Source organism: Lepidochelys kempii, chromosome 12, assembly GCF_965140285.1.
Source record: "Lepidochelys kempii isolate rLepKem1 chromosome 12, rLepKem1.hap1, whole genome shotgun sequence".
Lineage (NCBI taxonomy): Eukaryota > Metazoa > Chordata > Testudines > Cheloniidae > Lepidochelys > Lepidochelys kempii.
Genome location: NC_136391.1, coordinates 15234459 through 15378637, shown reverse-complemented (window position 1 = coordinate 15378637; position 144179 = coordinate 15234459).

Here is a 144179-nt window from a genome sequence, read left to right as displayed (position 1 = left end):
TGAGTTCTCACAGATGAGAATCTCCAAATTGCCATAGCACTGGTAGTTTGCCAGTCTGCCCCATCATTGCCTGGCTCCCCTCCACCCATGCACTGCTCCATTGCTGCTGCTGAGTGCAGAACTCAAGACACAAAGAGCAGACTATTCTCTCTTTTGGCTAAGTATGTCCTGCAAGCTCTAGCAGAACCCACAACAGCACAGCTATTCTTGCAGAGGATCTTCAAAGGCTTGGGGGAAAACACATGAGCACTGTAACCGTCTCTCTTTCTTCCCGATTCCTTCGGTGATCCCATTGGTTCGTTTCCACATTGCACAACAGTGAAGAATATTTGATCTGTGGTTAGGACACCTCCCAGTGTTCCCTATGTGAAAGATTCAACTCGACGAGGTGATTAGGAATGTTGGACCCTGGTATGAAAGCACTACAGGATAATGAGCTCAGATAATAAATCAGAAATATTCAGAACACTCCAGCTCAGAGGACTGGAGTTGAAATTAAATATCAGACTCAGCGCAATGCAAATAATTCAAAACCAGCCAGAGAGTGTGTGTGTATCTATCTTGCATAGTAGTTTAACCATGTGTGGTCTTAATATTCAGGATAGGGAGTCAGATATGAACTGGATAAATCCACTGTAATTTGAACCAAAATCTTTGTTGTGCACCTACAACTTCATAATCTAGACAGCCAAAGGTTTCAGCTGCAGTCAATTGAATCTCAACAGCAAACATTTCAATTTACTTCACTAGTTATTTACAACTGACTGGTAATTATTTGTGTTATCACTGGAGCTGAAAAGTATTTTATCAGTAGTGCCATTTTGCAGCATTTTGTATGGTGCTTTTAACTGTCATAAACCAGTACAACAGTCTGCCAACATGGAATAATTAATAATTATTATGCGAATGATTGATTTACTTTGAAAAACATGAAAGGCCACTAAACCTGGAGTTTCCTGCCTCACATAATGTGCATAAAGAAAATGAGAATCAGTAATCACTGTCAACAATTCCTTGTAACTAAGAATTGAGTCATTTATCTGTCTGCATGTATAAATTATCATCATTTCCCATTTCACAGTAAGGCCTAATGACAATTTATGTTGGAAAAATGATAAGATATGGGGATTTCATAGAATTTACTACTTTATTTATGTTTTCGAGAATGATACCGGAGAACATATGCAGACCTTGACTGAGCAACGAACTTAAGCACGTGCAATACTTAAGCACATATCCAACTTTAAGTACCTGAGTAGTACCATTTACTTCAAAAGAACTACTCATATGCTTAAAATTAAGGTGAAGTTTAAGTACCTTGACAAACTGTAGCCCTAGATACAATGAACCATATTTGGCTTTTAGTTATACCCATGTGAATCCAGGTTCAAACTGCCATAAGAGAGAGCAGAATTTGACCCAATGCATTTGTTTCTTAATAAGAAGCTATCCTATTCCTTCATTTTCTATCCACTGCCATCTTGTCCAACATCAATAGTCGAGAGTTGTTTAGCCCCCAACCATTTTTGTATGTAGTGTTGGTATACCCGTGTCGGTGCCAGGATATGAGAGAGACAAGCTGGATGAGGTAATATCTTTTATTGGACCAACTTCTCTCACCCACAGAGGTTGGTCCAATAAAAGATGTTACCTCACATACCTTGTCCCTCAACTTTTTTTAGTCACAAAAATGCCAAATTTGCCAAAATCAAACCGCTTGAACAAATTTTTCAGCTCAGTATTTTGGGGAAAATGATTTGGAAATTGTTGAAATGAAATGTTTCAACATTTTCTAAACAAAAATTCACTTTTCCAGTTCAAAACGACTTGTCTTTTAGAAATTTATGTTAATTAGAGTAAAAGAATACTAAAGAAAGAATGAAAAAAGGGTAAAAAATAAAACAAAATCTTTGGAAATTAACAAAAAAAAAAATTAAATTGACCCAGATGGATTTCCTCGCTCCTTCCCTGCACTTTTCAGTTTGCAAAATTGTGACTTTCCCTCGGGATAGGAAAACATTTTTGATCTCAAAAATTTTCATGGAATGGGGAAGCCATTTCCAGCCAGCTCTTGTTAATAGCAATTAGCTGCAAGTATTTGAAAATATTTCACTAAAGAAAGACCTATTTGTCAGATTCAAGGACACTTACGGTTTGTAGACACATAAAATGGTATCTTCAGCACCTGTGATCCTTAATTACATATGATCTACTTTCCACGTAATGTCCTAGTATTGCATTGTGACGGCTGTGCCAGGATCTTGTACCAGTGTGTGTCACGAGGCTGCAACTCCAAAGCAAATCAGGATGTTACAGCATTATTGTTTCATAGCTCTGTTTCACATTAGAGGGGCCCACCAGATGAACAAAGCTGAGTGCCTCTGACCTAAGAACACTATAAATAAGGCTAAAGAGTGAGATCAGCAGACAGGGAGCCAGCTTCCAGGACGCAGTCTTAGGCCAAGAGTGGAGAGGGAAGGGCCTGGAATAGATAGTCTTTATGGAAGAGTCCTTTAGAATTTTGATATTAAAATAAGAGTCCTATAGAAATTACTCTAAAAATCTATTAGCAAGACAAGGTGGGTGAGGTAATATCTTTTATTCAATCAACTTCTGTTCATGAGCGAGACAAGCTTTCAAGTTTATACGGAGCTCTTCATGCTTGAAGAAGCTTGTCTCTCTCACCAATGGAAGTTGGTCCAGTAAAAGATATTACCTCACTCACCTTGTCTCTCTAATATTCTGGGACTGACATGGCTATAAACACCATATCTATGGACACCATACATCTAAAAATCTATAGGATTTAATACAGATTATGATCCTTTCTGTATTTAAGCCATCCTATTTTATTCTACAGTAGGGATTCCTTTCTCTATTAAATTGTGTTGGATAGCGTGTAAAGACATGCAAAATCATTATCTCCTTACTCCCCACTTGCACTGGCCAGCATATAAGGTAGTGGTTTGCCCCACTTCCTGCCTGCTCCCCACTTGCTTGTATAGTGGAAACTATCAGGGTGCAGCCCATATGTTCCCACTGATACCCAATATCTGAGCAAGGCTAACGTAGTCATGTAGGGGAGTGCAGTGGGGGAGAGGGGCTTTATCCCCCTTATTCCCTTATGCAGCTGCATAGGTACAGACACATTCTAGAAACTATTTGAATAGCTCCAAAGCTTTTACTCATTTCCAGCCTCTTGATTTCTCCAATCCCTTCACTTTGCTGAGTTTGGAATATATTTTTGTCAACCATTTTTAAAATACAATTTACAAGTGTTTAATCAAGAACAACTACTTAAAACTATTCCAAAGGATTGGGAGAATGGGGAAGAACACACATAGGCAGGCTTTGTCCCTGTTCACTGGAAATACATCCCATAGAATGTTGTTAATTATGTTAAAAAGCTAATTTAAGAAATCCAATTCTTTGAAAGGTCCCACAACCAGAAAAAGCTCTGATTTCACCATTAGAAGAGGGATGGGGGAAAGCTAATCTTAACCTATTTTTGTTCTCCTGAAAAGATGATTTATAGAAGTTACATTGAAAAAAAATCACAATTTCAAAGCAGACATTAGTGCAAAGCATGTTCTAAGTTATTAAACTGTTCTGATAATTCCGTCTTAAAAACTTGGCAGTATTACTGGGAAGGCTGGTTGTTTTTCCAACATGTCCATGGCAGAAAAACCTCTGTCCTAGGCTGGTATTGATTGTGAAACAATCTTACACATGATAAATGGGAGCACATTTAGGAGAGGATTCAGTCATAAGAGCTCACAAATCAATCAGCTTGTCAACAGGCAGGCTAAATTCAATTTTTATTTTTAGTAAACTCTTATTTGGTGGTAGACCATTGTTTCCTCTGAAATTGCTTTGCAAAGGGGAAAAACACAGCAAAAATAATCTTTCATAAACATGTTAGAAGATTTTGCACTATACTGAGTGCAATCAGATTTTCTTTATCTCAGTCCTATATGAAAAACCTCAGCTTCTATCTCCTAGTAGTTGATCAAAAGCATTAGGTCAGGTAGTGCTCTCTATTTGCAGTAGAACTCCTGTGGATATAAGTCTCTTAGGATGACTCATGACAATGCTAATTTGTAACAGAGCCTGGTCTAATTGGCACATCATATTCCAAAGCAGGCATGTGACATGTACAAGAGATGCTACAGTGTTCTCCTACACATTTCATATTTTTGATGAGCACGTTCCATTCTGTAGTGCTTGTTCACATGTTGAGTTGCAGTAAAAAGATGAAGTCAGAAAAAAGCTCACACATTTTAACCTAATTGGAGCTAGATTCACAAAGAAACTGGGATTCAGAAAGCCTGAGTTCAGCGCCGAGGCTCCCTGTAAAATGAATGGGGATAGGCGCCGCAGAATGGAATCCACAAAGGCTAGCATGCTAGGAAGCTCCTTGCCCAGGGTAGTCTATGGGAGATACCAAACCAACAGATGTGTGCTAAACCTTACCCATCTTTTGGAGATTGGTACCTAAATCTGTTCTGCAAGGAGGCCCCTCCCTGTGCTTGGGAGTCTCAGCTGAAAACCCTCTTTTGGCGTTAGACACCTATACTCTTTAAGTAAGAAGCTGAGGAGCAAGAGGTGGAAACGATGCTGGTGCCCAACTTATAACTTTTAGTACAGTGTTTAGAGCACTCACCTGCAAGACAGAAGATCCCTGTTCAACTCCCTTCTCCCTCACAGGTAGCAGGGGAATTTCCATTGGTGATCTCCCAGATCTCAGGTGGAGGGCTCTAACCACTGGGATAAAAGTTATAAGGTGGGAACCACCACCCCCTCAGGTTTTGTGTAAGCTTCTCTATTGGGGCCCAGTAGGCAAGGTCTGAGCCCTTTACCAGCAGGAGTTAGGGAGAGGAATGCCTGTCTTCCCCCTATTTGTGCATTACATTGAGGCTCAGTTATCTAGATGCCTGGCACGAGGTGGTACTGCACATGCTCAGGGGCAGAAACAGGCACCCAGAAACAGGCACTGCAAAAATGTGGGTGCTGAGCAAATTTAGGAACCTACAGGTTTCAGGGGCTGCTGAGCGCGAGCTTTGTGTATCCCAGTGGGGCCTGATTGTGAGATTTAGGCACCTAAATTGGCAGTTAAGCACCTAAGGCCTTTTGTGGATCTAGCCCTTGGAATTCTGAAGTTTCAAGATAAAACCAAATTAGCGTAGGAGGTTTATAGCATATATATTTTAGTGACTAGTGCTGAGAGACTTCTTAATATTAGAAATGGCAGCATGTTGGTCCTGGGGAAATGGAGAGCTTTCCTTTAAATAACAAGCAGAACTAGTGTCAAGCCACCTGGTCTCTCTTCACTCATCAAGCTGCTACTGAATGATTGATTTTGGTGTGATGTAGACAGAGTTGGATATAGCCAGTGGCTGCATCCTTCATACCAGATTCTTCTTCTTAAGTGCCTGATCCCACTCTCTTTAAAGTCAATGGGAGTCTTTTCTTTGGAGTTGGATTGGCCTTTAGACATGGTGAGTAGCAGCTGTGATGAGGGAAAACATTCTGCCTCTGGTGAAGTAAGCTAATTCAAAGCCTAGATTATAGAAGGGGGCCCTTCCAGGATGAGTTGTAAGTGAGTGGGGATGCATGCCACACATCCTGCCTATGTCCCCTAACTATGCGCTTCAGTCAGGGGGAACTTGTGGAGCAAGAGCTTTCCATGTCCAGTCGCAAGATATCTTAGCTGTGCTTATCTCTGGGAGACAATTCTTCAATTTATAATGTGCGTGAACTGTCATGTGTTTCTCCCAAGCACTGCCTCCTATATGTTTAGATGTATGCGATAGCCTGAACTGTACCACATTTGGATAGTTCTGTCTTTCCTCCCATCATGTATTTTTCCTACCCCTACTAGTAAACTATTGCTAGCTCATGAGAGCCATTACTTTCCACATTCAGTGACAAGTGACACTCGGGGAAAATGGATTTTAGAGCAGATGTCCCTGTAAGCTGCAAGTGGAGTAAATGTCTCACATTAAGCCCTAAATCTCTGGCGTAGGGTGGGTAGGATCGATAGAAGGATTATTATTTGACTATGGTAGCAGAAGAGGGAGCAGGCAAACTAATGCTCCCAGAAGAAGAGGTGGATAATAGAAACAAATAATTAAAATTTATTATGATGGCTAACTTCACCTCACACAGTCTGTTTCTATGTCTACCCTCGTCCCACATTCTTTGTTTTGTCTATATAAACAGAGGCTAGGCCTCATTTTCTATGTCTGTACAGTACATGGCACTTTTTCAGTGATGCTGTAAAATAAATCAATTATAATCTGTGTAGGTTTTTATGATGGCCCCCCATCACCATACTATCTCAGTGCTGACCTAATCACAGAAGCCTGGTTTTCTGCACATATTCTGCACATTATCTGTGCCACCCTAAACAGGATGTGGCTATATTTAGCAGATAAAAATGCAGTGAACAGCCTGTTGTACGTCATTGTGTAAACTAATAACTCTACTTTAATAATTCGTATCAAAGTATAATTCACATATTGACTGAAGGAACAAAAATCTACCAGGTTATTTCCCAAACTCTCACGTTCCTGAATGGGAGATTTGTATCTGAATCTCTGATTTAGTTAACAGTTGTGTGATATCACTTGCATTGTAGATCACTTCTTGCTGACTATACCATTAAGGAAGCATTAAAATAAATAAAAAGGAGTCCCTTTGTGGGCCAGCCGTACTCTATGAGACAGATGTGGTCCAAATCAACATCAGGAGCGTGGGATCACTCGATGAAGGACCTCTTCTGCAGTGAAACTAGAATAAATAATCATTTCTCTTACGTATTGCACATCAGGAACAAGGATGATGTGCAATGATTTCGTTTTATTGTGAGGAGAGCTGGATTCAGAATGACAATATGAATCATCTTTGTCCTTGAATGTCCATCACAACTCTTCAGTTATTGTATTATGCTAGTCATGAGCCTAGACCAAAAACTCAGCTCTGAATATCCTCCTGGATATTCAGAATCTTAAACTGGATTTGGATTCAATGGCTGGATTTAGAGTTGTAATGGAATGTACCAGAACTCCAGCTCCAAAAATCCCTGATCTAAGGGTATTTGAAATTCTGATCTAATTTTACGCCTGGTCTACCTCAGCGTTATAAGGGATAGAGTTTGGGAGAGCACAGATAAGTTGGAACCCTTTCTTTCACTTATCCCTTGTTTAGAAGAAATAGCAAGGAGCAAATGCTGTTTCTTTTATTGCAGGTCAGTTCTTTTCTGTTCTATCCTGCACCCATCACCATGGTGTCTGAGCTTCAGTTGTTCTGGAGACTTAAAAGTCATTCTCTCAGTCAGCCTGGGGAAATTTAACCTCTTGAAGACATCTCCACAGTAAACAAATAATGTCATTAAATGTCTTCCAGCCTGCCCAAACCCCTCCCTATTTCTCTTCTCTCTTAAAGCCAACTTACAGGAACCCCCCAACGAACAAAGCACTTGGGGGAAATATTGTGTTCTTTTACTTGTGCAGTATAGGAAGGAGACAGGAGTATCTCATTTCACTGTTGTGTTTTAATGAGAAAAACTACCCCTTTGGTTTTTATCCTTCAAACTCAGAGCACATGAGCAGCATATTGGAACCCAATAATACTTCACTGAACGGCCAGTAAAAACCTGCTAGTTCCATTTATTTTAAAATAATAAAAATTACCAGACCCATGTGTCAAGCTGAGCAATCTGCTAAGTGTCAACACTGGTAAATGACATTACTCGAACAATCATTAATTCTTATATGACTTGGAAATATATATTAAATTAATATCAATCAGTAAGTTATTTGTTGTATTTTATTGGATTTTAAACACAGGTCATTTGTTTTCATTTCCTTTTTTATCATATATATGATATATATAGAGCGAGCGCTTTCCCCTTTTTACTGTACAAGACTGAAGTATCATATTCTCTGTTGAAAGCACTATTAAATTACTTTTAGGAAACAAAGAATATTGTATGTTTCTACTGATCTTTTTTAACCAGAAAAAGCTACACATCTGGTATATTTTAGTTGTGGGATATGGAATATCTCTGTCCTTCCCAAACATTGTCTACTGTAAAGCAAACTGAACTATAAGAAGTAGTCTTTTCTCACTGAAACATGAGCCCTATGGAGAATGCGTGGCACATGTATTAAAATGGATGTGAAAAAAGTCATTACTGGAACAAAGGGATTTTTTTTAGACAGCAGGAACTAGTGTTAGATTGAAAGTGCGATCCATCCACAACTTCATTGAGTACGATATTCAGTTTAGCATTATGATGGAAATCAGTACTGGACCCCAAATCAGGAGCGATATGCAACAAAGTTTAGATAACACATTAGTAAGTGGTAATGAATCAGTAAGTGGATGCAAGTGCTTCTAATGGATCCTAAATGCAGTATAAGGGAATCCAATTTACAAGTTTAAATGATACATTTCAGATTATAATGAAGGCTTAGGATCTACCTCTATAGACTTTCTACATTGAAAACAACATAGCCTTCTTGGTGACAAATACAAAGTCAGACAAAGGGCAACATTATTTTCATAACCAGTGTTAAAACAAAACCAAACCAGACTTACTGTACAGGCAAGCAGGCATTGCCAAATTGTAGCCTTTGGCTATAGCATTACTTACAGAGCATCTAAGCCATGTCTGCAGGCGGTGCCCTGGATTCCATTATTGAGTCAGACTTAAGGTTTTGGATCTCATCTTCAAAGCCCTCCTTGAATTGGCCCGATTTACCAAAGGGATTGCCCATTCTCAACAATCATGATGTATTTATCTCTCTCTGTGTTTTATACTGCCATCCATCAGGTAGTATCTGTTCACTTGCCACATAAAATCAGTAGCAATAGCAAAGTCCCTCCCTCAACAGCTATGTTCCATTTTAATGGAGCATTCAGTCAAGTTTTGTGTCCTGCACACCTGGATAAGTTGTTTGCCTGGGCAATAGGAAACAGCCTAGCCAACTGTGCAGTTGTGCACTTCACATACAGCCCTCACTGATTCAAGGAGAGTCCAGTTATTTCATCTCAAAGACAAAAACTCAGACTTCTTATTATAGTTAACAAAACACAGCTTGCCCAACTGAAACAGAAAGCTGTGACAAATAAAATACAACCAGGAAATTGTACAATAAATACAACAACAGAAACGATACTAGGTGTTAACAATCAACAATGCCATACAATACAGAAGGAAACTTAAAGAATACCACAAGATAAGCCAAAGCCCTAACCTATTCCCTATGGCCTGGAAGTGGGTGAATGAGTGAGGAGGAAAGGCTAAGGTTTGAATAGGGGGAGGAAAAGAGCTTTGAGTTCTATCATGGGCCCTCTTAAACCATCACCAGAGTGATGGATGACAAGCATAGACCCCTTTTATGTAGGGCAAGACTATGATTGGCCCAGCATATGAACAAAGTGAAAAAATGTATTAGAGAACTGGAGCAAGAAAACAAATCTTCTGTTTCTATTGGACACTTTGTACCCTTCCTCCCCACTCAGTTTATGATGCATGCCTCCAATTGCAAAGTACTATAAAAAGCTTCCTGAAATTCTTGGCACTGCCACAAATTTGATTCCACAGTGGCTTCCAATGATTAACAAAATGCAAGGGAGTGCAAGACAAACAAAGGTGAACAGGGAAAAGAAACTGGAGTATCGTAAAAAAGTGCACATAAACTACATTCCATTTACCAATGGAGCTAAATGCTCATTAAAAAGAAAAAAGAGCATACTGTTTGAAAATGACTCCATCCAGTTGTGTGCAAAAACCAGATGAACCTGTGTGGATTGTTTTGAGATAGTACTTTCTGTTTATGAATAAATTTCAACTGCACTGTTATATCCTAAGTTGCAGAGAGAGAAACACAAAATTTGAAATCCAAGTGGTTCACTTACATTTCACTCCATTTCTGGTTGGCCAACAGGAAACTTGATCTTCTGCAGATAGTATTGTAATAATGTAACTAAAAGGCTGAACATTACGTAACTTGACTACATTATAATTTTTGTTCCTCCAAGCAATTCCTTAAAATGTATATTTAACTAATTTATCCTACACTTTGTGCCCCTGGAAGATGCAGCAACATCACTCATAAGAAAAAGGAACGTTAACTGTTTATCAAGGCATCCATGAAACAGAAAAGCAATAAAAGCGTTACTGCATACACTCAATTATTATTGAAATGTATATCACAAAAATTATTCAGTGTCAAAAAATCTAATTTTGTATGATATTTCTATATATTTTGGCTGTTAATTTTTTTCAGTCTTAGTGAATTAATATTCTTTGAATAGCCCTCTAGCTACCGCGGAAAAATGGAGCAACACACTTATTTAGTGCTGCTACCGAAAGCCACTAGACAAATTTCCTTTACAGCAAACCATTGATGAATGAAATGTCCCATGCTAATGTAAGAATAATCAATTTAGAATGCTTATGACAATTAACAAAGCTGGAGATAAGCCTTGAAAGCACCATGCTTTGTCAGCCTTGATTTGGATTAAACTTGCACTAATGGGATCATTTTTCTTCCAAAAGGTATTCTTTTTAGGCAGATCTATCAATTAATATGAATTATGCATGGATAAAAGGACTAATGTCATTAATTAGACAAATTAATTTTTATGATGCAGTGAATAGACTAAACACTAGATTGTATGAGATACCATCCACACAGTTCACATGTATTTGAAATAAATGAATAGTTTACATTTGCATGGTTATTACAGATTCAATCATTATTAATCAGTGACACCATGTTGGACAGCTTCATATAATCTGTTTAAGTTTCTTATGGTTACCAGGTATATCCAGTTCACACTTTTGGGAGCAAAAGTTTTAGACTGTCATAATACTATAAATGCTGGAAAGTGCAAGGAGAAGGTTCTATATCCTTTGTAGTTCAGTGCTTTAGGAATGAGGATAAAGGGGAAAAATAGTAACACTTATAGCTCTAGTTCTTTGCACATCAATTTCAGTTCAAGAACTGAATGCACACAGTAGCTTAGAGTTGACTTGTCTGAATACACCACCTGTAAACCATCTTCTACTGTCACTTTCTCCTCTGCCCTTAAAACCAAACACATGTTTCAGAAGGTACTGAAAACCTTGACAAGTTACAAATTTAAAGTCCTTTGAGTGTCTCAGAATCTCCCAAAGTACACTCAATTTTGAACATTTTAAGTGTTTATATGGCAAACACAGTACCTCAGCTATTATTTAAAACCACTTAAACATTTAAAATCTTGCTTAATGGTATCTTATACATGGTAGAAATAATAATTAATAATATTACAGCCATAATAATACAGCCATTTCCCCTGAAATGTGTTAAGGATTATTAACCACTTTTTAAAGCTATTTTAAAACTTTTCTTGCTTTACTTTTAATTGAATGAGCCAACAATTTAAAGAAAATATACTTTTTAGGCACATTCAGTTCTTGAAAATTGCTTTTTGCCACATAACTTCTTTAACCCACAATTTAAATGTTAGCTGTAGCCCAAGAGGGGAAAATAAAATGTTCCCTATCACCGTATTTGGCTTTCAGAGAAACAGAATATCAACCCACAAAGATGATTTTCAAACAACCAATCCACTGATAAGGTGCCAATCTTGAAAGAACATGTCCTCTTCATGAGCTACAAGGAAATTCAAAACAAAAGCACACAATCTGGGAGCCTAGCTCAAAAGACTAAACATTAATATTAAAGGCATCTTCTTAGGCCTAACAGCCGGTAAAGGGCATGTTGCATTCTTTCTAAGAAGTTTAAAGCCACAGTGTGCACAGCTGATAGGGATTTTGCTCACTACAACTTCCTGTAGTGGTTCTATAAAGTTCTATGTACACATTATACAAATGCATCAGAATATTTTAAACATCACACCTTTGGATTGATCCAAAGCACTCTGAAGTCAATAGACTTTGGATCAGATCCTTTAACATTCAGTCCAGGACCACAGCTGATGAACACTGACATTGCCAAATTGAATCAATACAGCTCTCTTTCCCTCTCTTTGGGTGCATATTGACAAATGTCATTTATTACAAATCGGAAGAATGTGTACATATGCGTATGGTAATCCTAAATGTATTGAGAAACACAAGCAGTCATTTGAAGTGAATACCTGATGACGCAATAAACCATCCATTCAAAGCAAGGATGTATAAGGTTTTCTAGTGTCTGCCAAAAAAATGCTATTTTCCTCAGTATGCAGGGTTCTGTCCACCAGTACTCTTGTGGTCATATTTTTTATTTATCTGACAAACAGCAAAACCTACCAAATGTCCACATTTTAGAGTCTGCTTTGATTTACTTGCATAGAAGGGGACAAATCTTTCTCACCTGACTCATGTGTGTACTGGCATATTAATTTAGATAGAATATATGGACTAAAAGGTGTTAACATAACCCAGTCACTGTGCAACATTAAACAGTGATATACAAGGTCCAGAGTTTGGTATACAGAAACCTCAGCCTGATTAGTATCCTGGGAAACACATCATTAAATATATGTTTAACCTTTTATGAAAGATAAAGAAGAAGAAAAAATAGTTAAAACATTTGAAATATAAAGTATTAAATAAGGCTTTCATTTTAACAAACATCCCTTGTTCCCTTTTGCTGGACAGTGTTTTTAGAAGAAAACTCCCTTCTTCTGGCCATATCTTAGATTGTATCAAGGATGGTAATAACTGCCCTTTTATGGAGAAGAGAAAAAGTAAGGTTTAGATGAACTGGAGCTGTTGGTGTTGCTGCTGCTGTTACAGCCTGATCCCATTTCATCCCAAGTGTTGTTCACCTGTAGCCAGTAGAGGTGGCTGTTATCTGAGTCCCTCTCTCTGGCCCAGCACATCTCTCAGGATTAGAATGATGAAGGCCTGGAGTCCCATGACATAATGGGGATGGCAGCCATGATGGTGAAGCTCATTTCAGTAGCCTCTGTCCTTATCTTCCGCTCAAAAGACTCTTTCTTTAATGATCCAAAAAGGGAGTGGTGGGTGGAATAGCCCATCCCATCATTATTTTGTCCTCCAGTTAGGCCTAATATTGGCACACTAATTTTGGTTCATTAATCTCCAGACCCATATTTTCTTGTTTACCAACCGTCATCTCAACACCGTTTTTCAGTTATATCAGTAGGCTTTTGTGTTTGAACTAATTCAGTTTTTCCATCTGGTTGTCTTGCACCTGTTAGTGTGACATCTTATGAACTGAACTTCAACTGTAAAAAGTGAGTCACCTCACAATTAGGATACACTTGTAGGCCCAATTATCACAATAGTACTCCCATTGACTTCAGGAGAACTGCATATCTGAGTAAGAGGAGCAGGATTTGCACAGTATGCTGTTTTACCAAAACTCCAAGTCTCAGCAATTCTGTACCCCTACATTCAGTAGTGATTATGTACTAGGAAATGTTAATTTAGATAACTGCTCCACAGGGGATTGCCTGGGAGAAAGTAGGCCTCATGCCAGTCATTCTTAAGCTTTGCTATACTGTGCCCCACATTACAACAGAAAAATTTTGAGTCCCATAGTTTTGGGACATGCCCCCTATCTAATCATAGAAAGAGAAGATGGGGTGGGCACAATCTTCCTAGGCCTGGGCATTTCTCCATCTGGGAGGGCTCACATTTTACTCCAAACAACAGCAATAGTTTTGGTTAAGAATCACTACAGGGGGCTCAGAAAATAATTCTTGGAATGAAATATTCCACATATTTCTTTGTTCAGTCACTTCAGCCCAGATTTTTTAAAGGTATTTAGGCATTGCTGTGCTCAGTATTGCAACGCCAAACTGATTTAGGAGCCAAAATCTCCTACTTTGGAGTTTAAATCCCATCAACTGTCAATGAGATTTTGGCTCCGAAATCAGTTAGGTGTTGCAATACTAAGCACAGCTTTGCCTAAATACCTTTAAAAATCTGGGCTGTGGTGACTGAACAAAGAAATATACTGGTAACGGCCTACATTACTTTAAAAATCTGGGCTGCAGTGAATCTGCCAAAACCCAAATGTGGGACTAAGACCCAGAATGAGGGACACAAAAGAGTTATGCAGCTTGGAAACTTCAGTATTCTGGGATTGAGTCCTTTTGTATGATTAACATCCATTTAATCATGCCTTATTTCTTACATAAACAGTTTTCAACAGCAAGAGTTAAGGAAAAACCAATTTGCACAGAAAGTAACTAAGTTTGGGACTAAACCGAGTGACACCCGTCATTTGAGGGACAGCAAGAGCACACATACTGCCACATACTCATACTCTTCTAAAAATCTGATTCTTGATAATAGCAGAACCTATCAATACCTATTTGGACTTTGCTTTGTACAAGTACTAAGGGTTGGACTTACATTTTGATTTGCTTTTTTGAACTAAGGAACGATACAGATAATTTCTACATGCTTTTTACAGAAATGTGTGCCCTCAGTCACAATATACTGTACCTCATGATTTCTAATTTAAGTTGTTTTATTATGTATTTATATTACAGTTGCACAAAGAGGTCCAAAACTAAATTGGGGTACCCTTAGTGCTTGGCCCTATACACAAAAGAGACAGTCCCTTCCCTGAAGATCTTATCTTCAAAATTATGTTATTGTAAAATATATCTAGCAACATACCATTAAATACGCCCTGGCCAAAAAATAAATATATATATAAAATTGCAAGGCTAGAATACAAGCATGTTAAATCTCCAGCAAGTGAAGACATACTGCAAAGGTTTATATACTGTAACTCAGGGGTTCTCAAACTTTCTTTCTGAGGGCAGCCCCCCCCCACCATGCTAGAAGAGGTCCACGGCCCACCTGTGCCACAATATTTTTTGCATATAAAGCCAGGGCCTCCATTAGGGGGTGACAAGTAGGTCAACTCCCTGGGGCCCCACATACAGGGGGCACCACGAAGCTAAGTTGCTCAGATCTCACCTTCAGCCCCGGGTGGTGGAGCTCGGGACCCCATGTTGCAGTTCCACGGGGCAGGGCTTTAGCTTTCGGCCCTTGGCCCTAGCGAGTCTAATGCCAGCCATGTTTGGTGGACCCCGAGTTCTGCTTCTGGCTCCCGCAGGGGCCCCTGGACCCCTGGTTGAGAACCGCTGCTATAACTACGCACGCACACACACATACACAGACTGAAAATGTTCTGGAATTGTAGTCTACCTTTGAACTCTAATTCTAATATTTATTGTCCCAGTTAATATTTGTTGAAGTTAGTACAATATTTGTTTGTACAAAACTATTGTTTTCACATCAGACCCTAAGAAATCTTATATGTATACACAGACACATAAAAAAGTCTATATTAATTAGCAACTACAGAATGTAATTTTCTCTCTACAAAACAGACAATAAGTACATTATAATAACTTACTTATTAGGTGAACCCTCAAACATACAAAATGCTCCAGTGTATGATTAATTATAATTAATATATGGGACGTATGGACAGGTCTGAACAGATGTTGAAAACAAATGAGGATACACAGAACACCACAGCATGGCATAAAAATCTAAGTTTATATGGTACAGCTGGCTATACATAATACCTTTTTAATTTATAAAGCTATAGCATCTGGTCCTCTACTCTCATGCTTTGAGTTTTCAGAGAGCCATGATTTTAATTTTTTTAGTTATAAAGAAGCTGCCATGTTCACAGATATTTTTGCAGAAAACTCCTAATGGGAAATAATCTGGTAAAAAATGAAGAAAGTGCTCAAAAATGTTAAATTAAAACACTGAAGGGCGTCACTGTTGCTTTTTTCCCCCTCAGCCAGTGCTGGCTGCACAAAGTTATTTGAAAGAATGTTTAGAGTAAAATTCCTCGGATCTTGATCTTTTATGGCAAAGGTCATAAAATAAGTTAAGTTACACTTGGAGTAGCAAGGGGTATAAAGAAACCAACTGTTAGTAGGGATAGAAAGTGATTAGTAATTTGACCTTGTTTCTTAATATCTGTTCCCTTTGTCATTCAGAATCCATAATCACCAAAATACTGCATTTTAAAATTGTTAGCATCATTTGAAAATTACAGGGTGATCACTTAGTGCAACTGATCCGAAATACCCAGGGTTTTCGATACCACGATGTTGAATACCCATAAAAGAATATTTAGATGCATTTCAAGGATGGACTGAGGATGATCATCCTTCTGGAAGTGCTATTCCAACTCTGAAACTTTTAACAGTTATGCACGGGAAGAGATGGGGTCCACCTAACCAAGAATGGGAAAAGCATCTTTAAACACCACATAGAGAGGAGGGCTTTAAGTTAGGTTCAAAGAGGGCAGGTCACAAAAAAGGGGTAGGTATAAAATACGCAGACATTAAAAAAGGACTTCATGTTGGTTAGGAGGGTTGGATAATTATAATAGGATCATAGCAGCTACATAAGGGATAACAGTGGGGGAATCTGCTCAGCATCTTAAATGTCTCTGCACAAATGCAAAGAGTATAGGGAATAAACAGGAAGAACCAGAAGTATTAGTATATAAGTTAAATTATTACTTCATTCACATCACAGAGACTTTGTGGGATAAATTTCATGATTGGAATACTGGTACAGAGGGGTGCAGCTTGTCCAGGAAGGGCAGGGAGGGGAGGAGGCATTGCTCTATACATCAAAAACAAATGTACTTGTTATAAGGTCCAGAAGAAGGTGAGAGGCAGACCAATTGAAGGTGGGGGGCCAGGGGCAATGTCATGGTAGGGGTCTACTACAGACCACCAAATCAGGAGGTGGTGGTGGATATGGCAGTCCTAGGAGAAATAGCAGAAATATCAAAAACACCAGGCTTGATACTAATGGGGGACTTTAACAGCTCAGACATCTGTTGGAAAAGTAATACTATTCTTGGAATGTACTGGGGACAACTTTTTGTTTCAGAAGGTGGCGAAAGTAAGCAGGTTGGCAGCCATTTTAGGCTTTACTGACCAAAAGGGAGAAATTGGTTGTGAATCTGTAGGTGGAAGGCAATGTGGGTGATAGATTTCTTGATTCTAGAGAAAGGAAGGTGTGAGAGCGGCAAAATAAGGACAGTGGACTTCAAAAAAGCAGACTTGAACAAACTCAGAGAACTGGTAACTAAGGTCCCAGAGGAAAAAAATAAGGGATATAGGAGTTCAGGAGAGCTGGCAGCTTGTGAAAGAGACAATATTAAATGCGCAATGGCAAACGATCCAGATGCAAAGAAAAGACTGGGAAAAAATTAATAGATCAATATAGCTGCATCAGATCTTTAATGACCTGAAAATCAAAAAGAAATCCTATAAAAAGTGGAAACATGGGTAAAACATGAAGTATAAAAAAATAGCACAAGCATGTACAGAAAAAATCAGAAAGGCTAAAAGCACAAAGTGAGTTACACTGAGCAAGGGACATACAAGGCACTAAAAGAGATTGTATAAATATATTAGGAGCAAAGGAAAGTGTAGCTCCTCTACTTAGCAGGAAAGGAGAGCTAATTACTCATGATACGAAGCAGCTGAGGTATTTAATGCCTATTTTATGTCAGTCTTCACAAAAAGGTTGATTGTAAGAAGATATTTAACACAATAAATATTAACAAGGCAGACGGAACAGAAGGCAAAATAGGAAAAGAACAAGTTAAAGAATATTTAGATAAAGATAGATTTATTCAAATCAGCAGGGCCTGGTGACATTCATCCTTGGGTACTTAAGGAACTAGCTGAGGCAATCTCGGAACCATTAGCAATTACCTTTGAGAACTTGTGGAGGATGGATGAGATCCCAGAGGACAGGAGAAGCACATATCTTTTAAAAAGGGAACAAAGAGGACCTGGGAAATTATAGTTCAGCCTAACTTTGATACCTGGAAAGATTCTGGAATAAAATTATTAAGCAATCAATCTGTAAGCACCTAAACAATTATAGGGTTGTAAGTAATAGCCAGCATGGATTTGTCAGAAACAAGTAAGGCCAAACGAACCTAATTTTCTTCTTTGAACACAGCTACTGATCTAGTAGATGGGGAAAAGTTGTAGACATGATATGCCTTAAATTTATTTAGGCTTTTGACACAGTGACATTCTCATAAGCAAACTAGGGAAATGTGGTATTTGTTGCAAAACCGGAAGAAAGACCGTACTCAAAGAATAGTTATCAATGGTTCACTGTTAAACAGGGGGACTTATTCAGTAGAATCCTGTCCTGGGTCCACTACCATTCAATATTTTCATTAACGACTTGGATAATGGAGTGCAGAGTATGCTTGTAACATTTTGCAGATGACACCAAGGTGGAAGGGATTGCTAGCATTTGGAGGACAGGATTAGCATTCAGACAACCTTTACATATTGGAGAATTGTCCTAAATTCAACAAGATTAAATTCAGTAAAGGTAAGTGCTACACAGAAGGGAAAAAAAATCAAATACACAAATACAAAATAGGAAATAATTGGCTAGGCAGTAGCACTACTGAAAAGATCTGGAAGTTATAACAGATCATAACGAGTCAACAACGGGATGCAATTGCTGAAGAGGCTAATATCATTCTGGGGTGTATTAACAGGAGTGTCATATGTAAGTTATAGAAGGTTATTGTTCTGCTCTATTGGGCAGTGAGAGACCTCAGCTGGAGTATAGCGTTCAATTCTGGGTGCCACCACACTAAGAAACATATGGACAAACTGGAACAAATCCAGAGGAGAGCAACAAAAATGATGAAAGATTCAGAAAACCTGACCTATGAAGAAAGGTTAAAAAAAACTGGGCATGTTTAGTCTTGAAAAAAAGACAACTGAGTGGGGGACCTGATAATCTTCAGATATGTTAAGGGCTACTATAAAAAGGACTGTGATCAATTGTCCTACCTTCAACATGGTGAACAAGTAGTAATGGGCTTTATCTGCAGCAAAGGAATTTTAGGTTAGATATTATCACAAAATTCTAACTATAAGGATAGTTAGCACTGGAATAAGCTTCCAAGGGTGGTTGTAAAATCTCCATAATTTGGAGTGTTTTAACAACAAGTTAAACCAACACCCAGGGATGATCTAGGTATACTTAGTCCTGCCTCTCAAGGTCCTTTCCAGTCCTACCTTTCTATAATTCTATGATATAGCAATTGTGTTTCATATCCACCTTCCACAACCATTCATGCTGCACAAATCAAATGAATGAATATTTAGAATGCAAACACAAAAGGCATATTTTGTGTTTTGTTTTTTTTAAGTTTCCTTCCCCCCCCCCCGAAGAGTCAGGATAAATACAGGCACTTATAGCAATGAACAGAATCTAAAGAAAGTTGTGCGGTGGCACAGATGTTGCCAGGTCCCAGCTGACAAGCTACCCCTTGCCTAATTTGGGGCTAACTTAGCACATGGGGCGTGCAAACAATCATATTGAGCAAGGCAGATAACCATTTTTCACCATATATCAATCTTTCAAAAATGCACATATACCTGCTGTGCAATCACAGAATGGTATAAAATACATATGTTCAATAACACACACGACCTTCTTGTCCTTTGTAGTACCACACAGGAAGCCACAGTACGAAATAGCCAATATTAACAGCATAAGAAATAAAATGGATGTTACATAGCTACTACCCACCCCCATAAATGTAAAGCTGCTAGACATATTGACGCAAAAGGAAAAGGACAAAGCTTCCCAATGTTTGGGTGGGCAAACGGATAACGGCAGCCGAGACAGTGGGAGTCTGACCATGTCAATAAGCAAAAGGGACATCCTATTCATGTACACACATGGGTCCTATGAATATAGCTGCATGTGGGTTTCTGTGCTGAACACTCTCCACTGGAATTACGGGGCTGTTTTCTTTAAAAGCCCTGGTTATTTGTACATTTTGGCACCATCTTTCTGCTCTGTAACAACTGCACTTCACAAATCTTACTGGCCAATTTTGGTATAATATGTTTGAAATCACATTGAAACCAAAATCCTGGTCCCTTTGGGGTCTTTCCATTAACTTCAATCAGTGATGGATCAAGCCCTTAAATAGAAGAAATCCCATTAACGTCAGAGGACCGTTAAAGATTAACGTTAAAGATTCTGTTTTTCTACAAGGACCAAATAAAGCACTAGCATTTTGTCTCACCACTCCCAATCCAACAGGAACATATTCCATTATACACATAAGACACAGTGAATCTCTACTTCCGCTGATCAGGAAAATAGCGTCATACAAATACTTGACTGATTCAGCATGAACAGTCCAGATAATCTGACAGATGAACAGGTTGTGCTTGTTTAATATCTACTGCTCTACAGCTATGATTTGGACAAAAAAAGACTGAAGTGAAAGACAGCAAATTCATGTGGCATTGTGTGCCACATTTTTTCATGCATTTCAGATAATGCCTTTTTAAAAGTACTTTTTGAAGCTAAGAATGTTTGCTAAATTGTAGTCTTTGTGCAGTGGATTTTAAAAGCATTCCCTGTTCAGAGACGTGGTTCAAAGGCTGAACATTATCTAAGATTTGGTGGGTCAGATAAAAATTGAACCTGGAGTTAACCCTGACCATGTCATTTACCTTCTCATTAATTCATGAATCATGTTATTTAAATTCTCATGATTTCATTTTTTAAATAAAATACCCAATATACAAACAAAATTCCTGAAGTTTTAGGAAAAGTTTGGGATGAAATCCTGGTCCTATTGAAGTCAATGGGAGTTTTGTCACGGACTCCAATGAGGCCAGGGATTCCTGGATGGTGTCAAAATCTGGGCTCGAAGTCATGCATGTTCATTTGAGAACAGAGCTTCTCCCCTAGTTTTAATGTTGGGAACACTAGCATTATTAAATCTATATCTACTATTGTTTTAAAAAAATGTAGCCTGAATATAGTGGGATTAAAAATGGGAAATTCACTCAATTATGATTGGCATGTTAGGATAAAATCTACTGTATCCACAAAGACTTTATCCCTCTCTGCTCCAAGGACAATTCCAATGATACTGAGCAATTATAAAGGTATGTTTTCAATACAATCAAATGCCGTATGCAATCTGACAGTCCAGTCCTGCACCATAGATCAGGCAAACTCAAGCTTAAAAACAGTACTAACTACTCCTAATATTACACCTGCTTCCCCTCATTGGGTTTATGTTCTCTGGACAGGGATTCTGCTTTTAATGAATTATGAAGTATGATTTGAGAATGGAATGTTATTAATTTCTAACCAAACGCCATGGTATATTATTGCATCTCTTTTGTAAAGTTGAGAAGTATAGAATGTTTATATATGTATAATTTTTATATGCTAACTCATAACTTCTAAGAATCTATTTTCCAACCAAATTAAAATATCAGGTGACTTTCAGTGTGCTAAAGAATATTTACAGTTTTTTTCAGTTTATTGTACTGCTCTATTACAGAAAATGTCACACTATTCAACAAAATAAGCCTACATACTCGTTTTAAACTTCCTTGGGTTTTATTCTACTTGTTCAGTCAAATATTTCACTTTTTACTGAGCAACTAACACCACACAATCTGCTGTGACATTTTATCATCCCTTTATTTTTTTGAATAGTTCTATCAGAAGCAAATAAGCAAAATTCAGCAAATGAAGTATACAATATTTTAGTATAATTTGATATGATTGACAGGGAACCTTTAATCAAAAATTGTATTTAACAATGAGTTACAAAGGGTAATATATTCAGAAACAACCTAGAGTGTAATGTATATAGGCCTTATAAATAATGTATAAAGTCTTCACACGACAATACATAAACTACTTAAACTATCATTGAACATGCATTTACTTTATTTTAAGGGTTATCCGTTTCATTAATCATAGTTGCTGTGGCATATAAAATAAAACAGTAATCCTTTTAGAATGAAATAAGTAACCTTAAAAATAAGAAAAACATTTGTGGTAAGTTTTGATCAAGAATGACTGCACATTTATATATTATAGCTATTTAATATGGTATATAACCCATAACAAGGGACAGGGCTGCTTCAGCCTACCCACCAGGACTCAGAGCTGAGTCCTAGCACCCTTCCATTGGTAGTGATCAATGGCTCCATGTCTAGTTGGCAGCCGGTATCAAGTGGAGTGCCCCAAGGGTCGGTCCTGGGGCCGGTTTTATTCAATATCTTCATAAATGATCTGGAGGATGGTGTGGATTGCACTCTCAGAAAATTTGCGGATGATACTAAACTGGGAGGAGTGGTAGATACGCTGGAGGGGAGGGATAGGATACAGAAGGACCTAGACCAATTGGAAGATTGGGCCAAAAGGAATCTGATGAGGTTCAATAAAGATAAGTGCAGGGTCCTGCACTTAGGACGGAAGAACCCAATGCACAGCTACAGACTAGGGACCGAATGGCTAGGCAGCAGTTCTGCAGAAAAGGACCTAGGGGTGACAGTGGACGAGAAGCTGGATATGAGTCAGCAGTGTGCCCTTGTTGCCAAGAAGGCCAATGGCATTTTGGGATGTATAAGTAGGGGCATAGCGAGCAGATCGAGGGACGTGATCGTTCCCCTCTATTCGACATTGGTGAGGCCTCATCTGGAGTACTGTGTCCAGTTTTGGGCCCCACACTTCAAGAAGGATGTGGATAAATTGGAGAGAGTCCAGCGAAGGGCAACAAAAATGATTAGGGGACTGGAACACATGAGTTATGAGGAGAGGCTGAGGGAGCTGGGATTGTTTAGCCTGCAGAAGAGAAGAATGAGGGGGGATTTGATAGCTGCTTTCAACTACCTGAAAGGGGGTTCCAAAGAGGATGGCTCTAGACTGTTCTCAATGGTAGCAGATGACAGAACAAGGAGTAATGGTCTCAAGTTGCAGTGGGGGAGGTTTAGATTGGATATTAGGAAAAACTTTTTCACTAAGAGGGTGGTGAAACACTGGAATGCGTTACCTAGGGAGGTGGTAGAATCTCCTTCCTTAGAGGTTTTTAAGGTCAGGCTTGACAAAGCCCTGGCTGGGATGATTTAACTGGGAATTGGTCCTGCTTTGAGCAGGGGGTTGGACTAGATGACCTTCTGGGGTCCCTTCCAACCCTGATATTCTATGATTCTATGATTCCCACACAAGGGGGACAGAGGATCTCAGCAGGGTGAGGACCTCAGCCCATGAAGGCCACAAGCAGGGTAAGGACCTCAGCCTGTGAGGGCCACAAGGTCTCACCCTATCAGAAAAGCCTAAGGACCAACACTAAAATCCCAGGTCTTTTACCTCTGGGAACCATTCATTTTATTCTCTTAACTGCACTGGAACCTGACTGCAATTTGCAACGAATAAACAACTTCACCCCAGTACCTCAGTAAGGTCCTAAACCTTAGTGTTCCTACTTAGCCCACTGTGGCTAGAAGGTGCATTGAGAAAAACTCCCTGGTCCTCTGCCAGTTGGCCCACGAGAGAAAAAATTCATTCCTGATCCCCTAAATAGGTGATTGACTAGACCTGGAGCATTTGTCAGGCTGGGTTCCCATTCTTAGTTCAGGTGGGTAGCTGGAGCAGAGCCAAAAGAGGTGCTAGCTTGTGCTGGGCTAAATCTTGGGAGTGAGGAATGCTGGCCAATCAGCTCCCCTCTCCTCCAGCTGGCCTATGGGTGCCAGAGACTCCCGGGGAGGAGCTACCTATTGTCCTTTGGAGAGTGTCCCCCTTTCACTGCTGGCTCCATCAAGTTCTCCGAGTGTGTGGCATTTCTATATTATAAGCAGGGTCCTGTGTAATCTGTAGCACCATGGACCCAAATTCTGCAGCAATGTTAGTTAGGGCTTCATCCTATGAAGCGCTTAGCACCCCTCCACTTCCCTACAGTTCAGTGGGAGTTGAAGGAATCAGTTCCTTAGTAAGCAAACATCTACCATAAACAGAAGACAAAACAAGCCATTTAGATACTACTCATAACCTGACTACAGAGTACTTCACCAAGTTACCATTTATAAGAAATCCAAACCAAACCCCAAAGCTACATTACAAACTTGGAGAAATGTCAGATCCAAATCAAACATTTATGGCTTGTTCCTGTCTCTAAGAACCCAAAGGTTCAAGGTTCTCAGCATGCTGAAATTCAGTGAGAGTTCAGCTTCTCACAGGAGATGCTCAGCATTTTGGAGAATTGGGTCTTAAGGACTTGAATCTGCACCACGGAAGTCAATGGAAACTTTGCCATTGAAATGGGTGAAGAATCAGGCAGGAATGAAGAATGCGCCCTGAAGCTCCAAACACACATGCAATGCGCCTGATTACTTCCAGTGATATCAATGGAACTCCTCAGGTATATAACATTAAAATATGTGTGTGTGTCTGTGCGTATAAAGTCTTTGCAGGATCACAACAAAGCAGATGGGGCAGATTTGTGGGAGGGGTTTTACTGTGGGGATTCGGATCCCCTTGAGGGATATTAGGCATAAGGTAATGTTATAAAAAAAAAATTAAGTCAGGGCAGGGTTGGGCTACATTGTAAAAAGACAATGATTTCACAGGAAGGAGTTAATGGCAGGGTAGCCAAGCCATTCAATTGCCTGTGGAGAACTTGTGGGTTTTTTCCCCCCTGAGGCTTGGCCCTCATGAAGGCTCCTGGAGAATATGGATTACTTCAACACCCCTGGGGCTCATAATGACACAGACACCTTGTTGCCACTCATTCTGAAGCGGGGGGGGGGCAGCAGCACAGATAGCGAAGGCTGCAGAGGCAATTCAGGCAATCGGGCACTGGCAGGCATGCAGAGCGTAGGTGAGACCCTAAGAGGCAAGTCAACATTAATCTGTTGTAATCTCATTTCAGATGTGGGAAGACCAGCCATGCAGATGATGGTGTGGATCTGCAGTCAGAGTATTGGTTTTTGGGCATATAGGCAGGCACCCAAGGTGGCTGAAGGCTTGCAGCTGGGGTTCGGCGATGAGGCAATCCTGAGTTGGCATGGAAATGGAGGCATACCAGGAGACCAGCTGATGCCATTGCTGGTTGCCTGTCAGCAGTCACCAGGTATTATTGTGGGACACCTTGAGGAAAACGATTGGGGAAATGTGTAAAGGGGTGGAACTAACGCTCAGAGTGGAAGAGAGACTTCAGGCTGATCCTCAAACTTTTTCTAGGAGTAAAAATTGTGGGGTTGGACATGCTTCAACACAGGGTCTGGTGGGAAGCTGTGAAATCCCCCCAGGCGGACAAGGCAAGGCAATATGTAAACAGGGAGGTAGCCACATTCCTTATAGTCAGAGGAGGGGGGGTAATTTCACAGCCTGGCATAGCATATGGAGCACCAGAATTATTTCAGGAGCATAGGGTTCACCTAACGGACTTGGGTGTCAACATGTTTTTGGATGCTATAAAAAGGGCATTGGGAGATGTTTCAGAACCCGACGGTGTTTGTGCGTGGGAGTGGGGGGGAAAGATAGCTAAGCTAATTGCTGACTTCTCTTTATGGTTGATGTACAGTGCAGGTAATCCATAGGGAAGGCATCCAGCAACCAGATAAATGACTTGGTAAAGGACTTAAAAAGGAGGTGTTCGTTAAAGAACAGAATAGGGTGAGGTTTGGGGCTCCCATGAGTGGTACGGCACCCTAACCCTACAAGAGGGGTGGAGGATGGTAAGGTCCCAGCCATGGGTTGGGTGGGGGACCTGGAGGAAAAATGAAGGGAAGCTAGCAGAAGCTATTGCATGAACATGGAGTTGCCTGCACTATACATTTTCACCTGCCAAGTAGTCCCAGACATCTAATAATAATATTGCAGCCTGATTAAATCCTACCAAGCGTCGACTTCTTTCAGTGGAACTGGACAAGAGTTTTTGGAAAACAAAACAATCATGCTATATTTAGTTAACTGTGAAGTTTAAAGAAACAGATTAAGATTTTAAAAACTTGTGGCATAAATGATCAGTTCGTCAAATACTGTACTAGTATTATGAAATAACTTACGTTCCCCTCTCCCTCATTTTCTTTTTAATGAAAGTGAAAGTACTGAGCACGACGAGTAATATTCTCTCAGTCGATGGGTAGCCTTATCCATATTTTTATATATGAACAATAGATTTTCTTCTCTGTTTATGGGATAATGATTATTCAGATATGTATTACAAGTGTCTACAGTTCTGGAAGCTGCATATATCCTTAGTTCTTCTGTCACAGTTCTGCAGAGATAAACACACATATCTACCTACTACAATGGCAAGTTATCTTCTTAGATTCCACTTGTAACCTGGAGAGATTGGGGTGGTATGGTTTGCACTTTTCAGTGCAATTTCAAAATTTCACTGTGTATGTGCCGGGGGGGGGAAGATGTATGTGCACCTCTGAATGCCTAGCATCCTACAGAACACACCCACACTTTTATAGGAAACAGCCAACTCTGCTAAGCCTTTACCCAGGCCCTCGTAAACATAGTAGATTAAGATTTAGAGAGCATCATAAATATAATCCAATATAACACAGAAATACTGGAAAGTTAATTTACTGGAAAATGTGAATAGTAGATGAAAGTATGCAGTGAAACTTAATACAATCAGTTACATAAAAAAAAACTAATGCACAGCCCTGACAGAAGTTTATAATTTATTGTTGGTCCGCTTCTATCAATGTACAATTGCTTTAAAACACTGATATTTCTCCACTGTCCCCTTCTTCTGCATGTACTGCTGTTAGAATCTATTTACTATTAGAGGATGCTTTTCCCCCCTTCACAATTTAAGTGGGATTTTCACACTTGTATTGTACAGCATGGTTTTCAGCCAAGTTGTTTATTTTAGTAAAAATGCCATTCTCTTGCTTTATTCCCTCAGCACTGAGAAAGACTTCTTACAGTGTTGCTGTGCACTGTTTTAGGAAATTAAGAATTTGTTACACCATGAATCAGACCAGTAAGACAGCACAAAAAGAGCACTGTTTCTCAATAAAAATAAGTTTGTTTCAGGTCAATATTTCTTCAGTTGCAGATTTACAGTATGTTACCTGCTGGTATTTATATAATATACAGTAATTGCTGAGAGGCATGTGGAAAATATACTATTAGTATTATTTACTTCTAGGAATCCAACTTGAGAAACCAAAATATATCATGAATTTTCCATATTCTTCATAAAACAATGACCTTATTACTTCAGTTTCAATATGGGAAAGAGTAGGGCATTGAGCTGAAATGGTTCTAGCATGCAGTAAAAAAAAAAAAAAAAAAAAAACTTAATCCAACGGTCTTTGCACACGTAAGAGTCCCACTGACATATTAAAGTCAGCATGTTTCGTACAGCAGGGCTACAAGTTCAGGTACTAATTAGGCCTCTGGACAAAACCTAGGAAACACTAGTCAATGAATATTGTGCAATCTAAACATTTTAGCTAGAATAGCAGCAAAGCTAAATGACACCAAACCTAAGCACCCAGTCTTGTACTTTTTCCACAGAAGTAGTTCCACTGCCATTTTCTTTATTATATGAGTAAGAAACATGATGATTGAGGGTTAGTAGGGTAGGACATGATTTTGAGTTAACATAGGTTAGACTTCTGAATTTGGTGCCCATATAGGCATTGAATTCTCTCTCTCATCGGACAGATCCCTCATTAATTATTTGTAAGTGTCTAAAATAATTTCTTGGCAATTTCCATTTGAATTAATGTTGGTGCTGATGTATTAATCTGTCATCACACACACAAATTGTTCTGCAGTCTTTGGCGTTTTCCCTATTTCCTTTTCATATTGTGTATTTTAATTCTATGTGCAGCACTTTGGCAAGATGAGAATTTTTTCTTTAAAAAACAAAACGAATAGCGTGCCTGCCAGATGCACCTTCACTTTTTCCTTCCTCCTTATTTAGGGCCCAAAGCTGCAGCTTTTAGTTAAGTCTCAAAACAAAAGAGTACCATCTCCCAGTTTCTCAGTGACTAGCCCAAATCAGTGCCGAGATCATCATCATGTTCCCATTACGCCTCTGGCATTTAGGGCAGCAATGAAGCTCCTCCACTGCTGTCTGCTTCTGGCAAGTCTTTCAGTGGATCTCCAGCTGTGCCCCAGGTTTTTCAGCTCATCCTCCACAGCTCTTCACCTTGTTGTTTCCCGGCAGCCTCGTTTTCGCTTGCCTTCAGGTGTCTATCTTATTACTACTCTGGTAATGGAATCAGTTTCCATCCGAAGCACTTGGCCAATCCATCTCCACCACCTCCTGGCAATGGTGGTGCTCATAATCTATTGACACAGTGCAGCCAAGAGGATATGTGCTCAAACCAATATTAAAGCTGAACCCAGCCAAGACTGCAATAACACTCGAAGGAAGAGCACTTCCAAAGAACTCCATGATGTTCTCTGCTATTAAGGTCTACGTGGTGTGGCAACATGTACTATGGAAGTTAGTTCTTACACTGATGTGTTCATATTTAATTGGTCCATGTAGACCCTGATGATGCACACTAAAGATTCCCAACTGTGTTTTAATGTTAAATCTAGATAGATAATGAAGTTTTTTGTGAGGCACCAAACAAAAACACGGATCCTTTTAATTATACCCTTTCGAAGTTACAGTAATGAAGGTTATTAGCATGCCTAATTTTGAGCCAATGTTTGTTATCCTACTTAACACTGGATGATGAATTTAAGTGTTCAGAGCACACTGAAAAAAAGTTAGTTTAAGTATTCCCGAAAAGAAAATCAATTAAGGATGACATGCTTCATGCTGTGCATTTTGTAATTTTAAGTTACTTAGTGCAATTATTTCTGTTTTCCTTTTTATATAGAAGTGTTTCAGCCCTCATGTTTACAAAAGATATCAGCTTATGGGTATTTAAGTCTGTTTTTCCAGGAGACTTGAGCTTAATTGTTCCAGACACACTCACAAGGAAGAAAACTAAAAAGTTGAAGATGCTATATTTAAACTTACAAGAAAAATGTTACTTTCTGTGATATAAAGGGTGAATTTTTCAAAGGGGACTTCTGAAACATGCCTGCAATATTTACAGGTATACCTGTTTCTGCAAACAAAACTGAAAACTAGGACCAGAAAATGTTTTTGCATGACCAATGCAGGGTTTTAGGGTGGGGAACAGGCTTACATTTTTAGAACGTAGGTGAAGACTCTGCCATTAATTTTTAATTCACCCCTGTTATTTCAGTGCCAGAGACATGGCAGAAGAGAATCCTGTGCAGATGTTTTACAGTAGTAGAAGAGGACATGACTTCAGTATCTGTTAATGCTTGTGGACATGCGATTCTTACAATGGCTTTGGGAAGTGGTTCTCCACCATACCCAGTACCATGGTCAAGAGAATGCAAGGTCCCAATCTAGCTCACATTTTGTTGGCCTTTTAGTCAACATATTCATAACTGAATTATGTGTGGCCTAAATCTCACTGCAGGCCATTGCTGTCTACAAGAAAACCCTTGCTTTCCAATAGCAGCAGGATTGAGAAGTGGCAAATTCTGCCCTATTTAATCAATCCACATGGCAAGCACTAGATGGTGCAGCCAAATTGCATCACCCACTTGAAACTAGAGAGGCTAGCCAGGAAAAAAAAAAAAAAAAAAAAACCCCATACACACATCGCACCCAGATTTAAACACTGCTTTTCAGGTTGAATGTGCATCTGAGTAGATAAGTCTCAGGACTGCCATATTCGAAAATTAGGTTTTAGTCCCAAAAGTTGAATGACTGTGAAACTGCTCGGCTTGTGTGTGGTGTGGAGGGGAGGGGTTTATATGTTATTACCTTCTAAGGCTGGGGTATGGGACCGTGATAAAAATGAAGTCAGCCAGGCAGCACAAGTGGTATTGGGACTCACACCCACATTTAGAAATTCATGGAAGCCTGAAAGGCAGCAGAGAATATGGACCACTCACTGGGTATGGGTCATTGTGCACAGAATAATCCTTTGGGGTCCACTGCCGGGGGAAGATAATCAGTTAAGGGAGAACCAGTGGTTGTTGTGTTCCTCTTGTCTAGAAAGCTTCAGCATGGTGCCAAAGGAGGCACTTAAGTGAAATTGAGGAAAGGGGATGACACATTTTGGGGAGCTCCCTGACCAGGAAAGTGTTCTGTCACTACTTTCACTGTAACCTTGGGTGCCTTTCTGCTGTGCAGCTATGGCTCAGAACCCTGACATCAACACAAGGTCCTAGCAGCCTCGTTACTCCTCGCAGGGGGACACCAACAGCTCTTCCAGCCCCAGGTCTCCCCGCATCAGTTCTTCAGATTTTGTAGCCACCAGGCACTTGGACCATTGCTCTCTGCTTCATCAACCCTGAAGGCATGAATTAGCCCCCTCCACCTCCAGCCTACTTTGGCACACACCCACCACACACAGTTTTTACCCCAAGCAGCTCTCTGTTGTGCTAACAAACAAGAGGTTTATTTATCGGAAAAAAAACCCCAAAAAGATTCAGAGATGAAATTGTAAGGGAGAGTAAACATGTACAAGTTATACAGTAAATGAACAAAGATGCATCCTCAGGCTTTACACTTCTATATTAGATAAAAATCTCTTTTCTAATACAAGTTACCTGTTGCCTTTCAACAGTTTTCAAGCACACACTGTAGGTTAGAGGCATCCAGTGTCAGACAGCTTCCTGCATAGAGGCTGGCCTTCAGTTTCTGGATTAAGGAGCCTCCGACAGAAGCCTACTTTTAAAGTGCTTTTCCCTCCCCACTTATTCAAAGTGCAGAAATCCCCTCTTCGCTTGAGAGCTGGAATCTCCCAGTCTCTTTCCATTAACTCTAGTGGTCCGCCACGCGCTCCTCCTAGCTGGCAGATGGGTTGTTACTTGGAGCTGGTTTTGTGTAGATCCTTGGCTTAGGAGATGCCCCTCCTTCCTGTGAGGTGTAGTTGAAATAGTACAAATTTCTGAGCAAAGTTTTCTATATACAGATTATAGTTCTGAATCTGTGCATCTCATAGTGACCACCCAGTTCACAACATTACAAGTTTTCCTAAAAGACCATACCAGATGCACTTTTATAGTACAATACAGTGTGCAATCAGTTGAAGCAACTGCTCATTGTGGGGCATTAAACCTTCTGTTCTCTACTGGGGTGGTGATGGTGCCTGGACCCGATTGTCACAGAGGGTTTAGAGTCTGCTACACGAGTGCTGGCAGAGTTGGAGCCCCAACAGCATGCCACACGGAGAGGGAAAATTTGTGGGTGTCATAACTGGAGCTCATTGCATGCTGACTGGGAGGGATGTAGATATGTTTACAGTCTTGCCAAGTGGCTCCAGTTTCCTTAGAAGCCAGTACTAGAGCAGTAGCTGCAGCAAGTCTACTCTTTGAAGTGAAAGAATCAGCAGCCATTCACAAGCAGGGATGCTAAGTCCAGGAGCAGCAGAATAAGCAGCAGTGTTGCCACTGTGACTAGACATCTCTGTAGCCATTTTTATTACATGAGGGTGCCGTGCCAAACATTAATGACAGTATTTCTGCAAGTTCTCTCTACCCCCGCAGGCCAGGAGCAACCACAGCATGAGCAAATGGTCCCTTTGTCCTCGTCCTGCCTGGCTGGTCTAATCCTGCCTGGCTACCGAGTGCGTCCAAATTCTCCGAGATATTTGAATTAAACACACGTGTTTTCTTGCACGTGTTAAAGATGATTAGCCACAGCCATGCAGTGTTTATTAATAAGAGCTTAAAACGTGGTTAACACATTTCCCTCTCTTGGTATCCAATGTTAACTGAACATATTGGAGGTTAACGAGGTGTTAAAAAAAAAAAAGCTATGTTCCGTCAGCATTCTGTAGACATACTGTATAATATGAATTTCTACACCTCTGAAGAAGTATTCAGTGCAAGAAAGTTGAAGGGTAGCAACATTTTCATCATATGTTGCAAATATTCAGCCTAGAATGACCCTACTGTGTGAATAGTTAAGTGATTTACAAGACTTTGTTAGATTAAGTTGTGTTCTTATCATACAGTTCACTTCAACGTATATGGCAATTGCACCAGAACGCTATTAAATCTAATGGTGCAGACAAGAGCAAGGGAGAATTACATGAATAGTTTCAAATAATGGGGCTGTGACCCTTTTAGGTGTGTCACACTGACTCATAGTAGCAACCTACTGCAATATTCAGGGCATTGCATTGGTCAAGATTTTCCATTTTTTCCCCCTCTGCATCACAATGCTGTGGCTCTACAACCTTGCTTTAGAGGAAAAGTTATATTTGTTCCTTAGTGTGAACAACAAATTGAAGTATTTCAATCATTAGCACTGGCATCTTTGTAAAACCATGGTAAAGAGCAAGGGAAGGTATACAGTGGAGTGAGTGAACGACAGGAATACTCTTATTCCATATATGAAAAAGATATTTCAGTTTACAAATGGAAATGCCAACAAATTTCATCCTTCCCTTAAAAACACCAGCTTCCAGATGATACAGTACCTCATCTTATTATCAGTGTCAATAATTCCATTTGGCAGTAGACAGCTAATTCTTTTCATGTGCTAATGATTAATCAGACAAGCCTATTTACTAATGTATCAGAATGCATTAGAAACATATGCTAATAGGGGACAGAACATCAATTCAAATATAAATGAACTACACTTACATTGGTTACCTATTGACTCATGTCAGAATGAAGTAGAGAATGTAATATACTTGTAAGCCATTACAATGAATGAAAATAGAATTTCACACTGTTAATTTTATTGACTTCTCTGTAAGCCTAGAGCCATGGTATATTATAACATCTGTATTATAAAAGTCTAAGATGCCCATCGTAATACCCATAGGACTTATATTTACTGTGTTAAACTCCTGTAATAATGTTTGGTCGAAACTATTTTGTAATGGAAAGAGGTAACATTATCAAATGCCCATAAAAACATATTTGTTTGTATTGCAGGATTCTAGGTCCCAATCCTGCAAAGCCCTTAAGTATGCGCTTATTTAACAATTTAAACACATGAGTAAACAGAACTTTAAGTGCATTGTTGGATTGGGGCCACTGGTCACTGACATTCATAGGATTGTAGCCATAAGACAGTACTTCAAGAATCACTCAAAGGCTGAAAAGCTGGTTTGCTGGTACTTTACCACCATCTAGACATAGTATTCATGGAATGGATACCAGCTTCCAAAGTATTAGATTAGTAAGGTACTGTTTTGGGAGTATAGTTAAATGCAAACAAGTGATTCAAAGAAGAAATGTGAAAAGGTATCACACTTGTCATGACTCTAGCCTGAAATGCTAGTTTATTTAGGGCAAAAATATTAGGGCTGTCAATCACGGTTAACTCACACAATTAACTCAAAAAATTAATTGTGATTAATCACAGTTTTAATTGCAATGTTAAATAGAATACCAAATGAAATTAAATATTTTCAAAAATCAGAATACAGAATACAAAGTGTATATTATTTTGGATTACAAATGTTTGCACTGTAAAAATGATAAACCAAATACTATTTTTCAGATCACTTCATACAAGCATTGTAGTGCCATCTTTGTCACAAAACTGCAATTTACAAAATGTAGATTTGTTTTGTTACATTACTGCACTCAAAAACAAAATGTAAGACTTCAGAGCCTGCAGTCCACTAAGTCCTACTTCTTGTTCAGCCGCTCTCTCAAACAAACAAGTTTGTTTACATTTGCAGGAGATAATCCTGTTCTCACTTTCAGGTGAGATTGTAAACAAGAAGCGTGCAGCCATTTGCAAGGCACTTTTGTAGCCGGCATTGAAGGTATTTACGGTCAGATATGCTAAACATTTGTATGCCCCTTCATGCTTCAGCTACCATTCCAGAGGACATGCTTCCATGCTGATGATGCTTGTTAAAAAATAATGCGTTAATTAAACTTGTGACTGCATTCCTTGGGGGAAAATTGTATGTCCCCTACTCTGTTTTACCCGCATTCTGCCATATATTTCACGTTATAGCAGTCTCTGATGATGACCCAGCACATGTTCATTTTAAGAACACTTTCACAGCAGATTTGACAAATCGCAAAGAAGGTACTAATGTAAGATTCTAAAGATAGCTATGGCACTCGACCCAAGGTTTAAGAATCTTAAGTGCTATCCAAAATCTGAGAGAGATGAGGCGTGGAGCATGCTTTCAGAAGTCTTAAAAGAGCAACACACTGATGTCGAAACTACAGAATCTAAACCACCAAAAAAGAAAATCAACCTTCTACTGGTGGCATTTGACTCAGATGATGAAAATGAACCATGCATTGATCCACACTGCTTTGGAAGGTCATCAAGCAGAACTCATCACCAGCATGGATGCATGTCTCCTGGAATGGTGGTTGAAGCATGAAGGGACATATAAATCTTTAGTGCATCTGGCACAAAGATATCTTGTAACGTCGGCTTCAACAGTGCCATGAGAACACCTGTTCTCACTTTCAGGTGAGATTATAAACAAGAAGCAGTCAGCATTATCTCCTGCAAATGTAAATAAACTTGTTTGTCCGAGCGATTGGCTGAACAAGAAGTAGTACTGAGTGGGCTTGCAGGCTCTGAAGTTTTATATAGTTTTGTTTTTGAGTGCAGGTTTTTTGTACATAATTCTACATTTTAAGTTCAACTTTCATGATAAAGAGATTGCATTACAGTACTCGTATTAGGTGAATTGAAAAATACTATTTTTTACAGTACAAATACTTGTAATCAAAAATATAAAATGAACACTGTACACTTAGTATTCTGTACTGTAACTGAAATCAATATATCTGAAAATGTAGAACACACCCAAAAATATTTAAACAAATGGTATTCTATTATTATTGTTAAACAGTGCGATCACTTGCCAGCCCGACATAATAAATATTTGTTCTGACTATTCTGTAGTCATATTACAATATACAAAAATAAATTGCACTTTAAGATGCAAACACTCCCATGTTATGTCAACCTACTACATCACAATGAAAGACACAGTAAACCGATACTTATTTCATGACCGACACAGTAACACTTCTCCTGCAGTTAGTAGCCTTTACTACTACTACATTCTTGTGCTCTGCTATGTTGTATATATATCACTATTGAAGTTTCTATGTGAGAATGGAAAGAAGTAGGAAAGTTAGGACTTTGGCTTGGGACTACTTGGGAAAAAAAAATCAAAAAGCTCGAAGTGGAGTCCTGGGACCATCTAAACAGCTTCAGGATTTTAAGATACAATGTCAGGACAAGCCTCTCTGTATAGTACATTAACTAAAATTCACATGTAAAAATCCAAGAGCTACACGTAAAAGTCCTCTACTATTACATGTTTAGCATCATGACTAGACATGATGAATAGTCTAGTCTATATGATGTCTACATGTATAGACATCAACATCCATGTGTGCGCACACAGACTGATCCTTTCCACAGTTACCCCAATTTACACATACAATCGTAAGTGGGCTTTTGCAGACTTTGTATGGGGACCTAAGCTACTGTTTTAAGATGAAGGGACTCTTCTGAAAGGCAGTTACTGAAATGTTCCATTGTTACCCTGTGTGTTGATATCATCTTATCAACCCATACATTGTCATCTTGATATGTTTTAGCCAGTCAAATATGACAGCTGAAATATCAATAGTAGCAGTAATGGGTTGCAGGCTTGGGGCACATAAAACCTGCTTTGGAAGGTAGAAACACTGAAAATACTACTTCAACAAGAATGGAAGAGCAAAAAATGAACGCCACATAATATAAAGCAAAAACACAATAAAAGGGGACCCCGGGGCGGGGGGGGGGGGGGGAGGATGGTCACTCAAAGGAAGTACAAGTTTGAAATGCTGAATGAACATTGTCTGAATTTCCAGTTTGTAAATAAGATAGGGAGAAAGACTATTTTTTTCTGGTTTGTTTCATTACATACTGTTTGCACAGGTTTAGTCAGAACAATTATATGAGCAGATTTAGACAGCAAAATACAAAAAAAGACTTTTCTCCCTCATTATGTAAACCACTGACTCTGAATGTTAGCCATCTGGAACTTGCTTCCCAGGGCCATCCAGTAAAAGGTTTCCAAGGTTGGCATATCAAGATCAGAAGTATGACTTTTACAGGGCAGTAAATCTGTGCAACACAGACATTTTGCTATCCAAGAAGTAGGTAGATTGTAGCAGCAGTAATAAAATGGCCTTTTCAGTCAGAGTCAGGGCTAGTCTACACTTTAAAGATAAAATTCAGATTAAAGGAGAGTGTAAATGTAAAGCACAATAGCTATTCTTAAATAATTAAGATGTGCAGACACTTATTCAAAATTGATTAATCTAAACAGGAAAGAAGCACCCTACAGAAGAGTGAACTCACCGCTGGAGTAGCAGGCTCCTTCTTCTCAAGCACTTCTGCCAAAATGCACTCTTGTCGCACAGTGGTCTCTTCTCACAGCTCAGCCCTCCAGCCTGATCATGCTTTAGCCCCCTCCTTCTGCGGTAACAGAGTCCAACAAGAAAAGGAGTACTTGTGGCACCTTAGAGACTAACCAATTTATGTCACAAGTACTCCTTTTCTTTTTGCAAATACAGACTAACACAGCTGCTACTCTGAAAAGAGTCCAACAAATAGGTCTTCAGCACTGACTTGGGCCTTGAAGCCCTGAACCAAGAGGGTTCAAGGACCATGAAGTATCCTCACCCCCTTATGTCAGGGGGTTTCACATCACCTGCTCCAGGGGCTGGTAGGGAAACACAGGCCCTCTCAATCCTGTAGGTTCCAGCCCACAATCTTGAAGGGAGCAGGCAAGGTCTCTTGGCTTTTTCTACTTTGGCCTTTTCCCCACAAACCTCTCTAGGCTTACCCTTCTCTCAGAACAGGACTCACAGGGCTGGCCCATGAAATCCCCCAATAAATCCCAAGCCCCACACACACACTTAAAACCTCCTTCTGCCTTCCTGGGACTTGAAGTTTTTCCCCTCTTAATTGAATGCCTCTCTGGAAGCCCAGTCTTGCCTTATTATCAGGGCTTACCAGTGGAGCCTACATCTCCACACTAGCTGCTCCCTATCTCTCATCCCCTCTTACCAGACACTTTTCTACTAAGGAAAGGATTCCTTGGGTTTCCTCCTTGACTCTGCATGCTCTAATCCCACCTTGTGATTGCAGAATAACTCCCTACAGGTTCTTTCCAAACTGTGCTTCCCCTCTGTGTAGTCACCACCCAGGTCCTTCCCCCCACCTGGGCTTCATGACTAATTAAGCCTGGAGTACCCTCAGGTGCAGCAAGATGCATTAATTGGCCTCAGGCCCACATAACCTATTCCTTGCCTGTGTGGGATATACACCCCATCACATGCCCTAATTCTAGTATAAGGGTATCCATACATGGACTTATTTAGGAAAACTATTCCAAAATAACATTACAGGTATTTTTAGTTTTATTTTGGTTGGGGGAGACTCATGAGGAATTTTGTTGAGCAAAATTATGAAGCGTGCCCACTATTGTTAAATACAGGCATAACACTCAGAAATTTTCCTCTTCAACTTCTATGAAAACTGAACTTGTATGCACATAAACACACCAATACACATACATATATACACACAGAGGGATATTGGATGTACCAGAACACTTCTAATCCAATCTGACTCCTTCTCAGACACTTTCATTATATTTCCAGATGCCCTCAAATTCTGTTTAATTTATGTGGACCGAATCCATAAACCCAAAAACCCCTTGGGCTCTCCATTTCCCACCCGCCTTTATATACTTGAAAGAGTATTTGCAATGATAGGATGGCAATTAGAAAAAGAGAGAATTAAAATCTGCTTTATTCATGGGCACAGATAAACATAGAAACTACTCCACTTTATTCCCCATACATAATCTGTTGGATACTGTTAAAAAGATACATGGAGGATAAACTGACTTTTGTTAATAATGTAACAATTCCTAAAGTGCAGTTTTAATCATGGGTAAAAATTTCAGAATTTGACAACCTTTTCCAGTCCCACTGGTAAAGGCTCTTCTTCAAGAATGTCTAATGCTGTTGCTTAGTTAGTGTTCAATAAAAAACAGTCTATAATGCAATGCACTCTCTTTATGTGATGTTTAGATATGAGATTGATCTCAGAGGACACCCTGGAGTTCTGAAAGTAGGATTATTGGATTTTGTGGCTTTCTCAGATGTCAAAGATCTTTAAACAGTGTCTTGCAAAGTTGCTACATCCCACCTGTCTGTGAACTGCTTATGAACTCATCAGAGAGGGTAGTCTCCATGTTAATTAGGCTTTAAGGGGGAGATACAGCTTCCTACACCATCAAGTTAAATGCAAGAACTGAATTCACTGTCATAAGGTGCAAAATTATTCGGTTTTTGATCAGTAGGCTTTTAAAAAAGAAACTGTTAACATGAGATAGAATTCAGAGAACCACAATTAAGGTTGTTAGCACAGATTTTGAAACTGTACATTTCTACCTGTTCCCTGGAATTGCTTTGGACACTTGTTGAGTTAAAGACAACAACAACAGATTGGTACTTGTACATTTAAGATGGATACACAAGTTTGATGCAAGTAGCATGCAGATAAGGATATACGGTGTCCCACATATCTACCCTGCACTTTCATGTAAATTACTAGAAAAGCACAACCATTCTAAGTGTGAAATTTTGATCTTATGGAAGAAGTCAGATCCTTAGGAGTGGAGACTGAGACACTCTATTTAACCACATGAGTCCTCGAGCTGGGCAGAGAATGGCAATTCCATTTCATGGAGGATTTCAAGATTTCAAAATCTGGTTTAGTTCCTATTTGGAATGAAAACCAACAGTTCAAAATTCTGAATAAAACAGAATTAACTATTCTCTGCTCAGCTCTAATGCGAGCCCTACGTCTGTGGCAGTCCACATGATGGGCTATACCCTGGAGGCCCTGGGAGCCCGATTGGCCAAGAAGTCATGGAGCCTGGAATTCAAGACTGCCAGGACTTCCAGGCTCTCAGCTCCCTGTCAGCCTGCCAGGTGGGCTGCTGAGGAGCTGGGCAGGTTAGCTGGCAGCAGACCTACCTAATTTCTGGAGGAACTTTATCAGAATTGACATGTTCCCTCAGAACATGCGAACTACTGCCTGTGGGGGATTCTTCCAGTTGGACTAGTATCCTTTAACTCACTCTTCATCATACCCTTCCATTAGTGTCCCAGCATCTGGGCTGTGTTTCTTTTCTCCCTCATATTCTATCTTTCATTCCCCACCCCACTTACATCCTGCCATAAGGATTTAAATGGCATGGAGTGGCCTTGTAGGGGACTATCTTCATTGTGACAAATTTCATTATAAAAGCCTTAATCTGATCTACTTTCACAATGGGGAGTGTATTCCTTTGTTTCCCTTTGGTTTGTCTGTGTCACAATTCCACAGGTACAGACTGTCCATAGTATTCATCTGAGCTTGCATGCTGGGTATGTATTAGATATATAGTACTAGCTTCTAGACAAACTTTGCTTAACTCCATATTTTACCACATATTTTGCCCATATTTTACTACTTAAGTGAAGGCACCTGTCGTCACATGACATGGTCAGTGGGCGTAGCCAAGTGCCTGATCCCAAGCCCTTTGAAGCCAGTGCGGGTCTTTTCACTTAACTCAGTGAGCTTTGGTTCAAGTTCCAAATTCATAACTGACATTGCATTTTGTTATGAAGCCTACAAATATGCACAGGAATGTATTGCCCTTCCCTCTGAAAAACCCACACAATAGCTACAGGGATAATTATCAAAATACAAATGCTGCTGCTGAAAAGTGAAGTGTAATACACGTAACCTGTAATTATTTTACCATAATTAATGTAAATTCTCTTCCAAAACAATTACAACAATTTCATAGAAATAAGTACCCACTGGGCTAATAACACTAGTTTTACTGACCATGTATATAAACGAGACTAATACTTTTCATTCATTTATTGATACATCAAAGTAAAGTTTGTAAATCTAAAAAAGGATTATAAACTATTTAATGAAGGAAAGATTTTTATTTTATTTTAAAATGTTGACTGAAGAAACAAGGTTATATCATGATTTTATAGCATACATTTTGTTGGTAGTTACATGGAAAATGTATAATTTTCTTACTTTAGCTACTTTAGACCTTTTCATTAGTTTTCCCTCCCTTTATAGGTTGTCTCATCCCCTCTGTGCAGCACTGGGAAAGTCTGCAAGATGGCATGAAGCCAATTTTCCATAAGAAAGCTGAAGTACGATTTGGGCTTTGTGAATATGAGAATTTGGTCATTCAAGCCCTTGTTTGGGTCCGGCTGTAACATGCATAAGTTCTGGTAGTAGTGGGCCCTAAAGAGACACCCTGCAACTTTTCTTCAGAGGAAGGGGAATAACTATTGAGACAGGCCCCCTGCTTGTGTAAATCAGTGTAGTAGCACTGATATCAATGAACCCAGTTGAGGAAGACTGGTCCCATGGTTAGGGAGCTATCCTGTGACTCAGGTGGCTAATGTTCAAGTCACTGCTCCTTCATAGGCTTCCTGTGTGACTTTGGGTTTGTCACTTAGGGCAACATTTTAAAAGTGCCTAAAGGAGCATATCCCCATCTTTAGATGCCTGGATATCTTTACAAATCTGAAAAGATTTGGGGGGAGGGATAGCTCAGTGGTTTGAGCATTGGCCTGCTAAACCCAGGGTTGTGAGTTCAATCCTTGATGGGGCCATTTAGGGATCTAGGGCAAAAACTGGGGATTGGTCCTGCTTTGAGCAGGGGGTTGGACTCGCTGACCTCCTGAGGTCCCTTCCAACTCTGATATTCTAGGACTCTAAGTGCCTATGGACCAGATTTTCAAGGTATGTAGGCATTGTGCTGCTCAACATTGCAACAGCTAGCTAACCTAGGAGCCTAATTCTCATTTTCAAAAGAAACTTGGGAGCCTAAGTCCCATTGACTTCCAATGAGGCCTAGTCTCTTAAGTCAGTTAGGTGTTGCAATGCTGAATAACGCAATGCCTAAATACCTTTAAAAATCTGGGCTTTAGGCCTTTATTTTCATTTGTTTTAAATGTGCCTCCATTTCCCATTTGTAAAATGGGGTCTATAATTCTTATCATGGCGATGTTGTGTGAGGATAAATAAATGAAAGCTTATGAGGTACTGAGACATTTTACTAATGGGGACCACCTTAAATAGATAGATGTGGTCCAGTGAGAGTTTGCCATTGACTTCAATGGGAGCAGATCTGGCCCTTTAATTTGCATATTATACCCAATATATTACCTCTCATTCCCTCTGTTATTATGGGACATGTGATAATTTAGCATCCAGCATTATCCCCCATTGTATAGCCTAAACATCAAAACCGTGCTTTATTTGCTCATGTTGTACCATGTAACCATTAGTCAATATTCTAACATAGTGAATAAAGTATTGATCAGACAGCATTATCAAAAGGATATATCTCATAGATATCAGATAATATCTAAATAAGTCAAATTATTATTACTTTGTGCCATTTGCTAAATGATTTGCTCTCTTATTAGCGTTAAGGATATTGAAAATGTAGAAGACAGAATACTGTTAGAAACTATGAGCAAGGTATAACAGGCAACATTTGGAGTTCTATATGTCTAAGAACATCCCATATTGGGTAATGAACTGATACAACTGATGAATGTGCTAGGCTTCCAGTTAGAGTCAGGGTGAAAAGGAAAGTTGTTATGTAGTGTTCGTACGTCAGCGTTAATGGTCAGAATACCATACCACAAAACCAAATTGCAGTTCAGCACGACTGGCAACCATCCATCAAACAGGTCGAAAATTGAATGAATTTGCAAGAAAATTATTCCCTGGTCAAAAGAGGGTAGCATTCCTATGGGTTGTGGTAAGACACTTCAGCAGAGTGCCTGCTTGCAGTATACCAGAGCTGTGGCCTTCAGTTCCTGCTTCAACCACTCCCTGAGCTTTCATAAACACTTAACATTTCATAAAAGTTACAGTTTTACACATGATTTTGAAGCTGTCAAAAATGTACAGGGTGCATCGCCCCTCCTGTTCTAACATGTTTTATAAACATAACAAGCAGTAACAGCCAGCCCAGATGTTTTCACAACTTATTTTTTCTCATAATTTAAATCTGTTCAACCTGATGTTTTGTGCTCCATGCAAGTTTCAGCTGTAAAAAAAGGAAACTGAAATATTATGCATGTGGTGCTATACTGTTACACCTAATTTCTTCTCAAGTTCACACTAAACTGAAATGTCTCTTGGAAGCTTAAAAAAAAGGCAGCAGAGAAAGTGAGGAAAAATGTCAAGACTTGTAAATAAACAGCTGGCTTGCAACATATGTATTTTCTCTATATTTTTCAGGTGCCACAATCTATAATCCATATCTGCCAGCCCTGTAGCATACAGCATAATTTAACTGTAATTGATAATGTAAGGGCAGATGGAGAGAAGTGTCAGCTTCTGCACACATCCTCTGGGGATGCTGCAGAAATCAAAGCAGATGGTCCAATTGCTTCTTATTTATGTGTTGCTGCTAGCTCCTCTGCTTGCAGGATAATGGATCATTATTGCCTGCTGTGCACAAACACCAATATGCTTTTAAATCTGGTTCTCAATGCTTATGAAAAAGCACTATATTTCATATTCATTTGTGAAGCTGCACTTAACAAGGACCACATTTTAATTTATGGTTTGCAGAAGAAAAAGGGTCACCCATGGATTCTTTTTTCATAAAATAAGCAACAGTCAGCTGAGATTTGTAGCAAAACTGATTAGAGAATATCCAGCAGTCAATTATATTGTATCTTTCAAATAATAATGTGGTTTTATTTATTGACTGGTGTTTATTAGGCCCATCAATGGAAGCAAATCTCATCTAAACTCATAACTTAAATATCCATAAAATAAGCTGTATTGAGGTCCAGGAAGCAACTGTGATTTGTCTGCACTAAAACCACTTATTAAGCTTATTATAGAGCAGGGACTGTATGCTATTGATGACAAGGGTTAGGACAACATCTCCTGCTGTCATACTCTGCCTTGAACTGAGACGTCCCATTCTAGCTATAAATTCCTCAAATCTTCAAGAATTAAAAAAAACATACTTTAAATTTGGAAATAGATACAGAGTATGGAAGTCAGTGTGACTCTCTTATGGAACGTTTAAGTGGATACAAACCATCATGCTTCAGGGTACGACCAGTAACCAGCATATGAGTGTTACTAAGAAACTTCCCCTGTGGGCAATTATTCCATAATTGTCCATTTTAGAGTTTCTCACACCTTGTTCTAAAGCACATGGTATTGGCCACTTAGCGAGAGAAGATTTTGGAACGGACTGTTGTTCTTTTCGAGTCTGACAATTCCTATGTTCCTTGTTTGAGCAGTTCTAGTATACATAACGTTAATTGCTAAAAAATGTATTTAGAAGGTTTTCTTTACTTTAGTGCTCAAACAAAAAGATTGCCTTTTGTGATGTTCTTTAGAGGTGTGTGTCCTGTGCTACCCTCTCCAACCAAGGAGAACCAGTGAAATTCCACTTCTTGTGGCTGGGAATTCACACTGTATACGTGCATTGTGTTTACCACAGATTCCAAGTTCATTGGGGGTTCCCTAAGTGATGTCAGCCTGGGTCTTAGAAATGGTCATGAATAGAGAAGTGTTATTTACCCTTTCCCAGGATAAAAAAAACAAGGGTCACCCAATGAAATTAATAGGCAGGAGGTTTAACACAAACAAGAGGAAGTACTTTTTCACACAATTAACCTATGGAACTCATTGCAATGGGATATTGTGAGGGCCAAAATTATAACTGTGTTCAAAAAAAGAACTAGATAAGTTCATGGGGGATAGGAACACCACTGGCTATTAGCCAAGATGGTCAGGGATGCTCAGGGCAACACTGAATCTCTGACTGCCAGAAGCCAGGAGGGGAAGACAGGGGTGGGTCTCTCCAGCTGCTGTGTTCTCTGCACTCCCCTGGAGCTCTGGCACTGGCCACTGTCAGAGACAGGATTCTATGCTAGATGGACCATTGGTCTGACCCCGTATGGCAGTTTTTATGTTCTTATGGTCAAATGGAGGAGCATGAACAGAGACAGTGGTTCTGCTGTTATGAAAATGTATCAGCAATTTTCCTTCCACATGCAGGAGCTGCAGAAGAAACCACAGAACAGCTTTACTGCCACAGAGTGGCCCTGGAGGAGATTTCCTTCTCATTGCCTCAGCAGAACCCTCAATGCACAACCCAGCTATCAGGCTGGACATTTGATTCAAGGGTTAGGGCTTGAGTCCAAGATTTTCAGATAGAAACCTAAAACTTGGCTCTTAAATCCATGAGATCCATTTGCTCAGCTCTTTTTTAAAATCAGAGAGGTGCCTAGGAATGGATTTAGGATGCTAACTTTAGAATCTTAATTTAAAAAGGTTGGCCTAAAAATGTCATTTTAAAATGCCATCATTCTTTAAACATTGTCAAGTGCTGTGGCTACTGTGTTTTATTAACATCTTTCTGAATTTCTGGGTTTGATTTGTCATGCTTGTTGACACTCTTGCATTACACTAAACAGCACAGTGCAAAAAAAAGGACACCATAGATGTGGCTGACTTTGGCAGATTTGATTTATCACCTTACAGGAAATTCAAAATGCCATGGTTTGTTAGACAGCTCTGTGCTTTATTTTATATATATATATATATATATATATATATTCATAGTGCCTGATCCACAGTCCAATGAAGTCAGTAGAAATACTCCCATTGATTTCACGGAGTCCATACATGCAAAAACGAGATCAGGTGACATCAACGTCTTGATATTTTTCCTTCAAGGACAGTAACACATCCATCATTTAAAGGAACAATGTTCTTTTTCTCCACTTGGACCAACTTGGACCTTTGCTTCCAATACAGAACAAGAATTGTATCTATATATGGTTCTATAATCATTTATTAAAATGATGTCATTGGGAAGGCCCACAAGGAATTCAGGTGCTTGGAGATGGAAGAATACATACAGTGAACTGAAATAGTATATAAGTGCCTGAACATACCTACGTATATATAGGCTCATTGAAACCAATGGGAGTATTTCTACTGACTTCATTGGACTGTGGATCAGACACGATGATGCCACTGCCAAAGCAGTCTGGCCCCAGTCCAGCAATGCTCTTATGTGTGCACTTAATTTTCACCACATAAGCAATCCCACTGAATTAAAGGCCTTAGCCCTGGAGTTTCCCTGGAAGCCACTGAGTAGGGCTTATTGTCACATGTATCTGCCCTAGACACAAGGGGACCCACTGGAGTGGAAGTAGTAGGGAGTACCTAGGTGCTCGTCTCTTCTGCAGAATGCTCAGAAGCCTATTACCACCCTCAACTATGGAGGGGGAAACATAGTTGAAAGCTCAATGTAGTGAATTGTGAATTTGTCCCAATATAGTTAATGCACCATAACATTTGTTAACCTGAACTAGTTTTGCAAACCTTTTCATACAAAAAACAATAGTCACACACCACTAGGACTGGCCATCTTTACTTAAAATTGATCTGCAGACAGTGCATGTTCATATCAATTTATTTTTAAAAAGAAAATATATAAAGGCAACATTTTGAAAGTATATAATTGTAGCAAATATTTTCTTTTGCTTATTTTTAAGAAAATCTGAGATGAGAACAAAATATATCAATGAAATTGTTAGGATGAAAATACTAGATGTCTAACCTATTGCAGCTAATGCAGTTTATTCAATGACTTTTTTTTTTGAAAAATTATGATATTTCATCAGAACCTTGCAAGGATTAAATATCAGTTACTGTAATTACTGAGCAAACAACTTAAGGAATAGGTCTTTTTCCAAGTATGGGGACTAAGAAGGAACCAATTAACTTGAGGTTAATCCACCACTTATCCTACCCTCAAGGTGAATCAGTGAATGATTAACAGGTCTCCAAGAAAATGTTCAGTGTTTTATGTAGCATTCAATTAATCATTTATCTGATAAAGTGATCTGATGCTCTGATGACTAGAGCAGATATTGAGCCAATGTTTTGTTTACACCACTCCACACAGATACTGTAGTTGTAGTGACTTGGTTCTAAGTGTGAAGGTGGCTTTGTTGTAGATAAATGAATGCATATTGTGTGCCCAATTTCTTTTTAACATTGGGCTTTGATGTGGTTAGCACATTTCTACAATCTCTTTTGGTCATTAGCACACACAAAAAAGAGAAAAGTTGTGTTTCGATTGATTTCTGTCTATTTAGGAGCCTGAGTGAGTCAGAAAAGTGCTACTGCTTTTAAAAATGTGGGGGCCTAGCAAAGGAATTTAGTGTCACATTCACAGAGGTGGAGAGACAGTCCCTGTAGAACAGTTGCATTCCTATATCTGAGATAGCCCTGGTCTACCCTACCAACTTGTGTCAGAATAACTACATTGTGATGCGATGTGACCTAAGGCCCGGTCTAGACAACACTGGGTCGATGGGAGAAATTTTCCCATTGGCATAGGTAGCGTCTTCACTAAGCACTACAGTGATGCAGTAAATAATGTGCACTGTCAGTAAATAATGTGCACATTTTTTAATGGCGGAAAATCAACCATTGGAACAATTTACAAAGGGTCATGGTAGTTTGTCTGTCTCTTGCAATTTGAAAATCAAGATGGGCTGTTTTACTAAAAGATCTGCTCTAGAATTATTTTGGCAAAGTTCTAGAGCCTGTGCTATACAAGAACTTGGATGACATGATCCCTTCCTGCTATGAAATCCATGACACAGTCCTGAAGTCTGTGCTTAGGCAAAGCGGCCATTGACTTTGACAGGAATTTTGCATGAGCAAGGACTTCAGGATTGGGCCCAGGCAGAATCAGTTCCATGATAACAGCAAGATAATGAGTGTCAGAGACATTGAACCTAACTATATTGAATCAAGTCTTATCAGCCAAAAAGTTGCGCTGGGTTAAAAGTAGTTTCTGACATATCAGATGAATCTCACAGGTTGATTCATGGGCCTTTTTAAGCATCAGGGAGAGGGCAGGTTAAGAATCACGTGCTTGTATCTGCTTAGAATCTTTGTATTCCAATCCTTAATCCTAATTCTATCTTCTATATATAAACATGTTATAACAGTATTCAGAAATAAAGCTGATGACCCTTTGTCTCAGTTAAAGGGGGTCTCTCATGACAGATTCCAATTCAAAATTCATTTAAGTACATAGCAGTTTCTCCACTGATTTCAATGGCCTTTGGATTAGGCTCTATATCCTTACTCAGAGAACATCCCACTGACTGCGAGTTTGCCTGAGTAAAACTCTCTAGTTTGGCTTCTGGTATAATGGAAAGGCATCAGTAAAATCTGCCTGTTGTGGCAGGTCAGATTATTGTTTTCTCATGATCTTAGGTTTGAAATGCATTGGCAGAGGTACATTCCCAATGTTTTTATATTAATGTTTATTTTAGTACAATCAATTTAAATCTATTTTTCCATATGCATTTCCAGAATATAAATGTTCTCATTATAAGAGGAGCACCTCATCAGCTGACATGTCACTAGTCTTCACTCCTCACAATTCTTACACTAAAAATTGTGATCTCTCCCCACTTCTCAGCAAAGATTTAATAGCACAGGCCTGTAGTGGAGAGCTTATTACAATTCTTGTGTAGTCGTAACAGCCTACAAAACATTCGCCAGTATAAAAAGACCCCCTGAACTACCCAGTCAAGTAAATACAGTGCACACTATTGCAATGTGTGCATTATATTTCCTCTTTCTTAATTGTTCACTTACTAATTCACAAAATCCAGTCATTTTCAATTCCAGCAGGTCTTCCAGTGAGCATCTATTGATGCTCACACTTTTATTTTTCAGTGATGCCCTACTATGGAGTTCATGCAAACTCCAGTTCACGTTCTGCCAAAAGAATCCATGCCACTTAAATGAAACTCCTGGCTCCTAGTCCAGGTCTTTAGCAAGAAGGCCAGTTTTTACTAGCAAGTAACAATATTTTCATTACAGCCACACTCTGGCATTAGTTCTGTAGATTGGATATAAAAATTAACAGTGTAAATATTGGTGGTGTTAGTGCAGTAGATTGGATATAAATACTGGCATCTTCCAACTGGTGGCCAGATGTTAGAACTACTCAGCGAGTTAGCAAAGTTCCCTCCCCCATCCCCATTTAATGCCTGGACTCACATTGTGTATAACAGGAATCTCCTTTGGCGGTGTAAGAACTGTTGTAAGGGGCCCCAGTGTTCATTACAGTGGGCCAGTGAAATTCACCCAAGGGTAGAGTGTTAGTACAAGGCATGTGAACCAACTTAAACCTTCAAAGCAATGCTTAAGTGGGACTTTAGGGGTGACTAGGCTTGTGCTGACCCTTAGCATACAGTTGCATTTCATCCAGTGTGAATATGTGTTACGATATTGGAGGAATATGAAGCACTCAGCTTTGTGGGAAAAGGACAATGTTCCCTTACCGTGTCTCATGCTAACATGTAGGTTCTGCACGCTCTCCTGAATGACTCAAATACAGTTGTCCTTATTAATTCACAAATCTAAAACCTCACTTATTTTATTGTCAGCTCCTTGCTTGCGTACAATATTTTAAAGCTAACAGAGTTAGAAGTTGGCCCAAAATATGCATATTGTATATTTTGTGTAAGCGGATATAGAAATCAAAAAGAGAGCTCATTTAGCCTTGATTTTCAGTGAAAACTGAGGATTGAATTCTGCTTTCAGTTATACCAGTTAAAAGCAGAAACAATTTCAGAGTCTGCAGTGGAGTCATTCCTGAATTAATCTGGCATTACAGAGCAGAGTCAGGCCGCGAGAAATTAAATCTTAATGCAGTGGTACTACTAAAACCTCTTTTTTAAGCCTCGTTAACTGCCAGTACATTACAGTCCCGGAGCTGGAACAGTACTCTTGTGGGGCAAATGAAATTAAAACTGACACTGTGAGCAAAACAAAAAAAGTTTTACAAGAATAAGAAAGCTTCAGATTCAGAATTAGGCAACATATTAGCAAACATATTTTTGGAGTTACAGACAGGGAACTAAACACATCATACATCAGAGGGGGATTATTTTCGCATACTTTGATAATGTAATTGGATTTCTGGCAGCTTATGTGTTGATGGCATTCGTACTCATTGGAATATGTCAGTAACCACCTTTTCTCTGAAAATATACTTCTGCCTTAAGTCAAAGGGTAAATTCTTTTCTGGCCAAAAGCAACAATTAATCACATGCTTCATTATGGAATGAATTTTACATTGAATAGTATTTGGCATAGATGGATAACATGATATCGTTCCACTTGGTTAGACTTTAACCGTGTGCATCATCACTATTCAAGCATTAATTGGTCAGTGGCTACTTACTAGTACTGTGTAGTATGCACAGTCATTTCCTGGACTATAGAAATTATATTTTGGTGTATTACATAAAATATAAAGTAAATGCTAAGATTTAGGCTCAAAGATTTTTTATTCGTATTTCATTATCTTAGTAATATATTGCTCCTCTCTTTCCAACATAGATGACATTTAGGGCAATAGTCTATACCAAATGCATAAGGCTGTTAAGTTTCACCTTATAACAGACCCGTACTTCATCACAAATACATATTACATTTGAAAGACAGAATATATTTGAGTGGGGGGATTATTCTAACATCTATACCAACTTTGGTGTAGAAAACTGCAATAACTTTTCATAATCTGATTTACAGACTGTAATTATTTGGGCCTCAACCTTGCAAAGACTTAATCATAAGGATAACTTTACATGAGTAGTCCCATCAAAATAAATAAGACTAATAATATGTATAAAGTTACGTACATGCATAAATCTTTGCAGGAAGGGGAGCTTAGAATGAAAATTCAATTTCACAGGTGCCGAAACATCAAAAAAAATGTTACAATATTTCGGTAGAGCTGTTATTTCACATACTTTGAAAAACAGTAAAGCTCCTTATATTATAACAAGGAAGCATTTATTCATGAATTGGTGTTAAAGTAAACAGATCTTTGTTGGTGATTAAAGACTGTCTTCACATCTTTCTGGTTAACAAAAAGTTATATTCTAGATTGACTCAAAGGCTCTGTACTAATATCTTAACAATCGCTAGAATTTCTTCCCCAGTCACATTCCTGCAATAACATAAATTAATGACAATCCAATCATTCCTAAAATGTCTTTAAAACTACATTAGTTAAACCCACCCCAGATTTCTATAGCCTCTCCTTTACACACCTGCTTTGATGAACCTATGTGGGAACTCTCCTTGTCCAATATGTAGATAAAGCACTTTCTTTGATATGGGTTAGGCCCCTGCCTATTTCTTTTTGTGGACCGTTAACCCATTCCTGTCTACCTTGGTCTGGATTATGTACACCAATCCTCCAAAACATGCTGAAAGGCACTTCTGCTCAGCAAGGTCAACAAAACACATATATGTTCTGAAGACTCAGTCATTTTGGAGAGAGGATGAGCCAAAAAAGTAGGAACATTTTCAAAGAGTGAACAAAAAGGAAGTGTTTGAGACACTACTGGTTTATTGTTGATTTTTTCCCACACACCTCCCAGGATAATTTCACACTAGAATGAGATTGTCGCATGTGAGATTTCAGGGGGATTGGTTTCTTTTTAGTGGCACATGGAAATAGGATGCAGGCTGAAATTCAGCCTTCTAATGTGAAGGTAACAGCTAATGGCTAGTACCACTCCACGATACACATAATGGTTTTCTATTTATCCACTTATGTAATTTTCCCACTTTGGAATAATTCTGAGTACTGTTTCTTAGCTAGATGACTGGAGTCTCTTCTTACCATTCTGGAAATTCCTCTTTTTAAATTTATTTTCTGCTTCTAAGTATTTAATCCTGCACTAAACTATCCTAGTTCAGTTTTTTTGGCTGACATGTTGACCTCCAACTACTTGGTTTTTGTGATGTGTTTTACTAGACAGATATAATCTTTGAGTATTCAACACCTTATTAAAATCTATTGTGCTTTGAGAACATGGACTTTAATTCTCTACATTTTACTTTATGACATTTGTTGTGATTTAATATAGTCAATTTGTTTTTACTTATTCCACAGTGCTGTCACTTTAAGAAAATTAAGCACAAGTACTGGCATTCAGCCCTCTATAGCCACTACAGGAGATGAAATCAGGGGCTGTTTTTCACATAAACTTCATTTTCTTCCGAAGAGGAATGAGTTGTGCTATTCTTTTGCACTAGAACTAATGGCCATTATGCAAATAATTTTAGCAACTTTAAATACTGTCAAGACATCCAGAATCCTGCTGGGTTGGCAGCCAAAGCACTATTTGATTTTTTTTTTCTTAAAGTGCTGAACTCCAGGGTTGTTAAGATTTAGATCACCTAAACACTGCCAGCAATTCATGTGCACATTGGGAGAAAAACTGCTCTGTCCTCTGACAAAGAAAATCTACAGTGGATACTATTAAGACGTAAGATTTTCCAGAAGCCACCACAGCACAGTATCTGAGAGTGCTCATTTTTCTATTGTTTAAAGGAACAGGGAAATTCTGCAGTATCTCACATACCACTGTGTCATAAATATTGATAAATGCTGACTTTTCTGGACTTGATCCTGCACAATGCAGATTAGGATTTTCAACCCTGTTAATTCTCACTATTTTTGCATGTCTCATAGTTTTCAACACTTCCTTTTTTAAACTTCTTGCGATCTTGCAAGAATTTCCTGGAAGCTCAGGAGCTCTGTCTGAGCTAGAACTGGTATTGTAGTTCTGGCTTCAGCCACTAGAAGCTGCTGTCAGCATCCTGAGTTGCATGTATAAGACTGCAGTTGCAGCTGTAAACAGCAGAGGCTCTCATGATTTTAGGCATCAGTGGAGGTTTGTGCCTATAAGCACAAGGTAGAGAGTGAGGAGCAGGACAAGGTGTACAGTAGAAGCAAACCTCTATCAATGGAAGTGACACTGGGTGGTCACAAAGTTCTTCCTCTCTAATAGGAGGGATAAAAGTTATGTGCCCTGTTCTTAGGCGTAAGAGCTTTATTTGCATGCATAGATTCACAGAAAAAAATTCATGTCTGCTCAGACACACCCATGCTCCCCTTACATCCCGTTCTTTTTTACCTTATGTTTTTTAAAATAGTGGAATATGTGCACAAAGATCTTGATACCTACTTCCACTCAGTGCTGAGGACTACGCCTAATGCTTAATCTTAGGCTTGATCTACATCACTGAGGGACATGAATGCCAGAGCTATGCCAGCCTAACTTGTGCCTAGAGCAATGGAAGAATGTTTCTCACCACTCAGGGAGGGGAAATGACCTACAATGATGGAAAACCCCTTCTATCATTGCAGGAAGTGTCTACACTGCAGCTGTGCTACTCTCGCCTCAGTTACTGCACTTAGGCCAGAGCCTAGCCTTTGCTGATACCCGTGCTGCGGTTCAAGAAGTTAGCGCCGCATACACCGCTCACAGGGACACGGAGACTCAGGGCCGAGATGATGAACATGTAATAACTCACGTTGAGAATGTGCTAGATGTAATAGAGATTTAGAAATACAAACTATAGTTGTTTAGAAAATAAAGTCACAAAACGTACAGGAAAAATAGCAGCTAATTGCTCTGATTCAGCTCATCTTCCTTTCTCCCCCCTGCACTTCCAATTCCAGAATGATTTCCAATATTCTCATGAACTGCTCGAGTTCTAGATTGATGTCTTATATCACGTGAAAGGCAGTATTACAGCATGAATTTACTTTCTAAGTATACAGTCACAGATTATTTTCTCCTTTTGTGACAGGAACAGCGTGGGTTCTTTTCATATGCTTACGGTATTTTCCTGTCCATCTTTGATTTATATACAGTTGAGAAACGTGAACTCCCAGGTAAACAAGCTGCAGAATCGAAAGAATCACATGCATTGAGCATGCCACTCCAATTATAATATGTATCTTTATAGTCTTATGCTCTTTCAATTACAAATAATCATTCACAAAATCATAGTTTCTTACTATGTACAGAATCCTTGAAGTTAGGTTAAAGATAGACTATAGTTCTGTGTCTGTACAATGGTTCTTCAGTACAATTATTTCTCCCCTACCCTTTATTAGCATAAACTGATACTATGTGCACTTGTCATCTAATTAGAGCTAGAAATAATTTCTCAGTCTTACTCTAAAATGTGAGTCCCTGGTTGACCCCATTTCCATAATATTCTCCTTGTATGTTAAAGTGGCAAATAAGTGCCAAATATAACTGCACAGAAAGTATTTTGGAAAGTGATGAGGGGCAACACCTACTCATTTGGGCCAAGACTTTTAAAAATAGACATTAAGACCATACTTAAACTATTAAATAAGTGGCCTGAATTTCCAAAATATTGAAGAACCAGCAGTTCCTACTGAAATCAGTCAGCCCTTAGCACTTCTGAAAGTCAGCCACTTATTTAGGAACCTAAATATGGACTTAGAAACTTCACTAGAGGCTCTGATTTTTCAGGAGCTTGCTTATAAATATTATTGAATGTGCAAATTATCCTAAAAGAGCACGAGTTTCTTTCATAGTCAGCTTTAAGATGAAATGCCTAGTCAGCTTGACAGCTTTAGAAAACACTGCTGGTCGCTTAAATATCTCCCCCAATAAACTTAGTCACAAAACTACTTCCCAACAATAGATTATAGGAACGCGGCATCCTGACTTTCATAAGTCTAACTGTGTATTATTCACAAACTGGCCAAAAAACAATCAACTCTCTAACCCATATATTTCTGTGATAGTATCTGCAAATGTTTATTTAATTTTTCTATCCCCAAAGATCAAATTCCGATAAAGCTGAGGTTATATTTTTGGATGCTGCTGGTCTAGTAACAAGGTTTCGGTGAAATGAATAAAAATGATTAAATGTTTCCTGATTTTTGTAAAATTAATGACTTGGTGGGTGGAAGAACTATTTTCTCTCAAAAAGAAAAGGAGGACTTGTGGCACCTTAGAGATTAACAAATTTATTTGAGCATAAGCTTTCGTGAGCTACAGCTCATTTCATCAGATGCATGCAGTGGAAAATACAGTGGGGAGATTTATACACACAGAAAACAAGGAACAATGGGTGTTACCATACACACTGTAACAAGGGTGATCAGGTAAGGTGAGCTATTACCAGCAGGAGAGCAGAGAGTTGGGGGGAGGAACCTTTTGTAGTGATAATCAAGGTGGGCCATTTCCAGCAGTTGACAAGAACGTGTGAGGAACAGTTGGGGGGGGGGGGGAATAAACATGGGGAAATAGTTTTACGTTGTGTAATGACACATCCACTCCCAGTCTTTAGTCAAGCCTAAGTTAATTGTATCCAGTTTGCAAATTGCATCCAATGAAGTGAGCTGTAGCTCACAAAAGCTTATGCTCAAATAAATTTGTTTGTCTCTAAGGTGCCACAAGTACTCCTATTCTTTTTGCGAATACAGACTAACACGGCTGCTACTCTGAAACCTATTTTCTCTCACTGCACTATTCACAAAATAAGCTAGAGGTCACCAAACCACAGAACAGGGAACCAAACTGATCACATTACAATTTGGCACAAAGGAAGAAGAACTTGAGAGGATGTACATAGAAGGAATGTGGTAGACACAGGAAAGGATCATGCATTAGTGGTAGCTAAATTGAGAATAAAAATAAGAAAAAAAGAGAACCAAACATCAGAGTCGCTCATGTTATAATGTAAACAAGTTAAAACAGACAACACAACAAATGTTTAAAATTGAGCTTGCAAGAAGATTCCAGGTGCTTGAAGATGAAAACAATGGAAAAGTGTAAAGCAAATGGAAATGTGTAAAAGGAAAAATCACCACAATCTGTGAAGAAGACACCAACAAATAGCTGTCTAAAGGTACATGACAGAAAATAGAAAAAAGATGTAAAATTAAACAAACCAAATCAAACAACAAGAAAAAAACAGAAACAGTGACTCCAGGAGGAATATGCCACAACGAACAAAGAGGTCAAAAAGAGTGCAAGGAAAGATACATGAGATTTTATAGAGAAAATAGCAACAGATGCACAGATCGCTACAGCACAAGATGTCCATTCCAAGTAAAATAATTACACACATTATCCTAGACAGACTAAAGAAAGCAGTAGATTCAAAGCTATGACAAGAAGAGGAAGAATTCAGAAAGGAGAAATGCATAGATCAAATAATAACTTTAAGTACACCATAGAACTATCAACAGAATGGCAGTCACGCCTCTAAAATCTGTTAATTTCATAGATTTCCAAAAAAGCCTGTGGATAGCACAGACTTATGGAAATTGCTATCCCACTATGGAAGCCCCCCAAAATATGTGAATATCATTTACCGCTTCTACGAAAATATGAAATGCAAAGTAACAGATAACAGCAAATTGACTAAGATATTCAAGGTAACTACTGGCATCAGAGAAGGATTTCTTATGTCACCCATAATCCATGACTGCGTAATGAGAAACACCACAAAACAAAGTAGGGGTGTACAATGGACTTCACAGAGAAGCTAGAAAACCTCAACTTTTCAATACCCTTAGAAATATGCAAGCTATCCTTTCCAGACCTATGCACAGTTAGTATGGCTGAAAATTAACACCAAGAAAACTAAAACTATGAGAATCAATGCACAAGAAGAAACACCAATAATGCTTTCTGGGACTGACACTTCACATATCTTGGCAGCATTGTAAGCAGAGAGGTAGAACAGATGAACACATTAAAGCCTGAATACCAAAAAGCCAGACATGCCTTCGCAATCCTAAAACTGATCTGGAGAAACAGAACTAAACTTCTTATTATATGGTGCTAAAATTTGGAGACTTATCAAGACCTTGCTCTCTAAACTCCAAGTTTTTATAATTACTGGCCATAGATTAACCCTTAACATCAGATGGCCAGAAAAAAAAATCACAAAAGAACTTCTTGGGAGAAGGATCAAACAGAAACTGATAGGTCAGGAAATTATGGAATGAAAATGGAGATAGCTGGGACACAATGGAGGGAAGAACTGAACAACATAATATGAAAGGTGCAGGACTGGAATCCCCAAGGCAAGAGATGATGAGCTAAACCAAGGATAATTTGGAAATGCAGAACACAAGCAGAACGGAAAGTCATTAAAAAGACTTGGGAAGAAGCTAAGACTGCAGCAAAGGACCACCAAAGATGGAAGGCAGTAGTGAACACCCTATGTTCTGCATGGAACGAAGAGGCATAATCTAATCAGTCAACCTAGTAACAGAACAAATTCCAAATATGTTTACAGTTCTGAATGCTCTCTGCAAGGACAAAAGTCACCGCATGAAGCTCTCCCCTTTAGGTTTTTTTTTCATTTGGTTCTCTACAGTTAGAATCTTCTTCACCTTCCCATGGACAAGTATCCCTTTCCTGGGTGGCCTGCTCCTCATGAAATCAATGGGAGTTTTTCTGTTCAAACCAGGGCCTCAAATAAGCAAAGCATACCAGCATTCAACAATGGATGGTTGTGTTGCACCTTTAAATGTGTTTCTCAGCATTACCATCACTTCTGAGCTCAGTCCAATTTTTGGCACTGAAAAATAAACATAATTGAATCCCTGTCATTCTTTGCTGTCTGTACACCAGACACTAAAAGCCTTTTTCCAGCTACACACCTTCAGCCAACAATTGATTGAAGAGGCATCACAATGGTTGAAGATGGAATACTGTACAGTGGGAAAACTGATGGACATATCTTGGTCCTTTATTTAGATTGTTACTCGATACATTTTAAGTCTCCCCTGGGTCATGAGACCAGTTCATGGCCATGACAAAGATGCCTGAGATAGCAGCTCCCTTAGAAACTACAAGGATTTTGGAAGTGATATGCCAAGTGAGTTGCTTAGGACAGGGATAATCTCAGCGAGATCATGCCCTGGGCATGACAATGCGGGGAGACATATGTAAAAGGCTGGCACTATTTTCATGAGCCATGTTAACCATGTTAACAGGTGATGGTCTTACTGGGAAAGGGTTAGGTGGATCATTAGTCCCATATGAATGAATGCAGTGAGAGTGGGTCTCTAAAGAGAAAGGTTCTAGGCTGTGGCCTGAGCATATCTGAGCTCAGGAGCAATGCTCCCCCTGAAAAAGTGTTTACTAAACACACTTTGTTATTGACAAAGCAAAGTCCCAGGACAGGTGTGGTTTGGGTTCTATACAGGAAGTGTACTATTTTTTTAGAGCACATTGGGAGAAGCGCCAACTCACATTGCTGTTATAGTTATGTTAACAGTAGTGGTGTTTGTTGATCTTGGATTAGGTATTATGCTGACTGAGAATTTGGTCTAATAACTTGGAGTCTAATTATTAATTCTATTTGAATTCAATGTAACTTACTAAAATGGACTTTCAAAATTTAATTTTTAATGGTATATTCACCTGGACCTGGTCTTAGAAACATTTAGTACCAGGCATGCTGCCATAAAGTAGTCACATTGGGCTTACTCACATAAATAAAATTACTCATGTAACTACATGCTGCAGGACTAGACTTTTGGCTGCAATTTTTAAAAAATTTTGAAGTTGCAGTTTTAATTTCCTTTCCAAAAACTCAGCTATTCTTTTGCAGAGCTGTTAGCATATAATAGTCCACGTAATGCTTAGACCTTGAACTTGTATATTGGTTGCGCTAATTAGGGTCATTTATGAAAGAATTCTTTGTTTTACACACAAGTCTGGATAATACGATTCTGAGCTGTATTTACTCTTGTTGCCCGTGGGTTAGATGTATGACATAGTTTATGCAGCTCTAAATGGCTTTTTATACCAGCTTTGTTATGAATTTATGATAAAGGCTGCAATGTGTTGCTACTTTTGTATTTATGATTAACTTAATAAGCTTTTTGATTTCATTTGTGAGAGGGTTCCCACCCCCTTTAGTTTTATTCAAAATATTTAACATCCGTCTAAAATGATATCCCATGTGAAGGTATTGTTTTCACACTGTGGCCTACAGTACGCTACCACAGCTTGTTAAAGATGAAGGCTGAGATTAAATACACCCCACTTGGCAAAGGGCACATTGCAAACAATTGCTTCTGACCTTTGCCACACAAAGCTCATTCACAACTGCCGCTCATCACTTCCTCCTACATCTATCCTGGGGGACCTAAAAGAGCACTGGCATGTTCCATGCAACACTGACTGTGAACTAGTGCCCTGAGTGCTAACACGGTGTGATCACTTGCTGTCACTCCAAGCCCTGACACTTTCTCTTTCTTGACAAATTAGTAATAATAATTGCACACCACTGTTCTAGCCTCATCCAAGTCTTCTCACCAGAGTCTTTTTAATATAATTAGCAGTAAGCGAGACACTGAGCTAATAGGCATTAAAGAAAGAGTTGCAAAAATGACATTTAATTCAGTCTGTCATCAGGATATTTCCAATCTGAGATGGACCCAAGCCACAATGTTGGCAGGTGGAGCTGAACTTTCACCAAGGCTGGGTGTGTTCAGTATGGAGGCTTTAAAGGGTCAGCCCTTAGAAGCATCCCACTTCAATTAGTATTAGCCTCCATCAGCTCAATGTGCTGCACTGGTCAATCACATTAAAGTGAGGGATGAATCAGGCTGAGTCATCAAATACCAATAGCTGTGACTGTGGCCATCTAAGGGCCCAATCCTGCAAACTCATCATGAGTAGTGTCTTGATTTACACAAGTATTCCCATTGACATCGATGAACAAGGACTGGTTTGCAGTATGGCTGAGTCCTAAGGGTGAATTCATTTAGTATTCCCTACTCCCCATTATAAATGTATAAGTAGAAGAAATACAGTATTCCTATTCAATATTGCTAAGTATTTCCACGTTATTAGAATATGTTTTGTGTCCCTTTACATTATATTTAATTGGAAATATCTTATTCTATTGATAGTGTCACAATTTGGGGGGGAAGCTACACATCAAATATTACTGAGAAACTAAAGGTAGATAGTAGATGAAGGTAAACAGCAATTCTCCTAAACAAGAAACTCTTATTGTCACCTCCACATCTAAAGTGAAACACAAGAGGATTTCTACACTAGAAAGTATGGCCAAGTGAATGAAGCATTGGATTGGGACTCAGTAGACATGGGTCTATGCCTCTGTCTGCTACTAGCCCTGCTGGCTGACTTTGGGCACATGTCTATGCCTCAGTTTCCCCATCTGTAAAATGGAGATAATTGTATTGAGCTCCTTTGTAAAACAAACACTTTGAGAACTGCTGATGAAAAATGCTATATAGAGTACTATTATAGAGGGGAGTGCTAGATAGAAGGGATCAGAGAAAACAAAAGGAGTTTTGAAATTACTCCACTGTACATTTCCAATCTCCTGGGCTGGCTGCACATAAATGGTATTACATTTCCATGTGTAATATTATAAATCAAGGGCATAATGTATTCAATGCATCCATACCCCCACCCCCTCAGAGTCAGTGAGAATTTTAAAGCCTGTTGGGTTTGAAAAACTAAAGAACACTCAAAGGCATGAACAAGTCTAATATTAGGGTTAGAAGTCAATGAGACTTCATGTGCTTAAGCACCTCGCTGAATTGGCACCAAATGAACATAGTGGATGGTAGCAAGAGGGCTGAGGATGTTATTTACTACTTTATTTTAGTTACATGGTGAAATCCTGGCCCCACTGAAATCAAAGGGAGTTCTACTATTGATTTCAGTGGGACTAGCACTTCACCTCCAGACTGAAAATGTGAGCTAGATATTTGTAAGCTAATACACCAGTTAAGACTGTAACCACACACATCAGAATAAGTATAGACAGTGCTAGAATACCACCAAACTAATCGGTACATCTCTAGCAGATTATGATAGCTCCATTTACCATTTTACCTCTGTTTCTGCTTCAGCCGAACTCAGTATGTCTTACAGAAATGTCTGATCAGTTTGATTTTGGGGTATATTGTTTTCAGCTCAACTAATTGCCAAACTGACTCCAGCAAATTGAAGCAGCAGCATTTTTGCTTTGTTTTACTCATTCCTTTCATTTACTTAGTTATACTTATTTTACAGCTTTGTTCAAATCTCTATCTGTGGTGAGTTTACAACACACAGCACTTGTCTGAACTGTTTAAAGCCAGACTGTTCTCTCATACACAGTAAAGCTTTCCGCATTATGCATGTTGTGTTTTATTTCACTGTTTGGAGAACATTTTATGAAATCAGCAGCTAGTTGGAAGGAAATCATTTGCATACTTGGCTCCATATACCTGGAATTCCTTAATTTTAGGGATTAGCAAAATGAGTCTAATAAAAAGCATAAGGCCTAGTTAATCAGCTCTGTAAACTCCCTTCATTAGATGTTACTTGCTGCCTACACAAGTGCACATTTCAGGAAATTTACATTGTGCAGGTCAGTTATTACTATTTTATGAACTGATTTCTATTTTTATGTGACACAGTTTGTGTTTTTAGTGTTCGTAAAAGTTAAACAACTTTTTTTTAAGTTGTGGGTTATATATGCCCTTCTGCGGCCTCGTGCATGACACTTTCCCTATGTTAAGTCTATAATACCCTAGGTTTACTGAGGGTGACAAAATGATATACTGTAATTAATATAAACAAATACATTTTATTTGAGCTGATGTGGAAAATTATTGCATTAGAATGTAGAACGTGGGTTAGCATTAGGGAATTTCTCAACAAATCATTTTCCCCACTCAATTTGTCAAAACCAAAACTGTTTATAAAACACTTTTAAAAAACTGGTAAAATATTTCAAGATTGCCAAAATGTCCCATTTTGACATTGTTGACCTGGACGGCGTGAGGTTTATCAAGTTGAAATGACTTTTCACTGAGAAATTTTAGCAAAATTCACAACAAAAAAGTAAAAATGTTGAAATTAAAACATGTCAAAATTATCCAAATGAAATGTTTCAGTTGATGCAAACAAAACAAGTGTCAGATTTTTTTGTTCATAAAAGTTTGAGGTTTTGACTTTTCATCCTGATTTGTGATAGGAATTTTTTTTTTAAATGTTGAAAATTATTGTGGCACTAGGAAACAGTTTCCCATCTAGTTGTAGTTATAGGGCTCTTTCCAGTACTCTCCATTAGAAGTCACATTTTAAACCCAATGGGCAAAAGTTTCTAAGTAAGCTATGAAATCCAGGAATCATAATCACTCTTTGCCTATTTATCCTACACGTAGGAGTGTAGTTAACATTTTCATTGTATTTAATAAGTCGTAAGTAAGGTAATACTGGTATGAGCAGATCTGCTTTGTACTTTCAAGGCTTGAGCCAAATGGCAGTGAAGCAAATGGGAGTCTTTTTCCATTGACTGCAATAGACTGTGGATCAGGTCCTTAATAAGGAATATTCTTGAATTTATAATCTCATCTATTACTAAAAAGTTGAGTTTTGACTGTATCCACTGTACGTTTATTATGCTCATGCAAAAAATAAATAAACAACCAACCAACCAACCACACAAACAAAAAACCAGAAGAACAAACCTCTCTCCTGTTACTGTTCCCTCCTTTTCTAGCTACATACCACATTGTCCTTCTAGTTTAAAGAAGTGTCCTGCCCCACTTCTTCTCTCTCCCCTCCTGGGAATCAGGATTTCTTAAATGGTGGAACTTGATTCCTGCCTTCAGGGGTCAACCTGCCCCTGAATCCTTTGTGCAGCAGCTGCAACAGCAGCTCATTTGAAATTTTAGTTACAGGATCCTGCCTCAGACTATTCACTTCTATTTGGCCATTGAATAAACTGAGAGAGAGAGAGAGAGAGAGAGAGAGGGATTATTTACAGAGGGTGACCTTAAAAAAGTAAGTCAATTTTATACTCTAGTATTAACTTTACTGCATTGCCTTGACTTGCCGTTATCTTGGCAAGTAGCTAGCAAGTCAGCTAGATTTCTACCTTAATGTACCTACAGATCAGTGCAAAACAGCCTTACCAGACCAGAGAATATGGCCCCAGGTATTTGCATCAGACTGGTGACCCAAGACAAGATGCAGAGTTAACAGGTTGGTGTAGACAGGATTGCCATGAGACCAGGAATACCCTTGCTTGCGGGGGCAGACACAAATAAGACAGGGCGTTCAAGACTCTGGAAAGGTACAGGAGCCACACATAAGCGGTATAGCTGAGGTTCAAGGCCAGCATCTAAGTGGAGACAGTCCCAGGGCTGTCAGGGAGAAAATGTCCACTAGCAATTTTTCAGGTGAGCAGTGAGAGGATTTAATAAGTGAAGTTAGCTACAATCTCATGGTTAGGGTGTGGGATATAGTCTTTATAGCTTCTAGGGACAACGCAAAAAGAGCCAGTGTGATTACGTGTTCAAAATGTCACGGTGGTGGTCCAGTAAAGGGATCGTGGCTACACTTACCACTTATTACCTCTGCTTGTTTTTCTTTCCTTCTGGCGGCTGTTCACTTCTCAGAGGACTGCCTAGGCTAAGTGTAGCTTGGGTGGAATGGTGTTGGAGGTAGACCTGGGATACTGGAAGTAGCTGGTGTAGATACATGTTCCAATGCCAGCCTGACAATAGTCTCCTCCTCTGCAGATACTAGAGTTCTTTGTGAAGGCTTTATGCCTTTCCAGTGGACAAGTTCCCCTCATAGTCTAGATAGACCTGCAAAAGCGGTATATAGAAGCAAGTCTGAGGAGATGGATACTCTTGCTTTGCTTCAGACAACTCAGCAACAAGCAATGATGACGACTGGACTGGAACCTTAGTGTTACAACATCAGTTACGTAAGGTTTGTGGAATTAGCATATACAGCAAATGGTGGTGCAGCATTTTATGGTAAGCATCATGCACATTGGAGGAGGGAGACATTGACAACGGGGCTTTTAAGAGGAGATTGTTGGTATGTGGACCTATCAGCATGGTATGCTGGTACTGGATGAAGGTCTGGGAATATTCATTTGTCCTCTGGCAAGTCATTGTTAGGGTGTCCAGAACAGATGACAGGAAATGGATCACTTGATGATTACCTTCTCTGTTCATTCCCTCTGGGGCACCTGGCATTGGCCACTGTTGGAAGACAAGATACTAAGCTAGATGGACCTTTAGTCTGACCCAGTACGGTCATTCTTATGTTTTTATGACTCCCTTGTAGGAGTGCTTTATCTTGGGTGGTTAGCATAGATTGTTCTTTGTAGAACTCCTAAGTATTGTGCCCTCTTCTGCTGAGCTCTGGGGTGCAGGTCTTTGCCTTTTCTTCATGTCCTCCCATCCTCGTTACATTGCCTTTGACTATATGTCTTGACATTTGCAGTTATGGGGCTGCAGAAGTTTTCCAGGACTGAGGACTCACCAGCACATTATAGTGAGGGAGGCTTACCTCAAGTTTGCTTGCTTACCATCACCTGCTCTGTCCCATGTCCCAGGCTTTGCTCTTGTCCTCCTGCCCCTATAAAAGAATATTGATACTGTAAATGACCAGCATGAGTATTTGTTTTGTACCTGCTCAGAAAGACTTAAATGACCACATCATGTATCCGATCAACTAACAGTAAAAGCTGAAATCACTAATATTCGCAGATAATTGCGTGCGATTAGTAGTTATTTAAAATGCCAAAAAATGAATAATTTTTAATAAATAATGTTTCTAGAAATGGAAATCTGCTCATGGGTGTTCTGATAGCAAAACTGGAGACTAGATTCCTCAGATAAATTATTTGTTGTGAATTATTCACTCTGCTCTAACAATAATACTTACCTAACTCACAAAACCCTTGTGAGTATTAATTAATAGTGCGGTGAAGATAGAAGATGCTACGTAAGTGCTAAGTATTATTACTGTACTCAGAAGTAGCCAATTTTTCATGTGTACCATAAAACTATTAAACAAACAATTTTCAGAGCATGCTGTATATTACATGTATATCTTCATGGAGTTTTTGCCAACTTGTCAGACCAGTTTTGGGATTCACCAAACTACATTTAGTTCACAGAACCTTTTTCTTCCTACAACTTAAATCATATACATTTTTCTAGTATTATAACCAACACACATATTTTAAAAGTTAAAGAAGAGCCTGTGCAGTATATAGTATAAGGAAGAGGAGAACAACCTCAGAAGCTGGACTGTCAGTAGTTGGTGCTTTGTATACTGTATGGATAGTAGTTTTATTAAAATGATGGTAGCTTAAGTACACGTGATCATGATTTGATCACATTTATAATGTGCAAGTAGAATAAAGTCCAGGCCAGTAATGCATATAATGGGGATTTAAAAGGGCTAATTTCACAAAACTGAAAACAAGTATATGCCAAATCAGCTGGGAAGAAAAATTTAATCAGAAAAATGTGAATGATCATTGGGAATTGTTTAAGAATACTTTCCTCGATGCCCCTAAATCCATAATCCCACAATTGAAGAAGGACATATTGGTTAAAAACTGATCAGCTTCAGAGGAGAAGAGAAGGTAGCTTTAATTTTAAAAAAATTAACAAATGGAAGAAAGGAGAAGTTGATAGAAATCAATATAAATCAAACTAGGAATTGTAGAAAAGTGATAAAGGAAGAAAAGAGACATAAGCAGAAATCTATATCCAACAGAGTTAAGGACAATAAGAAGGCATTTTAAAGTATATTAAGAACAAAAAGAATCCTGCTAATGATACTGACCCTTTACCAGATGAAAATGGTACAATTATCAAAAAGGCAGATATGTTCAATAAATATTTCTGTATTTGGGCGGGGGGTGCAATAGCTGCTGTAGGATTTTATGTGATGATGATAACATTCTATACCACTAATATCTTGGGAGGATGTTACACAGCAGCTACTAAAGTCAAACATTTTTAAATCAGCAGGTCCAGATAACTTGCATCCAAAAGTTTTAAAAGAGCTGGCTAAGGAGCCCACAGGAACATTAATGTTGATTTTCAATAAGTCTTAGAACATTGGGGAAGTTCCAGAAGACTGGAAGAAAGTTAATGTTGTGCCAATATTTAAAAACGGTAATTGGGATGGCTTGGATAATTATAGGCCTGACAGTCTAACATAGATCCCAGGCAAGAGAATAGAGTGGTTGATTTAGGATTCAATTAATAAAGAATTAAAGGAGGGTAATATAAGTAATGTTAATCAAAAAGGGTCTATGGACAATAGATCCTGTCAAACTAACTTGATATTTTTGTATGTGATTACAAGTCTGGTTGATAAAGGTCATAGTTTTGATGTAATATGCTTAGACTTTTGTAAGGCATTTGACTTGGTACCACACGGTATTTTGATTAAAAAAACAGAATGATATAACATTAACATGACATAATTAAATGAATTAAAATCAGGTTAACTGATAGGTCTCAAAATGTAATGGTAAATGGAGAATCATCATTGAGCAGGTGTGTTTCTAGTAGAGTTCTGCAGGGATTGGTTCTTGGCCCTATGCTATTTAAATATTTTTATCAATGACCTGGAAAAAAACATAAAATCATTACTGTTCAAGTTTGCAGATGACACAAAAACTGGGGGAGTGGTAAATAATTAAGAGGACAGATCACTGATACAGAGTGATCTGGATTGCTTGGTAACCTAGCCACAAGCAAACAGTATGCTTTTTGTATGGCTAAATGTAAACATATACACCTAGAAACAAAGAATGTAGTCAGTACATATAAGATGGGGGACACTATCCTGGGAAGCTGAGACCCTGAAAAAGATCTGGGTGTGGTGGTGTATAATCAATTGAAAATGAGGTCCCAGTGCAACGCTGTGGCCAAAAGGGCTAATGTGATCCCTGGATGCATAAACAGGGGGATCTCGAGAAGGAGAAGAGAGGGTACTTTACCTCTCTATTTGGCACTGGTGTGACCACTGCTGGAATACTGTGTTCAGTTCTGGTGTCTGTAATTCAAGAAGGATGTTGACAAACTGGAAAGGGTTCACAGAAGAGCCATGAGAATGATTAAAGAGTTACAAAACATACTTTATCATGATAGATAAAAAGCTCAAATTATTTAGCTTAACAGACAGAAGGTTAAAGGGTGATTTGATTTCAGCCTATTAGTACCTACATGGGGAACAAATATTTAATAATAGGTTCTTTAATCTAGCAGAGAAAGGTAGTTGAAGCTAGATAAATTCAGACTGAAAACAGTGAAGGTAATTAACCACTGGATTCTTAATACCAGCAATTTTTAAATCAAGATCAGATGTTTTCTGAAAGATCTGCTCTAAATATTATTTTGGGGAAGTTCTATGGCCTGTGTTATATAGGACATTCGACCAGATGTTCACAATGAACCCTTCTGGCCTTGGGATCTCTCAATTTATTAATCTATATTATATACATTTAAGATTAATTGGACAAGTGACAATTCTTTTTTAACATTTCAGAGACCAATCCTACAAACATTAGGTTAGAGCTTATCCTGACGTGAAGTCCACACCTCTCTAGCGGGCCAGTGCAAGGCCCATGTATCACTTAGCATTCAAAATGAGTTTAAGCAATGGTGCTGCGTATGCTACAAAGCACAGTGTTCTTTAGCTTGTGTAATATCTGGTTCCATGACAATGACTGAAGAGTGGATGTCTTTAGAATTAAAATGTGTGAATCCCTGATTGTTTTGGGTCTGATTTAGCAGTTAGTGTTTTACTTATATTTATTTCACTTTATTTTTTCTTTTGCTACTTCACTCACTTGTTACTTCACACATTATGTTCTTCAGTTATTAAATGGGAGTATCATTTATTTCAGGCTTATTAGTTATCCAGCCATGCAGTGTTTTATTTCATTTGAGAACATAAAATATACACTGAAAACAAATTAACAGCATGATTTAACACTAATTAATTCTACAGACTATTATGATGTAGATGATACATGTTGCTGTCATCTTCTAAAAGGAAGCCAGAAGAAAGGTTCTCATAATAAAAGAATTCACAGCTCACCCTACTACAATTCTTTTCCAGAAAGTAGTTTCTTTTTCTTTAATTCACATTTCATTCAGCACCTCAGGAAAATAACAATATTCCTTCCAAAGTAGTATAGTCCTTCCTCATTTGAGGGCATTTCCTTCCCTTCAGGGTAAATTCCATTGAGCTCATGGTTTAAAAACTGAAGGAGATATCCCTTTTCTAGGGTATTTAACAGAAAAGAACTGCAGCTTTTGCGAGCCTGTAGTTAGCGCCACATGGAGATAATCTACATGGTATTTCTTACCACTATGGATCTGCTAGGCTTGAATTTGGCTAGTGCAAATGTACATTCCATTTTCATAATGATAAAAATCAGACTAAAACTACCAGTCAATAATAAAAGCAAGAAAAAGTGGTGCTGATATAACTCTTTAATGTAAATATGTTACTGAATTTTCAGAAAGCATCAAGATACTAGATCTATTTCTGCATATAAGATTTCTTTGGTATTTGAAATAAGTAGAGTACACATTACAGAGAAGAAATAGCTCTTAAAAATCCCTGGCAACTGAAGACATACCCACACAGTGGCTAACCGAGGCAATGCAATTTCTCTCAACTAATACCTATTTTTTTTCATGTAACCAAATTAATGAATTTATTTTTAAAGCTACTCGGTGAGATGAATAAACCGCTTTATGCTACCACAAAGTAGACTGCATAGAGATTTGACATCTGGTCCGTATAATCTGAAGAATATAAATATTTTTAAATGATGATAATGACCATGTAGCACTCTTGAAATCAGCACTCTGAACTTTACATCGTGAACATGTTTTTAATGTTTGTGGCCAATATTAACATGCATTAGAACAAAAACTATGTTTATTACACAGGAAAAATCACACATCATCTTCTGTCCTTCATGTACTCTCACTCACTTCCCTAGACATCTTCCTAGGTATCCAACTCCTGCTATCAGACAGTAGGGGATGTCACTCACCAAGCTGGCACCTCCTTCTGGCCATCTTGGGAATTAGCTCCGCAGGTCAGTACATCGTCTCCTGGTGGTGCCTCATCCACTGTCATGTCTGCTGTCTAATCCATGTCACTCCCGGGACCGTGGCGTCCTCTTCATGACACAGCCCTCCAGCTGTGTAACCATCTGTGCTACCCCATTCCGGGGTTTAGTACGGCAGTTCAACTGTCCAACCACTTCCCCAGTGACAAGTGTTGGGAGGGACCTGCCCACTACTTTGGGTCCTGACCCAGGGACTCTTTGAACCACAGTCACTTACTGCATTCCTTTGCTTTGACGACCACTGCATTTCTATGGGCCACTTCTGCACAGCCACAGCACCCTGCTGAGACTGAGCAGCCTGTCTGGAGCTCCTTCTCTACTCCCCAGGTCCCTGTCTGCACTGCTCTGTCCAAGGAGTTCCAGGGTTGCAGCCACTAGGGAGACAGTTTTTCCTCCTCGCGCTCCTGGCAGCCACTGACCCAGCTCTGCCCTGCAGCTCTTCTTATTTGGGCCAGCTGGGCCTGAATTGGCTACTCCTCACAGCCTCTCTCCCATTGGCTGCTTCCTGTGCACCCTCCCTAAGGTTCAATTAACCCTTGTGACGGGGCAAGGCCAGATGGCTGCAGAAAAGTAGTTTTGTTTTGTTTTTTTCAGAGTGATGGATGCATATGTTTTATTAATAGTACTTGTGAGTTATTGTCATTTGAAATCTGTTTGAAGAGCATGGTGGTACAGAATCTGATGAGAACCAAAATAAATTTAGAACATATGCCTCTCAGGGCAGGGACTCCATCTTTCATACTGCCTGCAAAATGTCTATGGAAACCACTGGTACAATACATTGTGACGGGGCAAGGCCAGATGGCTATAGAAAAGTAGTGGGAGATAGATATGTTAGCTCCAGGCTAAACAAATCCCTGGTACCAGGTTAAGTGAAATGGAAGCTGCTCCAGGTCAATTAAGAACTTTCCAGAAGGCAGGGAGAATGCTAGGTTGATTGGGACACCTGAAGCCAATCGGGGCTGACTGAAACTAGTTAAAAGCCTCCCAGTCAGTCAGGTGGGTGTGCATGTCAGGAGCTGTGTGAGGAAGTTGTGCTGTTGGAGAGGCTGAGTAGTACACACCATATCAGGCACAAGGAAGGGGGCCCTGAGGTAAGGGTGAAGTGGAGCTTGAGGAAGTGAGAGCTGCTGTGGGAGGAAGTAGCCCAGGGAATTGTACAGAGTTCTAGAGAGAGAAGGGTTACGTGGAGGGTCACAGTGAGCCTCTGAGGCTAGCGAAATCCGCCAGGAAACGCGGGACCCACGGAGGCAAGGACAGAGCTTTGCCACACCCCTTACATGCCATTGTGGGGTGGACACCCCATCACATGCATATTCTTTAGCACTGCAGGATACCTCTTTGCAAGTCACCCATATCTCTCCACTTACACTGAATATTTTTAATGTTGAATTTCAAAAGCCTTTCCGGCAGAATCCCTTGGCATGGTCAAAGGGCCATTGCCTTCTAACACCAGTACTTTTCATACCCTCTAGCTATATTGGGGAAATGCTATAACTATAATAATGTAAAATGACTACTTTTTTCTCACATTTCTTTCTCTCTCTGTGTTCTAGATCTTGGTGAAAACATATCTCCCTATACACTGCCTTTAACTTCCTTAGAGAACAAAGGTCAGCCATTAAAATATCATGAAAATGGAAAATAGCCATAAAGTTAATGGTTATAGCCATATTAACAAAAGCAGAGTTAGAGTATAGCATGCTGCTGCTAGTAATCCTCCTTGCACTACTAATCTTCTGCCTAGAGTCATTACATTGTTGTCCAGCTAAAAAACATGCCTTCTAAAGAAGAGCATATTGCCAATGCTGGTTGCCAACCTTAGAACTAATGATAATACCAAATAGCACAAAGTGTCCATTATCAGTTCCATCTCTGGTGAACAGCCCATTAAAAACAGATGTGCACGTAAAAGAACTGAAGAATTTTGTAGCAAAAATTAAGTGCATTGAGAAAGCAGGTTATTAGAGCCAACCACTGCCATTTAATTTCAATGAAAGAAGAGTGAAAAAAGTTGATAGGGACCCCCAGCTTATGAATGGGAAGGGAAAGTTCTGCGCTTGGCTTGAGCACTGAAAACTGTTGTTAAGGAGGATTACTGAAGACAGGGAGGATTATTCAAGATTTAAGAGTTCTTCCTGGAAAATCTGGCTGCCACTCATGAGCTGGCAAACAGACTCAAACATTTGATTTACAGCATTCTTGTATATATACTGCTGCACCCACAACTGGAATTTGCCCTACAGTATATGCCATTGGCTTTACTTGGGACAGGAATTATTGGACAGAGGAAACTAAAATCATTAGTATAATTAGGAAACATTTTACCACAGTTATTGCAGCATTATGGTCTCCATGCCCATCAAATGCCAGACAAACCAATATGGAAAAAGGTAGACAAACTGGATACTTCAGAATCTCTTGGACAAGCTTCACATTCATATCCTCCTGGATCTAGGAGCAACACCATTTTGCATCATACAAGATTCCACTTTGCAGGAGAGTGTAAAGCAGTCGTTAGTGGAAGTACACTGAGATTGCTTCAAGTAAATGAACTCATTCATCATCAGAGAGCTCCCTTGTCAAACACCTTTAGTCTCGCTTCTCTTCCACATCTTATTTAATATCAAGATGAAGCCACTCTGGGAGATGGGGAGACATCATGGACTTAATATACCCAGCTCAGAATCTCCTTTACATCTAATGCAATCACAACCTCTTCCAGCAATCCCGGTGCCTGGCTAAGGGCAGCTCCTGGAAGAAGTGGCTGAAATTGAACCAAATCAAGGAGCACGTATAGCTGGTGGGGAAGAGGGAAATCTTTTGAAGAAATTGGTACCACCATAATACCACCCACTGCTGAGATAATCTGTCCTCAGATCATCAAGTTAGTTCAAGGCCTTAAGTCCTTCTGGACTCCTTTCTACTTTTTGTTGCTCAAATTGTCACACACGTTATAAATAATTAAGCAGGTCAACAGTTGGGACACAAATTCTCAAGACGTTTTTCACAAAAATGTTACTTTATTCTGATTTATTTTTATCAGCTCAAACAGTCCTTTTCTATCTCTGGCTGGCCGCCATGTTCTGTCAGTTATGGACTCAGTCTTCGTTATCCACTTACGGCAGCTGATTGTATCTAGAAATGATGTGAGCCTTGAAAAGAGCTTCAACTGGTCTAGCATGTGACTCACCTTCTTAATAAAAGATCTCACCCACAGTGCTTCACCCTATTGCAGCATTCACTTCAATGGCTCTCCACAGAAAAACTCAAATTCTTGATCCTAGTGTTCAAAGCCCATAGAATTTACCCAAGCTATTTGGAAGACTGTCCCTCTCTCTTTCAGAACTGTGAACCACATGACTGAGTTGAACAAAAGCAGGTGACAAAGCTCTTGAAGTGGCAGTTGCAAGACTTTACAATTCATGTCTGCAAGACGAGCATAGTTACCACATATCTCACTGTATTCAGAACTGAATGTAAAACTCCCCCTTTGATTTAGCTTTCCAACAAAAACAAGAAATAAAAGAGAATTTAAGAGGAAAAATGAAGAAGTGAATAATAATAAAACCCAGCTGTTTGGGGGGAAAAAGAGGAATCTAGACCAGAGCTCTTTCTGCTAATTATAACTTGGTTTATAAGTGTGTTGAGTGTTTAAATACCTCGATGATGTATGATATAATTGGACAATTAGACATGGACACAATTTTTCATCTCACATCAGCCTGTTCTGTTCTACACAGCTAAAAACCCAGCACCATCAAGAAATGCTGCTTTATCCATATTTCAAAGATCTAAGAGATATTAATCATTGACCTGAGACACACATCACTGGGATGTTCTCAGTAACCAACATGCTGGAGGTCAAGTTAGTGTCCCCTTCCACATCCTTTGATTTCTGCCCATCTCCAGTATGCAGGCCCAGTGAACATTGTTAAACAGCATGTGCATGTCTCTGAAACTTTCCAGAGAAGAAGGCAAAAGAAACAGTAATAGCTGCAGTTATATAAAGCTGTAACAGCACCAAAAAAAAAAAAAAAATACAGGTCTGAGTGCAACTAAGCCTATGGGCAGCTTGAGCCCTACAAGTGCCGAAAAACATAATGAGGCAATCACTGAACACTCCCTATGTGACTACATGGATGGCCTGATCATATCCTTAATGTCCGTGCCCAGAAGGGACCCTACATATATAGGTCTACTCCTCCAAAGAGGTTGTATGTGTTTGGGACGGAGGGTCCAGCTACCTCTTTGGGAATTTGGCTCTCTTTAGTTCTCTGTCACTTAGGGTACGTTAGTGGAAACTCCTTAAAGTGGAGTTCATGAGACAACTTCAGGCTGGGGAGTCCCAAGACCGACGCTGCCATGGCACTGGGAAGAGCCTTGGAGCCAGGGTGGAAGCACAGGGCCTCCACTGTGCCTCGGGCAGATTCTTGTGATCTGAACAGATTGTGGGAGATGGCAAGGGTTTAGGAGATAGACTCTGCTTGTTTCCCTGGGAGACTAAACCCTACTTTCCCTTCCTTCCCTCCTTGCAAAAGAGACTGTGGAGGAACTGCTGTTTCAGAAGGCCCAACACTGCATATACTTTCTGAGAGGGGCATTTTCGCCTTTAGTGTATAAAAGTCTGGTCTGTGGCAAGCAATGGAACACAAAACTAGCAATCTTGTGAGAAGAGATGTGTCTGAACAAAAATGAGATGAAATTGACATAGCTCCAGTCGTCTTCAGTGGAACTACTCAGACTTCCAGCAGCAGAGGACCTGACCCAGCCTTTCTTGTGTTGTTTTGTCTATTTTGCTTCTAGCTGTAACCAGAAAGTGAGTTAGATTAAAACAAATCAACATATTCAAAGATTTTAAAGCCAGAAGGAACCATTTTGATCAGTTATTCTGGCTTCTGGAATAACATAACTTCATATAGAAGTTCCTTCATCAAGCCCATAAGCTCTAGCTGAGCTAGAACATATCTTTTAAAAAAGAGTCCAATCTTGATTTAAAGACGGCATACAATGGATAAACCACCACTTCCCTAAGTAAACTATTCCAGTGGTTAATTACCATCTCTGTTTAATACATGTGCCTTATTTCTACTCTGAATTTGCCTCACTTCAGTTTCAAGCTGTTGGATCTCATTATCCCTTTGTCTTTTTATAAAAGGAGCCATCTACAATCAGAAAGCTTCTCCCCAAGAAGGTAATTATAGACCACGTCAAGCCACCTGTTAACCTTCTCTTTATAAACTAAATAGAGTGAGCTTCATAAAACTCTCACTCTAAGGCAGGTTTTCCAGGCCTTGAATCATTTTTGTGTCTCTTTGCTTAAAATTCTCCAATTTTTCAACACTCTTTTTGAAGAATTTTGAAGTATTTTTTGCAATTCTGCTCATGTTCAGCTGCTGTGGTCATTGCTGCATGGCCTTTAGCTCAGAAAAAATTGTAGCTACTCACTACTTATATGGCTTTATCAAAAGTTCTTAAAATCTTCCTCTGAATGAATTCAAATAGCTCCTCATCTCACAATATATTGATTTTAAAATTCAGGGTTCAGCTGACACTGCGTCACAGTACTTAGTCAGCCTAGTAGTTTTCTTTGATGGGTTTCCCAGAACCAATAGACTGATTCCAAAGTTAAACTATCTGCTCATAGCTTTCTACTTTCAAGCTGCTGTTCTATGGAACAGTCTTTCTTTAGAATTCCAGCTGGACAAACTTTGCTTACAAGCTTCACTCCTGTTGAAAACAACAAGTTATTGAATTTGTTTCTTTTCAGATCTAGCAATAGTTGGAAACATGATTTTGGAATTTCTTTGTTGCATTATGATAATATGTGAAGATGAGGTATAGGTAAAATAGAACTCAATTCATGTTTAACAGTCCTCCAAAACATACCATATTTGTGTAAGAGAAGTTTCATTTAGGGAGTCTCAGCTAAAATCAAGAATTGTATTCCGAAGCAGCCCATCTGGCAACAAATGCATCTGTCCCTAGTCATTGAAAAGAACTGGAATGATAATATTTGAACTATAATTACCTGTGGACAGTAAATAATGATCTTTTCTATAAAGTTAATTCAATTAATTGATTTATTACAACCACTTATAATGGTATGTCACCACAGCATAAGTCACCTTAACACCATTTAAATAGCTTTGATTAAAGGGAAAAATCTAATGCTCATGACCCAACTCAGCATTATATCTTAAAGGGTCAGAGATGAGGAAAAATCTACCTCGATTAAAAAAATAAGGAACATAGATAGATCTGGTCAAAAGATTTCAAACTGCAACAAAAGCTTTACTCAAAATTTCAAATTTTGGCAAATAAACAGATTCAGCTGATAGTGAGAAGCCTAGACAAAGATGTTGCGTATAACACTTTCTGAATGCAATCACACCCAGGCTCTGTCAGAAGATATATAGCTGCTTTCTGCACCATCTGAAGCTTAATACCATCATTTACATTTCCTCTCCTTTTAGTTCAATGGACATCAACAGTTTCCCAATGCTCTGTGTCAATATTACACAAAAGCTAGATTTTTTAAAAGAGTATCTTTCAGAGTTAGCTTTTGGGATATTTGAGCTGACATCCTCCCAGTGTTAGTGAAGACACATCCATAGCACCAAACACACACTACAGGTAAACTTTGTCACACTGTTAATGCTATACCATTAATCCTGACGTTTGGGTCAACAATCAACCTTCTGTTTGTTTGATGGTGGTTGTCTTTGAAGATTGCGCTCAGTCACTGAAAATGTTAATTATCCAGCCAGCATTTACAGAGGAAGTTTCAAAATAAGATGTTATTATCTACTGCTCTTCCCCTGCATGGTCTGCAAAAGGATAAAAACATCCACAAAGAATAGTTCTCTATTAAAAGCTTCATGTATCTTTGTGAATGCAAGCAAGCACAATAGATTAAAGAGTTTATTTGAACAAAATGTAGTCTTTACTCTCAGGGATAGGCCATACTTTGCTTCGTCTAATGTTCCTATGGAAAAAATTCCAAATAAGGAGATAATGACACACTCCTCACCTCTTCTTGACACCATTGTAATTCCAAAAGAATCTTTTTCCAACAATGGCACTGTGTTGACACTGTAATCCTGGGGCTCTATGCTATGCCAATATTTAGAGTTATATTTTAAGACCAGACAGGATCATTATGATAATCTAACCAGATCGCCTCCATAGGAAAGGCCATAAAGTCTAGCTGAAACAGATAGTATCTTTTAGAAAGACATCCAATCCAATCCTAATTTAAAGGCTTCAAATGTTGGACAATCTACCACATTGTTCAAATGCTTAATTAGGCCTACTGTTAAAAAATTGCACCTTATTTCCAGTTTGAATTTGTCTACCTTCAACTTCCAGACACTAGATTTTGTTACGCCTTCATCTATGAGTTAAGAGTCCTCTAGTAACAGATCTCTTGTGTTACTTGTAAAATGTAATCAAACCAACTGTTAAGCTTCTTTTTGAGAAGCTGAATATATTGAACTTCTCAAATTTCACTTCAAGACATGTTTTTCTAGACCTCAAATCATTTTTAGGGTTCTTTTCTGATTCTTCACCAATATTTCAACATCCTTTTTAAAAAGTGCAGGCATCAGGACTGGATGTGGTACGCCAGTAATGGCCACACCAAAGCTGCGTACAAAGCTAAAACCCTGCCCATGTCAACTTTCACACTGCTGGCTACATTCAGTGCTGGAATGTAGAGAATAAGCATCAATGATAACAGTTATTATATAAAAAAAAGGAGTACTTGTGGTACCTTTAGAGACTCACAAATTTATTTGAACATCAGCTTTCGTGAGCTACAGCTCACTTCATCAGATGAATGTAGTGAGCTGTAGCTCATGAAAGCTTATGCTCAAATAAATTGGTTAGTCTCCAAGGTGCCAAAAGTACTCCTTTTCTTTCTGCGGATACAGACTAACACGGCTGCTACTCTGAAACCAGTTATTGTATAGTACAAATTGAATTGTTATCAGTAAAACAGTAAAATACAATTTAAGCTGGAAAGCAGATGGATATGGCCAGATTACCTATGCCATAGGGGAAACTCTCAGATGACACAGAGCCATAAGCCCACCTCCGGTGAAAGGGATGTGTCGGGTATATGGAAGGGCATGTCAGGCATCCTACCCTATGTCAAGGTTGACAGAATAAGAGACCTAATGGCCAACCAGTTTCCTGTTGTGCTAAGCAGAAACTCAGAACAGTGCAGAACACGGTTTTTCATGTTTAATATGGCCTCCTTCATCCAAAGTATCACTGGGTGCTTTATAGTGAGATTTGTCATAAAGAACTGCACGGAGCTGTTCACCAGCAGTTCACCAGCTATCACACAGACAGAAAGGAAAAATAGCTTATGGAAGTGGAGTCCCAAATGAGAGAGAGTCTGAATGTCAGAGTGGTAGATGATGGATAAGGGAGGGGGGAGATGGGTAATGGCACAGAAGGATTCAGATCAATCCTATGCTTAGGAAAACAGGAAGGTTTCAATGGGAGTTTTGAGCAAGGGAAGAGACTCAAGAACTCTCAGAGACTACATTCCAGATAGAACAGCCCAAGTTAAAGAGCCACAAGCCCAAGAAGTGCAGAGATAGCTGATCAGAAAAGTACTATATATTGTTTTGTGTTTGGTTTTCTTCTGTGACATAGGAGATGGGGAATTGTAATCTTAGCTGTATTGTTTTACCTAGGCATACATATGACACCACTTAAATAAAATATTACTGATTAATTATTAATACATTTTGTTCTTTAGGCTATTCATTTTTTAAAAAAATCTTTCCATGCCTGTTATTTTTCCTCCACACCACAGATTTATCTTAGATGGAATTTTTCTGGTATTGGTCCTTGACTGGCCAGCTTGTAATGCTGAAGGATAGCTCTAACTGCCATCACTTTCTCATACCCAGTAGAGCATGGGATCCATTTACTTGTATATTTAAAACTCCAAATTTGTGTTGCAGTATGCAATGTCCATGGCACTGAGAAATCTTTATCCCCTTCTATTTGACTCATGGGAAATGCCAAAGCAAATCCAGTCATGGCAAATGGTTAGGAGTCACACCATAAACTTCTGTTAATGTTACAGGAAAGAAGATCCAGCAATTCCTGGATATTATTAAGAAGCACAGAGTGCAAATAAAAGGATGCTAAAACTATCTGAAGGACATATATCTGCTTTCTGGAAGCCAGGGGCTAGATGAGATTTGAAAGCATATGCAACCGGAAAGAGTACCAACATATTACAAATGAAACTTGCAGGATTAAGTATCATGCTAAATGAAGGACTATTTCATTTGATGCTCAATTCTATTTTAATTTAAGTGATTAAGGACCTGCTCCAGCCCTAGGGAAGTAAATGGCAAAACTCCTTAAATTCAGTGGTGCAGGATTAAGCCCCATGATTAGTTTCTGCCTCAGTGCAGGAACATGGACTTATTAGATGACCTCTCGGGGTCTCTTCCAGTCCTCTGTTTCTATGATTCTATTATAAGAATTTTAGATACAGCATAACAAACAGCCTGAATATTCGCAAACCCCTATTTGTATTACCCAGTACATTCTCTTTGTTCCTAATTAGCAGAATATGAAACTAAATATATTCAGGAGTCACATTCTGAAAGTGAGGAAATGATTAATCATTTAAGCAGGATTTTTTTTTTTTACAGATTCCTTAATTTCACCTCTCTGAATTTTACACTGAATTTTGTCAGTTTATAAATTTGCACTATAGCTTGGCACTAGAAAAACGGGAAATAATAATAATAAAAACAATCAAGCCCTAAAGACATTTTACCACATAGACACTGAAAAATAAAGACCATTAACGAAAAAGTATAATTAAATTAAAATGCCAGCTTGCCAAAGAAGCTCAGTAAATAGGAAATATATCAAACTGTGATAATACAAATGGGCTATTTCTCAAGGTGTGAGAAAGTCAATGTAATAAACTCTGATAATTTGTTCACTTTTTATGCTGGAGATAGAGTAATGACTTAAAAGTAAAATGCCACAACAACAAACACAACAATATATTATCAACACAGTTGTTGTTCATATTAACATCACTGTTTTTAAGTGCCATGCAACCTTAAGAACATACAAACATTTAATTTTAAAAATTGCTTCTTGTGGATGATGTAGTCTGGGTCTGAAGCCTGGCCTTATTTTTAATTTTATTACTCACTGCATACACTTTCCCCACAACTATTTAGTCTGACTGATTTTAAATGTGTGCATTGTTGGTTACATTTCACACACACTGTTAATGCTAGTGGGTTTTTTTATTTCTAAAAACAATCTTATAATAAGACTACAGTCTTCGTAGAATATTCAACATGACTTTTGGCATGTAAGTTCATTTTGTTAATTCCTCTTTTAGTGTGCAAATAACCTTTGAAAACCTGATTCTAGGTGTTTATGTGTCAGGACAATATCAAAAATTATCCAACTGCCAGGTCACATGTCAACACTCCAAAGGAAAGTACAGAATATAGATACTTATTACTTTGCTGCCCCCTAGTGTTAAAAAACATGACAATTCATTTATTTTAAAAAAATAATTTATGAAGTATGTAATAGATCATATGGTAACAGTTTCTGTGATGTCAAATATCACTTTGAATGCATGTATCTGTAGATGTTATAAATTACCATGGACATTATGAGGTCAAACTGAAATTCTGATAATGCAAAATTTAAGACCAGTCAAAAAGAAAACATTTCTAATGGTAAGAAAAGAGTTTCTTTTAATAAATAAACTTTCCCATGCAGTGACTGCAACCTAAACATTGCTGTGTTGTCCTAGTGCATGAGAGCCTGAAAATGAAATTGTCTAGAAATAGACTATTTAAAATGAGTGAAACTGACAAATTCATGTTCATTTTGGAAAGCGGAGTACAATGAATAAAGTAAGTAACCTGCCTATATTGTTTGTGCCAGTTTCACCTCCATTGGATCTAGGGCTATAATTTTCACTCTGTGTCTGTGGGGACAGCTGCAAGGGATGGTGTATTCAACCTCAGGAGAAGGTTGCAGCAATACTGTTGAGCAGCTTTATATTTCAGACAAACCTTGCCCGATATGGTTTTCCAAAAGAGATGCTGAATAAGTGTATCTAAGAGCGGATCTGGCCTCACTGGCAAGTGGTGACTCCACTGGGGGGTCCATATGCCTTGGGGATCATTGATTGCAGCCATTTTGTACTGCTGGGCCGTCATTCTGGAATTATGCTGCCCAGAGACTTTCAACCTAAAAGGTGACATTTTCAGACTTCATAATAAGGATTGATTAGTAACTTGGGAAAGGAGATTTGCTTCATCAAACATACACATACACAAAATTTTATATTATATATTCAGCATCCTTTGTATTCCTGAAGAAATAAGGTTTTCATGCAAACAGTTCCCAGTTCAGTAAAGCATCCCTATTCAGGACAGCACTTGGACAGGTCCTTTCATACTTTCTTGAATCACTTTCTTGTAAAAACAATGATTTCATATTAATACATATTTTTCTGACCATTTTATTCACTAAAATACTGTAGCTACATTTAAATTACATTACGTTTGGAATACAAAGCAGCAAAACTCATGTAATTCTGGAAAAGAGAGAATTTCCAGCTTTGTGCATAGCAACCTCAATAAGTTTCTGGCCTTAATTTTCATTTCATGCAATTGGTTAAACACTGGTAAACAAAGCCTTCTTACAGGTAAACCTGCACATTGAGAACACTAAAATATCTAAATATATAATGTTTAAAGGTCTCTACATTAAGAATGCTTGTTTTTCAAGTATTATATGAACTTTGGTATGTGTATACTCTACCTGCTCTTTATCCTGATAGAGTAAAACAGCTCCTAAAGAGCGACTATGGATTATTGTATAAATCCTTCTTTGTTCATGGATTATTGACCCAAAGGAGTAATACGTCTCTAAAGAAGACTTGATAGTCCATCATGTAAATCTAGCTGCAGGCTTGGAGCACTATGTATTAAAAATCCTGATACAATTTGCCTGCAAAGATAATTATGCTCCCAAGTGAAATAACACAATATATGAGATAATATAGTTCACACTCTTGTACAGTATATAAGTTCACACTATGGATTACTGACCTGTACATTTCTTATTAAAATAAAATTTAGGTTTTGCAATCCAAATAAGTGGAAATGGAGAGCTCTATGAATCCTAAGAACTGAAAATATTTTCATGGATTCTATTTTTCTATTTTAAATAAATAAATAAATAGATCTGTTTCACCATGATACTTTGTTAAATTTAAACTTGGGCAGAATTTAATATGTGGAAAAATACATTTTTAAATAAAAATCACTCTCTTTTGGCCTGCCAATTACTGATATTTTTACATTAATAAGTAATATTGCACTCCTAATAAAATGATCATATATCCTGATGTAACCAACAACTGTTAGACTCTTTAAAAAGCGTTCACTTCTACAAGTTACAAATAATACACTGAAGATTGACACCTTTTATCTTTTCACTCAGAACAGATGTTTTTTGATGAATGATTTTCAGGTGATGACAGGATTGCTGAGGTGCACAGTAAGCCATTAGTCAACAAGCAGCTGTTTCTCAGGTTGTCTGTAGTATTAATTTAAATCTCTCTCACACACACATATGCATATACCCCTGCTTAGATACTACACTTTCTTCTTCTTTCTTAAAAAGGAAACTGCAGCAATACTCGTGCCCTGTATAGAAAGTTTATAGTTGTGAAATGCTACAATTATTAAAGAAATTAAACTATTTAATGACTTAATCATATTGTTTGTTTTTGTGTATGTGCTTCACTTCCTATGTGTAATTAAACTGTTCTGCCTGGATTCATGTATATAAATTAATCATTCTGCTGTATTCTTATTCCTATTATAACCTACCAGACACTATCTCTTTTACCAGTTAGGTGAGAATTTAACATCTATTGTAAACATGTATGATTGTACTATATTTAATGCAGTAAGCAAAATGTAATCCCCCAAATTTATTTTAAGCATCTTAAAAACCTGTACTGGAATTTAATTTTAATTGAAGTAGAGAGATGTGACTGAAACCCTGAATCTGAACACTCTTCAACTTCATTAGAATTCAGATAGCCCTTCATAGCAGATTGTTATTTTAAAAAATGGAGAGAACCAAAAATGTGGATCAAAATACCTACAAAATCAGAACCAGCTCTTCTAAAACAGCAAAAAAATGTGATGGTTCTATGATATTTTCCCAGAATAACAAATAGAGAGACAAGGTGGGTGAGATAATATTTTTCATTAGACCAACTTGTTTTGGTGAGAGAGAACAACTTTCGAGCTTAGGCATCTGGATAAGCTCGAAAGCTTGTCTCTCTCACCAACACAAGCTGGTCCAGTAAAAGATATTATCTCACCTACCTTATCTCTCTTATATCCTTGGACCAACACATCTACAACAACACTGCGTACAGGAGAACAAGTAGCAGCCAGAACAGTTCACAATGAGGGGGAAATAGATGCAACCATGGAATTAAGGACTTAGCACAATTTTTCCTGTATTTTTCAAAATGTAAACTCACTTTTAAAATGCAAGTTCCTAGCTCGTCAGTTGAGGAAGGAAATAATTGAAGCAGTGAATCAATGCGTCTTATTAACATAAAGTAGTGATTGCATGTCTCTTGTACCTTCCATCTAAAGATATAAATGTATCATAAATATTAACTAACTAAACATTTCACATAGGTTGAGGCTTGTAATACCTATAAAGGGACTATTTTGGTCATCTCTGAAAAACAGGCACTTTGATAGCAGAATATAGTAGGTGTTTAACAGCACATGGCAACAATGAACAAGACAATTAAGTCAAACCCTACAGGGAAAAGAGTCCTCTTGGTCAAAACTGTGGCATTTAGCTACTGTCCGAAATACAGAACAGTTGCAAAGTCATCGTGTTCCATGGGGAACTCCAGCAAACCCAGTCCGTCCCTAAATGACCTGGTGCACAGGAGGGTGACCTATGGGGCTGGTGGCCACTGCTGACCTGCTCAATAGGCCAAAGAAAGGAAGCGAGATAGGGCCCTATCTACTTCCCACTCTTGTTTGGGTGCCAGCACCCTGGAAGTGTGTTATGAGCCTGTGTTCCCTCAAAATGCAGCTTTCTTTCCCCTCTGTGTCTGAAGCCCCACCTCCTCATGCACATTCTTCCCAAGAGCTTTTACACTCTAATGGGTGTTAGCAAGGAGCAATCCCATGTTCAGGAGAGTGTAGGGGCAGCACTTACAGCCATGCTCTGCACAGGGTATATTGGTGGTAAGGAAGTTTCTTTATAGCCTCACCCACACCTTGTGGACCAGTACAAGAACCAGCTACAATTTGGCCCCTGGTCTCCTGTCAGGGGAAAGAGGGAAAGCATTAGCCTACATTCAGCTATAGCAACTACAGATGAATGTTTAGACATTGTTTCCTGCCTTTTGGATCATTTTCCTTAACAAGTGCTTTGTGGAGTATCATAAAGTAGTCATCTCTACTTGCAAAACATAAACATCACAGGGCTGGAAAGAAGTGTCCCTTTCAGCTTTACAGCAGGAGACAACTGGACACTTTTGTTAGGTAAGACACAGGTATATTCTCCATTAGTGTGTATGAAACCAGGGCATTAATATTTTACAGGTTTCTCATCATCTCTGTTTGTGTAATTTATCAATGCCCAACAGGTCCTCTGCCAGCTATACATTAAAACTTTTTTCAAAATATTTCATTGTCAGCCTATGGCACCCTCATTAGTTATTAAGATAAGAGCCATGATGAACAAGAACAGTAGGTAGCTTGTTTACTTAAATGCACTTTCCTTAAACTATGAATCCCTTCATTACACAAATATTTTAGGAATACACAGATCTATGTATGTGTATCTATGGATGTGTGTAGGTATCACAGAGATATATGCATGATTACACACAAACTTTAATGTTATATATTATGTACTGTACAACAGGGGTTCTCAACCTTTTTCTTTCTGAGTCCTCCCCACCCCTCACATGCTATAAAAACTCCATGGCCCACTTGTGCCACAATAGCTGGTTTTCTGCATATAAAAGCCAAGGACAGTGTTAGGGGGTAGCAAGCAGGGCAGTTGATTGGGGCCCCATACCACAGGGCCCCCGTGAAGCTACGTTGCTCAGACTTCGTCATCAGCCCTGGGTGGCAGGGCTCAGGACTTCAGCCCCATGCGGTAGGGCTTCAGCTTTCTGCCCTGGTCCCCAGTGACTGTAATGCTGGCCCTGCTTGGTGGACCTCCTGAAACCTGTTTGCGGTCCCCAGAGGGCCCCGGACCCCTGGTTGAGAACCACTGCTGTACAGGTATATTCTGACCGAAAGGGCTAAATTCTATTCTCAGTTACATTAGAATAGCAACACTGAAGTCAATGGAGTTATTTCAAATGTAAATTGATGTAAGTGAGGGACTCACCCTATTGTGCCTACACTATTACTATACGGTAAGTATTACAGATGTTAATAATAAAATCCCTGTAATGGGTAAATAATCTGCACAGATGAGATGAAACTATGCTTCACTTGCAGAATTTTCAATGAATTTTTCTGAGTCGGATAGGCGAGCTTGTCCCTCCCACCTATGAACAAAGATAAGGGTTCCTCTGTCATCATCCACCATTCTCGTCTCTTATAATGTGCCAGACACTGTAGTGTTTGATCCTGGGGAGTCATCTGGAGAAAAAGAATAGCTGCCTAGATGCCTTTGTTTGCCACGTGGTTCCACTATTTCTTGCTGACCCAGCCAGGTATGGTTGCCTTGCATCTCCACTAAAGGAGATTTCAGCACATGAAATGAAGGAACATGAGTTAGCCACTGGCGGAGTTTACTTGTTCCAGCTTTCTGTCCGGGATTTTTGGATTGGGAAGGGGAAAGTATCTGAAGTGACAGATGTCTCCTTCACCCTATTCTATTGCTTCTGACTCCAAACAGCCTGAATCCACTGAAACCCAGCTGATGTGCTCCTGCAGGGTGCATTGGCAGGGGGTAAGGGTGTGTTAGGGACGCTGCCTAAACAAGAGGTGTAGTGTGGACCACTGACATCTGAGTGTTAACACTGAATATCCAGGCTCATAGTATTATGTCAATCCTGTCTTTCTCTGAGATAGTTTCTGTATGTAACCACCTCTACACAACAATGTTAGCTTGGGATATGCTGTAACAATAGTTGTACTCTTTATAGTACCTTTCATCTGAAGCACTGTTTTAATGCCTTTCCCTTACAAAGGATAAAAAGCAGAATATATACTTCTGTATTACTGCTAATAAAACTAATGCAAATTACTTTATCCCCTTCAGAACTCTAAGACATACAGGGCAATATATACAATTCAGAGAAAGATATAATTGTTTTGTACAACACAAGAACATATTAGTTGCCTGTAACCCAGGGAACACTGATTGGAACTATGTAATCAAATGAGGAAGCCTCTGTGATGATGGCAATCCCTTCATTTTCACTAGAAGTTGGTGCCATGGACTAAAGTGTTGGTCACACTTCACAGGAATATTGTTGTTTATGTTTTCTGCATCAGAAGCAAATAGAAAAATAGTTATAGAAACAAGCATAAAACCAACTTACAAAGGTAATTCTGGATATAAATTGGATAAGACAACAAAATAGTTGGGTCATGTCACCTCTACAATGAGAAAACAGGTACAAGAAGCCCTCACATAGATTACTGGCCCTCACCTCTCCTGGCTCCACACACCTCATGAAGGAACCATGTTGTCATGATTTGGCTACTTATGTTTGCCCCTGAACCACCTCTTAGGGGATATTTGAGGAGGTGGGAATGATTTTACACACATATTATGTCCCCTGCAGCTTTGTTGGGGGATGATGGTACAAAGAGCATCTGTCACTTACATCCTCCAAAACTGTGTAGCAATGACAATGTGGCACTTGCATGGAAGACCTTCTATGTTCTCATGCTGGGTGGGGGTATGCTTAGAGTTGCCAGCATTGTATTTCAAAATTAAGGGACTGTTTTCTTAGCACCCCGTCCCACCGCCCGATATTATTATCATTCATAAATAATAACAACAACAACAAATAATCAGAACTTGCCTACATTTGCCAGGGGTATTTCTTACTGCTTTTTGCAAGCAACTCCTGATCTTGTTGTACAGAGATGAAAAAATAAGGGCCATTCCTTGCACTAAGGGACTGTTGGCAAGTAGTACTAGACAAGTAGTACTGTTCACCTCAGTTTTCTGTCTTCAATCTGTGCAGTTTAGGAAAGCATGTGGCCAAGTGATCTTGGTATGTGTCCTTTGTTTGGTAATAATGAAATATAGCACCAATCTAAGCTAAGACAACCTAAGTCATTTAGAGTATTGGATTTTAGGTAGCAGCTAATGTAACCCATTGGTCATTTTGTGTTATGTGCCCCTTTGCTGCACCCAATCCACAGAAGATGCATGTCTGTTGCAGCCTCCCAGCCACAGAAACTGACTCTGTACCTTAAGCTGTAGAGAAACACATGCTTTTCATTCCAAGGCCCCCAGTGTCAGCCAAGATGGAGGCTCCAATGGAATGATAAACTATATTATACTGTTTGACCACTAGGTGGCACTGTATATAAAATGCCCCATGTGAACGAACCTCAGCCATACCTGGCAGAGCATTTAAGAACTGATGGGTACAAGCAAGCTCTGTAGCCAATCCATATCTAGTACAGTACATGACAAATGCCATCACTATCACTCACAATAAACTTTCATAAACCTGGGCACGTAACTCATAATATACAATTTATTCAGTGCATTTGCGCCACCGTTAGTATTCACGAATTGTCTATGACCAATGATGAATGTTTATGAATGTTTTCCCTGTGTAAAGTTGCCTGGAAAATATATTCTGTGAACGAGTTTCTGTCTAAGGATTGCTTGTGAACCGTTTCCAGCTACACATATCCCTTTGTGTATTTCATGTCTGAGCTGAGTGACAGGGCACCTGACACAGTTTCTGTTTCCTAATGTTATACATTTCTGCAGCTGCTTTCACCCGTAATTAATTGTCTAGTCATGAAACAATCACTGAGTAATTGGACTAGTTTTGACTGTGGGTGTAAAAGTTGCACTCCACAAACGTTCTTATGAGCAAAACTACATTCGTGAATGATCATGAACAGCAAGTTACATGGGCATCAATAAGGTCCAAATGTGATTCTGTTTTAATTCACCAAATAGTTCATGAATAATTCTTCTCATTACTCACTCAACTCTGTCCTAAATACATTGGCAGAAACTCACAGTCTTTATAAGGTAAGGAAAAGACCACATCATATAAAATGTCTTAACCAAGCAAACCAGTATTTAACTTTTATATTTTTCAATTAAAAGGCATTCAAATATCTCTAGGAAAGATCATGCTAATAGCAAACATCACCATATGAACATTATATATGACATCCAGTTTTAGATTTAATAGGGCTTGTCAAATTAAAAATTGCAGTACAGGCATAACCCTTAATCAGAGTCTGTTACAGAGCGATCAGGCATTTCAGTTTTATTAAGTTTCTCTAATAATTTCTTCACAGATAGTTAAGTCCGAGAAGAGATAATGTAAAAAAACAGTGGTAAAGTTAAATTTTCTAGCATCCTAGACTGGTCCTTTCATTCAGAAGATTCACTCTAGAGAGGGAAGAAAAAGTAAACTTCTTTGTTTTTGTTGATCCACATCTGGGAACATCAAGATCTTCTGGTCACTGGAGTTAATGCCAAAAATCGTATTTTTTTATCTCATAAATCAAAGAGATGTAAGAACATTTTTTGACTTCCTTCCATATTTAGCCTATCCCTCCTGTTTGTTAATGGACTTATTGGCCAAACCCCTGTTATTAATACAGCACCAAAAGTAGGAGTGGTTCTTTACAACAGTTACCCTGTGCCAAAGACAAAAAATTCCCTGCCCTAATGATTTTACAATCTAAAGACATAAGTCATTATACTAAAATACAGAACACACAGAGAAAATGTTGAATTCATGAAATATGTAGGTTTTTTGGCATCTATTGGGACCCAATTCAGCTCCTGCTATAGTCAACAGATGCTCCTATTGACTTCATTGGGAGATGAATTAGACCCTTAGACACTGGAGGTAAATGGGATTTGCCCATATATTTTCCAAAAATAATGTATTTTCTTTACCGACGCAGGATGTTGCAATGACTGACTATCCAAAGATGGCATTCAACACAGGATGAACTGAGAATCTTTTATACAGAAGGCCAATTTTTTTTAGTGGGCCTCTGTTTTATACACGTACACTTGTTTGTCTCTATACAATCCACATTAACACACATCGGGTAGTTTTGCATTTTTTTCCAGATTACCCCATGGACAAATGTGGAGTTTACGGATCAGATTCTCAGCTAGGGTAAATCAGCATTGTGCTGTGCAGTCAATGGAACAACATCAGTTTATGCCAGCTAAGCATCTATTCCTAAATGTGCAAACTGTACAACCCAGAGGCTCCCTGAAGATTTGTCCCTCATATGCTTATGTTGCCAAAGCAATGAACAGGAAGATACAGTCAACCTAGATGTGTGTTCTTGATTTAAATCCAGAAACTACTCCACAAAAAAGAAAACTTTAAACTTCAGCCCTTTCAGGCTGACTGAAGTATCTGCAATAGTGGTCTGTAAAACTAGGAAAAGAGGAAGTAAGATGGGGCTTCTTTCTTCAGTGATGAATGGAAGTCTGTGCTATAGAAACGATATACACTATCTCAGCTGCTGCAGGGGTTAGATCACATTAAAAGAAGAATGTGCAATCGAACTGACAGAAGGCAAATGATTAGTGTTGGACATCAGTCATTTGTTTCAAGGCTATAACATAGCATTCAGTAGGAAATTCTGGTCTCTGGCATTCATCTGTGGATGGAACAGGATTTCCCATTCATTGATATGCCAAATCTTTGATAACAAAACTATTTCTACCCAATAACAAACATTTTAAATCATTTTTTTTCTGCACCTATGCAAAGATGACCAACCCCAGTGAGAAGACTCTCAGAAAATAAAAAGTCAGAAAAGCCTACTTGGTCATTGAGCCCATTTCTTGCCTGCCAGTGCAGGATTGTTCTGGAGGGTAAATTATCTAGTGGTTTGTTCAGTCTGGTTTACAATAAGCCAAGGGATGAGAATTCAACCACTTTCCCATAATCTCATATATATCACTGTCAGGAGATTTTTGCTGATAAATCAGCCAAAATTTTACCTTTCTTAATATCTTCCTATTACATCTAGCTATATCCTTGTATAAAGCAGTAAATAATTCCTCTCCCTCTTTGGTGTTAACACTTTTCATATACTTGTAGATGGTTATCATACCCCCAATTTATCATTGCTTAGCCAAGCTGAACACTTTTAGCTCTTTTCATCTGTCAATACCTCTAGATTTCACACTTCATGTCCCTATTTACATAAGGTGGGGGAAAATATTTCATCTGAAGTTTTTGATATATGCATTACTGGTGATTTTGGGTGAATATTTCTTAAATTTTAAGTACATTATATGATTTGTCCAAAGTAAAGCTTTGTGAACTTTTCAAAATTAATCATTTTTCCAATGAGGTTTTTCTTTTTCTTGTCATTAATTATCCATGGGTCAGACTGATTTTGTTACAGTTTTGTTAATTATTTGAAATCATTTGCTGAATGTTATATGCAAGTGAAATAAAATAAAATAGCCTACAGACTGCATGTGAATTGTGCTCAGTGAATGCATTCAGTCTTTGTTATTTGTTATTATTCCTGTATATTTTGTCACTTTAGTCACAAAGGACATGATCAAGACATCAGGCCCCTGATTCTCTCAGAAAGATGGTGTAAACAGCTCATGGTATTAGGAAGAACTATGTTAAAGGTTAAATTTTAAATATTTTCTGAGACACATGACTTTGGCTTTATTTAAGACCTCCCAACTAGAAAAACTAGACTAGGGGTTTTCAAACTTCATCAAAATGTTGAACACATTTTAACAGTTTGTCTCAGAGGTACTCATGGTTACATAACATCCCTTCAGAAACTATAACAATTGCTTATATGGAAAAGAAGAATTGGAATATTATTTATAAATAGTTTTAGTTGGTGTTTAATGAAATATGGAAACTTGACACAGAGAAGGCCAGCTCCGTGTGAGGAGATTGGGTTGTCCATGGACAATGAGCAGGCACTCCATGGATCACACACCACAGCTTGGGAGCTTCCAAATTTAGATTGTTGTACCATTAGCGGAGTTGAGACTTTGAATTAAGTTTGGATTGTTCCATTTCACACACAGTCATTGTGGGCAGTGTGGGCATGGGAGAGCCTAGTTGCAAAGGATAAGGCCACACATTTGCCTGGTTTATGCAACTGCTTCAGCGACAGTGCTCTGGCCTTTAGTTGGGCTAGCTATTAAGTGAGTAATTACTGAAAATTTGAACATTTGACCATCTCATTGAACTGCACTAGCGTGAGGGCTATGGCCCAGTGCTTTGGGAGCACAGAGCATTCCTTGTGGTGTTGTTAAGAAATTTACAGCAATATTTCATCTACTCACCCTGTGGATTTATTGAAATTTAGTGGTGTTCTATTTGGCTAGATGTTACCATTTACAGTCATTGCGGAACAAATACTACTGTGACATAGGCATACATGTGCAATTCTAGCTGAGAGCGCTATGCTTGGAACCTCCTACTTGCCTCTATGTCCGGCTTGGGCCAGGGTCTTGGGGATCATTTTAATATGACTGACCCTCTGTTTGTTAATTGAGCATTGCCTTTACTGGCCAGCATCACACACAACAAACAAGACAAGTAGCAGTAGATGGAGTAAGTGTCTACTTTCATTTTCCACAAACATTCATATGTACCATATGTTACTCTCACAAATGTTCAAGAACTCAAGTAGAAATGCTGTGCTAACTTGACATTTTCAAATTCAGTTTCTAATTTCCTAAAATTGTTTGAGAATGATTCTTCCAATGATTGGTCTAATTTAGTCTACATTCTCATACATATCCAGTTGTAAATTTTTGCACTAAAAGTTTAAATACAGAATCTATAATATATCAGAATGTTTTCTGAATAGAATGTAGGATTGCATAACATCTTATACACAACATTTTGATACTATGAGAAGAGTAAAGTTATAATTATTAATCATTTGAAAAGGTATCAAGATATATATGTTCACTTTAACACACAGCAAACATTTATAAATTAAGATGTGAAATGAAAAATCTCGAATGCTGCTAGAAATACCATCTATTGAAATTCAAAATATATCTGGCTTAGGTAACCAAAAAGCCCATGATAAAATATTATGAAAATTATTTTGCTACAAGGAGGTCTGAATTACACAACTACCTTAATCATTCCATTTTGCCCCGGTTTATTAGAGTGAACATATGACTTCAATGGCCTTTGGATCAGGACCTAACAGCTAATGCTAATCCAAGGTATATTTTTATAGTAGTTATTTTAATACATTATGTACTATAAAAAGACACTAAGAAAAACAAACAAACAAAAAACACACTGTGCACAGCCTAAACATGCTTCAAATCAGTCCAGCTACAAGTTTTTGAAAAGATGTAAGGCAATGACAGATATTTATATGGCAATATTAGACATGTCCAAAGCTCTAGTTAAAATCATTTAGATTTTAAAAGAAACACTAAGTGGAAAAAGACTTTTCTTCTACATGGAAGGTGTTAATCAAATTAATGTGAATGAAATGATGGATTAGGTTAGTACAGTATTTTAAAAATACCATCAATTTATATTTTCAGAATTATATTGGTTATCCTTATGTTTTGTTATATTACAACTTATACCTAACATTGAGGACTATATCTGGCTTGTACCATAGGACTCTTGTTGCAAACAATATAACTATAAACACACTATTCGGTATAACTAGACAACTGTGATTGTTCTCTACCAAATTCAAGGGACCTGATTCGGATACCATTGAAGTCAATGGGTGTTTTGTGATATGGATGTCTATACACACGAACAGGTCTCAGAAGCTTGACTTTTATAATCTACATTTAATAGATATTTTGAGATTTAAAGAAAAATAGCTTACGCTACCACAAAGTCAGTTTGGAAAGATCATTATAAAATCCCATTATCACTGCTACAAGTTGGACTATTTGTCATCACAGAAGAGATGACAAGCTCAGAAATACTACATTTGTTATTATCAGATGATAAATGATATTCCATTAAAGCTGCAATACATCATCTGTAAAGCTGCAAAGAAGATATCAAACCTATCAGTACTTGACTTATAATTTAATTTTCAAAAGCTGTCAACTAAAATTCCAAAGGCTAAGCATTTTCATTTTTAAAGTTCGTTTTATTTATTTTCCTCATCTGCTAGTCTAATTTTTTTGATATGGCAAAAATAACTGATTATGTGCAATGTATAATTCTCTTTCTCTTGATTAAGTAATACATCAGATGTCACTTATGTATTAAAAATAAATGACAAATAATAAAGCAAAAGAGTAGAGAAGAACATACCTTATTTTGATTTGCTCTTTTATTTTAAGTGCAACAATAAAGGACAGGTCAATATAAAAATATTTTGATTACACTATATCTTGATTGCTGAGACAGTTGACATTTCAGAAATCTATGGAACTCTGCTTTTTATTTACATCAAAATAATAAATGAAATAAGGGCTAACAACTGATCTCAACGGTCATTTTTATAAGACAAAGCCTTTTATGTATGTATATACATGTGTATATATTTTCACATACATTAAATAGATATTGTATATATGAACACTGGAATATTAAGCAAAAGAAAAAGATGCTATGTAGCAATACGCTATAATCAGTAACAGTCCTGTATTATCTCTTTTAAAAATGAAAATAATAGTACAGCTACTCAAAGTGCTTTAGACTAGAATGTCACCTATCAACTTACACTTTTGTAGAGAAACTGAAAATCCCTGACTGAGCTGCTCTTTATCAGAGATTCTAGTCTGTTTGGGGCAATACATATGGAAAGAACATTTTCGTACATCTCTCCAAGTGTATGTCTGATCCCAAAAGATTGCATGGGACTACTGAGAAAATATTGAGAAATATTTATGTGAATGCAGGCCCGCAAGACTGGCGTTCATATTCTACAGGTGTCTCACTGACAGAGACATTCTCTTTAGATTCATTGGAATCTATGGAGTTACACTTTAATGCACTGGGATTGTGCATTAGTTCGCTGAAAAGAGCTATCTGAAATTCTAGAAATTTGACAATTATTTACAAATTCAATAAATTAATATATCAAACAAAGCATCAGCAAGCTCTACAGATTACGATTGATTTAAACAATGCTACTCATGAAATAAAACAAAATTCCCTATTTGTCCTAAGGATCACCTTCAACTAGTTATCTTGTAGGTGACATACAGCATGCACGATGGTTTTGATTTTATATTCTGAAAACAAACCTGGCCTGAAATTACATAACTGTAGCATATATTGAAACAGTAATAGTATGAACAAATGTACTTCATGAACATTTAAAATGTTCCATATTTTATTTCAAACTAACCATTCTATGCTATAAATCAAGCCAATTTCGTACCTAACCTGTATATTAAATATGTTTACTGTTTATTTGGGTTTACATGGTATCCAATAAAGAGTTCTAAGTCCTGTTGTCCCACTGATTTCTGGGGAATGAAAGAAACTACTTCAGATTCCATAGCAATTCAACTTAATGACTTTAAAAAAGTCTGTATTGATAAATGGTCTTAAAGTTTGTATTTCTTCATTTATTAATTTCACATGGTTTAGAACAGCAGCAAAGACCTCCAGGTTGAGCATTTCCTGGCAATTAGTGCACAGCTGGGTCAGGGTTGGCTTTGACAGGAAATGCCCCATTGGTCATTATTGCTTAATTATAGGACAAACCAAATACTGAGAGATGATTCAAAGTAGCCAGAGTGGCAGAGGTGAAGGACATTAATTTGCTAAAAATAACAGGTACACACCATGTGAAACTGCATCAACCATACAAAATCATCTGTAGAGCGAAATGCCACTTTTGTTTTAACATTTTCAGATGGATGCTCAGGGTACTTCCTGGGGATCAACTATAAGCAGTTTAGCAATCTGAGACACACAGAAAGCAGCTGCTTCACAATTAGAATTAAGGATAGAATTAGGCATTGTCTACAATGGTAAAGCTTAGGCAGTCCAAATATTTACTGAGCACCCATGCTGGCAGTTATGCTAAATAGCAAATAGATCAAATCTCCCCCTCGCTATGTTTTTGCTTGTCATTGAACTTGGGTACTTGTGAAAGGTGCCACTAGCTACCCTAGAGAATGAAGTCCTCTCTCTATCCAAAGGACAGGTACAGCCCATGCAAAAGCAGTAAAAACATCCCCCTATGTGTCTCAAGTTCAACCCTAACTTGGAGGGACTTGGAGAGCAATTCATTCTTCATTTCCATTCAGCCTGCCAACTGGGATGCCAATTAGTGCCTGTGGTGTGGGGATGAATGTCAGTGTTATGGACACCTATTTATCTTAAAGAAAAGGTTAAAGGGTGACTTGATTATACTGTATAAGTACCCACATGGGGAACAAATACTTAATAATAATAATCTAGCAGAGAAAGGTATAACATGATCCAATGGCTGGAAGTTGAAGCTAGGTAAATTCAGACTGGAAATAAAGTGTAGGTTTATTAACAGAGGCAGTAATTAACCACTGAAACTACTTACCAAATATCCTGGTGGATTCTCCATCACTGATAATTTTGAAATCAAGATTGGGGGTTTTTTTTCCAGAAAGACCTGCTCTAGGAATTATTCCAGGGAAGTTGTATGTCCTGTTATACAAGAGGTCAGATGAGATGATCACAGTAGTCCCTTCTGGCTTTGGAATCTATGAATCTCTGAATGATCTGCGAGTACAAATCTCATAAATCGGTGAAACTACAAACACCATCCCTGACCTCAGCCAGTCATTTGTACATGAGTCAACTCACTCTGAAACCACCTTCAAGCAATAATTTATCTAAACAGATGGACCCAACACGAATGAATGAGTGGTGTACCACCAGCGAGAAGAAATCTGCTACCAGGGAGAAGAAATTTCACAGGCTCACAGAAAGGGAACCAAATTTTTTATGGGCTCCCTGAACTACTCACTGCTTCACAGGAGGTTTTTCTTATGCTGGTAGGAGGGCCTAATTTGACTCTAGGGATGTAAGTAACCACTCCCACTTCTCCTGCCTCAGACCATCCAAAGAGAGGCTGCAATGACTTGAACCAGTAGTAATGTTTAAGTCCTCATCGGACTACACTGAATTAATGTCTAATTCAATGTCTGAATTAGTTCTATGGATGATGCCTCTTTCTAGGGAAAAAAAGGGTTGTAAGTTCACACACACACACCATTATCCATTCAGGTGAGCTTGAAGAGTGACTTCCTCAACCCATGACATTGTGTCTTTTCTTCAGCAATCTCATTTTTCTCCTGTAAAAAGAAAAGGAGTACTTGTGGCACCTTAGAGACTAACCAATTTATTGGAGCATAAGCTTTCATGAGCTACAGCTCACTTCATCGGATGCATACTGTGAAAGTATGAAGTGTAGAAGTGTAGAAGTGTAGAAAGTGTAGAAGATCTTTTTATACACACAAAGAATGAAAAAATACCTCCTCCCACCCCACTCTCCTGCTGGTAATAGCTTATCTAAAGTGATCACTCTCCTTACAATGTGTATGATAATCAAGGTGGGCCATTTCCAGCACAAATCCAGGGTTTAACAAGAATGTCTGGGGGGGGGTAGGAAAAAACAAGGGGAAATAGGTTACCTTGCATACCCCGCCCCCCCTCAGACATTCTTGTTAAACCCTGGATTTGTGCTGGAAATGGCCCACCTTGATTATCATACACATTGTAAGGAGAGTGGTCACTTTAGATAAGCTATTAATGCATTAGTTTTGCTTAGTTTTGTGCAGGCTTCCTCACTGCAAACAAAAAAAAAAAAATACCCAGATGTATTTTGTGCTGAATTAAGCTATATGCTTGCAATGTAATGCAATACACACAATAAAGCAACTGTTCTAACAACACTGTGCAGACGAAAATCCTGCAATGGCAGGAGAATGGATGTTGATTATCTAATATAATTATGTTCCATTTCTCACTTCTATGATTTAAAGGAAATATAAAAATGACAACTTCCCCCTACCCTATCTAATACACAGTGCATTACCAGCTCCACTGTTAGCATATGGGGAAGATTATCAGACTGAAACTTTTCGTGTCAAAAGGATATCCCCCTTCAGATGTCTTCTCATTCCTTCCTCTTCCTACCAATAGAAATGTTTTTATTGGCCTAAGATGGTGTATACTGTAGGCAGAGCTAAAACAAAGCAGAATTACTGTATAATACTCCAATACTAAGTTATTTTTTTAACGAATAAGTGAAATTTACCTATGTGCAAAGCACAAGTACATGGCATAGTCACCTGATTTGAATGTGCCTGCAGCCCTTTTATTACTTTGTGTTTAAACTTTCTGGTAAGTTTCCACAAGGCATTTTTGTCTATCTTGTGATGATTCAGATTCAGCTTAACTTCCTTTTCAATACTGCCACCTACAATGGAAAACAATATCTACCAAGTATAAGTTACTTTGAAAACGTTGCCTTCAGCACTGTGTTACTCTCATCACATTCATCTCTGTCCTTTTTTTCAAATTTGATTTTAAATATTTACAACATCATACATCTTCCCCACCCGAAATTACTAATGAACTGTTATTGTCTGTGAAACCTACTGGATGAGTGATGGCCAACTTAAAAGGGAGCATCAATGTTTTATTTGTGAAATATAAGCTGAAAAGATTCTCCAGATCCCTTTTTAATGATCTTCTAGTTTATGGAAGGGTACCTTATACACTTAGCAAAATCAAATGTAGCTGAAGACTTCATTGTGTACCATAAAACATTTAAACAACATGGAGTAAGTAAACAGAATCTAAATTTAATTAGCAGGTAACTTCAAGTAAAACAGAGACTCTAGAAATTTCAGCAACAAAAATGCTGCAGCTGGAAATACTTTAAGTATATTTTATGAAAGCAGATTTTAAATTACTATATTTCCTTTTTCTTATGTTTCCCAAAGGAATTTCTATGGAACAGAGTCGGGTTATCACTCAATTGCAGGATAATTCAACTAAATGTGCCCCAAAAATACTTATGAGTAGCATTTCAGTATCCGCATATGGAATCTGGATTGTGAAAAGGTGTACAAAAAAAAGAAAAGAAAAAAAAAGAAATAATTTTTGGATTCTGTAATGGAAAGAAATTACACAGCTCCTAACACTTAGTGAAAGGTTCTTGGTAACACAACAAGGGTGGATGCTTCCACTAGCACAAGGTGGCAGGAGTTATGTCAGTGTGGTAAAATGGAGCTGTTCACATGTTAATGTTAATGTCCTAGATGCTGTGATTTCTACATTCCCTGATGTTGGTGCCACCAAACAGCTTCCAGCAACTGTATGGCTGTCTGTCATATCTGACGATAGCATCACAAAAGTAGGCCACACACAGTGATATAAATCAATTGTTCTTTGCAAACTATCAAAAAATCCAAGCACCCTGCAAAGCAGTAATATGTGATAGGCAAACCTAGAGAGGACAGCGGACAGAAAAGATTATATGAGCTTGCAGTACAATATGGCAGCCACAAAAAAAAGTTAGTGCACTTTTGGGCTCCCTACGTGGGCATCACATTACAGAGCAGGAGTATAATCGCCCTTCTCTATACAGTTGGTTAAATCACAGACAAATTGCAGGAATTTCAGAGGGAGAAAAAACCACTCCAAGATTAGGACCCACAGAGACTGACTTTAAAAAGATAAAAGAGCTATAGCTGCACTGTATAACTTGATTAAGTGAACACCATGGGAGATGGGATTGTAGATATTTGAAGGCATATATTCCAATGAATGAAGAGGAATTTCTTAGGATTGGGATTAAGGGAAAGTACATATGTGTGAAAAATCAGGTAAACATTTCTTAAGCAGAGATCTATCTGATTTTGAAATAGCCCCTCCCCTCCTCAAAGGAAGTTCCACCACTTATAATATTTGAATCTAGACTGGATACAGCATACTTTAGAGAGCAATTCTGCAATGAACTAGATGATCCAGTAGATCTTTTCCATCTCTTATTTCAGTGACAGTATAGAATCTATGAAAGTCTACCCTTTTTCAGTTGAACTACACTAGCATAACTCCTCTATTATTACCAGCTGTATGAAGAAAGAACACCCAGGTCTAACCATTTACCTGTAAGAGCATGTAATCTATATATGAATTTCAAAATAATATGATCTGCTTATTACAGATTTAAATGCTAGGTTAAATATTCTAAATGTGGCCACAGAGTGGCAACAAGGATACTGCGGCTGTCATTTTGATCATGAAGACTTGACATGATGCAAGTGAAGGAGAAATGCTGGATCAGAAAAGTGACTTGAAAATTTCTACAAATAGCTCTTGGTCTTAGACTATTAATTATGAGTATTCGGTGCTGTTTAGATTGGACACAACATGTGTTTCTCGATTGGAAGAGTATAAATTTAGACTTACGTTTCTGGGTAAATAAGATTACATTAAATTTACTTTCCACAAACATTTTTCAGAAGTTGCTTACAACTTGCTGTTTGCCCAAACATTTCTGGCAGTAAATTCATTGAAAAGCAAATAGTCACACAGCAATTTTGTTAAACATTAAATGAATTTTTCCTATCTTTAGAATTCAGTATTTCTTCCAAATCAATCCCAAATTGAATACAAATATCTGGTTAGCTTGTGCTGAGTTAGCACTGTTAGGTCTAGGATTTTTGCTACCCTAAGCAAACTAGAAAACATTCCTCTTTCACAGCCCTGTAGCTACGTAACTATAAAAACAAACAAAATCTTTGTTGCATTAGCCAACAACAATCTTTTCCCTTTCTACAAAAGTGCCAGTTCTATGTATTAGGAATACATGAAGTGAATGTGGAAAAGGAGTACTTGTGGCACCTTAGAGACTAACCAATTTATTTGAGCATGAGCTTTCGTGAGCTACAGCTCACTTCATCGGATGCATACCGTGGAAACTGCAGAAGACATTATATACACTATGAGAGATTGTTCAAGTGTGGCAAGGTACAGGGAAAAGTGGAGGCAAGAGACGCTATGGTCAAGAGTCATATGGCACATGTTCTAACCCCTACAAACAACACCACTTGAAGTGGGTGTTAGGCTCCAGCAGGCACAGAGACCTGAGGTTGTTGATAAGGCATGTTTTGTTCTAGTAAGTGAAAATATGAAAACAAAATCAGCTTGTATTTTCCTAAACTTTCTAATATGATCAGCAAGCTTCTTGTTCCAGCCCTCTGATTACAAATAAACACACCAAAACCATAGCCTTAACTTCTCTGCTAGTCTCTTCTTTTTATGTCTCCCAGAACACCTGGAGTCCAATAACTAATTGAAGATAATTAGCTCTTACTTATCGACAGTTACCGTTTCACCTGTTGAATTTGTAAATCCCTGGAACCTCCAGATTATCTAATTAGTGCATTTTGATCCTTCTCACAGAAGAGAGCTAGGCAGCAGCCTTTCTACTTGGGAATAAATACCCAGCCATACTCAAATTCAAGCTACGTTCGACCCTGGATCAAACAACTAATAAAAATAATAATTAATTTCTGGTATTAAAGCTATTGAAATACTATACTTCCACCTAGGTTCCTGGAAGGAGACTTACTCAACTCTAATATTCTGCTGAGTGCTATTGTTTCCTTATTATTTATTATTTATCCTTATTATTATTTATTTCACAGGAGTCTCACTGAAAAGTGAAGGTTGCCACAGCAGCAAAGTTTTCTACCTGAGGCCTTCTCTGCAAAAGCAGGAGAAAGGATTTGAAAAGGGGGTGTCCCATCTTGGTGCCCTAACCACTGGACTACATTGTCTGTCTTCCACCCTTTCCATTGACTGTCCCACTGTGGATAAATACTTAAATAGCCATTGGGCCGTGGGGAGGGAGGACTCTACTTCCCCCTCTCCAATCACTCTTTCATTATTTATCCATAGTGGAACAGCTTCAACAGGAGAAACCGAGGCAACCCCACTTCAGAATATCCCATAGCCCCGTGGTTAGCGCTCCTTCCTGAGAGCTGGGAAACACCTCCCACCCCCCACTTTGGATCCTTTCTCCCACTCTGGCAGCAAGCAGGGTTGTTGAACTTGGGTTTCCCACATCCCAGATGAGTGCTCTTATCACTGGGCTAAAAGTTATATGGTGGGCTTTACCTCCTCCAGTTATTTTGTGTGCAGCAAGGCAGGTGCCTAACTCATTCACAAAAGAAGAGGTTTAGGCAACTAAGCTGCCTGATTCCAGAGATAAGCTAAGCAGAGCTAGGCACCTCCTTGCAGCCAAGACTCCAATTGGCTACCTTAGGCAACTCCCCAGCTGCCATGCTGGCTTTTGTGGATCACAGTCCAAGGCGCCAGTCTCTCTGTTCATTCCACAGGGAGCTTGGGTGTCAAACTGGGCTTTTTGGATTGCAGAGTTGTTTTTGTGATTTTCTAGGTGCCTCAGTGTTCGGTGCTGTGACAGTCAGTGTGGCAGCACCTGTGTCTCTTCATGGATCCCACTCCCCAGGACCCAATTGTGTTCAGCCTGTTTAAGTGATTTTAAATTCTTCTATCAGTCCTCAAAATTTATACACACCTCTGTCCCGAGTTCCCCATCTTTGACCAGAAGAGTCTAAAAGTATAAAAGTTGGGAAGTTTCTCCTCTACATGTTAAAATGTCCCCATGCAGCCACTAAAACTTGACTGGGTGTCACTATTCAAAGAGATAATTAAGTCACAATCTCTCAGCCCCCTCTTCATGCTATTTCTATGCAAATCACTGACTCATCCCTTTAACATAAACTCTGTATGTGCCTGTGGAGACCTCATTACCTTTGACGTTATTTTTGGTCCTAGAACATCTAATTTTCAACTCTAGAGTACACAGATGGGAACAGAGAAACAATACTTGCACTCATTGCCTTTGAATTATACAAAACCAAAATGCCATTGTTATTACCTATTCCTGACACACGAATGACAGAAATGAACAAAGCTACTCTTTTTGTAATGCATCTGCATAACACTGTGAGAGTCTGATCCATTACTTCCAGTGGCACTTCATGTTGCTGCTATGAAAATGGATGAAAAATATTGTCTCTGTCTGTTAAAATTATGTGTCTTATAACGTTTCCAGCTTAGGTTACCAGAACGTTTTTGATACATTCTACGGATTCTAGTACTATTGCTTTTTTAAAAATCAAAAACAAAATACCAACCTACCTGCGCATGAATAGATAGAAATGCTTCCATTTATTCGATCACCGTCCATCCTAGCAACCTAAAGTACAGTACCAATTGGTAAAGTACATTCCCAATATTAATTGATTAATGGAAAATGTTTCCAAAATGCCTATGTGACTTAGGAGCTTAAGTCCCATTTTCAAAAATGACTTAGGACCAGATTTTTAAGGGTATTTCGGTATCTAAACATGTAGACAGTGGGATTTGAAATCAATGTGACTTAGGCACCCAGGTGCCTTTGAAAATTCCACTAGGCATCTATCTGAATCTTTAAGCACCTAAATACATTTAAAAATCTGATACAGAGACACTTAGGAGTCACAGTCCTACTGAGACAGCGTAAAATTTTCAAAAGCATCTAAGTGACTTAGGAGCTGACATCTCATTGACTTTCCATGAGGATGGGGTCATAAGTAGTTATGTGTCAGGTTTTCATAGGTATTTAGGAGCCTAAAGATGTATATAGGTGCCTAACCTCTTTAGGTGCTTTTGAAAATTCCATTAGGCATTTAACTCCCTTTGATTTCTATAGGAGTTAGGCATCCAACTTACACAGACACTTTTGAAAATTTTGCTGCAAGTCTCAGAGCACCTTTGTAAGATATTATTTTGTCCATGTAATAGTTTGAGGTACACAGAAGTTCAGCTCCTAATCCTTCAATTCATTGTGAGGGGAGGGACTGACATACTCTCATGAAACCTCACAGAAGTCACTGACTTGCCTCAGGTCACACAACAAGCTCGTAAGAGAATCAGTACAGAGCCAATGCATCTTATCTTCTAGCTCATTTCTCTAACCAGTGCACAAGACTCCATTCAGTCAGGTTCTCAGGAGCTCCTTTTTTGTATGATCTGTAGTCAGAAAGATTAGGTGTTTAGGCCACTTATTTCAAAATTCAATTACTCGGTGTAAGAGCTGGTTGAAAAAATTCTGTCAACTTTTTAAAAAAAAAATGTTGGTAAAGAAAAATGGCTTTTTAAGTAAATGGAAATTTTTGCACAAAAATTGCTGCAGTTGTCCACATTTGGGGGGTTTTCTCAAAAACCCCAAGCCAAAAATGTTTCAACTTTGGAGTTTTCAGTTTTTTGATGAAAACTCAAAAAACAAACAAAAAAAACCCACCACTAAAATTTTCAATGAGAACAAACAATATTTCATTTTTTTCCTCATTTTTTTCTGAGGAAAAGCGAGTATTTGCCAATCAGCTATACTCTATATAAATGCTGCACAATGTAGTTGTCGAAACTATTCAATTACTACATATTTAGGTTTGACTGTTAACTTTAGAAGATAGTAAGCAGGACAGCAGATGAATCTAAAAGAGACTGGAGTTGGAGAGCAAAGTGAGAGTGTGAAATCAACCTTATTCAAAATTCTTCTCATAGGAAAGAAAGTAATTGCTTGTTACAGCTTTGCTGCCACAGGATGCAATATCTCTACTGTGTTAGCCCATGACAGCACAATTTGATCTGCATGGGCAAATCTCTGTACCCTTTTGGCTTCACTGGGACGCCACATCCTTATGTCCGTGTGGAGTCCCAGTAAAGTCACTGGAATCTGCATAAGTACAGGGATCCATCTGCACAGGTCACATTTGCAAGTTCAGAACTTTAATTTCTTTCAGAATGTTTTGGAAGAGTATCAGTTAATACAATGTAGGAGAACTTGACACCTTAAAAAAAATTTTTTTTTAAATCCTAATAATTCATTAAAATTTGTACATGTGTAAAAACACCGTTTAGTAGTCTCCCCTCCCAGATATACTAATAAGATAGCCTATTTATAAAAGTGGACCATTGCTGTTCCAAAGCAAAAAAAGAAAAAAAATGAACTGCCCTCCCCGCCGCCCCCTTTTATTAATGCATCTTATGGAAATCTCTGTACCAGAGCATTTTATTCTTTCTAGTTTAAATGTATGAAAATTCAAAATATCACGTGCTTTTCAAAGATCAGTGTTCTTATGACATGCAAGAAGATTAATGGACTTTTACTTTTAAAAAAACCTTATTTCATAGATTGAAAGGATGTTTTACATCCCAGTGAAAATCATCAGATTTGATTGTAGGCTCTTTCTGACATCTAGCCAATCTTTGATTCTGACTGGACTAATCCAGGATATAAATGCAGATTGCTTCTTGTCAGAAAGGGGGTCTTTTCAGCACTACATATATTTCCATGAAAACGCTTATGGGAAAAAACAATCAATGAGATAGTATCATAAGTTCCTTTACAAGTTTTTCTTTTTCGCTGGGACAAAGTTTTTTGGAAGAAGTAGAAAAGCCAAGTACCAGCAAATACTTATTTTGCTGTCAAATTTAGCAGGATTTATTATATGCTTCTAGTTATTTTGCTTATTCAGAATAGAACCTTTGTACACTTAATTCTCCTGTAGTTAAATTCTCTTCCCCAGAGAATTGTAAGACTCCAATTCTAATTAAAAGTCAACACTGAAGAAGGGCTCTCAATTTTTCAAAATGTATCAGAACTTATCTAACCTTAACTAGTGGGGGTGAAAAAAAGCCTGAGCCAGAATGCCAGATCCTAATCCCCCTGAACTTTGGGAAACTCAGGGCCAGTTTTTCAAGGTTGTCATAAATATAAAGGGAAGGGTAAACCCCTTTGAAATCCCTCCTGGCCAGGGGAAAGCTCCTCTCACCTGTAAAGGGTTAAGAAGCTAAAGGTAACCTCGCTGGCACCTGACCAAAATGACCAATGAGGAGACAAGATACTTTCAAAAGCTGGGAGGAGGGAGAAAAACAAAGGGTCTGGGTCTGTCTGTAGTCGTCTTGGCCGGGGATAGACCAGGAATGGAGTCTTAGAACTTTTAGTAAGTAATCTAGCTAGGTATGTGTTAGATTATGATTTCTTTAAATGGCTGAGAAAAGAATTGTGCTGAATAGAATAACTATTTCTGTCTGTGTATCTTTTTTGTAACTTAAGGTTTTGCCTAGAGGGGTTCTCTATGTTTTGAATCTAATTACCCTGTAAGATATCTACCATCCTGATTTTACAGGGGGGATTTCTTTATTTCTATTTACTTCTATTTTTTATTAAAAGTCTTCTTGTAAAACACTGAATGCTTTTTCATTGTTCTCAGATCCAAGGGTTTGGGTCTGTGGTCACCTATGCAAATTGGTGAGGCTTTTTAGCCAACATTTCCCAGGAAAGGGGGGGTGCAAGTGTTGGGAGGATTGTTCATTGTTCTTAAGATCCAAGGGTCTGGGTCTGTAGTCACCTAGGCAAATTGGTGAGGCTTTTTACCAAACCTTGTCCAGGAAGTGGGGTGCAAGGTTTTGGGAAGTATTTTGGGGGGAAGGACGCGTCCAAACAGCTCTTCCCCAGTAACCAGTATTAGTTTGGTGTTGGTAGCGGCCAGTCCAAGGATAACGGGTGTAATATTTTGTACCTTGGGGAAGTTTTGACCTAAGCTGGTAAAGATAAGCTTAGGAGGTTTTTCATGCAGGTCCCCACATCTGTACCCTAGAGTTCAGAGTGGGGGAGGAACCTTGACAAAGGTATTTAGGCACCTAAAGATACAGATAAATTCCTAGTGGGATTTTTGAAAGCACTTAAGTAGGTAAGTATCAGAGGGGTAGCCGTGTTAGTCTGGATCTGTAAAAGCGGCAAAGAGTCCTGTGGTACCTTATAGACTAACAGACGTATTGGAACATAAGCTTTCGTGGGTGAATACACACTTCGTCGGATGCATGTAGTGGAAATTTCCAGAGGCAGGTATAAATATGCAAGCAAGAATCAGGCTAGGGATACCCACATTAGTTCAATCAGGGAGGATGAGGCCCTCTTCTAACAGTTGAGGTGTGAATACCGAGGGAGGAGAAACTGCTTTTGTAGTTGGCCTGCCATTCACAGTCTTTGTTTAATCCTGAGCTGATGGTGTCAAATTTGCAAAGGAACTGAAGCTCAGCAGTTTCTCTTTGAAGTCTGGTCCTGAAGTTTTTTTGCTGATAAAGGAGGTGCTGTTGTCATCATGAACAGGTCTGACTACCAAAAGGAGGCTGCCAGACAACTCTTTGAAGTCTGGTCCTGAATCCTTTCCCTTGAAGCCCCGACCGGGGTTATTCTATCTACTACCCAAGATCCACAAACCCGGAAATCCTGGATGCCCCATCATCTCGGGCATTGGCACTCTCACTGAAGGATTCAGAGTAACAGCCGTGTTAGTCTGTATTCGCAAAAAGAAAAGGAGTACTTGTGGCACCTTAGAGACGAACCAATTTATTTGAGCATGAGCTTTCGTGAGCTACAGCTCACTTCATGCTCATGCTCAAATAAATTGGTTCGTCTCTAAGGTGCCACAAGTACTCCTTTTCTTCTCACTGAAGGACTGTCCGGATATGTGGACTCTCTACTCAGACCCTATGCCACCAGCACTCCCAGCTATCTCCGTGACACCACCGATTTTCTGAGAAAACTACAATGCATTGGTGATCTTCCAGAAAACACCATCCTAGCCACCATGGATGTAGAGGCTCTCTACACAAACATCCCACACACAGATGGAATACAAGCCATCAGGAACAGTATTCCTGATGATGCCACAGCACAGCTGGTTGCTGAGCTCTGTGACTTTATCCTCACACACAATAATTTCAAATTTGGTGACAAGATATACCTCCAGACCAGTGGCACCGCTATGGGCATCCCCATGGCCCCACAACATGCCAACATTTTTATGGCTGACCTGGAACAACGCTTCCTCAGTTCTCATCCACTCATGCCCCTTCTCTACCTATGCTACTGTCATAAATATAAAGGGAAGGGTAAACCCCTTTGAAATCCCTCCTGGCCAGGGGAAAGCTCCTCTCACCTGTAAAGGGTTAAGAAGCTAAAGGTAACCTCGCTGGCACCTGACCAAAATGACCAATGAGGAGACAAGATACTTTCAAAAGCTGGGAGGAGGGAGAGAAACAAAGGGTTTGTGTGTCTGTCTGTAGTCGTCTTGGCCAGGGACAGAACAGGAATGGAGCCTTAGAACTTTTAGTAAGTAATCTAGCTAGGTATGTGTTAGATTATGATTTCTTTAAATGGCTGAGAAAAGAATTGTGCTGAATAGAATAACTATTTCTGTCTGTGTATCTTTTTTGTAACTTAAGGTTTTGCCTAGAGGGGTTCTCTATGTTTTTGAATCTAATTACCCTGTAAGATATCTACCATCCTGATTTTACAGGGGGGATTTCTTTATTTCTATTTACTTCTATTTTTTATTAAAAGTCTTCTTGTAAAACACTGAATGCTTTTTCATTGTTCTCAGATCCAAGGGTTTGGGTCTGTGGTCACCTATGCAAATTGGTGAGGCTTTTTATCCAACATTTCCCAGGAAAGGGGGAGTGCAAGTGTTGGGAGGATTGTTCATTGTTCTTAAGATCCAAGGGTCTGGGTCTGTAGTCACCTAGGCGAATTGGTGAGGCTTTTTACCAAACCTTGTCCAGGAAGTAGGGTGCAAGGTTTTGGGAAGTATTTTGGAGGGAAGGACGCGTCCAAACAGCTCTTCCCCAGTAACCAGTATTAGTTTGGTGGTGGTAGCGGCCATTCCAAGGATAACGGGGGTAATATTTTGTACCTTGGGGAAGTTTTGACCTAAGCTGGTAAAGATAAGCTTAGGAGGTTTTTCATGCAGGTCCCCACATCTGTACCCTAGAGTTCAGAGTGGGGGAGGAACCGTGACATGGTGGCACAGTGGTGGGATTAACCTGAAATCATTTTGAGATCCAGTTGAGATTTTTTGAACTAGAAATACAGATTTTAAAAAGGAATTTTTAGGAAGTCCAGAAGGCAGCTTTGAAACTGAAAGCAGCTTGGTTTCTCTCTGCTTTGTGGCCAAGCAGAGACAAAAGGGGATTATCTTGTGAATTGCAGGTTTCATTTGCCTGGAGGCAGGGTACTTAACTCCTGCAGGGAAATTCACAGTCTTCCAACCCAGAGGTTTGTTTTTTTTTTTCTTTTCTTCCTAAAAGTAAATAGGGGGTGTGTGCTCTACCCATTTGCCTGGAGACAAAAGTGGCAGGGTTTTTTTTAGGATTTTGATTTTTTTTTTTTGTTTTACAAGGAGCACAGGTTTGAAAAGAATTTTTTTTTTCTTTGGGCTGGGTAAGCAGGTTTCCAAGTAGTTGGAGGTTTTTTGCTTTAATTTGGGCCCAGAGCAGAGACAAGGGAATTGTCTTTTTCTGTAGGCTGACAATCACTATCAGAGAATAGGTATTCTATTCCAGCACAGCAAAATTTTACAGCCAAGTTTTGTTTGTTTATTTCTAAACCTCAGGTGTAAAGTTAGTTAAAAACAGAGAGGTTAGAATGACCAAATCCTCAGCTCGACTACAGCTGGAATTAGCCAAATTTCAGGCTGAGGAAAAACAAAGGGAACATGAAAGACAGATAGAACTCATGCGGCTGGAGAAGGAGGTACAGGAGGCTGCACACAAGAGGGAAATGGAGGCAAGGAAGCATGTGGAGGAGGAGAAGGAAAAAGAGAGGAAGCATGTGGAGGAGGTGGAGAGGATAAAGGCCCAGCAGAATATACCAACAAACCCTAGCAATCCTTCTCCAGGTACCACTCCCCATCCCAGAAAGTTCCCCACCTACAAGGCAGGTGATGATACTGAGGCCTTCTTAGAAAACTTCGAAAGGGCCTGCCTTGGGTACAGCATCTCTACTGACCAATACATGGTAGAGCTGAGGCCGCAGCTCAGTGGACCCTTAGCTGAGGTGGCAGCTGAAATGCCTAAAGAACACATGAACAAGTATGAACTGTTTAAATCCAAGGCGAGAGTCAGAATGGGGATAACACCCGAGCAGTCTCGTCGGAGGTTCAGAGCCCTAAGGTGGAAACCAGACATGTCATTTACCCGACATGCCTACCACATTGTGAAACATTGGGATGCCTGGATATCAGGAGCAAGTGTTGAATCTCCAGTAAATTTGCCCTTCCTAATGCAAATGGAACAATTCTTAGAGGGTGTTCCTGAGGAAATAGAAAGATACATCCTAGATGGGAAACCCAAAACTGTAATCGAGGCAGGAGAGATTGGAGCCAGATGGGTGGAGGTGGCAGAGAAGAAGAAAACTGGTCGCAGTTGGAGCGGAGACCAGAAGGGACCACCCCAGACCACACCCTATTACCGGGGGCCGCCCAAAGCCCCACCTACCTCCCAAAGAACCCTCCAGACCCCTTATCGTCCCACCACCCCGTTCTCCAGCAACCCTCCTCGTCCCAGTGACCCGTCAGCTGGACGATGTTTTAAGTGTAACGAGCTGGGGCATGTAAAGGCCAACTGCCCCAAGAACCCCAACAGATTACAGTTCATTGCACCGGAATCACACCAGAGGTCCACAGGCCCAGATACCTCCCAGATACCCTTGGAGCGGAGGGAAACTGTGAGTGTGGGCGGGAAGAAGGTCACCGCGTGGAGGGACACCGGAGCACAAGTGTCAGCTATCCATGCTTCCTTAGTGGACCCCAATTTAATCAACCCAGAGATCCAAGTGACGATTCAACCCTTCAAGTCCAACTCTTTCAATTTGCCTACAGCCAAGTTGCCTGTCCAGTACAAGGGCTGGTCAGGAATGTGGACTTTTGCAGTCTATGATGATTATCCCATCCCCATGCTGTTGGGGGAAGACTTGGCCAATCATGTGAAGCAGGCCAAGAGGGTGGGAATGGTCACCCGCAACCAGGCTAAACAAGCCGTGAGGCCTAGCTCTGTTCCGGAAACTTCTATCAGGACCCAGTCAGAGGTGATGGACCTGGACCCCAGGCCAATGTCTGCAACAGCAGTAGTGGATCCAGTCCCAGAGACCCAGACGGAACCAGTCCCAGAACCGGAACCAGCCGAACAACCAACACCAGACCCCGTGTCAGCACTGAATCCAGTACTTGCAACCTCAACACCAGAGGGCCCCACCGAACCTGAACTGGCAGCAGCCGATAACCCTACACAAGAGGCTCAGCCGGAGCCTGAATCCCAACATAGTGCACCAGCGGAGAGCGGTTCACAGTCAACAGAAACAGCTCCATCCCCTATATCGCTTCCAGAGGGACCAAGCCTAGGTCCACAATCCCATGAGGAACTGATGTCTCCAGCATCAAGGGAACAGTTCCAGACCGAACAGAAAGCAGATGAAAGCCTCCAGAGAGCTTGGACGGCGGCACGGAGCAACCCACCGCCTCTCAGCTCTTCTAATCGATCCAGGTTTGTTGTAGAAAGAGGACTTTTATACAAGGAAACTCTTTCTGGGGGACACCAGGAAGACTGGCATCCTCAGAGACAGTTGGTAGTTCCAACTAAATACCGGGCCAAGCTCTTGAGCTTAGCCCATGATCACCCTAGTGGCCATGCTGGGGTGAACAGGACCAAAGACCGTTTGGGGGGGTCATTCCACTGGGAGGGAATGGGCAAGGATGTTTCTACCTATGTCCAGTCTTGTGAGGTGTGCCAAAGAGTGGGAAAACCCCAAGACCAGGTCAAAGCTCCTCTCCAGCCACTCCCCATCATTGAAGTTCCATTTCAGCGAGTAGCTGTGGATATTCTGGGTCCTTTTCCGAAAAAGACACCCAGAGGAAAGCAGTACATACTGACTTTCATGGATTTTGCCACCCGATGGCCGGAAGCAGTAGCTCTAAGCAACACCAGGGCTAAAAGTGTGTGCCAGGCACTAGCAGACATTTTTGCCAGGGTAGGTTGGCCCTCCGACATCCTCACAGATGCAGGGACTAATTTCCTGGCAGGAACTATGAAAAACCTTTGGGAAGCTCATGGGGTAAATCACTTGGTTGCCACTCCTTACCATCATCAAACAAATGGCATGGTGGAGAAGTTTAATGGAACTTTGGGGGCCATGATACGTAAATTCGTAAATGAGCACTCCAATGATTGGGACCTAGTATTGCAGCAGTTGCTCTTTGCCTACAGAGCTGTACCACATCCCAGTTTAGGGTTTTCCCCATTTGAACTTGTATATGGCCGTGAGGTTAAGGGGCCATTGCAGTTGGTGAAGCAGCAATGGGAGGGATTTACACCTTCTCCAGGAACTAACATTCTGGACTTTGTAACCAACCTACAAAACACCCTCCGAACCTCTTTAGCCCTTGCTAGAGAAAACTTACAGGATGCTCAAAAAGAGCAAAAAGCCTGGTATGATAAACATGCCAGAGAGCGTTCCTTCCAAGTAGGAGACCAGGTCATGGTCTTAAAGGCGCTCCAGGCCCATAAAATGGAAGCATCGTGGGAAGGGCCATTCGTGGTCCAGGAGCGCCTGGGAGCTGTTAATTATCTCATAGCATTCCCCACCTCCAACCGAAAGCCTAAGGTGTACCATATTAATTCTCTAAAGCCCTTTTATTCCAGAGAATTAAAGGTTTGTCAGTTTACAGCCCAGGGAGGAGACGACGCTGAGTGGCCTGAAGGTGTTTACTACGAAGGGAAATGTGCTGGTGGTGTGGAAGAGGTGAACCTCTCCATGACCCTTGGGCGTATGCAGCGACAGCAGATCCAGGAGCTGTGCACTAGCTACGCGCCAATGTTCTCAGCCACCCCAGGACTGACTGAACGGGCATACCACTCCATTGACACAGGTAATGCTCACCCAATTAGGGTCCACCCTTACCGGGTGTCTCCTCAAGCTAAAACTGCTATAGAACGGGAGATCCAGGATATGTTACAGATGGGTGTAATCCGCCCCTCTGAAAGTGCATGGGCATCTCCAGTGGTTCTAGTTCCCAAACCAGATGGGGAAATACGTTTTTGCGTGGACTACCGTAAGCTAAATGCTGTAACTCGCCCAGACAACTATCCCATGCCACGCACAGATGAACTATTAGAGAAACTGGGAAGGGCCCAGTTCATCTCTACCTTGGACTTAACCAAGGGGTACTGGCAGGTACCGCTAGATGAATCTGCCAAGGAAAGGTCAGCCTTCATCACACATCTCGGGCTGTATGAATTTAATGTACTCCCTTTCGGGCTGCGAAATGCACCCGCCACTTTCCAAAGACTTGTAGATGGTCTCCTAGCGGGATTAGGAGAATATGCAGTCGCCTACCTTGACGATGTGGCCATATTTTCGGATTCCTGGGCAGACCACCTGGAACATCTACAAAAAGTCCTTGAGCGCATAAGGGAGGCAGGACTAACTGTTAAGGCTAAGAAGTGTCAAATAGGCCTAAACAGAGTGACTTACCTTGGACACCAGGTGGGTCAAGGAACTATCAGCCCCCTACAGGCCAAAGTGGATGCTATCCAAAAGTGGCCTGTCCCAAAGTCAAAGAAACAGGTTCAATCCTTCTTAGGCTTGGCCGGTTATTACAGACGATTTGTACCGCACTACAGCCAAATCGCTGCCCCACTGACAGACCTAACCAAAAAGAAACAGCCAAATGCTGTTCAGTGGACCGGAAGGTGTCAGAAGGCCTTTAACAAGCTTAAAGCGACACTCATGTCTGACCCTGTACTAAGGGCCCCAGACTTTGACAAACCGTTCCTAGTAACCACAGATGCATCCGAGCGTGGTGTGGGAGCAGTTTTAATGCAGAAAGGACCTGATCAAGAATTCCACCCTGTAGTGTTTCTCAGCAAAAAACTGTCTGAGAGGGAAAGCAACTGGTCAGTCACTGAAAAAGAATGTTATGCCATTGTCTACGCTCTGGAAAAGCTACGCCCATATGTTTGGGGACGGCGTTTCCACTTGCAAACCGACCATGCTGCACTAAAGTGGCTTCACACCGTCAAAGAAACTAACAGAAAACTTCTTCGGTGGAGTTTAGCTCTCCAAGATTTTGATTTCGACATCCAACACATCTCAGGAGCTTCTAACAAAGTGGCTGATGCACTCTCCCGTGAAAGTTTCCCAGAATCAACTGGTTAAAATCGTCCTTGAGATGTGGAAAATATTGTTAGTCTTTATGTACTTGGTAGTATATTTAGAGATGCATGTGTCTTATTAACTCTGTTTTCCTAGAGCTCCAGGAAGAAATCCCAGCCAGTGTTTCACCCTAGCTGAGATTTGGGGGGCGTGTCATAAATATAAAGGGAAGGGTAAACCCCTTTGAAATCCCTCCTGGCCAGGGGAAAGCTCCTCTCACCTGTAAAGGGTTAAGAAGCTAAAGGTAACCTCGCTGGCACCTGACCAAAATGACCAATGAGGAGACAAGATACTTTCAAAAGCTGGGAGGAGGGAGAGAAACAAAGGGTTTGTGTGTCTGTCTGTAGTCGTCTTGGCCAGGGACAGAACAGGAATGGAGCCTTAGAACTTTTAGTAAGTAATCTAGCTAGGTATGTGTTAGATTATGATTTCTTTAAATGGCTGAGAAAAGAATTGTGCTGAATAGAATAACTATTTCTGTCTGTGTATCTTTTTTGTAACTTAAGGTTTTGCCTAGAGGGGTTCTCTATGTTTTTGAATCTAATTACCCTGTAAGATATCTACCATCCTGATTTTACAGGGGGGATTTCTTTATTTCTATTTACTTCTATTTTTTATTAAAAGTCTTCTTGTAAAACACTGAATGCTTTTTCATTGTTCTCAGATCCAAGGGTTTGGGTCTGTGGTCACCTATGCAAATTGGTGAGGCTTTTTATCCAACATTTCCCAGGAAAGGGGGAGTGCAAGTGTTGGGAGGATTGTTCATTGTTCTTAAGATCCAAGGGTCTGGGTCTGTAGTCACCTAGGCGAATTGGTGAGGCTTTTTACCAAACCTTGTCCAGGAAGTAGGGTGCAAGGTTTTGGGAAGTATTTTGGGGGGAAGGACGCGTCCAAACAGCTCTTCCCCAGTAACCAGTATTAGTTTGGTGGTGGTAGCGGCCATTCCAAGGATAACGGGGGTAATATTTTGTACCTTGGGGAAGTTTTGACCTAAGCTGGTAAAGATAAGCTTAGGAGGTTTTTCATGCAGGTCCCCACATCTGTACCCTAGAGTTCAGAGTGGGGGAGGAACCTTGACAGCTACATTGATGACATCTTCATCATCTGGACCCATGGGAAGGAAACCCTGGAAGAATTCCACCACGATTTCAATAGCTTCCAACCCACCATCAAGCTCAGCCTGGATCAATCTACATGGGAGGTCCACTTCCTAGACACTACGGTGCAAATAAGTGACGGTCACGTTAACACCACCCTATACTGAAAACCACCGACTGCTATGCCTACCTTCATGCCTCCAGCTTCCATCCCGGACACACCACACAATCCATTCTCTACAGCCAAGAGCTGAGGTACAACCGCATTTGCTCCAACCCCTCAGACAGAGACCAACACCTACAAGATCTTCACCAAGCATTCTCAAAACTACGATACACATTAGGAATTAAGGAAACAGATCAACAGAGCCAATTGTGTAACCAGAAGACTCCTGCTGCAAGACAAGCCCAAGAAAGAAACCAGCAGAACTGCACTGGACATCACATACAGTCCTCAGCTAAAACCTCTCCAACGCATCATCAGTGATCTACAATCCATCCTGTACAACGATCCCTCACTTTCACAGGCCTTGGGAGGGAGACCAGTCCTCTCCCACAGACAACCCGCCAACTTGAAGCATATTCTCACCAGCAACTACACACCGCACCATAGTAACTCTAACTCAGAAACGAATCCATGCAACAAACCTCGATGCCAACTCTGCCCACACATCTACACCAGCGACCCCATCACAGGACCTAACCAGATCAGCCACACCATCACCTGCACATCCACCTATGTAATATACACCATCATGTGCCAGCTATGCCCCCCTGCTATGTACATTGGCCAAACTGGACAGTCCCTACGTAAAAGGATAAATGGACACAAATCAGATATTAGGAATGGCAATATACAAAAACCCGTAGAACACTTCAACCTCCCTGGACACTCAATAGCAGACTGAAAGGTAGCCATCCTGCAGCAAAAAAACTTCAGGACCAGACTTCAAAAAGAAACTGCTGATTCTTGTGAGATAAACAGTTGAACAGAACCAAGCAAAGCATAAGGCTTTTACAGGCAAGCGATGGCGTGCTAAGGAATCAAAGTTCCAGTGTGGTTCCTTCGTTAGAATACGAAAATCTGGACTTTTATGCAAAGGGGACCATAAATTCACAGCTCCTCTTGAAATCATAGAGAAGAAGGGACCTTACACCTATCGATTTTCTGATGGGCGGGCATGGAATGCTTCTTATCTTGCACCTGCCTATGCACCAAAAGGAGATTATGCCAACACCCAGTCTGCATTGGATGGCTTCACCGTAGTATCAACACAACAAGACATTGCACTGGAACCGGGGCTTGAGAGATGACCTGTCAGAGCCAGACAACCACCTGTCTGGACTAGAGACTATGTTATGTAGTATCTATACTGTTTTTAGTGTAATAATTCTGTCAACAGTACAGTGCCTTGTTTCCTATTTGTTCCTGTGGCTAGAACAACAATGTTTATTGTAATTGGGAGAGTTTCTTAAGAGAGGAGGGAATGTGGTGTTTAGATGTTGCTTGTAATTTTTAGAATTGGGAGCACTGGCTGTTGGGAGTCTGAAAGGACAGGAAACAGGAAGGAGGTGGGGACGAGTTAAGGAGGCTGAGGGAGAGCTACTGAGGGTGCAGCAGCAGCTTGGAAAAGAGGTTTCCACTTTAAAAAATGAAGTCCTGTTGAAGTTTGTTAGTACCTTGCCTGGCTACTACCACACTTAGAGACTAACAAATTTATTTGAGCATAAGCTTTCGTGGGCTAAAACCTATTTCATCAGATGAATACAGTGGAAAATACAGTAGGAAGTTATATATATATACGCACACACACACAGAGAACATGAAAAAATGGGTGTTGCCATACACACTATAATAAGAGTGATCAATTAAGGTGAGCTACTATCAGCAGGAGAAAAAAACCTTTTGTAGTGATAATCAGGATGGCCTATTTCCAACAGCTGACAAGAAGGTGAGAGTAACAGTACAGGGGGGAAATAAGCATGGGGAAATTGTTTTACTTTGTGTAATGACCCATCCACTCCCAGTCTTTATTCAAGCCTAATTTAATGGTGTCCAGTTTGCAAATTAATTCCAATTCAGCAGTCTCTCATTGGAGTCTGGTTTTGAAGTTTTTTTGTTGTAGTATTGCGACTTAGGTCTGTAATCGAGTGACCAGCGAGACGGAAGTTTTCTCCGACTGGTTTTTGAATGTTATAATTCTTGACGTCTGATTTTTGTCCATTTATTCTTTTACGTAGAGACTGTCTGGTTTGGCCAATGTACATGACAGAGGGGCATTGCTGGCATATATCACATTGGTAGATGTGCAGGTGAACGAGCCTCTGATGGCATGGCTGATGTGATTAGGTCCTATGATGGTGTCCCCTGAATAGATATGTGGACAGAGTTGGCAACACACTTTGTTGCAAGGATAGGTTCCTGAGTTAGTGTTTTTGTTGCGTGGTGTGTGGTTGCTGGTGTGATTATTTCCTCCTTTTTAACACAAGGAGGCTAACAGTGAAGAGCCAGATCCTCCACTGGTGTAAATAGCTCCATTTACATCAAAGGAGCTTCACTGATTTATACTATCTGGCTCATTCTCCTCTACAATAATCTGGCTACATAAGAAGGCAGAAAGACTAAAATCTTTTCAATCTTACAAATACCACAATCTACCACAGTCTAAATTGACCTGACGGAAGAAGAGAGCAACTGCCAAAAAAAAAAAATTAAATCACTGAAAAATACCCCAGAGCACATTAATTTTATTTTAAAAAAAAATTGTAGTAGCCATTTTATGACAAATTAATAACAGGACACAAAAAGGAAGGTTTGCAATTTATGTTTCCACTCCGAAACTACAAATTAGTACCTTATGTACCTCACAGAGGTATAGGAAGAGAATTTAAATATTGTATTCCTCTCTGATGGAGGCTAGCATTCTTAGGGAAAGACAGCATGGCCTACCAGACAGCACCAGTTTCGGACTTAGGAGTTGTGGGTTTTATTCCTGGCTCAAGCACTGGCCCTCTGGGTGGCCTCTGGCAAGTCACTTCCCCTATCTGTGCCTTGGTTTCCCAGTCTGTAAAATGGGGATAATGATACTGACTTCCTTTGTAAAGTGCTTTGAGCACTACAAATACAAACTGTAATATAAAAGCGGGGTATTACAGATTAATCACAAATATATATTCCTATGTTGGTCAACAATTTTGATTGATATGATTAATATTAAACATCAAGAACAACTGAATGAAAGAAATTCCTACATACAGGTCAACAAGCATTCAAACTTACAGGGACTACGCATTTGTGCAAGGAGGATCAGCCACCAACACACAAAGTCAAAAGTGCACGAGGATGCAAAAGGACACGTGACTAAACACACAGGACCCCAATTCAGCAAGGTAGTTAAACACTGAAGCCAAATGGACTACTAATATGTTCAGCCACATGCTTAAATACCTCGCTAAATCAGGAACTAAGTTAGGCACAAAATATAGTACAATTATTTTATTGTGTATAGCAGAGCAATGAATCTTTAATAATGTTATAGATGAAGGGATAGACAGCATATTAATTAAACCTGCAGATGATGATGAAAAGGGAAGTATTAGAAAGTCAGGATGCAGTGAAAATGCAAAATATGAGGTCAAATCATCTCATTTACATTTTTATTACTATTTAGTGGACAGGAAACTGAGTGACTTTAGAATTTTGAGCTGTGGAGCATGATTCTCCATTGTTTTACACTTGTGCAATGGAGGTGCAAAATGATAGAATTAGAACTGTTTGAAATGGAAGTCTAGAACCCCGAAGTTCTAATTGCGAGTCACCTGCTCTAATCAACACACCATAATCCTTTTAGTTAAGAACCTGAATGACAAGTGGATGACACATTCATTTTGTATTGTACAAAAAGGGCCAAATTGCATTACCTGTACTCATGCTGATTATCAGTGGATAGCATTAGGTGCTATTCAAAGTGAAGACACTTATCAGGATCTAATCTAAAATCTAGGGATTTTTTGGGGAATGTTGATAATTGCTTGCCTGGGTAGGATGAGTGTCTTCTGGTGTTTGGTGCCTGAATGGGTTACAGTTACTTGCGATTTTATCAGTTAATACCATTTAGCAAAGTAAACATATTTTACTATGGATGACATTGACTTCATAATGAAAGAAGCCATCTTGCCTGAAAAGGAATATGTTGGTTATTAAGCAGGTAGTGTTCTACTTTTAAAAGACTGTTTGACAATGCTAGATACAATTTTGACCACCGAAAACATTTATATAATCATATTATGCAAAACACAAGCAAACCTCTGAGGTTCTTGTCTTGTTAGGAAGGCTTCAGTTATTTATTTAATTTACTTATGTATTTATTTTTGATGTTCATTTAAAGTGAGCACAGACTGTGAAACAATTCAGAGTATTGCCTGCTAGCCAGGGAGTGAAGAATGCATTCTGACAGAAATATAAGCTTAAAATCTTAAGAAAAGAAAATCTTTACTAATGAATAAGACATGCTGGTGATAGAATGAAGATGCTAACATGGCAGAGGGCTTGCACTAGGCCTATTCAAGATATAAGCACTCCTGGTTTAAGTGGGTGCATCAGCTTACTGCTGACCCTATGAACAAGGGTACATTTCATACACTGAGGCTAGTTCAGCAGGCTGTAAAGCAAACTGATTAGGAAACCAACATTTAAATCTCTCTGTTAACACCAAACGGGATGTGCAGCTTGTGAAGGCTGTGATTCTTAAAATTCTATTACAACATTGCAGGTCTGTGTGTACACTGCAATTTTAAGGTTACTCATTCCAACATCCTCTCTTCCTCCTTTTCCTTCAACAGATGCACTCATATGCAAAAAAATGTACAAAACTAATGGCTGACCCTCTGCTGGTTCTGAAAGCTTCGTCATTTTTAGTCTCACCTACTGCATTTGTCTCAAAAAACTGACCGAATACAAACTTTGTTATCTCTTTCAGCCAGTGAAATCTCTCCCAGCTTCAGCAATTGGGCAGCGAGGTATAATCCAGTCCAGATTTATAGTGCTCTTACTACTTCTGTACAGTGATTGCAAGCGTAGTTGTGTTACTGTGCAGAGTCCGCTGTATTGAGGCATGTGTAGCCATTAAATTCATTTTTAGCCAGAACATTTTTGGGGATTCTTAATGTATATTGACTTAGCTTCTGTTTTGTCACTGTCATTCAAGTCCCTATTTTGGCCAAGCAATCTTATAGTGAAGCTCCCCAGAATCTGGATCTAGTGACCTAGACACAGATCCAAGTGCCATCTTCACATCAATGACATCATAGCCTGGGGTGGCCAAACTGTGGCTCCCGAGCCACATGTGGCTCTTTTACAGTTAAACAGTGGCTCATGGAGCTCCCCCCCTTCCCCTTTTTCCACATACCAGACTTGGGGGGCGGGGGCCTCAGGATCTCTGCCTTGCAGCAGAGTGGTGGGGTAGGGGCTTCTGCCCAGCAGGGAGGAGGGTCTTGGGGCTTCAGCCCCAAGGGGTGCATCCGCTGGGCCTCAGGGCTTCAGCAGGAGTGGAGCTGAAGCCCTGCCTTGGCAGGTGCACCCCAGCTACTGAACTTCAGAAGATTGTCATACGTGGCTTGGATGATCAGTAAGTTTGGCCTCCCCTGCCATAGCCCGTACTGTCTCATTGCAGTGTCCTCACATGCATGTGAGCAGAAGCAGGGACACTAAAAGCCCTGTAGACACTTATAAGGCAGTACCTCCAAAATGAACCAAATGTGCCTTCCTGGATCTCTCTGAAGAAAAGAATAGAACGCCTTCAGTGATTTCATTCATCTAAGCTAGGGTTCCCAGCTCAGTCCACAAAACCTCAATGCAATGCTATCAAGGATGGCTGACAGATTCAAAAGCAGCAGCATGGGCACCAGATCTGTGATCATCAATAGCGCAAGACTGAGTCAATGAAACTAGCGTGGTCTCTATACCATACCTAGGTTAGAAACCAGAATGACAAACCTCTAGGACACCTGAGAGCACACACATTGTGTTGCCTCACCATTACCTTCTCCGTAACCATGCTCCAAAATGGCAGATTAGGGACAGGATGACAAGTGTCAAACATTAACTGTGGATTACATAATCAAATACCTACAGATGGATCACGTGAGGGACCAAAGCGTCCTGCCCAAATAACGTAAACAGATTTATCTTGAGATAATTATTTTTATTCTGCATGCACTTTTACTAACCTGTAAAATAATTCTTCTGAAGGTGAATGAAGAACATGGAACATGTTATTATTCACCTGAGGATAAGGATTTTAGAAGGCTTGCTGGAAACCGGGGAAAATATTCATATTGGCCTTGAAATGTGTTTATTCTAAATATACAGAGTGGAGTTATTTGGTCAATATTTGCTTTTCAAAACTACTGGTTCACACAGTGATAGTTACCCTTTAACAGTCACTTCTGCAGCTCCTGGAGTCTCTGTTGACTTTTGTTTACATTTCATAATAATGAGTCACTGCACTGTAGTGCATGTAGCTTGAAAATCGTGACTTTACTTTCTTTGTACTGTACCTCTAAATGTAGTACAAATTTTCCATGTGTGCATACAGCACCCAACTCATTCTCAGTTTCGCATAGAAGACAGACACCAGGCACTGTCTCATGGACACTTCATTTTCATTTCTTTCTCCTTGTTGCTTTTCAGTCGAAAAGTCATTTTTGACCAAAAGCACGTTTTTGTTCTTGGTGAATAGAAACAAAGTGTACTAAATAATCATCTTAACTGGCTTTCTTTTCAGCACTGACATTCATAAAAGATTTAACCATTTCTACAGAAGTGTGAGTACAGTATATTAAAATGCATTGTACTATATACTGTTAGGACAGTGAATACGTAAATCTATGAGGTACGATTATTATTAATAAAGGGCCTGTGGCTGAAAACATAATTAAGACTGAAGTTTCAAATTAAACTTTCTGTGTTGAGGGATCTGTGATAGACTAATGACTCGCAGGTGGGATGCTGTTCCCAGGAAGAGGACTTCTGGGAAGAATCCACCAAAGCATGAAGGGCATCTCTGTACACTGACCTGCCAACCTAGTGAGGAAGGCTTTAAACTAGGTTCAAAAGGGGCAGGCAACAAAATCAAACAGGTAGGTGTAAAACTCCTGACCTTAATAGAGGGCTACATGTTGCGGAAGGAGGGGGAAATTGAAAATTACAATAGGGTCATAGAAGAAACAAGAGGGAAAACATGGGGGAATCTGCTCAATATCATAGATGTCTATACACAATGCCAGGAGTACAGGGAATAAACAGGAAGAACTAAAAGTATAAGTACATAAACTAAATAAGTACTTCACTGGCATCACAGAGCATCGATGGGATAAATCTCATGACTGCAATATTGGTACAGAGGAGTGTAGCTTGTTCAGGAATGGAAGAATAATATATTTATTATGAGGTCCAGAAATAGGTGAGAGGCAGACCACTTCAAAGTTTCTGAGTGAAGATAAAAGGCGAAAAAACAGGGGCCATTTCATGGTAGGGGTCTACTGTCAGCTACCAAATCATGAGGAGGAGGGGGATGAGGCATTTCTAGAACAAACAACAGAGATATCCAAAACACAAGACCTGATATTAACGAGGGACTTTAACCACTCAGATGTCTGTTGGGAAAGTAATGTGGCAAAAACAAAATCTCTAATAAGTTCTTGGCATGTACTTTTTGTTTCAGAAGGTGGAGGAAGGAACTGGGGTGTGTGTGTGGCATATTAGACTCGACTTTGAGGAATTGGTTGTGAATCTGAAGGTTGAAGGCAACGTGGATGAACGTGATTGTGAAATGATAGATTTCATGATTTTAGAGAAAGGAAGGTGTGAGAGCAGCAAAGTAAGGACAATGGACTTCAAAAAAGTAGACTCGAAGAAACTCAGAGAACTGATAGGTTAGGTCCCATGGGAAGAAAATATGAGAGATAAAGGAATTCAGTTTCTCAAAGAGACACTATTAAAGGTGCAAAAGCAAACTATCCAGATGCAAAGGAAAGATTGAAAGAATAGTAACAGGCCAACATGATTGCATCAGGAGCTCTTTAATAACCTGAAAATCAAAAAATAATCTTACAAAAAAGCAAAAACATGACTGTATTGATAAGAATGAGTACAAAAGATTAACACAACCACGTAGGGACAAAATCAGAAAGACTGAGGCACCTAACAAAGGACATAAATGGCAATAAAAAGAGGTTCTATAAATATATTAGAGAAAGACAAAGGAAAGTGAAGGTCCTCTACTTAGCAGGGAAGGTGAGCTAATAATGGATGACGTGAAAAAGACTGAGATGTTTAATGCCTAGGTTGTTTCAATCTTCATTATAAAAAGTTAATGGTAACCAGATACTCAACACAATTAATATTAACAACAAGAGGGAAGGAACATAAGCCAAAACAAGGAAAATATTTTAAAGACTATTTAGGTAAGTGGGATGTAATCAAGTCAGCAGGGCCTGATGAAATTCATCCTAGGGTACTTAAAGAACTAACTGAAGCATTCTCAGAACTGTCAGTAATTATCTTGAGAATTTGTGGAGGATTGGTGAGGTCGCAGAAGACTGGAAAAGAGCAAACATAATACCTGTCTTTAAAAAGGGGAAGAAAGAGGACCTGGGGAATGATAGACTGGTTAGCCTCACCTCAGGATCTGGAAAGATAATGGAACAAATTATTCAGCAATTAATTTGTAGGGTACAAGATGATAATAGGGTAATAAGGAATAGCCAGCATGGATTTGTTAAGAACAAGTCATGCCAGACAAACCTAAATTTCCTCCTTTAACAGGATTTCCAGCCTAGTAAATAGGTGGGAAGCAGTAGATGTGTTCTATCTTGATTTTAGTAAGGCTTTTGACATAGTCCCACACGACATTTTCAGAAGCAAACTAGGATCATGTAGTCCAGACGAAATTAGCATAAGGCAGGTGCAAAACTGCTTGAAAGACCACACTCAGAGAGTAATTATTAATGGTTCGCTGTCAAAATGGAAGGGCATATATAGTGAGGTCATGCAGGGGTCATTCCTGGGTCTGCTATTATTCAATATTTTCATTAATGACTTCAATAATGGAGTGGAGAGTATGCTTATAAAATCGGAGGGTAACACCAAGCTTGGAAGGGTTGCTTGCACATTGAAGGACAGGATTAGAATTCAAAACAATGTTGACAAATGAGAGAACTGGTCTGGAATCAACAAGATGAAATTCAATACAGATGACTGGAAAGTACTATACTTAAGAAGCAAAAAATCAAATGCACAACTATAAAATAGGGAACAACTTGCTAGGTGGAAGTACTGCTGAAAAGGATTGGGGGTTATGGTGGATCACAAACTGAATGAGAGTCAACAATGATGCAGTTCCAAAAAAGACTGGTATTCTGGGGTGTATTAATGGGAGTGTTGTATTTAAGACATGGGCGGTAAGTGTCCCTGGTGACACCTCAGCTGGAGGCACAGAGGAACCAGAGTTCCATAGCCTACCCAATCTCCATCACTGAAGCACTAACTCAGCCCTGAAGGGGGAGTCCCCTGTCAGAAGCACTGCTCAGCCCCTTTTTCTTCGTGGTAGCAGCTTCTAATCCTATACACACTAGTGAAGGCAGCGGGGAGTGATATAGAAAGGAGACTGTCACTCTTAAAGTACTTTTATAGTACTAGGGGTATTTCCTCAGCTGACTGAGAACTGATGAGACATCTGAGAGACTGAACTAATTCCTTCCTTCCAAGACCCTGAAGGTAGCTGATTTCCCCCTCCCCCTCACCTCTTCTTCTACCACCATTTATTCACATTCTCTTTGTTTTCTCTTCCATGGATGACAGAAAAAATGAGAACCACAGATATTCACAACAACAATGGGGGTTTCTTTAAGTCAGTGTTTGTTAAAACATTATGTCTCAGTAGGTAACTATTTTTTAATTTATCATTCTCACTTAAATGTTTTTAAAATTAGAGGATATAGCAGAGGTCTTCGAGAAGTTGTGTCAGGGGCTGCTATTGTCTGTGTCCATCTGGCATTTGAATAAAACTAAGGGGATGAAAAAGTGTTGGCCGAACATTACTGCAAAAATGATTAGCTGGCACATAGAAGAAAACTACTCAGCAGAGTCATTTACTGGCAATATTTAATGTCTCTAACTAGAATTTAGAGTACATTTGGCATTTTAATTATGCAGCTGATAGGGCCCTGTCTTTGCCACCCTTTCTAATCTACCAAATTGAGTGACCTTCGGATCATGAAGATAATATTTTTCAAAAGTGCCCAAGTGACTGAGGAGTCTAAGCCCCACTGACTTTCAGTAGAATACAGACGCTTTTGAAAATGTTGCTCTGCATGTTATAACTTCATTTTTGGTTTTGATGTTTAGGGTTTTTCTTAAAGTCCCAGCTCCTGAAGTCTCATGATCACATGAGAATCTCAGGATACATTAATTAAAAATACTCTAGAAATATGTAAATGTCACTACCCTCATGGTTTTAGAGAAAAGGCTGAACAACATGAATCCTAGATGTTCAAAAAACAGAAAGCAAATAAAAAGAACCTCAGAGGTATTACTTTTAAAAATATTATTTTGAAGCCAGTCTTATGATTTTGTGTGGCCTGGCTCATGCTTTTTGAACGCTTAGGCGTGGCAACACTCCAGAAAATTGATGGGCCAAATTCAGCATTGATGGAGTTATGAAAGTCTCCGTTGAAGTCAGTTGGGTTTCACTTGCTTTTGCCAACACAGTATCCAGCCCATGAGTTTTGAAAAATTTTATTCTGAGTTCTGTGTGACTAATAAACAACATATACCTGTTTTTACCATGTCCTAATGTTTTTTTCTCAGTACTTCAACAGACTGTGCCCAACATAATTTTGTATTAGGAATACCTGTCAGCCTGAAGTATCAGTACCTACTAATCTAGCCTTGTACAATTTTAAACCCTATTTAAACACCAGATGTCAGTGTTGTGCTTACATTACAAGTTTGGTTAAAAAGATACATTTTTTACACTGGGAAGAGCAATGTATGACTAAACAAAAGATTTTTAAAAATTTTAAATACACTATGTCTAATAAAATATTTCAGAATGTTGCCTTAAAGAAATAGCCATAAAATAACCCAGCCATACTAAAAGAGTGGATGTACTGTTTTACCAGAGGTATTGGGGTGGCTGATTCCAATGCATGTTCCATTTCTGCTTCATAACAACAATATACAAAGTGACTTAAGTTAATTCTGTCAGTCTGGGTGTGTTATCCTCTGTTTTTGTGAGCAGAGGTGGTGAATGATGGATTGTTCTGAAGTATGTTAGATCCATGTGTGATACCACTAATTAACAAGCAGGCTAGTTAGAGCTCTCGTATAGACCAGCTCTAATCTGCTTCTCTAGGTGGAGGTCTCTGTGGTGAAAAGATTTTTCTGGAACTAGATCAAAACTTAAAGGCTATGTCTACATTGCAGCTGGGACAACAGACACTCTAGCTCTGCTCCAACTAGTGTGCAGTATGGACACTGGGGCATGGGCCCCAGCATAGTCACCTAAATTCAGTCCCAGGCACTGGGCGGGCTTGTATTCAGGTGGATGGCGCAAGCCGCTGCCCATACTGTAAGAGTCATAATATTGCTATTTTTAGCAAGCTAGCGTGTGTCTGTTTAGCCAAGCTGGGAGGCACACTCCTAGCTGCAGTGACAACATACCGAAAGAAAACAACTTCTGGCAGCTGAACGTAGGATATCTTAAGCCCATGCCCATGGAATCAACAAGATGATTCTGACAGGAAGGTGAATGGAAATATGGTGACATGAGACACATGAAACATTTTAATTTTGGAGCCCAGGAACCGTATCTGCTGACTTTTCTTTTGTATACCAGCCTGGTACTCTGCCTTTTAACGATCCACATGCTAGTGTCGAAAAACGAACGAACAAAGCCCCCGGCCCCGCAAAAACCATCTCAAAACCAAAACAAATCTTCCTGTTGGCTTCATTAGGCCTCAATTCAGCATATGCTTAAGTCCCCAGGAAACGAAGTTGAAGTTAAGCATGTGCTTAAGTGCTTTGCTGAATAAAGGTGGAGAACAGCACATTCTTAGATATTTATTGCAACATAAAGATTGCAGCTATACAGATGAACACATTTTGGATTAGTGTCAAAGAACCACTTCTGTTGTTTTTGGTTTCTTCCACAAGATGGAGTAATAAGATTTTAGCTGCCAGAAAAGCTTGTTGATTTGGTAACTGAATTTCTTTCTGTGCTAGTTAGACCTGATTCAAACGTATACTCTGATATAACAGTACCTTTTAGAACTACCTTATGTAACTGGATATTATCCACTGGTGAAGATATTAACCAGGGATTTATTTATTTTTTACATAAACAACTGTAGGTGAATTGGGCTGTTCAGTTATAAGCATTATTCAACTTTAGCATTTGATACTGTAGTGGCACAGTCCCTCAGATCTTTCAGGCACAGAAGTGATTGACAGGTAACTCAACGGAAAAAAAAACAAGTAACCACCGGTAGATAAGCCATTGCCCAATATGTAGTATAGCAGGGGAGAGAAAGGCATTTGCAGAGCCTAAGCTTCAATTTATATAACCATTATACAATCATTTTGGGCATGTTCTAGTATTATATGAATTATGCATGCAAGAAAGGTATACATGTCCCTCTATGAAGATGAAGCATATCACCTGGGAACGAAAACCCAGTGTCTCTAACACTTCCTCTCTAACATCAGCTGATTTTTCCCCATGAAAAAGAAAGGGGCAAGAGGAGGCGGAACACTGACAGAGATATAACAACTCCCACAGGGACAAGCAGCATAAAGAATAAGAGGAGCATATTAATATCCCTGTGATGCCAGCAGTTGTCCAAATCTCTTCGAATTACAGCTTCAGATCAAAAGCAGGTGTTACAGCAAGTGGAACTTACCCTTTGACTTTCTACTTTCTCCATCCTACCATTGCCTCTCCTGTGACACACAAGTCTTGCTAGCTCAGAGCAAACACAGCCACAGCGCATCAGGCACAAAATTATTCTCTTCACCTTGTTTTTTTTTTATTTCCCCCAAACAAACAAAGAACCTCCGCCTAGGCCATTTCTGCTGTCTTTCATGTCATCCATATTTGCACTGACTATGTTGTACACCACTCAGGAGTCTATCTCAACTTTGCACTCTCGCTCAACTCAGTGCGCCTATACTGAGGGTCTTTTGGGAGTAATAGTGGCTATTCCTTCATCTCTTTTCTTCAGGTGCAACAGACACCTAGTAAAGGCCTCTGCGTCTCTGCCCCCTTTGGTCAGTCATTGTCTTGGAGAGGATCATTAGAAATCAGCTTGAATCCCTCTCCAGGCTTTAGGGGAAGGAAGAACATTCCCTTTCTTCTACATCCTGGGCTGCTGTCAACTATGGATAAACTAAGCAGCAGGGGCAGTCGTGCCCCACAAGGATTAACATGCAGTTGCTAGGTTCTCTCTAATATGAACTGCATCACCTCAGGTCTGCCAAGCATTCCTTAATATAGGATGATGTTCAAGTGATCCAACCTTGAATTTGTATGGCATTAGACTTCTGGCACCTAGATCCTTTTGAACTACTAATTTCAAAATTGATTAGCTCAGGTACCTTGCAAGCTGCTCACTGCAACCTGAATTAGAAGATAAAAGCTGTACAGTTCTGAACTGATATAATTTATTAACTGAATCTAAACATCATGTAAAAACACAGTCTTCATATTGTACAATGAAATACACAACACGAGTCGTTCCATTGCATACAAATTATACAGCGTGCTTGTTTAAAAGTAATTAATTAAAATGTAAGTCTGATGCCAGATTTGTACAGACTCTGAAAGTAAATCACAAGGCTTATTAACTGATTAATTGGCTTTATATATAGTCTGCATTTCTAGGTAAATATATCTGCCCCTCAGTGGCATCATATAGAGAGATCCAGAGAGGTCTATCAACAGTAAAAATGGACCATATGATTAATCTGTCATTAGTCAACTATATATCATGGTTGTAATAAGAGTGTGAAACACACAGAAATGCTGATAAGAGCTGACATTTATTTCGAGTCCAGTTATAAATGGTGTCACAAAGTAGGGATCAGTATGTACTGAATCTACAGTCTACTGTAGAAGTGATGATATGTGAAGTCGATGTAGTTGGAAAGGATATCCAAGGTGCACCAAATTAATAGTTTTGATGGGAAAAGGGGTAATCACACAAGATCCCCATAGACCACCAGTAGAGTGATCCATTGATTGCATAGTATTATTGCTTAGGGAATTTAAAACCCACGTGAGACCACACATCTTCTCGGGGAAAGCAAACAAAATAGGTCCATCACATGATGGCAACAATTGTAAAACAGAAGTTGAGATATACAAGATGATTCTTGATAGAAGATGTCAACAGTGTGCTGTTGTTGCCAAGAAGGCCAATGGCATTTTGGGATGTATAAGTAGGAGCACTGCCAGCAGACTGAGGGACGTGATCGTTCCCTGCTATTCGACATTGGTGAGGCCTCATCTGGAGTACTGTGTCCAGTTTTGGGCCCCACGCTACAAGAAGGATATGAAAAAATTGGAACACGTCCAGCGGAGGGCAACAAAAATGATTAGGGGACTGGAACACATGATTTACGAGGAGAGGCTGAGGGAACTGGGATTGTTTAGTCTGCGGAAGAGAAGAATGAGGGGGGCACTTGATAGCTGCTTTCAACTACCTGAAAGGGGGTTCCAGAGAGGATGGATCTAGACTGTTCTCAGTGGTAGCAGACGACAGAACAAGGAGTAATGGTCTCAAGTTGCAGTGGGGGAGGTTTAGGTTGGATATTAGGAACACTGGAATGCGTTACTTAGGGAGGTGGTGGAATCTCCTTCCTTAGAAGTTTTTAAGGTCAAGCTTGACAAAGCCCTGGCTGATTTAGTTGGGGATTGGTCCTGCTTTGAGCAGGGGTTGGACTAGAAGACCTCCTGAGGTCCCTTCCAACCCTGATATTCTATGATTCGATGATAGGGTGCTGCTTTGAGCGTTAGTAGCAGTGTGGGTACTCCAAATCTTAATAATTGGGAACTGGAGAGTTTTTAAGTTTGTAAGTCATGGTGCAAACTCAGAAATATTTCTCTTCTAGAATAGCATCTGTGAAGTCCCGACAGTGAAAAACTGGTGAATTCAGGCTGCCTTTTCTCAGAACCAGAATTAATTTTTTCTTGATGCCATGAATTGTCCATATGCTTTGTGAATAAGACTAATTTGATTCAGACTGGATTAGTCAGCTCCTTGGCAACAGGTAGTTATGAGGGAGCAATTGTAATTTTTTTTCGGATTAAAAACTTCAGCCAGCTACCTCTTCCTGGATGATTGGAGACAGCTGAGGTGTGCAACCTGGGAGATGATGCTGTTGCAAAGAATTGTGTTAGACTGGATTGTGCCATGTTGATCACTTAGTATTTCTTTTAAGCTTCAACTTCATTCTCAGCGTCTATTTAAAAAAAATAAATCACTAGCCATTCTGGTTCCAAAAATAATCTTTAAAATGTATGCCTCTGCAATGATGCCTCCTGAGTTTGTAGATACCTGAAACAATAGCTCTGATAAGGGGGGTGGGAACTGCCCCTTCATCTCAGCTCAGTTACAATAGTTTAAATGTCACCATTGCTCTTTCACTGCTGAAAAAAGAATGGGAAATTTTTTATAAAGCTCTTCATGATCATGAGTGAGATCTCATTCCAGTGCCACAAATTGGTAGTGCTTGGGAGATACCACCATTTCCCCCCTTCTGAGCTGATATATGAATGAAAAAAGCCAGCAGGGAGAAGCAGGGGGTAAGAGGGTATGTGACCCACACATCCCCCTGACCAGACCAGCCTGGTCTACTTTGGTGGTGGGTTTAGTCGCAGGAGCGCCACCCTCTACTGCAGGTAGTCTGCTGGCTCAAGCAGACATTTCTGCATGGATTAAACTCTCTCAATGTTTTCTTCACTACCAGAAGGACTAGAAACATTTTTAAGAGGAAAGTTTACATTCTGATGTAATTACCTGACTATCTAGCTAGTGTACATGATGATGTAGCTCTCATAACAGTCATATCTGAGCACCTCACAATCTTTAATATACTTATCTTCATGAGGAAGGGAAGTACAATTTCCTCAGTTTTACAGATGGGGAACTGGGACACAGAGAGGCAAAGTAACTTGCCCAAGGTCACACAGGAAGTCTGTGATGGAGCAGACAGTTGAATGCAGGTCTCCTATATTCTAGGCTAGTGCCCTAACCATGGGACCATCCTTACCTCCTCTACTATGACTATGGGAGCTGGGGCCCTAGATATATGCTGATAGTAGCTATGCTTTAATTAGGCCCTGCACATGGCTTTATCCAAAATTCAGTGAGGGGAGCCAAGCCTGAGGAGTTCAGCAGAGCCTACCAGAATCTATCTGGGTGATGTCTCAAGTACATGGTGCTTCCTTTGTGGATGGAGCTTGGGAGAGTATTGCTACTTTGTTTGTTCAAGCCCTACCTGTGACTATGTGGCTTGTTAAAGTAAAATGTGAGGACATTATTAGGAGAGAAGTTAATGCCTTCCCTCCCAACTTCCATCAAGGGAACAGCTGTTAGATCTGTGCTCAATAAACTCTCTCTTACCAATGGAAATCCTGCCATTTACCACCTTTTCTCTTGGAGAAGTGGATTGAGCAGATTGCCGCAGAGCTGCACTAGTGCCATCTTGAGTACTTTAACCATGTTGATTCCAGCTTTTCTCTGGATATAATACAGAAATGGAAGGAGATTCATTGGTCAATGATCTGTCCTTGGCACTGGAGTGGTCAAGTGTTGATAATGATTCCATCAGAGCTGCTAGCAGCCGTTGACACAGTTGCCTACAAGGTCCTGTTGATTTGCCTTTGGGCCTTGACCAGGGCCGCCAGAGACAAGCTTCAATAGGTCAGTTCTTTCCTGTCAGAGGTGTCACAGACAGTGGTGTTGAGCAATTGATCATCCACCCTGAGGGCTCCTTCATGTGACATGCTGCAGAATCGTGTTTTGTAGACATGAATGAAATCTGAAATTTTTTGGATGAAATTTTGAGGTTTGACGAAAAATGAAAAAAAGTGGGTTTTTTTTGAGAAAATGTTGTTTTGTTTTTCAACCAGCTCTATCACATCATATGTGCAATGCGCATAAGATGCTGCTGAAGAAGAAAGTGACAGAGTTTGGGCTACGGTACCACCAGTAAGCATAAGACTACCGCTCTGCGCCTCTTTATCATTGAATCTGTGCCATTTCTTGACTCTTCCAGTGCTCATTTGAGAGAAGGGTATGGATGAGAGTGAACGGGATGATGCTTAGTCCAGACAAGTTTAGAGTGACGGCGATGGGGATGGGGAAGCATGTAAAGGTTGTTTCTGGGGTCTCTGCCTTTGTTATCATAGGATGCTTCTTCATTTGTCAGTGAGGCTTGTAGTTTGAATGAACTTGAACCCCCAGCTGTTTCTGCATTCACAGCCAGAGCTGAATTAGGAGACAGAATTTCATTTCAGATAGAATTTTGCTTCTTATTTTATTTATTTTTAGCACCATAAATCAGCCTAGTATTGCACTTACCCAAATCTCAGACGTAACCCCAGCTGTGGGTCTGACCTTAAACCCGTTGACCTAAATGTACATTAATTCAGGCCACCGTCAGAGGGTGCAGGAAGATTTTTCAAAGGAAATTGCCTCTTAGATGTCTTATTCCCATTCACTTTCAATGGGAGGTACGTACCTATCTGCCAGTTAGGCCTTTGAAAGCTCTCTCCCAACTAGATCAGCAACATTTCTTCGTATAAGTGCGCCACTGCTCATTCCAACCTGGCATGTCCAAACTTCAGCTGCAACCTGACTTCTTATCCAAAATCTGGCTCAGGTTTATTCACAGGCATGAAGCGACTTTTTTCCACCTCTGTCTGAACAGAAGGTTCCAACCTTTTCTTTCTGACGTGGACCTGACCACCAATTATCCCTATTTTTATCCCACACCGATTGATTATTGCAATATACTCTACCAGGGACTTCCCTTGAAGACCGTTCAGAGGCTTCAGGTGATGAAAAATGTGTCTCAGTGGTGTTATCCAAGTTTGCATTGGGCTTCCAATTTGTTTGTGGGTGCTCTTCAAGGGTTTTGATAGTGAGCTATATCTCTGTCCAGCGTGGCAACTCAGAGATGGACTCTCCCCCATATATCACTGTGGCAGTTGAGACTATTAAGAATGCTACTGACAACAGATTTAAATACAATCATATCTGATCGATTTGAATTATGTGGGGCTGCATCAGGGAGCTTTTGCTGGACAGTCCTTAACTCCACTGATAGTCCACTAGTTCATTGACTTTCAGGCCAATGTGTGAGGCTCATATATTTACTCATGCTTTTGCCTGGAGAAGTTGATGGTGAGTGTGTGTGTCTATATATATAGTGTGTGTCTATATATATTCCACACACACACACACACACACACACTTATTGGTGACATGTTGAAGGAGTTCACTTTAGTTGACAGTAGTCAATATGCTTTTATTTTGCTGTTATCCTTGTATGCATGCCAAGACTCCCAGTGATGAGTGCATTTTATAAATTGTAAAATAAATAAAATTTGTGCTAAACTGTGTGGTTATTTATGGTGCAAAGTGCTAACTTAGCTGAGACAGCAAACTGATGTTATTGGCGCTTAATTCATTCTCAGACTTTCAGAGTGAGAAACTAGTCAATTATTCCAGTCTGACATGAAGATTTTATTTATGGTTTTATTGATTAAAAATATGTATGTGGTATTTACTTAAGATACTGGCTTAGTTTTTGAAATAAAATACATGTTTTTGTAATTCATTAAACAGTCTCTTCTCTCTGTGGAAAAACATTTCCCAAGCCCGGTATTGCAAGAAGGCAGAGCTGGATAAAGAGTCATGCTCTGCAGAGCATGTCTTTACCCTGTTTCACTTTAACGGAGTGGGAGGTGGAATGGGAGATGATTAGGCAGCAGGGAATGGGTTGGCTAAGGTCCATGCAGATATTTTGGGTTCCACAGCACTCTCAAAATTTTATATTTTGGCAGGTTACATACCTGACTTCTGGTGATTTTTTTTTCCTTCCATGATCAGATACCTGCAAACCAGCCAGATGCATAAATGGGTATAGGGTGCGATCAAGATCTCTGCTTATGACAGCAAAGAAAAGGTGGGAGACCACCATTTAAAAGGATGCTAAGAACCTCTCAGAACTTTTGCCATTACTATTTTCGGTAAGGATAATTCACTACTAACATAGGTTATGGCTTGTTTTAATGTTTAATGATTACTTTGATCTTTTAGGTACAGTTGCTTCACTACTTGCCTGAAAACATGTGGAGGTAACTTCACCAATCTCAGTTATACAAGTGAGGGGAAAAAATAACAAACTTAATAAGGTCTAGAGCAGTGGTTCTCAAACTTGTTCCGCCTCTTGTGCAGGGAAAGCCACTGGTGGGCCGGGACGGTTTGTTTACCTGCCGCGTCCGCAGGTTCGGCCGATCGCGGCTCCCAGTGGCCACGGTTCGCTGCTCCAGGCCAATGGAGCTGCTGGAAGCGGCACCCAGTACATCCCTCGGCCCGCGCCACTTCCAGCAAGCTCCCATTGGCCTGGAGCAGTGAACCGCGGCCACTGGGAGCCGCGATGGGCCGAACCTGCGGACGCGGCAGGTAAACAAACCAGCCCGGCCCGCCAGGGGCTTTCCCCACACAAGCGGTGGAACAAGTTTGGGAACCACTGATCTAGACATTTATATTAATTATAATTTCCTCTACAGTTGTACTAGCTCTAATTAAAAAAAATTCTAAGGTCTATCAACCTTAAGATTCAAGACATCATGCATTCACCTGCTGAGTTCAGGAAAAAATGTCCCAACCTATTATAATATTGTACAATTAGATGCATTATAGTGGTTCACCACTTTTTCTGAAACATCCAGAATTGGCCACTGTGTAAGACACTAACACCTAGATAGACTATTGGTTTGTTGTGGTATGGCAGTTTGAGTCTCTCAAATTAGGTTTATATCTTTTCATTGAAGAAAAAACAAATTTTCTACCCATCTTTAAATAGCTCTTATCTACTGGCTCTTTTATTTAGGGTCTTATACTGCACTCATCATTTTACTAAGTAGCTTCTGAATGTTCTTCTAATTATTTGTTTAGCATAAATCATATTTCCCCTTTTTAATTGTTCTAACGATAAATACAGAAACAAAGAAGTGTTCCTGGTGAGAGATTCAACTTAAGTGAGTCTCAATCCAGATGGTATTTTAGACATTTAGCAATTTAACCCAGTGTACTTACATGAAATTACTACCCAGATGGACGTGTGGGTATAAAAGGTCACTGAGCAATAGATTTTTTGATATATCAAAAATTGCAAAACCACCTTTGCTAAATAATATTGTGCCAGCATTCCTTGCTGGTCCCTTGTAAAGCCTAGTACTCCTATGCAAATTGCTTTGAGAAGCTTAGTTCTTAGCAGGTAACATTATACCAATGTGTGGGGAGTCCTGCAGATCTGACTACTATATGAAACATGTCTGGACATTGAATAGGATTCTGTAAGGCCTGTTTTAGGCCCTGATTCAGCATGTTATTTATGCATGTGCCTATCTTTAAGCATGTGAGTAGGCTTGATTTCAATTAGACTACTGCTATACTTCATATTAGGCACCTGCTTAAGTACTTTGCTGAATCACAGCTTTACTGCCTGTGCATCTTTACCCAGGTGACTCTCAGAACCCTTTAAAATGATAGTCTCTTCACTATCGTATCCATTCTTATTTATTGTAAATAGCATCTATTATTTATTACATTGGCTTTGGAAAACTGAAAAATTTTGAATGTGGATGTCTAAAGTTTCAGGAAAAGTAAATTTGTATTCAACATAGCTAAAAGAGATTCAAAATAGGGTACGAAGACTGTTTAAAAGTAGTAATATTCTGAGAGGCATGTTGCATAAATCCATTTCCCCCCTTCATTTAAATTAAAAAACAAAACAAGACTATATAAAGCTCCTATTGGCCCAGTTCTAGGCACTTCTGGCCTAAATTAAAAGTAGAATCATAAAAGAATAAAAGAGCAACTTCACTTCAATCAAAAATAAATAACCAACCATGCAAACACTGAAACCCAAATGCCCCACAAATACCAGCCCTTAACAAGACACCACCTCCCTAAAGCATGGGTAAAGAAGATAAGCCTTGTAAACTTGCTCTGAAATTCACCAGATTCTGGCTTTATTGGACCAAGGTGGGCAGAGTGAGTGCCAAAATTAGAAGCACCTTCAGGGAAAAACCCTGAAAGTAGCTCCTTGTCTTCTTTACCAAAGGGGGATCCATTTGTACCTGCAGCAGTTTTCCATAGGGACAGAAGTGGGGGGCAGGCCCCAAGTCATTTAGGACTTTGAGTGAAAGCCAACACCTTAAATCAACTGTAGAATCAAAGAAAAAGCCAGTGCATTTTCCAGAGCACTAGTATCTGCTCACACAGAGACAAGTGTAATAAGTGACACTCCATCAGCTTCACCTTCCAGGCTGATTAAAGTAGTAATTCATACAGAGCTCATTACAGAAGTCTAATCCCAAGGGGAGCACAGGTCCAGTGCTGAGATAAATAATTATGTTCTCCAGACCAGACTGATAAAAATAACCTCCTAGAAACTGTTGTTCTATGGTTATCCAACAGCCGTGGGAGGTTCAACAATATTCCCACATTGCAAATTCTACTGCCAAAGGGCAGTCATACAACCCTAATATGTGGGGTGGGTAGATGTATCTCTGATTGCCCCTCTAGCCTATTATCATCTCAGTTTTATCTGGTTCGAGCTTCTGTCAGTTTAGCCACCATGTTTCTGTCAAATGCAGGATAAGGCATTCAAAAGCCATGGCTAGGTTCAATGAGATAGAGGGAGACCGGAGGATACTTAGCCATACTAACCAGCCTGAAGAAGGAGGGGGACAAGATGGGATACTGTGGAATTCCAGGAGAGCACCCAAGGGGCAGATGAACAATGGCTTAAAAATATCCTCTGGAATCTCACCAAGAGAGAAGAACAAATCCACTCAAAGGCAGCTCTCTCTACTTCTGCTAGAGTTTACAGGTGAGTCAACAACACTGCATTATTTTTAATAGAAGCTCTCCAGATCTGGAACGTTGGGCACAATTCTGATTGTTCTTGTACCACTGCTATGCTATTGTAACTTGGTTGGCTTTAGCAGAGTCACCCCTGATTTACACCACTGTGTAACTAACAGCAGAATCAGGCCCCTTGTCATATAGCTCTTGTGTAAAGTCCCCTGCACTCTGTCAGTAATATGAACATAATAAATATTACATTTATAACTGGAGAGGTCCCATAATTTTTTTATGAAGCATCTACCTAGTTAGCAGATGCTGGTAATTAGCCTAAGGTATTTTTAGCTTTCACTAACCTGTTTATGAAATATGTCTCAATGCACATCATTCCATTGTATGTTAGAGCATGTTGTAGGAAAGTAGGACACTAAGAGGGCTACTGATGACTTCAATGAAGAATTTAAGAACTCTCCATCTTGATTAAAAACAAGATCTGTGAGGGCAACATTTGGATTCCTTTCTAAAGAAATTCCCATCATTGTAGAAATGAGATATGGACAGTTTTAGTGCATAAAAAGAACCCCCCCCTCTCTCTCTCTTTGGATACAGGAATTTCCAGGTATTGCCAAGTTGCTATTTGAAATCTAATTCCACATATTGCCTCCTGCTCTTTAAGATCCTTCTTCTTCCCTTTCTGTCCCGGTCTATCCCCACTCCCAGCCTCTCCAGTCGGGATGTAGGTCATTCTTCCATATTTCCCCTCACATGGGGAACCGCCTCCCTGAACCTAAACTGAGTCAATACTTCTGTGTTCTCATCTCAAGACACATCATCTCTCTCTGGCTTTATGACTCTTTCTGAAACATGACACCATCCTAAGCTCTGAGCCTCCACATTTCCCTGATATTTACTCCTCAATCCTAAAATGTAATCACTAACTCTTTCCTTCTGTGTCATATCAACAGAGAGTACCTATATACTATCCACTTTTCTTGTATTGATGTATAAATTGCATTAAAATGTGAATGTTCAATGATAGGTTTTTATTAGTGGTGATACATAAAAATAAAATGTAATGTACTATACATGCTTTTAGGAGGATTGTTCTCTCGATAAGTGATGAGAATCCTCAAAGGAAGTTGTAGTACTGGTTATTTTGGTAGAATTACAATGGACAAAATTTGCAAGGCTGTCATTCTGTCATTCCTAAGTGGGAAACATATGGTTCTGAATAAGCTGAAATGAAGATGGGTGTGTGTGTGTGTGTGTGTGTGTGTGTGTGTGTGTTCATTCAACTGTTGTTGAGATGAAACCTGTGCACAATACTCAAAAGTTTAACTTCACATGGTACCAATATAAACATTTTCTTCAGTTTTAACCATCACAAGTCTGAATCTTAGAGTTTTTACTAAGATTCTGGTTTCAAACTAGCCTTAAAAGCTCTGAAGAAACTTGAGTGTCTCTAGGTTTGTGTCAAAGCTATGGAAGACTGAACACATTGGATTGCTTGAACATTAAAACAAATTGGCCCTGGTTCACTTAAAATACATGTATGTGAACATAATAAAAATCTATCTACAAACTAGGGCTGAGTATGGAGTTTGGCCATAGCCACAAACAGGTCAATTTTCAGTAGGTTTGGATTTCATGGAGAACATTTCCCATGTCTCTAGTTTGAATCTTTTTCCATTTCCCCTCTCTGAATCCTGGGTCTCAGCCATAGCATGTGAAATATCAGGACAGGAGATCCTTAGATGTCATACTTCCAATACAGAAATCAAGTTGAATAATTTTAAGTGGAAACATATTTTGAAAAACGAAATTAACTACATCAACACTGACAAGGTAAAACAGACCTGTTTTATGTTATCTAATATGCCTATAGAAATTGAGCAGAACCTGATGACCAATAGATATAGTGGGTGGGTGGTTTTTCAACCCAACTCATTATTTACCATATGCTGTCCCTCATGTTTGGCTTTTTAGTGGAAGCACCACTTCTTGAATCTATATCTGTCCCTAGAGTGAAGAATGTACCTATTGATACATATTATATGCCTCCTATTCCCTGTGCTATGCAGCATAAGGAGGGCACAATGACTCCTTCAGTCTTGTCTGGATGTAACTCCATTGATTTTAACAGGGGTATACTGAAGTAGTGCAGTGGTGACTCTGGTCCTGAAAATTTAACCAGTGAAAATTGAGCAGCAGTAAGACCCATATGCTTTTAAAGGATCCAAGTTGCTGTAAAATGATCTTATGAGGTGATAAAAAAAAGTCACATACCATGCCCCCCGAAAAAGACATTTAGAAGATCAAAATATTAACATACATTTATTCAAAAGCACTATGTTGTTGATAACCACTAGCACTCTGGTCTCATTTTCATGATCTATTTAGCTACCTTTGCATGTACAAAGGTTAAATATAAAAACCTAATATAAATCTATGACCTAAAGGTCATTAACATTTGAAAGTGCACAAATCTCCTAGGGCTACTTCAGCAAACCTAGGGGTTAAGTTTAGAGTGAAAATAGATCACATTTCATTTGTCAGTTCTCTTGTTTGCCACTATTTTTTTGCTGCTGTGGTAATGCGGTAAATATGGCTGCTGCTACTTTGTTGAAATAAGATCTTTATAAATTCCAGTTGTCAACATGAAATCAATTCTGCTATGGGCAAAAGAGTGTTTCATCATTCCAATATTTGCACTCAGCTAAACCATATCCACAGGCTGTGTGTGTCTTCATTTATTTATTTATTTGGGACTCGGAGTACAACACATTTTCAGCACCAGAGATCTGTGGCAAAATTGCATAAAGGCTATGGAGTGGACTTTTTTTTTTAAAAAAAAGGAAATAGGTCCTTTGATTTCAATAAGAGAACAATGCCTATAACTTGATGTACAGTAAATTCTAACTGAGCCATACTTCATAGTTAAAGCCCAAATGATACATCATTTAATTAAAGATGAAAATTGGAAAGAGAAATAATGAGTACATATCTTGGCATTTCAATGATTTTCTGTGTCTTAAACCTATCGTAAATAAGGCAAACACTCGTAACATAGGGAAAAAAACCTCAGTTTGCAATTTCTTTTTCTATAGTCTTTCTTCTTCCAGTGAAAGTGTCTATAAAATTTTTAAAGGAAAGTAGGTTGCTAAAATGTACTTAATTTGCCATGATAGATTGAGTCCATGCTTCAGTGACTGTAATTGAATCTGTGACCTATTTCTTTAGTAAAGTAGAAATAGTCTCTTGGGTTTTTTGTCAGTACCATCTTTTAATGAAATTCAAAAAGACTGTCAAAATGTCTACATTTATTCCACCAGTTGTTAATGTTATTACTTTACGATTTGTTACTTTTTAATTAATCTTAATAAATGTGTATACAGTCTACCTGGCAGTTGGAAGGGCTAGACATCCATTCATCACTGTCACACTGTAAAGTAAAATTAACAGGATAGAAAGGGTATAAAAGCTATAGAATATCTAGATACATATTGGTTCTACTTCAACTTACTTTATGTCTCTCATTTACAGGATCTGTATACTACTGCAGCACCATTTTTACAGCTGAAGTTAAGGAGCTGTAATTATTTTAATCATAACCCCTGACTATTTCCAAGGCTTTGCTGTTCAGTCTTGAAAATTGGCCTTGGGATGAAACTTGGCCAGGCGGATTCTTAGCTTAGGAAAAAAAAATATTTTTTTAATTTACCAGATCTGAAAGAAAGTATGTTCACTGCCTTTGAGCTTTCTAAAGCCCCAGTCTTTAGGTCTGGCCAGTTCTGCATGGCACGTGTGGCCCATGAAGGATAGGTTTGTCAATGAGCATAAGTTAGAGCAGCCATGAGGCTCCTCTAATATAAAGCCAGCTACAATAGCGCCTACCCCCGCCTCACCTGTTATTCTGGCTGCTGGGGATCACCTAACATGCCCCCTATACTGGTGCTGCAACCAGCTTAGCCAAGGGCTGGCCCCTATCCCAAAGGAATTTTCAGAAGAGATTCTGTCCCTAGTGGTATAACAATAAGAAAAATGGCATTATTAACAACATACTATGTTAGAAAATAGGGGTCATGAGCACTCAAAGGAACATTGAGTGGATGGGAGTTGTATGCACACAGGCTTGCAGGATCAGGTTCTCAATGTCTTTCTTTAACTATTTTGGTGAATGTGCCCAGCTGTGAAAACCAATATTGACAGCTGCTAAGCAGTGGAGGGGAGCTTGCACATTACTTCCATACGCACTGTATCAGACTGAGGCAGAGAAAGTTTTAGATGAAACACATTTATTTATAATCCAGACAACATCCCCCTCTCCTACTCAAAGAGTTTTAAGAAATACAAAAGTCATAGTTTTGCCCTAAACCAGTTGATTGAGTTTTTATTTTATGAAGTTGTATAAAAAATTTTAAACAAAAATTATTAAAGGCCTAGAAAAAATGACCTATGAGGGAAGATTGAAAAAACTGGGTTTGTTTAGTCTGGAGAAGAGAAAACAGAGGGGACATGAGAACAGTTTTCAAGTACCTAAAAGGTTGGTACAAGGAGGAGGGAGAAAAATTGCTCTCAACCTCAGAAGATAGGACAACAAGCAATGGGCTTAAATTGTAGCAAAGGCAGTTTAGGTTGGACATTAGGAAAAACTTTGTAACTGTCAGGGTAGTTAAACACTGGAATAAATTGCCTAAGGAGGTTGTAGAATCTCCATCATTGGAGATTTTTAAGAGCAGGTTAGACAAATACTTGTCAGGGATGGTCTAGATAATACTTAGTCCTGCCATGAGTGCAGGGGACTGGATTAGATGACCTTTGAGGTCCCTTCCAGTCCTATGATTCTATGATACCCTGAAGGAGCTGGGTTAGCCTCTATCCATGATGTATCCTGATCTCCTGGAAAAACAGAGAATGGCAGACTCCATTTCCACTAAGCCCAAAGTTTTAATGAGCATTAACACACACAAAATCCTCTTTTCAAAGTGACCGGTTCACTTCTTACTTCTGCTGTTTTGAAAGAAAAATGAATGTTCTTTTAAAAATGAGTCACAATATGAAAAGTATGGTACATTTTCTCAGTGAAAATATCATCGATAAAGATATTCAGCATATGGACTCACTAACCTGATGGACTATAATGGCTTGAAAGCAGCCATTATGTCCTATTAGGATACGCAAACAAAAAGAGTCCCTGAGCACACCTTGATATGCTTCAGAGCCATTACCCTCCAGAATGGCCAAAAAATCTACATTTTAATAACTCCCTAGTTGTTATATTTTTACCTGTTCTATTGTATATTATCCACTTCAACTTTCTAAGGGCTATCGATTAAACGAGCAATAAGGAAGTTTTTAAGATGTGAATACTAAAATAAATTCCACTGTCAAAATTTGAATTTAAAGGTCTGATTTTAACCAAAAAAGTCAGGAAATATTCAGGGCCAGTTTTTGAAAGGGACCCTATTTAGAGAGTGCAGTTTTTCATCCACAACCAATGGTGGTCCAAAAGTATATGCCTCATTACCTGCTATGTAGGTGCAATCAAGTAGTTAGACAGTCCTCTTATTTGCAGCTGCCACCATGCCTGCAACTTTGCACCAGCAATATACGCATGAAAGTACAATCTATTTTTGAAAATGTTTTTCCTTAGATATTTTGAACATGCCTAGCTGACATGCTGATACCTGAAAAATGAATGTTCTTTTAAAAATGAGTCACAATATGAAAAGTATGGTACATTTTCTCAGTGAAAATATCATCGATAAAGATATTCAGCATAATCCATACTTTTTTAACTTGCTGGCAAGAATACTGTGGGAGACCGTATCAAAAGCTTTGCTAAAGTCAAGATATATCACATCCACCTCTTTCCCCATATCCACAGTCAGTTATCTCATCAAAGAAGGCAATCAGGTTGGTCAAGCTTGCCCTTGGTGAATCCATGTTGACTGTTCCTGATCACCTTCCTCTCCTCCAAGTGCTTCAAAATGGATTCCTTGAGGACCTGCTCCATGACTTTGCCAGGGACTGAAGTGAGGCTGACCTGTCTGTAGTTCTCCAGATTCTCTTCCCCCCCACCACTTTTTAAAATATTGGCACTATATTTGTCTTTTTCTAATCATCTGGGACCTCCCATGATAGCCACAAATTTTCAGTTTTCAACAGATACGCGTCAACATTTTGTCTAATACCATATTAATGGGAAATGTGCCACTAAGGCAGTTATGAACACTGCTAATGAACAAGACACACTGTGATTCGGTTTGGCTTATTTAGAGTGTGGGTTAAAAGACTGGCCACATTCTCACCTACATATCAAAGCAGCTACTCCAGTTTACACCAGCTGAGGATATGGCTCATATGTTTAAAAAAAAATAAAATAAAATAAATAAAATACATTTAGCGAGATAATTGTAGAGATTATAGAGACCCAGCACACCGTGACTATGGGGAATGCAAGACTGATGATTTCCTGTTTATACAAACTCTTATCTCCACACTGTACACCCCTTAATAGTCACTCTACACATTCATGACTCACACCACATTCCCCTTTCTGCAAAGGGAAAGGTGATAAAACCAGAGGTGAAAGAAAGCCAGTAAGCCCCGGTACAGCGTACCGGCAAGAGCTGGCAAGAGCATACCGGGACCGGGTTTCCCAGATGGCAATTTAAAGCCCTCAGGTAGCTGCGGCAGGGCTCCGGCGGTGACTTAAAGGGCCCCGGAGCTCCAGCTCTTGCTACCACCCTGGCCCTTTAAATCCCCACTGGAACCCTGCTGCCCAAGCCCTAGGGTAGTGGTGGCGGGGCTCCGGAGGAGATTTAAAGGGCCGGTGCAGTAGCGGCTGCCGCAGCCCCAAGTCCTTTAAATCTCTGCCTGAGCCCTGCTGCCCGAGCCCTGGGGTAGCGGCAGCGGGGCTCTGACGGGGATTTAAAGGGCCGGGGCAGTAGCGGTGGCTGGAGCCCCAGGGCCCTTTAAATCTCCGATGGAGCCCGGCTGCCACTACCCCAAGGCTCGGGCAGCAGGGCTCAGGTGGGGATTTAAAGGCCTGGGGCTCCGGCAGCCACTACCACAGCAGAGCCCCAGGCCTTTTAAAGCTCTGCTAGAGCCCAGAGCCCCAGGGTAGCGGTGGCAGCCGGGAGCCCCCAGGGCTCCTCAGTGATTTAAAGGGCCATGGGCTCTGCTGCGGTCGTGGCAGCTGGAGCCCTGGGCCTTTTAAATCACCCCCGAGCCCCAGGGTTCCCAGCCGCCTCTGCAGCTGGTAGCTCAGGGGTGATTTAAAGGGCCCCGGGCTCCCAGCCACCACTACCGCAGCTGGAGCCCTGGCCCTTTAAATCAAGATTTAAAGGGTCTGGGGATTTATGGCCCCGCCTCTTCCGGTTGAGGCCACGCCCCCTGCTCAGGACTCCAGCGTATTGGTAAATCCTCTAATTTACTTTCACCCCTGGATAAAAGCTTTATCTTAACTTTACCTTAAATATATGACAGAACTGAAATATCAACATAAAACAAGAATAAACATCTCTTTGAAGGGCAGGGTTGATTACCTGAATCTTCAGCCTTGTGTCAGTATTTTATTTATTCTGCCTTTTTAGGTCATTCAGCTACTAATCCTCTGACTTTTGCTAATTCTCGAGATCTTATGTAACCCTCTGGGAATGCAGAGGGCTGTCTCTGACTGGCACAGCTGCAGGAGCAGCACCTGGAACTTGGACTCTTCCGAGGTATGCCGGCAGCTCTTTTTTTTTCCTGCTTCCCTAGAGCTGGCCCTGGGGGTGCGCGATCCAAAAAGTTTGGGGACCCCGGACTACGGAAGAAGGAAGAGAATATATATAAAAAAATTTTCAGAAAAGGGACTTTGACAGGTGCCATAGAGCACTGAATACAGGATTCAGTTTGGGTGAAAGATTCTAAAGGAAAAGGCACAGTGCAGGTCCATGTTTTTGAAAAAAATCATTTTCAGTTTGATTTAAAATGAACTTTTTCTTGCATTTCTGGAAAGGCCAATGAACCGAAATAGTAGTAGTGATGCAGCTCTGCTTATCAGTCTGCTTTTCATCATTCATGGGCATATCATCTCCCAGAAGTCAAGAACACTGATCCTCGGGTGTCATTCCTAAAACTACCACTGCATAGGGGTGTCATTGAGAGGGATTATGTTTAAATGTAGCAGACTCCCCTTGACACCAAAATAGGAGTGAGAGAAATCAGTCAGAAATTATGGACTAATTATGAATATTACTCTGATTCTAGGGTAACATGACTGCAAATCCAAACACAAACAACTTCAACACATATTTTGTAAGGGCTTTTTAATATTTTTTCCCAACATAACAGAGTGAAACAAACCCAAGCTTTTAGTTGATATAACTGTTATATGAAAGAGTAATTCTCATCACAGAAAATATATGTTCGTTCATGGACTGGAAAAGGACATCTTTTACAACAGGTAGCCAGTAAGAGAGATTAGATTTTGTGTGATTTCTCTAACAAAATATAGCTCAAGACTGTGTGTTCCTCAGTGCATACAAAGCACATCCTCTAAATTAACTCTTGGAAAGTCCAAAGAAGGTATGTAAATGAACAGAATTCAATTTCTTATGGAACATATGTGATGACCATGGTTTCAAAGTACTGAGCTAAATGTTAGCAGTGCAATAATTACAGTACGTTTAAAAATGGAATAGCTTTTATGGGCCTGACTCAAGAAATCAGGCTACATTCACCTGTGAATGTACAGTTGTACATTCATTTTGTGTAAACACATTTGTTTATATATACTGTATGTACAAATTTACATCACACATATGAAGAACGAGCCATGTTCATTGCTGTCCAGCCACTTCTATCCCCAATTCCTAATGTGAGCATGCAAAGCATCCATGTAATCTAAAACACGCAGCCTAATTTCTAATAAGCAGACCCTATGTGCTCAGCAGCAGTTCACAGGCAGCCTTGGAATAAGCTAATTTGAGGCACAAATCTGTAAATGGAGTAACTTGGGAATTACATTGAAAGTAGAATCTGGTCCTTAGTATAGGAAAGGGAACGTTAGCCAGGACAATGGAGTTTAATGGTTTCCTTTTTTGAAAAATATAAAAGAATCTTTAGTTTTCACCTAGATGTCCACTAGGAGGAACTGGAATCAGATTAATGTTTAATCTAAAAGAACCAATCCCCTTACATTAAATAGTATGATTGTTCCACAAGGAAATGGCTTTGTTTGGGTTTCACTTATTCTTTTCCTGGCTGTGTTCTATAAAATATCTATTAATAAGTGGTCAAATCATATCAAGTGTCTGCATTAAGTCCTAAGTAGGCCCGAAGTGTGAAGATATAGACATTTAACAACTGAGATTTCATCATGTCTTTGTAACTCGAGAAGGCAATCAGATTACACTGAATTGAATTCCTCTCTTGAAATTAGCCTTAATACTTTATGGGAGGCAGCCAGTACATTTAGTCTTGGTAAAATGCAGTAATTAGTTTAGGAATTGCCATGGAAATATTGAGAAAAGCTACGCAAATTAATTAGCAAAACGAGTAGAGTTAAAAGGTCAATATTCTCAAAAATCTAAAAACAATAAATTTCATTCTTCAGTACAGCAGGGAGTTAGCTGAGTTTTTGTAATCAATTGTACAATAACTTTAGATTTACCAAACAAACCATAGACAGCAAGACAGCTGTGAAAGAATACTGACGTGAACAAAAGTACCTACATTAATCAACCAGGAATGCT